We start from the raw sequence: 144,179 nt of genomic DNA, 5'->3' as shown, positions 1-144,179 counted from the left end.
GGCCATAACATTTAATTATTTACATCCAGTCCTTTCAACCCCATCAAAAATACTTGCCAGGCTGGGTAGGGCTCAGTGGTGGCTGGTGCATTTTCTAACTGGAGGGGTGCAATTGTATGTGTCTAACACATGGGAGCGATTGAGCCTAGCAAGGGAGCCTGAACTGAACAATGGTGGTTCAGGGGTATTCTTCCCCCTTGAACATTTCTAAAACAATGTGTTAAAATGGTGCATGGCCACCAACAGTGCACAGGACTATTTTCCAAAGCATTTTCATTATGCCCACAACAAATGCCAGTATATAAAACATGTTCATGCCGGCTGTGCCCATACATGTCCATGCACGCTACTAACATATATGCCAGTATTACAATATAAGGATTCTCACCCAGTAAAAAATGACATGCCACAGAAATAAGTATATCCAGACTGAATATACCAAGATAGGCCAGTGTACCAAGTAATCACACTTATGTTTGCTTTTACCCTTGATGCAATGTACAAAAATGCAATGAAACATAAAGGATGTATGGCTAGACCAGAGCCACCAATGTAAGCCAGTCTAGCCACATAATAATGCACCCTGAGTTACCTGGGGGCAACCAGACGTGGACTCACTGCTCACTGTGCTCAGAGAGGCACAGCTTCACCTCACTGATGAGGCCCAAAAAGGCTGAAACACGTGTATGGGGTTGCTGTTGGTACTCTTGTTCAGAGAGGAATTGCCATAGCATTTCGGTGCTGTACTGCCCATGTGGGCGGGACAAAGACTGATATGCAAATGGATATTTCCCATCTGTGAAAGGTACAGTGAGCAAAAAGCGGGTGCTGCAAACTCTCATCTCAGAATAGGTTATCATGCCATGTTCTGTCTGGAGAGGAGCGCCTGCTACATTTTTTGAAATATTTACAAGGAACTTGGGGTTGGTCACCCTGAGTTACCTGGGGGCAACCAGACTTGGAATCCCTGCTCACTGTGCTCAGAGAGGCACAGCTTCACCTCACTGATGAGGCCCAACAAGGCTGAAACACAACAATCTGTTGGTACTCTTGTTCAGAGAGGAATTGCCATAGAATTTCGGTGCTGGACTGCCCATGTGGGCGGGACAAAGACTGATATGCAAATGGATATTTCCCATCTGTGAAAGGTACAGTGAGCAAAAAGTGTGTGCTGCAAACTCTCATCTCAGAACAGGTTATCATGCCATGTTCTGTCTGGAGAGTAGCGCCTGCTACCTTTTTTTGTAATAACGCTCATTTTGTTTTACCCTTGATGTAAAGTAAAAAGTACCACACGCCATGCCACAGTAAGTAAGTAAATGCACACTGACACCATAGACCAGGCTATCCACATAATAGCCCTTATCATGTTTGCTTTACACTTGCTGCCAAGTAACAAATGTCAAGCAAACACGATAAGTGTTATTACGTGCTAGTATGACCAACGTTGAATGCAGACCAGTGATAACACATGTCATGTTTGCTTTGCCCAAGGATAAAACAAAGTAAGTGTTATTATGTGGCTAGACTGGCCTAAATTCAATTTAGGAAAGTCTAGGCAGGTTATAACACTTACCGTGTTTGCTTTACCTTTTTTGTGCAGTAACTGTACATCAAGGTAAAGCAAACCTAAGTGTTTTTACATGGATAGACTGGTCCAAATCAATGTAGGCAAGGCTAGCCACAGAATAACACTTAATTAACCATTTATTTTTGCTTTACTCTTGATGAAAGGTACTGCGCATCAAGGATAAAGCAAAAACGAATGCCATGCCACAGCTGCCCCCACCCCTAAATTTAGGGGTGGGAGCTAAAACAAGCACACAAACACTTTCACAAATGCATTCCCACATCATTCATAAAACTCCTTGCATGCACACATTCATAAAAAACCAAACACCAACAACATACGCACATACATTAATGTATGCATGTAATACATACATGCATACATACATACACATTATATCACAAAACACCTTACCTCCATGTTCCCTCATCCTGCACCCACGTCAACATGGCGAGGACCGGATGGCCCTCCCCACCTCTCTGCAACGTAAACACACTGACTGACAGGAGAGGATTGCTCTGCTGTCAGTCAGCATTTCTTTGCTTTTAGCGCAATTATGAGAAGCAGCGGGACCAGTCTTCAGAAGACTCGCTGCCTCTCATTACTATGCACTATGTTTGACGTGAAGCCGAAAGGATGCTGCAACAAGCAAACAAAAAAGAGTAGCCGGGGACCCACCCCTGCTCAAAGGTAGACAGCACAGTCTCTGCGGCAAATAAAGTACACCAGGGACTGTACTACCTACCACAATTGGGTGTGGTGTGCCCCCTGCCCAGAGTGGCGCGCAGCCACTGGTGAGGCTAAATACTAGTCCGTTCAGGGAAATAAAGAAGCAGGTACCAGGCAGGGGCAATCATTTATTTAGTTAAGTGTTATGTAGTGTATGTGTATGCATTAAAATGATTTACTTACTTATACTATAGGACACAGCCCTCCAGGGGGCTGGACGAAATGTAGAGAACACGAAATAAAACTGCAAAAAAGAACAGTGGGCAGAGCTCCCCCGCCCAGCAGTGAGATGGTTAGGGGAGTGAACATTCTGAATAAAGTCCTTTATAAAAAGAACATGGTTGGAGGGAGTGAGAAGAGGAGGCAGAAAACAGCAGCTCAGTTAGGGCCCATGATCTCAATTGCCTCCAGGGCCTTGCAGCCTTTTAAAAACCAGGCTGCGTATGCCAGGTACAGCCTGATACCAGCAGTGGAACTGGATTCAGGCCCAGCTCTAGGAATTTTTCCTCTGGGTGGGCCAGGGTTGTGATCAGGGGGGCCACATTCCATTGGGTGTGGATCTACGAGTTCCCTCAACAAAGTGCTGCCGTTGATCCAAATTTCCCAGATTTGTGATCCAGCAAAAAATGTCCTCCCAGATAAACTGTACATAACAGAAGAGAAGCAAGGAAAATAGTGTTGCAACATCAATCTACCTATGTTCGCTTCCCATCTGCTCTCCTCTTTCTGTTATATCTGATCCTCCTTTACCTTTCACCATCCAGTCACCTTCCTTCAGCTACCCTAACCACGTTCCCATTTACCTCCCCTCCCACCCATTCACACCAGCTGTCAGAACTCCCAAAAAGATCCTTGTGGATGCAATGGAAAAGACACCATCCCAGTTTCATTCGACACAAACCAAGATGGCGGATTTTTGGTTCCGTTTTTTTTATTCATGAGCACAAGTCTAGTTCTTTCCAAGATGGCGACCGCCACCTACCTGATCCTATATTGGGATCATTGAACATCAGGTAGGTGCGTCGCTACTCTGCCCCTTAGTGTGCTTCTACGCTTCACTCACTTATTGTGCTATTCTAAGTACCATTCCTTCTGGACTTGTTCTGACCTTTTCTTTTCTCCATTATTTATTTCTTTTCTCTTCTTTGCGGTCTTACACGCGAAGATCTTATTCCCTGCTGTTTGCCTTACCTACTTCCTGGGAGTTCCGGTCATCCGCACTCCTGTCCAACCTACCGCAGAATTACCTAACATCCCTTTGCTGAATTCGTCCCAGCCGTCAAGGAACTCTGCTTCTCTGGAGGATCCCGACACCGACACTTTCTACTTCAAGGAGTTCTCTGAACCAGGACGAGTTATCCTGCGGCATCAGCTAACCAGAACACTTGTACTGCGGGTTTTCATCCCCTGAGGGTTTCCTGTGGATGCCGCCCCCTGGTCACTGAGAGCCTAATCATTGGTCTCTTTCGTGACTTGAGAGAGACATACCATTTTCTTCAAAAAAAGATCAACAGCATCAACCTCGTTCTTTTGAAGTTACGTGAGTACTATGCCAGGATTCTGTCTATTAAGTGTGATACCAGCACCCAGCATGCCATTCGTGGACTGGCTTGGGAGAATTGAGGGTGATGCCGCCTCCTCCTCCTCCTCTTCCTCCGCCTCTGAGAGGGCTGAGCAGTGAGGTCCCCAGTCTTTGTACCATCTCAGATGATGTCCACACAACAATATCTCCCTGAGCAGTGTGGCTACTCCCAGCAGGCCCCAGAAGAGATGCTTGTGGTCCCTCCATCTTTTTCTGAAAGATAGACCTCCAACCCAGAATACTGAAGCAAGGAAAAGGAGATTTTGTTTCCTACAAAATTACATTTTTTTCAAACTTCTTTAACTTTCAAGAACAGACCATACCATGTCCAATCAATACAGTTAGTCGTGTTGATCTTAACAATATTTCGAGCACAACTATATATCCTCCAATAAAATACACATGTATACGATCCTCCCTTCACCCACCCATTCCACAACCCCCCTCCTTTCCAGCTGAACCCCTACAGTAGTCCAACTCTGAATGTCTCCCATCAATGTTTCATGTCCAAAATTACATTTCAAACACAAAATGTTATTTTCTGTTGCATTTTGCAGCACATTTTAATTGAGTTGAGAGTGCAAGGGAGTGCTAGGGCTGTAAGGGCTTCATCAGGAGGCAGACAGAGCTGGTTGAGGGGTTTGTGGCCTCCTGGTATCGCTCCTGGTGGGGCGTGCCCCTGTACATCATTGTTTGGTACATACTGTTTACATACTGGTTATATAATATGCAATTGTCCATGATGATTCTTTGTTTGATGTGTTTACTTTGATTTCCTATTGAATGACACAATTGTGTTCAATAAATGTGGCCTGGCTATTTTCAAAGTTAGATGTGTGTGTCCTAATCCCTGCACTGCCCTTCTATTAAACCATGAGTGAGGCTTTTTGGAATAGCTTATAATGGGAACTGAATCACTTCTAGGGGCACCTCATTTTAACAGATAAGGCATAGTGAAATTAAAAAAATATGCCCAAGATCACACCCTTTTGTCAAGTGTTAAAGCCATAATTTGAGCCTATCTGGAAATGTAGCTACTTGACCACACATATTCTGAACTCAAGTTGGTACAAATATGTGTTGAAGTTTGGCTTTGAATACCTAAAATAATACTACATTGTATACAGATTACTTTAAAAATGCTCAAGTTACATGATACACCAACCTCAAAATGTATTCATCATTGTAGAAACATGTTGATGAAAGGATTAGGGTGGGAGGCATTTTGTTTTGAATCCTAAATTGCACAGATCAGAATTATCATGTTTGCACTTTTTTGCAAAAGGGGCCATTCATTAATTTTAATTGTTTCCACCAAGTGCTGGATGAGTAATGAGCCAGAAATCAGGCAAAAAACGCCTTTGCTCTTTACTTTACCACTATGTGTCTGGAAAAGTGTAAATCACTTCCACAATTAACAATTGTGGGAGCCATCCACAATGGATTCCTTTGGACTCTGCCCGCTTTTATTCCAGGTGTAAAGGTCAGGGAGGTCCCATAGGAATCTATTGGTTTTCTGCCAACATAAAAATACATGCTGATAGAATACCAATCTGATTTGGTAGGGGGACCTTGTTAAGTCCAAACTGCTCTCCAACTTCACCTGTCAAATCATACAAAATCCTGCAGCTCATAAAAAGTGGAGCTACATGCATTTAGCGCCATTTCTTCCACTCTGCTTGACCTGCAAAAAGATCCCCTATAACTGTAACTTCATTTTCCCCATCCTGAATAGAAGCCTACAAGCTCCAGCACAGCAATGAATGAGAACTTACAAAAAATCTTATACAGACACAAAGTGAATAAAAATGCATGACAAGGTTATTGTTTCACAGAGCTTGTTCTGTATCCCCTTACTTACTAATCGCCCAACAATCACACTTAAATAGCTTCTTAAAAACCTATATCATTTGCCAAGCACTGCCATAAGGGTACCACCTGGCCATAAAATGGGAACAGCTGGAAAATGGCGGCAGTAACTGGGCATATGATGGCATTCCTTGGCAGATTTCTCCTAATACCTATAAACAAGCCAAAACTGCTGGGTTTGTGATTGCTTGTTTAAGACAGGACTTCAGTGCAAGTTACAGAGGCATTGACAAATATATTGCTTATAAAATCAACTGGCTGAAAACATAAAGAGAATTGCACTACACCAGGAGCTCATTTACAGAGGCAATTAAGTAATTAAACACTCAAAAGAATGCTTAGATATAACACTGGCAGGCCCTATACAGCAACACGTTTGGTGTTACTTTGTGATGAGCTTGCACAAAGAGTTCTAGAAAGGTTAGGTTTTCATGGTGAGGCATTGACATAGCCATGGTTAGTCATTAGGTGGGTAAATGACCAGACACACCGATAGGGTGTGTGTTTCTCCTCACATTTTATTGCCATCCTATCTGTGTTCCTCAGCATGCGTTCTGGTTGTACCTAATAGGTAAAAAGTCTCTGAATCAATTAGAACCCCTGTCATTGCTCTGGCCAGCCTTCCATACCATTGTTTGCATATCAGCCTTAGCCCTGCCACTAATGTCAGAAACCATTCCCAAACTGCTAGACTACAGGGCCTACAAAGGTGTGTGGTTGCTTGTGTTTCAGTGGAGAGGGAACATGGCCTGGCAATTCAGATTAAACTGCACCTTTTGGTGGCAGCACCAAAAGTCATTTGCTAATGGCGTGTCCCCTTCTCTAATCACACAGACATACTACAGAATTATGGCATGGAATGATGCGAAGAGCAACAGTAGTGGAAATGTTTAATTTAAAGCTTTGCATCTATCACTTTTTGATTTTACTACAATCTCCCTACAGAATTACATGTTTTTTACTACCAACCTTATCTTTTCACTTATACTCAAGTAGTTAATGCAGCAGAATATATATTGTGAATGGAATTTGTAAGGGCCCTCAGTAAGTTGATGCACCATTTGCAGAAATCTGTATTCAAGCAACTTTACCTGTCATTTATTGTTTGATATAGTTAACCATGTTATTAAGCATGATGTGAAAAAACACTATATTCCCACAAAAAATAAACATACTTTAAATTTAAATTACAGACACAACATTGTGATTTTAGGTTTGAGAAAATAGTTGTAGGCAAGCCTGCTTGAATAAGTGTGCTACCTCATTTAGAGGTGTGACTGGCCCTCCATCTCCCTGGTCAGTTGTACTTTTATGGCTGTGGGTCATAAATCATTGTCTAGGTCAAGAAAACAAATCCTGGCTTGGCCTCCTTAAATTCAGCCTCTCAGACTGATGCTCTGAGGTTACTGCTGAATGTTTAGTGTAACATCCACCCCCCACTCGAACAGTTACCAGTGGTGTATTACCCCACTGACATGGCCTCTTTTCTAGGGGGGGCCAGAGGCTGGCTCTTGGGGGCCTGGCCCGCCTGCTGGAAGCCAGGCCTGACTGGATTGCATTGCTGTGAGATGTGTTGGCCAGTCCGAGGGCCAGACCGAGAGGACCCAACATCAAAGTTCCTCAAAGATAGGCAGACCAGCCTCCCCCCACCCCCATACACTGCAGAGGCATAGAGATGAGAAGGGAGAGGCCCATGACTGTTGGGTGCCAGAGTGTGTCAGTAAATGAAGGTGGCATCCCCATGGCAATGGGGATGCCGCCAGACTAAATAACGCACCATGGGCTTGGCAATGCTGATGGTGTCCCCACAGGGAATGGATCACCAAAGAAGATCTGTGTGTTATGGGGGCCTCCAGATGTGAGTGTAGCGGCTCCCTAAGGCATGGGGCCACCACGAGGAGCAACAGGTGTGCCACGGGGCCTGCAGAGGTCATTGAGTCCACCCAACTCGGCATACCGGGCCGCCTGAGAAGACTATCATTGCAGGGTGCAGCAGTGAGTGAGTTGGCGGTCCCAGGTCGCAGACAGGGCAGTCAAGGAAGATTTTTGGCAGTAGAAATGGTATGCACGCTGAATTCTCCAAAATTAACACATTTTCACCATGTAACATTCAATTCTTAACATTTTAGGAAACATAATTGATGCTACCTGCAAAAAGGTCTTCAACCTTAAACCGAAATATAACAAATGTCCATTGGCTATTAGAAAAATCTTTCAAGAACACACCTGCACTCTATCAATAATGATGAGGGTTGTCAGTTAAACACTTTAATTAAATTGTTCAATATATCACATAGTTCAAAACATCGCAAATGCTGATCAATTTCTCAATATTAACTTATTGAATTTCAATGACATTCATCATCAGTTAACAAACAAGTAAATTTAATTTGATTCAAACAAAAAGCTAGTGTATTAGTAATCAAGTACACTTTCAGACTTTCATCAAGCCACATTCCAATAAATCATCTCTATACAAATATAAGATTCAATAATAGTGGATGTTTTAACATTTGCTCTATTTGTTGTGGGACAATCCTTTAATTAGGAGCAAAGAATGCTCAGCGTCCCAAAAAATATAAGAACGCTATTCTAAGGATCCCATAATTAATAATATCTATAATTCAGAAATTTGTATGAGTTGTTTTTTCGAATGATAGATATTATTAATTACAGGATCATTATAATAACTTTCTTGTGAAAAGAATATGTATTTACCGTACCTGACCTCTTCTCTGGGCTGTTCTAATCCAACCCCCTTCCAATGTCAGCTGACTTCACAAGGACTCCAGTGATCAGCCCCCTGATGCGAGAGTAGCTTGGTTATGTAGTATAATGTAAGTGGTCTTCTATAGCGCCCTACTGTCACTATCGGGGGCCTCACTGTGCATGGCTCTGTAAGAGAAAGGGGTCAGGGTTCATTAGTGTGACAGTGGGAAAGGCAGATGCAAAACCTGTGGCGGTGATGGGTGCAGGCCGGAAGTACCCAGTTTCTGAGTGCCAATCTGCTTTCTATGTGTTTGGTGGAGAAACTTGGGAGTATATTATCCACAGGGAAGAGCCCAAGATCTGAGAGACAACAGCGCTTTCAATCTGGTTAGCCGCTGATGTGAGAGAGTGTGACAGGGCTAAAGGAGAGAGTTTAGTAGTGATTTGTTTAGAGTTGATGTGCTAATGGCTAGGCCTGGGATGGCCGTCTGTGCGTGGATTGTGTGTGCAGTGTAAGGTGAAAGGAGATTTTAGAGGGGAGATGGTTAGTCAGGGAAATGAGGGAGTAGGTCTTACAAGGCAAAACAACCTGCAACCCTGCACTCTACCATCGGCCTCTTGCATACAGATCCCATTTCACTGGCTCACTATGCCGCTGTCAATCCCTATGTCTCTCACTCTCTCTCAAAACATTGCTACATTATATTTTGGGGAGAAATATTGTGCCCGAACAAGACCGAGCTGTGCTCCTGCAGAAACTGTCTTGCCGGAGTACCGTTCCATGTAGATGCAAGGGCCAAACCTCCCCCCAAGTTGAAGCTCTTTGCAAGTGGCAACACCCCCAAGTTCAGGAAGCTCTCTGCCTCTGACTGCCATAAGTCTCATGAATGATGTCTGAGTCACAGCATTCTGGAGGACTACGGTGCTCGTTGCATATCGCCGCTCAGCTGCACGCATTGAGACACCTGCCAGACAGTGCTTCTATGTGTGCAGCTGAATCACGATATGCACAGACTGCATCTGAAAGTTAACCTTTGCTCAACAGCCCAAACTCAAACTATGAAACCATCCAAAGCTGTATATGTGTCTCATGCTTTGCACGCCTTTTACTGTCAGGGTAATTATTATGACAGCGGAAATGAGCACCATTCCAAGAGTACAGTGCATGCTCAGAATGAATGAATGACTATTTGAATTACAACTACAGACACAAGCACAGACATGTTTGATCAGTTGGTGGTCATTCTTATGTTCCCAAAATGAAGTTTGTTTTGTGCAAAGCATCCAGCATCCTAAATTCAGGGCATGCACATCATTTGACACTTGGCTCTGCCCATTAGTCCCGCCCACACCACTGACAATCTGTGCCCCCAGCATGGGAAGGTGAGTGGGAGGGTTCCCCCAGTAGATTACATCAATTTCCAGCACTGATTATATCGCATGTGGATCAAAACAAGCATCTATGAGTTGGCAGATGACAGACGAGGTGCAGTTTGTGAACTGCAGCCGATTTCCATAAACTACAGCAAAGGGTTACAGGAGGCTTTGCTTAATTTGTAACTAATAAGTGCCATGGCCCAAAAAATCTTGGCCCCCTAAATCCGGGCCCGGGGCTGGCGAGCACTGCCCGCACTGCGGGTGCCGCAGCCTGGACTGGTGCAGTACTAGACCTAGATCGGCCCACCACAAAATGAACATTTAGTGTAGGAAATAAAGCGCACCCAGGGTCAGGCCTCCACAGGTCAGGCCAGGACAACAGACCTCTTAAGTGCTTCAAACGGAATCAAGGACTGGTGAACAGCAAATGTATAAGAAAAAAATCTATAATGGTGCACACATGGAATGCGGTTTCCATTAGAGCCGGCTGGACTGGTCTTCAAGTCTAGTCAATAAATACAAATGTGCACACGTTTGACTTGTCCTGGCTGCAGAGAACATTGCAAGAAGAAATCTAACGACAAATACCATGTGGTTTGTAAAATGCTGTAAAGTTCTAGTTGCCTCCTTTTAACGCCCAACAAACCACACTGAACCATACAATTTTGCGACTTTTGAAATTTCGCTCTGCAGTTTAGTACCCATGCCGTCTCCATTTTTTTAAAACACCCACTTTCCTTGTGTCAGTAAAACAATTACACCCCACTTATGCTTGGTAACGTGTTACTTTGTTTTCAGGGACGAGGATGCGTCCCACACAGCAACCTGAAACACTCAGTCTCTGACTGCCACCACCATGAACCTCTGATGAAGTCCCTCACAGTAAACCTAAAGGGGGCAAAGGCGCTAAGTCAATGAAATTGGAACCCGCTGGCGTGATACCTTGTATGCTCAATAGGAAATTCAACTGCTGGAGGCAGAACTGGGATATTTGGGTTCACACAAAAGGCATGACCATTGCCCCCTGAACCGTATGCAGCAAACATGTGGGTAGGAAAAAGAAAGCCTCATGGGACAGAGTGGGCCAAATGTAGGTATTGCAAGTGAGAAATTTTAATAACACGGCCCAGCTTCTATGGCAGGGTGTACTTAAGATGTCAGGACGTTACACAATATTTTACTGACCTCCACAGCAGCACCCGCAGACATATGTTTGACTTGCCTTCAACAATGCAGAGGGGAATATGGGGGTAGAGTGACACCCTTAGTTCTTCAATGTGAACATTCATTAAAGTCTGACCTTTACTCTGGCGTCATAAATGCCACACAACATTGTTAGTCCAAATGTCATGCTTATTTTCTAATTACACAACGGACTTTAACATCCAAAGTAGGATTTTACAATGTGAAACGCTTATAGAAAACACATGACATTAAGTCACAGTGGAAATATTGCATTTAAAGAGAAATTCCTTAAAAAAACTTGTAGCAGCTTTAATGTTTTATGGCGTTTGTTCAAGTACATTTTTCTGAACAAACATAGTAAAACTTTAAAACTGCCAAGGCTTCCCTCACAACACTGCGTAACAAAATGCAAGTGCGCATATCTAGGGGTGCACCTAGGCTTATATTTAGTGGTGGGCGGGTGGTGGCTAACCCTTCAAATGTTGTAAGAGGTGCTAACTTCAGAGACAGTGGAGGAGTGTCAAACTTACCTGTGTAGGGGCATCTAACTTCATTACTCATTCTGATGAGACTATTCTAGTGCAGCTTCAATGTTACAATCAGTTAACTCTCTCCTTTAAGTCTGAAAGCACCCACTTCTTGCACATCCTGAAGATCCTAGAAAGTGTGAAAATGGCAGATGGTGTGCAATGAAAGACTCAATATCATATCATAGCAATACAGGACATTTCAGAGTCTGGGGCAGTACTCTGGACGGCCCAAGCAACTTCAGTGACTGCGATCAACAGGGGAGAAAATGTAATGTTGGTTCTACCACAGTTAGTCCGCTATACATACTAGAATCTCTGGTGCACTGACTGGCTGGTGAGACTATGACTGCCTGCCAAATCAAGTGTTATGACTCCAAGACTGGGGACGGGGTGCAGTGCAGCAATAACACAATTCTATTAGTATTGGAGCCAATAGCAGAGGAGGACCAGGGTACACCAATGTGTCCCTACACTTATTAAGAGTGTCCTATTGTAAGGGTGTAAACTTAATAACTTATAAGCACTCCAATTTTTGCAGTTGAAGTCAGGGTGAGATAGATTACATTATTTGCCCGGGATCACACACTAATGCTAAACAGCGAAGCAGGGATTTTAACCTACTCTGCAATTTGGGAACGGCCACCTTCTTCCACGCTTTACATGGAACAAATATATATTTTTCTGTGTTGCGCCTCTCTCTCCTGTTTCGCTTTTACGCATCGTTTTCCCCATCTGCCACCAGTCCTCCCCATACCTGTCTAGTACTAGAGAGTTTTTACTCCGACCTAATTTTACTCAAAATGGCATGCAATCACATTTTAGTGGGATCATAAGTGAGCTGCAATAAAAACAAGCGTGGCCATTCTGCTACCCATACACGTGACTCCTGCCCCTCCTAAGTGCGCAGAAAATATTTAGCCAGTTTGCATGATGCCAAATGTCACTGTGAGGGCGCTACGGGACGCAGCAATCGATTATTACATGTGCCAGTGCTAATCAGTTTTGAAAAAGCACAGCTAAATTATCAAATGAAGGGGTAAAGCGATATATATATATATATATATATATATATATGTATTACTAATTGGTTTATTACAGACCTTATACATCAAACAAGTGTAATACCAATCTGGGGGTAAGAGTGTACCCCAGAGTAATTTGTGCTCACTATTGGAATATTGAGCGGAGCAGAACTTTCATGATCATAACTATCACTGAAACAATTGGCTCTAAAGTGAACAGTGCCACCCTCTCTTTCCATGGACACTGTAAAGCAGCGTGATGGAGGGGATGTGTAGCCATTCATGGCATGAGTACTGTAGCAGTTAGAAAAGAGGGACCATGAGCAGCATTAGCCCCAGAGCCGCTTCTCTGAACAGCACTGGTGAGAAGCAGAAAGGGCTTGTGTGACCGTGCAGGGGTACTCCAGGTGGCAACTATCAGGGACAGGACGGACTCTGCCATACTTAACCCCGCGTAGTAAGGTGCCCTGCCAACTGTGGCCTGGAACCACGCAAACCCGGTCACTGCCCTTCCTCTGTCGGGACAGCCAAGGGAGGGAAAGAGCAGGGGTTTGGGCCTAAGCGCAAGCGAGCATAGCGCTTGGTCGTCCCTGGAGCACACACAAACACACAGCTGTCGGCCATAACACTGCAGACAGAGGCACACAATCACCAACAACAACATGCAGGAGCCAATGGGCCGGCAGCATGGCACACTGCGGGGAAGTGCTAGTTAATGACTGCAGGGAGTCCGCACACGGGGGTGAGGATCCGGCCCTGCCACTAAAAACCTAACCTTCTGTGGGGCTCCCGCCACGCTGATGATGACAATAAATACCCTGTGGGGCCGGCATACCAACCCTACTGGGTATTGTCATCAGCGTGGTGGCGCCCCAAGGAAGGTTAGATTTTTAAAGAAATAACTTACTTTTCGAGACCACCACTTAAAAGCCGCGGACGGCAGACCGTAAGTCTGGTGGGCACCAGGGGATCCAACCCTCACCCCTGCCTTCACTACTTTCCTTTACCGTTGGAGTCGGGCACTGACTGTCCACTCCTGTCAGAGACTGAGGTCGGGGTGGGCCTGCTGAGCCACACGAAAGATGAAACCAGAAAGGGCCCGGCTGAGGACAGCAACTAGGCAGCAGCGCGCACCACCAAATGTGGCTGGGCAGGCTTAGGCAGGCACTGGTTCTCCTCACAACGAGTCGACCTGGCCACGCCCTAACAACAGTGTGACTGAACGTGAGGTGGCTGCCTATCAGTCACCCACCCCACACGTGACCATATTGAATTTCATTGGCTCAGAAAAAGAGCCAAGAAAAACTGTACATTCTGTGTTACTATACAAAATGTATCAAATACTGCATAGTAACACAGGAATGTTAGTTTTCATTGGCTGTTTCGCTGCGCTGTAGTCCCAGGCCAGCCAGCCATGCGCCTGCACGCAGAGCACCAGATGAAGAACCCATTATCCATAATTCAACACAAACAAACAAACAAAACAATTACACGCTGTGAGCCGGCCCGCATCAATTAGTGCCGGTGCCCAAAATAGAGTGCTGGTGTTGCCCACCGGCAAACACTGCCACAAATTAAGCACTGGTTTGGTTCAGAGAAAGGGCTACTTAAAATGTGCGGCAGCAATCACCCATTTTGCCTTGCTTATCATGCTTGTTGGCAGGTTGAGAGACGCTTCAAAGCTCAATCTACTATGCTCAGGTGCTGGGCTCAGTGATGTGCTGAGAATTCTGCCCATCGGGGCAAAACCCGTCTTAGGTTATGTCAGGACTGCCTTTGAAGCACCTGTTCCCAGTGGACCCCCGGGAGGGGTCCTGTGCTTTAGGAGGGAGATGTTGGCCTTTCTCTGCTTCCTGGCCATTGTACCACATGGCTGCGGTGGAGACATCAAGGCCAGACGGCTAATACACATCAGCTACGTCAGGGCTGAACACTGCTCACCAAGCTGATCCAATATGATATACAAATGCTGTGGCTTTAAAAGTGTGTCCTTAGTAGAACCCATATTTTAATCAGGCATGACTTATTTTTACAGTTTAATATGCCACCCGGCTAACAAGAGTACACAAATAATGTTTTGAATCATAGTTGCAGCAAATTAAAGAGACAAACTTTGTCTGTTGGAAGTTTGTGCTCCTCTGTCAGAAATACTCATGACCTCTGAACCTGCAGTACAGAGCAGTTGCTGTAGGTGTCAGGTGAATTTCACCACAAATGCAAATTATTTGCACTATGCTACCGGAATGGAGCTTTGTGAAAGGGTGGTCTGATTGTCAAACCTCCCTTTGAGAAACAGAATGAAACACATTATTTTATTAACAAAAATAAAACATGCTGAGGCCATCCCACCCTCACCAGATGTCATTTTGTCGCAGTGCCTTCCCCTTATCACATTGCTAAAGAGGTCACCCTCCTTCGTCTGCTTGCTGGTCCTACTGCCCCTGTGGTTATCCCCGGGAAGTACCACGTAGTATTGGACTCTCAGGGTACCCAGCATATGATGTGAGTTCATGATATTCAATGGGAATAACTGGGGTGTGTGTTGCAATGCAAGTCATATGATATGACAACATGGCATTCATTGATAATACTTGGCCTAAGAAAACAAGTATCCAGTATTTGATGGAGTGCCTCGCATATTGTATTGTATGTTATTTATATAGCGCTCTTTCCCCACTTGTGTGGCCTCAATAGGATGTGACTTCCTGGCTGTTTGATGACATTGTTTGCCAAATGATATAAGAACCTGGCTTTTATGGTAATAGCTGGTATGTAATGTATTTCCTAGGGTATTTGATGGGAATAGCTGGCATGCACTGTGCCTGCCTGCCATTTGATTGCGATACATGGCATATGAAATGAGTGGGCAGCCTGCACGGTGTAAGCTCGAATCCCAAGAGGGCCAACTCGGCCCTTCAAACCTAAAAGGTCAACAAATGGAGCACCCGCACATTGCGTATTATTACAGTGCTAAGAAGCTTGAGGAATGCGGAAAAAGGCATTATTTAAAACCTGATATATTAGTATAATTGTTGTTCGTAAGGCCCGTGCACAGTATTGCCTTAGCACATTGTCTGGATCAGGGCCATGCTTGAGAGAGAACATCATCCCATTATATGGTGACTATGTGACGCAGCATCCTTCGGGATCTGAACGCTGCATCGACTTTCCGGAAGGTGCGTGCGCACGCACGCACGCACGCACGCACACACACACACACACACACACACACACACTCTCTCTCTCTCACTGTGCAGCCCTTCTGCCACACGCTGAGTTCCACCCCCCACTTACCCCACCTGGTTCCATGGAAGTCGTCGGCTTACCTCCCAGGCCTCGTCCACTACGGGGATGGACTGGGAAATAAACGAGGCCCTGAAAATTATTTTCAAAGTGGCCCCATATTACACATTTTCAGTAAGTCCACCCTTTTCCTAAGTGAAAATGTGGAAATACCACACAAAAGAGGCTCAGGGTGCAAAGGCCTACCAGGAAACCTCCAGCGTTCCCTATAGGCCAGTCCACCCCTGCCCAGGGTCAGAGATCTACCGGGAAATCTCAAGAGTTTCCTCTAGGCCAGTCCACCCCTAACTACAAACATGGGACTGTCTTTCTGTTTGTGGCCTTCTGAGCATGGCCTATAGGGGGCCCGTTCTAGAGACTGCAGTTGCGCAGTATGCATGCTAATTACATTGATCAGTTCATTTTAGCAATAGCTATAGAATTATGTTCTGGGCCAGTCCTTCCACGCGAAGAAGCAGTCACAGTGGCCAGTGTGCACAGGAAGATGGCATGTGTTTTGGGCTGCAGCCTCATCCCGCCGGGCTTTTGGCGGACATCTTAATGCACCTGGGTCACGTGTCGCTGGCTTTACAACGACCCTACTGTAGTCAAGGGACACCGACCGGTCTGACAGGAAATATTTTTTCCTTATGGACTTCAGAGGTCTAGCTCGACTCTACCTACCCACTGTTTCCTGAAAAGCGAGCTCACGAGAACACCAGCTCTGCCTTTGTCAGGTTCTGGCCCTCTTGTTTAAGTTGAAAGTGCTGACATCTTCCCGTTTTCCGGTCTCAGGAAGGGTGGCACCCCCTCAGGCGGCACATGCTCCCTGCACTGAGATCTGTGACATGCTTTGAGCCTCGCAGGATGTCGGCCTGAACGTTAAACAATTCTAGGTTGGCATTACCTGACCTTGGAAATCCGGCTATTTGTTGGCGACAGGGCTCAGTCGGTTGAGCGCCTGCTGCTGAGATGCGTGTTTAGGACCTGCAGGTCACAGGTGTTCGATGTGTTGCTTGAGAATCACGCTTACACTCATCTGATTTAGATAGAATGGGGGTATTTGTGTTGGGAGTGTGTTCCAAAAATGGGCAACTATTTATTCCCCTTATTTTCTGGACCCCATGCAGACCACTGTTTGACTCCTCAAGGCAGGTGATGCAAAGTGCGCAGTACTTACACTTTGTAAGTTATCCCTAAAACAAGGAGAACATAGAAGCCACTGTGTAAATATCCCCACATGTGCATGAATTAACACCTGTATATTGATTACTTACTTAATCATGTGCTTTGTCACTTTTATTGTTTCAGGAGTAGTTATTATTTTTTTTTTAATACAAGCGAGACCATTTAATTTCTTAGGCCAAAATAATATATAATTATAGCTTAGTGAAGCGAGCTTTCACAAAGGGTCACCTGGCTTGTGTTGTCACTTTGGGGCGCTCCAATCTTCTGCATACAGTAAGAGGGGAAAGAACCAACGTGCACTCCTTCTTTGCAGTTCCAGGAGGAGTTTGCCCAAATTAAAGTCCTGTCCAATGAGCGACAACACATTTGGTTGCAAACCGGAAAGCAATCTTCTAATAGTAATAAAAGGACAGATGTATGTTTGTCCGATGCTGCTATGTGCCGTAGAGACTGCCCGAACGCACAGAATGGTCCGCTAGAGGGAGCTGTGGCCTTAGTGCTCCAATTCGATTAGCATCACCTGTTGTCACCACTAGAGAGAGCTGTAGGCTTTGGATATATAGTGGCCCTACTGTGTGAATGAAAACCTGCACTTTGTGGCCGGTGTACTGTACACTAGTCATGGAACGAAGGGATGTTCTGGTACCTGTATAGCTGGACATTGTTGATGATGCAGGGATGTGCATAGTCAAATGAGATGCTGTAGTTTCTCCAGATAGGCCATTTAAAGGGGGTAGCCATAGACTGCAATGTTTTGATCGAGTAGTGTTAATATCAGAAACATCTCACTGATGAGGCCCAACAAGGCTGAAACATGTCCGGGGCTGCTTGTCTTTTTGTGCAGTGGGTTAGCAGTTCAGGCAGGACTTCCCCCATTAGTGCCATGACCAAGACTGATTTGCATATGGTGTCCATCTGAAGTGGCACAGGTGAGCTAAAAAACAATGGTGTGGAAGGTTGCCCACAGTGTAATTTTAATTGAAGTCCTTCCAGCCACCCTATTTTTTAGTTAGAGCTATATACCATTCACACATTGAATGTCAACACTACTATTAAAAAAACGTCCTTTAAGTTAATGTGTTAAAAAACATAAAAAATTCACCATAGTTCTGGCCCCAAAATTATCCGTATTATTCAACTCCTTCCTATCCACGAAAACCGTCACTAAATCCATGGCCGAATCAATTACAATCCTGCTACATAAACCCGGAAAAGACCCCGAACTCCCAGATTCCTACCGGCCCATCTCACTCCTAAACAATGACGGGAAGATCTTTGCCAAGGTACTAGCCAGAACACTGAGCCCAACTCTTCCTAGCCTAATCGACCGGGACCAAACAGGATTTATCCCTGGCAGAGGGACACATGACAACATTCGGCGAGTACTAAACCTAATTGAAGGCGCTCACAAATCCAAAACAAAAATGGCGGTAATCTCATTAGACGCGCACAAAGCCTTTGATCGAGTGGACTGGGGATACATCCACGAGGTCCTTCAACGCTTCGGCTTCGGCCCCAACTTCACAGCATGGGTCATGGCTAATTATCAAATTCCCACCACACAACTCTGTGTTAATGGCACAAGGTCCGAACATATCCACATCACAAGAGGCACCAGACAAGGCTGCCCGCTCTCGCCCCTGATCTTTGCTCTATCCATGGAGCCTTTTGCCGCTAGAATCAGACGAAATGAAACCATAAAAGGAATCCAAGCGGGCAACCACGAGTATAAAATCGCACTCTATGCCGACGACGTGCTGTTAACCATCACAGACCTGGCGGCCTCCCTAGAGACACTATGGAAAGAAATAGAGGAGTTTGGCACCATGTCAGGATTTAAAGTCAACTTAACCAAATCCTCAGCATTACCTGTTAATCTGACCCACCTGGACGAGGCCGCCCTCTCACCGCTCTCACCAATTCCCTGGGCCAAAGACGCCATATGATACCTCGGAGTCCAGATCACCGAAAACCCATGGCGACTATATTCAAAGAACATCCCACAATTACTCAGCTCCCTGCACAATGAGCTCAAAAGGTGGAAACAACAAGAAATCTCATGGTTCGGACGAATTTCAGCTGTAAAAATGAACCTAATCCCCAGATGGATATACCATTGCGCAGCCCTACCACTACAAATCCCACCCCCAGCCATACGGGCACTACAGAAGAATCTAATGGAATTTGTCTGGGGAGGGAAGAGGCCCAGGATCAACAAACGAATCATGACGAAAGGCAAACCTCTAGGAGGAATGGGTGTCCCTGACCTAGCCAGATACTCGCTAGCAGCTCATCTATCACACGCATTCGTTTGGGTGCAGGAAACAGACCCCCCGCTATGGCGTCAAATTGAGGAATCCTGGTGCCCGGTCCCCCTACATGATCTCCCACACCTACCAATACTAAAAGCCCAAGCCAACTCCGGGCCACTATCGGCCACGACCAACACAACCCAATGCTGGAAATCCGCAGCTCGGAAATGGGGACATTGCAGCCCCCTAGGACCCATGTCACCCATCTGTAACAACCCGGAGTTTACCCCCGGAAACCCACCCCGAGATTTTCACGCCTGGATAGCAAGGGGCCTCGCAAAAACTAGCGATTTTATTGAAGAAGGCCTGCCCATCACCTTCGAGAGATGCAAATCAAAATTTGGAGTGGGGGAACGGGAAAGATTCCGATACTCACAAATTAGACACTGCATCTCACACAGAAGAACCCGGGACAAATGCTCGAGAGAACCATCAGCCCTGGAGCTCACATTAACATCCCCGACCAACAAGGGGAAAATATCCACCATATACCGGCTCCTGGAAAGAACGGACCCAGCAAAGAAAGAAAAATATATGACGGATTGGGAAAAGGATATCGGCCGGGAGATAACAGCGGAGAGCTGGGGGCAAATCTGGTTCAGACTGCATAAAAGCTCACAATGCGTCACGAACAAGGAAGGAGGCTATAAGCTATGCTACAGATATTACATCACCCCCACCCAAATCCACAAAGCCAACCCGGACTTTCCCGCCACATGCTGGCGAGGATGCCAAACCCCCGGATCTCTCTATCACCTAGTCTGGAGCTGCCCAAAGGCAAAAACATACTGGATGGAAGTCCTGAAACACATTAAAGAAATCTCTGGCCTCTCCATCCCCTGGGACCCAGGAATTGTTCTTCTGGGCGAATCCGGCGTTGGAGCTTTCCCAATCTCAGGCCACATCTCCCGTCTTTGCAACCACCTGCTACTAGCTGCAAAGATAGCTATGGCTCGATTATGGAAAGACAAAAATGGCCCCTCGATCGCCCTATGGTGGGCCAAATGCTGGGAGATTGCAGTAGCAGAAAAGATCTTGGCAATCCGCTCGGACTCCCTAAACAGAACCCTGAATATATGGGACCCATTCTTGGACTATGCGGCCAAATACCCAACCCTCACCAGGAGACCTCCACTTACTAGATGGCTCCAATGCAGCCCTCTCTACTAATTCCCGACCACTCCCCGAACATACCGGAACTGAGGGAACAGGTTCCCAGAACTCTCCCACTCTAGAGCCACATCCAGAATCTGCCCACCATTTCCTCCATCCTCCAACCCACATCGGACTACAAAGGCACTAATTAAATGTTTAAGAAGTGATATATTACATTGTTGCATGTAACACTTTATCCTGCAAGACCAATAAAATGTTTTTATGAAAAAAAAAAACATGGAAGAAATATTGTTTGGCTTGCCCAGTGTTTTGTGTGCATAGTGCACTTCTGGCGAGATTGTCAGCTGGGGCTGTTGGAGTTTACATTTACACAAGCCCACTTGCCTGGGCCTGATTCACGGCACAAAGAGTACTTTTGCAGTGGAAAGTTCCATGAATTAAACCCTTAGGGCCCGATTCATGGAATATTTGCCCGGTTCAGTGACTTTGCACTGCTGAAAAGTGACTTTGCACTGCCGACCCAAACCATGATTCATCAAACTGTGCAAAGTGTATTTTTGCCAGGCAAAGTCCAGGCAAAGTCATTTTGAACTGCAAAAAGACCTTACCAGACGGCGGACACATACTGGAATGGGTACCATAGAAACCATGAGGGGCACTGCTTTCTCTTAGAAAATAGGAGGCAATCTTCCGCTGAATCTTCATTGAAAGAGAATTCATGGAAGGCAGGCCTGGGAGGCCAACTTATCAACAGAGGCACAGCTCTGGCACCGAGAATATACACAATGGCCCTCATCGAAAACAATTCACAATTTTAGGAGTGTTGGGAAGTATATTCCAAGATGGCACCCATTCTAGTTTACACTTTGACGGGGTGTACATTGAAAACCGCTTCTTTTCTTTCAAGGGGCTATTAAGATGTGTTATAATATTCATGATCATCCTGTATGTGTAAACCAACACATCCCACTTAGTTTGTAGCCTCCAGATCAGTGCTCGAAGTGCACGAAAAGAAGTAGTGGAACTGTGTTCCCTGCTGTCTTGCCCCCACTCTCCACAAACCCTGTTGCCATTCCCCCTTTCACGTGCAATACAAACCCCCAAAACAAACACACCTGCTGTTTAAGGGGAACGTTCAGTGCAGTGCACTGAAGTGCAAGTTTCAGCTTCTTCCTACACTTTTATTTTAAAACAAAACTATTCGGGAACCGTTTCTTTTTAAAATAAAAGTATAGGAACAGCAACACTTTTTTTTAAAGTAGAGGAGCACTTCGACCACTGCTCCAGATCCAAATCGGAAATATTAATTTTGCATGATATTTTAGCTGGATGGTTCATATAGACCCAAGCTTTCCCTATTTCTGTCATGACCCTTTGCCTCGCAACCTCTTACGACAGAAACAATCCTGATGTCTTTTTTTTATTGTACATGGTCTCAAATATTATGATAGAGGGCGGGACTGTGCACTTGTTCAGTCCCACTCAGGTGGGCCTCGCATCTCGGAGAGCAGTTGCTAGAGCCATTGATTTTAAGGGAGTGTCACACACTGGTGTTCATATTTGTTTTTCTCTTAACACTTTTGCTTTTGGTAAATCCTCAAACCTCAGCTTTGTAGATTCTAGTGTGCGGGGAGTAGTGGGACGGGTGGAGGTAGCAATAGGCTGGGAGATTGTGGGAAGTAAATCATGACGTTCTGCTTCATCCTAATGTTGGTTGCAAGGAGAAAAGACAGTGTGGGGAAAAAGACTGCGGCCTAATTCTCAAAGATTTGCACTGGAGCCAACGAGGAGGTGGCCATGAGCATCTCTGGTGTGCACCTGCTGCCTTATACCTGATTCACAAAGGCTACCACTTGCTACTACCGGATTCACATGCACCAATTATCAAAACATGTTTTTTTTTTTTATTGTTACACATCACTTGGTTTAAATTAAACCTTAGATGCAAAATAACTAAATACACTCATGAATTTCTTCCGAACACAAGAGAAAAGAAGAAGGAAAACGAGAAAAAAACAAAAAAAAAGAAATAAAAAAGGAACCCTTTTACCCAAAGGCCCAGGTTTGTAAAGTTCTGTTCCATCAGACAGGTGGATTTTCATTGTCACCCAAAATGGCGAAAATTGTCCTCACAAACTGAAGCAGTGCTAGCGTCAGGGAAAGACTCCCTCCCCATCTAATGGTGGCCCACCAGTCCTCCTGCGTTTTTATATTCGATTCCCCGAGGAATCTTCCCAGGAATGTGTCTCTTGTAGAGGCTAAGGGCGCACACACTAGTACTAAGTGCTTCAAAGTTTCAGTACTATTTCCACAAATCCGGAAGTTTAAAGTTCTCTCTTCCCGGGCCTTTGTTCTTGTTTTGGGGTGCAAGTGAGGAGATGCAGTAGCGCGCCCCCTCAATTGCGCAAATGAGTTTCCATTGAATGTGCACATCATAGCTGCGCTGTTAGACCCACTTTGCGCACTTGTGCAAATTAGGGGGCATTTCTGCCCATTTTAAAGGCCATCCCAATTAAAAGCACACAAAAATAAACTTATTTGCCTGCGCCTGTTTGGAACAGATATAGGAGGATGCACAAGGCATGACAGCGTCAACTATGACCCTTTCATGTAGTGGCATGAAACACTGTTGGCTCACTTACATTTCTATCCCTCTGACATGGATAGAAGTGTTTTTTTTTACATCTCACAATGATGGGTTCTTTAATGGCCATTGACTGTGAAATGTGCTCCCAGAACACATATGGGTGCTGGGAGTCAGTCATAGATCAGTGTTGGGAAACCCCCTGCGTCCCGCACTATTGTATGCAAGGGGGTTGGCCAGAGCACCATTTGTGCTGCTGACTTGCCCTCCTGAAATGTACACGTCACCTCTGAGAATAAGGTGACCTGCAACTTTCTCAAACTAATACACATTTTTTAAAAAGCACATCCCCTGTGCTTTTTATTTTTGACGAATGCCACCTATAAGCTACAACTGTTGCATTAGAGTACAGCTAGAGAGAAATGGCGTGTAGCCATCCCCACGCACTTCCTGCCACTCCCAGTCCAATACACATCCTCATGGGATCTCTTAGAGCTAGCTTTATCAAGCCTTACCATACAACCTTGTGCTCTAAGCGCTTGCCAGTGTGTTTTCAAAGCAGTCCCCCGAAAGTTAAGTACTTAATTGGAGCTGTAAACGTGCTACTGGTGTAATATAGATGTCTTAACCAGGTATGCCTTTAGCCACTCGATTTTTAAGCGCTATGTATGTCTTCACTGAAGACCTGTTAAAAACAAGCATTGGCAAAGCCGACCATTTTTGCCTTGTGCATAAGTATTAGGCATTAGCCAGGCACTGCTATTATAGGCCCAGGTACTCGAAGCATTGTGCAGTAGGTACCATCCATGGCCAGCTGATTCATGCAACTGCGCAAAGTGTATTTTTGCCGGGCAAAGTCTGGGCAAAGTCATTTTCAACTGCAAAAATGACTATGTACTGACTTTGGCCGGACTTTGCACTGCAAAAATACACTTTGCACGGTTCCATGAATCAGGGTTTTTTTTGGCAGTGCAAAGTCACTTTTGAGCAGTGCAAATTCACTTTGAACTGGGAAATTATCGGGCCGGTAATTCTCAGAGATGCAGAAATGCCAATGGAGTTCACAGAATGGCATCCCCGTGATGCTCTGGACGGCTCCAGAATAGCTCCAGCTTTGGGCACTGTGAATAGGTAGGCATGAGACAGCTGGGGCACATCTGAGGTCATCATGGGTCTCTGCTGATTGGCTCACGTGCAAGGGTTTCTGGAACTAGCACTGGTTTAACTTGCTTTTCAGAACAGTCTGATGTGTGCGCAAGGTGACCCAAATATAGTTTTAAAAAGAGGTTGTTGGACTATGATTGGATTCACACATTAGAAACTTTACACTATATGTCCCATCTCTGGCACGAACATAAGAAAAGGGGATCCATCTCCAAAATGCTGTCTCTCTTTCCTACTCGATACCATTGCGGTCTGTTACTTCGACTTCGTTGGAACATCCTCCTAACCAAGGACATTTTACTTATTAGAAAGCAAGTAAATATGGGGGAGTCTTTTTGTAGATTCTGTCACTCTGAGCAGGAAACTTTGAAACATCTCATTCTCAATTGTGTACAATTGGCTGATAGGCAAAATACCTTTTTGGGTCCTTTGAAGGATGCCTACCCATGCTCTTCCACTGACTTGGTTTGGAAACATTGCTTAAATGTACAAAATAATCGAGAGGCCATAGCAATTTCTGGGTTCCCTATGAGTCTTACATTGGATGTCTAAGATGGACAGTCTTGTTGATTTCAAACAAACTGTATGTGCCTATTGAGCTTATAACTTTCAAGTTCTTGTTTTTTGTTTCCTTTTGCTTGGTTGGCGATTGCTGTTTTTCTTATTGGGAAAATTCTCTGTTTTATCAAACGAATGTATATATGTATATATGCTATCCTATGGATTTTTTATTTTTTGTCTTTATCTTTTTTAATTCTTTATATTTTCTTATGTATATTTTTTGTAAAGGGTTGTTTAAACCATATACAAATAAAAAAAATACATATATTTATATTTTGTAGACATTTTAACTTCAATGGCTTTGAAGATATTCAGCTAATTCGATATAAAATGCAGGGCCAGTGCAAGGAATGTTGCCACCCAAGGAGAGCTGTCAGTTTGGCGCCCCCCCAACACGATCATTCCAGGTCATAACCGTTCTCAACCTATCGTCACCAATTTGTTACTGATTGCTGCAAGCCATTGCATTACCTTCACCTAACACATTGCTCATGTCTTCTGCTGTGTATGGATTCCAATGCACTTTCTTCACATTAAACTGCAAGAGCACTAGCATGTTGCTGGAACAATGTATCCAGGCAGGCTGGCTGCCTTGTAAAGGCTCTCGGATGCAGTTGTGTGTCAGCTGCACCCATGCTCGCAGCGGGTGATGGCAAGTTGAAAGATGGCCAGGAACAGCAACCGAGAGCTAATCGCTTGTGCAGGTTTATTATTCAAAGGGACTCTTTCACAGTCCATGGAACGTTCATGTCAGTGTGACACTTAATGTACACAGGGATGCACACAGCAGGCTTTGCTTGTATTGATGACTGATGCTGGATGATAAAGTAAAGTAAACACAGTCTGGCTTTCTTTTGTTTTGCTATCACTCAACTTGCCCTCCACACTGAATCTGTTGGTTGTCTCCGTGACCATCAGTCTGGCTTTTGAGCATCCAGAGGCACAGAAACTGCTCTTCTGAACAATTGTGAAGACCTTTTCTCAAATCTTGACTCTAACTCTCCCTCTGTCCTCATTCTTCTCAACCTCTCTTCTGCTTTCAAAATGATAAACCACAACATCCTGAACACCAGTCTCTGTGATAACCTGGGCATCACAGATTAGACACTAGCGTGGCTCACCTCCTTTCTCTCTGACTGGCCCTCCCATGTGGAACTTGGGTCTTTTCTCTCCTCTAATACTCTCCCTACGTGTGGTGTCCCCCAGTGATCTAACCTATCCCCCTAGTTTTTCAATATCTACATGGCCCCCTTGGCCCACAGGCTCCCTACTTTTACCTCTGTCAGTATTATGCGGATGTCACGCATCTCTCTTTCGGGCTACCTTCGGACTCCTCCTCGCTCATTCCTGTCTGTCTATCTGCAGATCAGTCTTGGTTTGCTGCTACGATCTTTGCCTGAATGCCAGTAAAACAGAGATCGTACTCATTGGGACCCCTGCCCCACTTTCCCACTCTCACACTGGCCGATCTCCCTAGTCCCTGTGCCCTCACCTACCAATGAGGCAAAAAATCTAGGGGTCATCTCTCCTTCTGCTCTCACATCTCAGACACCTCCAAAAAGTCCCACTTCCAACTGCACCTCCTAAGAGGTATTCTGCCCTTTCTCACTTTCCCCCACAGACTCACCACCTCGCAAGCCCTGGTTCTCTCTAGGCTAGACTATTGCAACAGTCTCTTTCTCAATTTTCCTACCTCTACTCTCTGTCCTCTACAACTCATCCAGAACAGAACCTGTAAGAGGATTCAATTCAGCACTACAGCTAAATCAATGCCTAGTCTGGGATACTGAATGGAAACCCTTATTGATATATCTTTATGTCCAGTTCATGAGTTCTGGATGACTACCCCTTTATAACACCCCTCTCTTAGAATCCCCCTGATCCACTGAGCCAAGAAGTAGTTCTGTTTTGCAAGTTTAAAAGGTTTATTTGAGAAATAAAACAAAATATAGATACCACGCTTTTATAATAAATTAATAATCAATATCGCCCTTATAAATATAATGTTAATCAACAATGGGTAATCTGACACTAGCACACTTCTTTATAATCAATGAGGAGTTGGTGTAGGATGGATAAGGCAGCGAAAATACTTTTATGGTTTCAAATGGATGCAATGTTGAATGAAAATGCAGTACAGAAACTAACTAATATGGTTTCACAAGATATCATATGTTCACTTTTCCCCTGGTGGCAATTCACCCCCCCCTATATGCAATGCAAGGAGATGGAAGTAACACACACAGTTCTCAGGAATGCAATCAAATACAATACAAAATTCAATTCCCACCCCAGCAAGCTTAGAGAAAACAGGTATGAGTTTTAAAACACAGGCCCAAGTGCTTTGAATGTGGTGGCAATGAAGTGAGAAATATGCTGAAAATGCTTTTAATTCCCTTTAGGAGGTTCAGGGTGGGTGAGAGATACTTGGGATGAGCTCAGGCTCACTTTAGCAATGATTCAGGGATGGTTATTAAGAGGCAAACACATTTTTAGCAAAGGAAAGCAAAAAGCTGCTATCTTTTTACAGATAAAGAAATCAGGCCAAATCGCAAATCGCGGCAAAATTCGCGAGTGCGTGAATCGCGATTACGGCAGAAGTATAAGGAGTAGCAAGCTTTCAGAGGAAAGTTGAACCAAGTTCCTAGGACAAACGGTTCCAGAGATATGAACGATTTTGTAAAGGTTGTTTTTCGGATTTAAAGTACAACTCAAAATGACAGGTGACAGCTTGCAGCTGCAGAATTGACAGGTGACAGTTGTGCAGCTTTAAAAATGACAGATGACACGATTTCTAGGAGGCAGTTCTACTTAGGTTAAAATAGTTTGGATTAGATTATTTTAACTAAGAGATTGGTTCTGCACAGTTCTGCTTGGTACTCACAATATAAATTTAAAATAGGCCTCGCCACGGATCTGGCCGGATTTTGGACTGGACTCCGATTCTGGTCTCGGCACTTCACAGTGATCTGGATCAGCTCTCTGGTTCTGCTCACAGCGGTCTGGGTCACTCTGGATCTCTGGTCTGGTCTCTGGCAATTGTTCTTTGCAAAAGAATTCAAACTGCTCATCCGGCTGTGGAATCGTTTGCAAATGATTTTGAGGCCTGCTGAAGAGGATTCAGCTGGTGGATTCAGGCCTCTCTGCTACAAATTCTGGAGTTAATTTCTGCTACAGGTTCTGGAGATTGATGAATTTGAAGCCTGGATCTCTGGATGTGAAGTCGTCGGTCAGCATGCTCCGCAGCAAATGGAATTGAATGCCTCTACCTGTCCCAGCAGTCTCTTTTTATGTGTTTTGAAAATGGGTGTGTGCCTGGGCCTAGCTAAGCCTGCCCCTCTCTACTTGTCATTGGCCCAATTCTCCCCTCTCCCATGAATGGGGGAAGGAAATGGATTGTCATCATGATGAGGTCTGTTTATGGGTCAGAGGATCCTCCCCTGCTCAGTTTGCCCACAAATCTATATTTGATTCAAATACATCCTTCCCAGATATACAATTTGTTGAAATTACATGTACACATTATATATTCCTTATGGTCCATGCTTGTCTGCCTCTGATCTTCCTGGGGGCTTGCATTCAAAAATGACAACATTTTGCGCTTTTTAACTGGTTTTGCAATATCTGACATTTACCCAAAATTACACACATGTGCGCAAGGAGTATGGACATTAATTGATGAAGTGTCAGATTTTTAACATGCAGACATTTGGAGTGAGACCCTATTTTCCGCTAGCAACCCCCCAGAATACACCACAGGGTCCTAACGCCTCTCAAAATGTTCACAGAAAAATCACAAAAATAATGATATTACTTATATAATTCTGACAAGTCCGCACTATGAGCTATCTATCTTTTTAAAATTATGCCTTGGTCAAAAAGGGGTGTGGCTTCCCACATCACAGGGTGGAATAACTGGTTCATCCACTTCCCCCAAGCTCAGCTGCTAGCAGAGGCACTGCCCCTCCCAGTTTCCCCTAAGAGGAAGCCACTTTACGACACCCCCAATATAACATTTGCCTGAGTCAAGGGAGTTGCATTGTTCTGTTCCTTCCAGTTCCCAGGTGCTCCACCCCTAATCTAATCAGAGAGGTGACAACTCCTTTTGGCAAGGGGCAGCAGGATGCAGCTAGGCCTGGGAAGAGTGGCTGAACAGGTTTCTCCTGTAGGGGGTAGTTGTCAGGCAGAATACAGTTTCATTGAGCCAGGTTTCAGCTAAATGTCACTTTTTGTTCCCAGTTTTCTACATTCAAATCAAACTGACAATTTCTATCTATACATTAAATAATTACTTCCTTCAAGTCATTTCAGAATATAGTTTTACATTGCATCCACCTCTTAGCAAGTCTTTCCTTGGTCTGGTTTTGTTTTATTTGTTCAGTTTTACACAAAAGTCTGGTGGTTTTAAAACGCCGGCTTTCTGATAGTGGTGAGTACTGGTAATGCAACCATTTTTGAGATTAAGAAATGAATTCCCCACAGTTCTGAGTTGCTTTTGGCAATCAGCATTGCCATTCCCAATGGTTTCAGGCTACTGTGTGTGTAGCCCAATGGTGGTTAGGCAGTGCCCTCCTGTGCTCACAACATAGGCAAAAATGGGTGGCAGCCTATTCTTCATGTTTTCCCTGTGCACTCTCTGGGGAGTTCTGGCCATCATGATGTTTTCCATGCCAGTACTGCACAGTTTTATTGTAGGGCTTGGATGCATGGGTAAAAACATCCCACAAACCGCAAGACTTATCCTTGGCCTCAAGCCCAGGGACCACATTTCTCCAGCGCTGAAATCCCTCCACTGGCTCCCCGTGGCTGCAAGGATGAAGTTCAAGACCCTCTGCATAATCCACAAGGCTTTGTGGGGCCGGGGCCTGCACTATCTACAACTATCTGTCCCTAAATACTCTCTCTCTAGAGTCCTCCACTCGTCCTCCTCCAACTCTCTGTGGGTGAGCCACTTTCACAAACACAGATTTGGGGGTAGATCTCTATCCTCTGCAGGTGCCTCCCTGCAATACCTCTGTCTTGAGCCGGAGCACCTTGAGTTCTGTAAACTCCTCAAGACCTTCCTCTTCTCTTCCTCCTTCGTGCTCCCTCTCCCCTGCTAAACTCGGTTCTTTTTTTCTCCAGCCTCCTTCTCCTCCCTAACTTTGTTCAGTTTTGCTGACTGGTTGCCTGGTTCACGTCCAGAGCCTTACAGGTCCCAGGCTCCCCCACTAGTCATTTGCACTTGCATCCGGACCACTGCACTATGTTCAGCAATACTGCAGTTTCAGATCACGATCCATGAGCGGGGCGCCCTCTCTGCACTTAACCCCGGGCCCTGCTGGACTGGACTCATTTGTTCCCCCCAGCCCCCTCTTCCTCACACCTCCGTCTGTACGCATGCATGACCTAAATGTACCAGGACTAGTTAGTTTGTCTGTCCTGTCGGCTACATGTAATTATTACAAATCCAAAATAACGAATACCATAATAAAGAATCCCCAAATAACACATTTCTTTATCGTTGTTTTTGGGGGGGCTCCGCCCTAAACCCCCCATACATTTCCCCCACCCCCAAAACCACTCCAAACCCCTTTTAATTTTTTTTCCGAATTCAGTATTTTGGAATTCGTCATTTGAGGTTTGTTATAATGGTATTAGTTTTTTTGGTATTTATGATAATCACTGCAAAACGTCCTGCCCGCCCCCCCTCGGTCCCTTTTTTTGTCGCTTCTCCCTAGCTTGGTCGCTACTTTAACACGACATGCACTTGCACTAGGTGAAATGCTGACAGGCCGAGTATGCTAGTTTTTCTGTCAATCACTCGGAAACTTCAAGGCCTAAGAGTGATTACTGTATTTCCTTGTTCCCTTCCCGCCTTGAAGCGCTTTGAAGCATTCAACCTGTCTATAAGTGCTGTATGAATGAACAATACACTAAGTAAAAATGAATAAATTAGTGTCACAATGTTCCCTTAAATAGGTTACCTTGCACTCCAGTACCAGTGGAAGTGTGATGAGCCGGCACTCTTCACAGCCCCAAACTCCCCTTTTTCTTTTTTAAGCAACAACTGTATTTCAAAGTAACCTACTTGAACAGAGCAGTGACCGAGCAATAATGAACTGCACTTACACAAAACATCTTTTGCTGTTGGTGCAGCCTGACTGATGGGACCGAGGGCTGACTCTGAGATGAGCTCGGGCGATATGGGGCTATTGGCTTGAGTAAAGCAAGCTCAAAAACATTGCAGGAGTGGATGCGTTTTGGGCAGGAAGTGGGTGGGAATGGCTGGCCTTAGGTAGTCAATGGACTGCAAGCTCAAATGTGCACAAGTGTCCCACGAAGGCAGATGGGGCAACTCAGCCTGTCCATGTTCCTCGCATTTGATGCAATCACTAAAACAATGTCTGAGAACCAGTAAGACTCTGCGACCTGTAGGGACAGTGGGATTGCCTGCATTCCAGGGTCTCAGGAAACATCCCGTATTTATTCCACGTGGGGCATTCCATGAATTTCTTGCCTCCAGCTCCCCTGGATGCATTGAAAAGCTATATTCCGAATCCCCAAATGTGTAGTGTGGGTGAGTGGCTACATTATTGGAGGTCCTGGCTCTGTCAAGAACAAGTGTTACCCCAAGGAAGGAAATGGCAGCCATGTTATTGATTGACCTTGGAAGGTTGAAAGGTGGAGTCGGTCCTGCTTGCATTGGTGCAATTGACCGGAAGGGTTTGAACTGCACACAGGCGCAGTGTCTACAGCAGGCGTGTTAACAAAGTGAGCTAAGTTAATGCATAAGATATTGAACGCACACACCTCTGCCTACACTCCATGCTATTTTCCACTGTTATGGTCAGTGCATTTAGATTAAGGGTACAAATGGGCATGCAACCTTAAATATGTTTTAAAGGTATTTGCAGGGGATGCACTGACTTTTGCGTAGTGGAGTGTGAAGGAGACACAGGGCACACACGAGCATGCAATCTGCACAGTGTCAGTCTCCTAGTGTTGCACGCGCAGTACAGCAGAGCACACATGTTAACGCAGGTACCAGTTCCTGCTATGTGGATTTCAAGAGGAGGAGGAAGTGAGCGATGGAAGCAGGGTTGATCCTATCAAGGCAAGGCAGTATACAATTAGTGTGGAGTCCTCACCTGTGTGATGTCAGACTGTTCTCAGCAAAGGCTCTAGTACAGACAGGGCCCAGCATAGCAGGGGCCGCTCTCACAGCACAGTAGGGGCCGCTCCCACAGCACAGCAGGGGCCGCTGCGTCCAGGATGGATGGCCTACATGACAGGTACTCACTGGCCAGGCGCACCGCACAGCAAAAGACTGCTGCCGGCCTTCAGTCAGGGTGTGCAGTCCACCACGTCTGATGGACGGTCCGGACGGTGGACTAATTCAAGTTAACAGGCTCAGGGCAGGGGGCTCAGCCAGGCTGCACAGTGCACTGCAGCATTCCCTGATAGACTCACACCATGACCATCACGATGTTCGGTTGAGACTGGAGGTGGCACGTATGGTGCTTTGTTCATGGCCTGCCACGTGGAGTGCGAAATGTGCAGGTGCCAGATGTGCCAGCGCTGCCACGCCCATGCAACTCGTGACCCTAACCTGACCCCAACCATTGCGGCGTGGTGGTGCCGCCTGGTCTGCTGTTGCTTCATCCAGACTCAGCCTGCTGACAGTCAGGGCCACTGCTATCACAGGCAAGGCAGTTAGTATACAATTAGTGTGGAGGTGTTAAAGCAGCATTTTGCAGCTCTAACATTTCCACATATAGGCAAGCGCCTAACGTTGCCGAGTGATAGCACCGGCCCTGATAAAATGTAGTGCTTGTGAAAGAGAAGACCTAAAATAAAATACAAACTTTTAGACCACGATTGCTTGTTCCTCTGCTTTTGGTTTGTTTTGCTTTTTTTGTGTAACGCTCCAGTGCACATCTTTGAGAACCAGGCGATGTGTATTTTGCGGCTGCACTGAATGGGCGGGGTGCGTGCGTGCAAGTGTGCTTGGGTGTTCGAGTCAGGGCACGTCCCTCAAAGTAATCACTATTTCTGGCTCTCATCCAAAACAAGACCCATACAATTACTATCAGAAAACCACAGACCTGTGTCAGAGCTGGCCTTTCTTTGTGCAGCGTTGGAGGAGAGAAGGGTTTACCCACTAACAGTCCCTTCTTGAAGTTCTCAGGAGGCGCACGCTGCACCTCAAGTTAACCCACCTCATTTATAACTCGGGGCAGGGGGGGGCACTCTCATCCACTGAAGTTTTACTCTCATGATGACGAGCATCTCAGACAACCTCGTGCCGTCCTTTTAACTTAGAATTTTACCTGAGAGGGCGTTTAATAAAGTGACTGTTTACATTTTCTCTGTCGGGTCTCAAAAGCTCGGAATATTTCATTTTTTTCATGAGTAACATACTCAAAGAAAAACGGTTGTGTGACGTCACAGCTACATGTAAGTGTGCCAAAGACAGACATCTCCCAAATATACTCAGCAATCACAGACATGTTTCAATCCTTGTTGTTCAGTTTGAGGCCTATCACCAAATGGTGGAGTGGACATCCTTCAAGAGTACTGATGCTCAGGGAAAGTCAGCTGCATCACACTGTCCAGACCCTTTCAGAGCGAAGCGTGTCCGTGATTACTCACCATCTTTGAGATATGCCTCTCTTTGGCTGTCAAAAATTAATACACTGCATCCCCGAGTTCAGCCGACTGCACCCCAAGTCCGGATATCCACATAAAACACCTTGGAATACAGTTCATGTAAAAGGTTCTTATGCCCACTGTGTGTGGTTCTTCGGAAAACCTGGCACAGTTCAGTTTTCCGAGGACAGGCAACGCAGCCCCTTGATTTTCATTGGGATGCGTTGATCAGTGAGAATGTGGATTGCAATAAGGGCGGACAGATGGACCGATAGCCGTGTGACACACTCAGTGTGGCCACCAATGGTGGCAGAAGTGCTTCATACATACACTTACAGTACGTTGCCTTACATTCCAAGACACCGTGTTTCCTCTCCCGGCGCTTTCATTTAATAAAACAAGGCTTTCTGGGATTAGTAGTCTGTGTTCACAATGGACCCAATTGAACTATCACTACCGCAGTGCAATGATTTATACAATTAAACTGAAGGACTGGAGTCTTTGGTGTAGCCTAATTAGTGTGATAGTTTTCCCCACGTTTGTTCTCCAGTAACGTTTAAAAGGCTTGGATACAGACAAAGGGGGACCATAGTTTGAATGCTGCGGGTGAGTGACTTAAGTGGCAGGTGCATGCAGGCCACTGTGCTAACGTATGTATGCGTAGTGCCCGGATGCCTCCCATGTAGCTTTTATGATCTATAAAACAGCGTGAACAATACAACAGAATGGTTGTACTTTGGGTGTGAGACAAGCATGATTTCGATATGTATTATGCATCTTCCTGACTGGGGAGACAGCTGCTCTTGGGTTGTCGACCGGAGGGGCCTGATTCTGAGAGTGTTTTCCTATGGGATTGTGCCATTATAAAAACGCTTCTGTGAATCAGGCCCTAGGTGTCTGATTAGCTGGAATGCCACCCTTTATTTTGCAGGTAAGCCAATGTTCGACCTTAGAGGGTGTTCTGGGCCATGCTGCTTGTTTTCTGATGGCTATTATGTGTTTGATTGGCAACCTCAACCAATGAACCATCTTCAGGCTGATGTGGTCATCACGTTTTAGGCCCAGGAAGTTGCAAAGTTTTGGGGTTCTCTGGAGTTTCACGGCAAACTTGGCCGGGAGCTAGCCATAGACCTCATAGTGTGAGAGGACCACAGCTGGTAATAATGTGGCAGTGTAAGGACTTGACGAGGTCCTGCCAATCTTAGTCAGACATCCAACGTATAACGTTTGTTAAATTAAACAAATCCCGTCACAAGAGTTGATGACACCAGCGTGGGAATCATGTACGTTTAGTAGCCGAACCGATCACACAGCGAGTAGAGCGCTCGCTTTGACATCTATGCAGAGCCTGAAGACGCAGGTTTGAATACTGGCAGGGCCGAACTCAGCCTTTCATCCTTCCGAGGTTGAAAAATGAGCACCAGACAGCGTGGGTAATAATAAGCAGCTATACATGCTAAATTATTCTTATTATCACATAGCTCCCTTATTAAATTAAGCATAAATACTCCAGAATGTGCTGCAATGTTTTATTCTTTTAGCTGCTAAATTTAGATATCAATGTCACCATATCCCCAGACGATGGGGTGGTCTAAATATTTATTTGAGATACAAATTAGGGTTTGTTTGAGGAAGGTAGTAACCCGGTTCTGGATCCGCACCTGGAGAGATAGTGTTGGAAAAGGGCCCATCAAAGGAGGGTCATTCTAGTGAGAGTGAAGCAGGATTATTATACCCCACCACCAGTAGTTCTGTTTCAACCTCTTGGTGAAAGAGAGCATTTTGTTGCATCCATTTTTATATGGACAACCCCTTAAGTGCCAAGGACGAGTATGCTCGTCCTTTTTGCATAGACTTGCATAATAGCCTGGCGCTTACAACTGCAGAGTCTCTGATGGCCAACTAGCTGGTTTGAGATCTTGGGGGACACCCGAGGGTCATCAGAGTACAGGTGGCATCTTATGCAGTCATTTTCAGAAATCTTTGCGAGTGAACTATCAACATGTTAAAAAGGAGTCGCGACAGAAGCAGCCCTTGAGGGACGCCACATGATGCTTGTAGTCTTTGATAAGAAGAGGCCCAGTCTGACCTAATGGGCATGGTTTGTTGGGAATTAATCAAAATGAAGTTCTATCATATCATCTATCCTACATGATGTCATGAATTGAAGAAGGAGGATGTCTTGGTTGACCATGTTGCATGCTGTCGAAAGGTCAAGTAAGTCCAGGGCACCGGCCTGTCTCTGACCCCCATCAGACACCAGTGAGGTGTTCCTCAAATATGTTCACGAAAGCTGATGTTTAATGCAGCTGTAAGCTGGATGGCAAGTCACAGAGGAAGTTATCGCGTTCCAGATGAGCCTCACAAACATAAACTGGCACATAAACACACGCAAAAATGTAGGTGCTCCTACATATGGCACCTAGATCCTTCTTTCACACCACACAAACACTTACGCACACCCTCTATCACACACACACGTAAAAATGTAGGTGCTCCTACATATGGCACCTAGATTCTTCTTTCACGCCACACAAATACTTACACACACCCTCTATCACGCACACACACACATAATCACACACACCCATACATGCTCATACACACATGTTGGTACCCCTGTGCACTGGACCTACACCCTCCCCCCCAACACTGGGAAATTGGGAGATTTACACCTATGCAGAATAGGATATCTTACTTTAGTATAATCATTAATACCTGCATACATGCAAACAGTATATTTACATATTGACTAAATCTCATCTTGTTTGCGTACTGCACCTCGTTCCCCAAACATCACGTATGCATAGGCTTGTTTTGAAGATTCACATCTGTGTTGCTTTTCAATGTTCAAATATCACCCCACCCCTAGCCCCCGCCACCTCAATTTTGAGACACACTAAGAGTCAATTTTCCCATATGTGTTGGCCTGGAATTAGCTTTCATTGTTTCATCAGTAATTTTAGAAAGGTTCACCACAATAGACATAGACAAAGGATTTCAATTCGATTTTTCTGGAATTGAAATCCATTGTTTTAAACTGGACTTTAGTGGCTTTTGTGTTGTAGATAATTTACAGGCAGAACAGAGTCAAGTTCATCCCCCAGGGCAGAGCAACCCTTCCTCGCATTGTGGCAAATGATCCAAGCCCGGGTGCATGGGCACTCAAGCGTGCACACCTGGAACTGGAGACTGTCTGCTGAGGAGCAGATCACCTTACCTGTGCGAGGCGGGCTGGGTGCAAGGCTGCCCGAGCTGCAGGTTAAATCATCGATCCATGGAAATCTTCGAAAGTCTGCGTGTCAGAGGCACAGAGCTGCAGGCGTGGTGCTGTCAGTGCTTTGTTTACAGCCACGGCTGTGTTACGACTGATACCGGAAGACGTGAAGTGGCTGTAGGCACATGGGGCCTCATTATGACCCTGGCGCTCTTCGGCCCCCTTCATTCCGGGAGCGCCGATTACAAGCTTCCCATCGCGGGACCCGGATCGCAGGCCTGGTAAAACCAGGCGTGCTTTTTGGGTCCCGCGAGGGGAAGAGGGAGGCAATAACGGGCCAGATGTAATCTGCCCGTTATGACCTCCCTCCACATTCCCATTGAGCCCTATGGGGGCTCAAATGGGAATGGGGAAGGGTTCCTGCATGGAGGACTTACCGGGTCCTCCTATCTCGGAGTAACCCATTAAGTCCCCATTGCAGGAACCCGGTAATGGAGCCCGGAACGGTGACAGCCATGGAGCTAATAGCTCCATGGCTACTGCCGTTCTCATAATGAGGCCCATGGTCTCTTGGCTGGCCTTCTGCACTGATTTGTGCCCCTGGACGGTGACATTGTGCCCCTCACAGGACCAACTGTTGCTTCTGATACAACGATTGGCTGGCTCCTCCTCTGGTGGCTTTGTGCATTTGGTTGCTGCCCATGGCGGCCATCTTGTTTTCATTTGCCCTTGCAGCTGCCTTACTTTTGGGATGTTGGGAATGCAAAAAATCACCTGAAGCCGTGACAAGAGAAGCCCTGGCAGTTTCCATTCTGTCATTAAAACATATGAAAAGCATTGTATCACGAAGGTTAAGTAAATAAAAACTGTACAAAATGATTGTTTAGTTTCAAACAAAAAAGTTAAAGGCATAATTGGAAACCAGATGAGCATACATTTTATTTTAAAAAAAATAGCACAACATAAAAACAATAATACTAATAACAACAATGCCCTGCCACTGGATTTGCGGGTGACACGGGATCATTTCTGGTTCTGTCGCAACTTGACAACTTTTTAGCGTTTCTTTTTCTTTTTGATGCTCTGTTTTCCCCAGCTAGCGCCATGATGCCTCCAATGAAGGTCGCACTTTACACATAAATAAATTAATTAATAACGTTATTTTTTGCAAGATAGCACTTTTTGTAAGGTAGTGCCCAACACATGTTTGTACCTCAGAACAGTTGCAAACATTCTGCAATGACGACACCTTTGAACCCAAATGCCTGGAAAGTGTCTTAAGTTTCGATTACTTATGACACATATATGCCTTCAAATTCTTTGTTTAGTGTGCCCTCATACTCACTTTTATTTCTGTGAGGTGGGCCCTTGCACTCTGCTTCCCCATACAATTTTGCAAAATAGCTGAATTCACTAAATACTCGCGTGATTTCGGTGGACTCGAACAACAGCAGTTTAAAATAACATATTTTGGGAACGTGGTTGCCAGCCATCCAGTCACACCGTTGCTCATGATGCCACAGAAAGAGGACATGAGTTACCTCTCTGTCGATACACGGTGGGGCCAGTTGAATATCCTAACCTGTTGTCCCGGAAGAATATTAAGGCTAACGAATCATATTGTCGAATTTGTCGAGTGGCTACTCATTGAACGCAGATTACAGCAGTATATCAAACATATGTTTGATCCCCAAAAAAACACACCAATTACTTTGTTTTTCATATTAGGGGATTTATTGTATTTTTCTGCACATTTATGATATGATATGATATGTTCTTCCTTCCTCCATGCACATCTACACTGAAAGCCTGCTAATACTCTTCATTTCTCATTGAACTGAATGGGTGCACTGGAAGAAGAAACACTTTCACCGGTTGGAGATTGTCGGAAGCGGCTGACGTAGCTTTGGTAGTGCGGCAATGCTGCTTGACAATCTTTGACGAGCCTGTGAGGTCCTTTCCTCGAATTCGAACTCGAACTCGAACTGTAATCGTATTGAACTCTGCTCGGCTGGAGTAGCATCCGCTGTGTTGTTGTGTGCGTCTGCGTCCGCTGTGTTGTGCTGCGATAGATCGGCACCTGAACAGCGTCCGGCATCAGAGCCCTAGAGCCTCCCCCCTGAGAATCCACCCTCCCCTTAATTTCCTGAGTAAAATCCGGCTGTAAAACCCTGGCTGTGAAGTCCTCCCGCGGCTGCCCGATTGACTGGAGGAGGGCCCGCAGCAGCGTGCAAGAGGAGGAGGAGGAGGTAAAGCTACAGGAGAGGTGAGGTTGTCATGCTAAAGGTGGGATTGCTGTGTGTTCTGCTTATTGGCCTTAACTCTAAACCGCACATACACACATACCTGGGGGCACCTTCCACAATAGAGTCTAACATGTGGGAAGTGCTTAGAAGTGCCTAGAAGCTTAGAACCTGCACGTGTGGAAGCGGTCTGCTCTACAGGCTGTGTTCTATTGTCTGAGAATCCAGTGAATGAATGATTTGGGTGCTATCCGTATTACTACTAAACAAGCCATCCCCCAAGGAGCATTGGGGAGTGACGGTTTAGTAGGCAAACTCAAGGAAGTGGTGACTGTGGGATTTAGTCCTTTGAGCCACTCCTCTGAGGCTTATAACTATTGCCGTTACTTACCATTGAAGAAGTGTGTTGCCACCTATCTTCTTATCACAAGCTTGGATTTTGCCATTTACTGGATAAGTATCGCCATCACATTAAGGGGATGGTGGTAGTAGGGGTCACAATGTATGATCTGCGTAGCTCAACCCAAGGTCCCCAAACTAAACGGGATGGCCACTCCAAGAATATGGTAGTCTCAAAATTCTCAGAGTGTCCTGATAAGAGTGGTTCAAGTTTTTTCAAACCCTATAAGACAGGAGGAGGCATTTTTGTTACTCCCCTGGCATCTATCCAGCTGATAATCAGTCACCTACAGGATCAGGGCTCCAAAAAGCCTCAGTGGAATCAAGTTTTAAGGGAACGGAGTCAACTCCTTCAAGCCATCCTATTTGGGCACTGTTCCAAGGCACCCTGGATTATACACTAATAGCAACGACGATGAGAAAGGTGATTTTGAACCATCTAACAAAAACAACAGAACATTCTATGAATACTTTGATAAATGTATCATCTACTGAAGAAGTAGTTCAAGCACAGTATGAGGATTCTCAACTGCCATTAATCGACAATCTCAGTGAACTAAGAGATGAAGATCTCTTGGAGTTAGAAGTGGTGGAATCACTGAAAGGCCCTGTAGAGTTAAATGCAGTTGGTGAAGATCAGGGGCATCCATCCACTAAGACTCCTGATGTATGTAAGTCTGTTAATTCCATAAAAAGTCCACAAGCAACTTCTAATATAGATCAAGGCAATAAATCTCAGGAGTTGGCTCAGCCAACAATAATGGCCTTACATTTTGTCCTAACTTCTTTAGTAAAAGTTTTTGAAGATCTTAAGATGGAAGTTCAGCAGCATACGGTCATCTTGTTGGAGGTCACTAAAGAATTGGAGATAAACGATTCAACCATGACTGCCCTGAAATAGGAAATTAATGAGTCAATGGGGGTAACTGTGAAGGAGATCCAAAAATAAGTTAGGGAGCAATATCTAAAAATGGATCAGGTAACAACAGTTTCTGCAGATTTACTTAGGGTGTCAATGATCAATTCAGAGAAACGCGATCCTAGTGATAGATGCTCTGAGAACCAAGAAAAAGGCGCCTGCTCTAAAATGAGTACAGAATCCGTTCTGCAAGATACCCCATTATCAGCATCAGTTATGGAAGAGTTTTGGAGGCGGGCATTAGTGTTGGATAATGAGTTTGAGCAAGCTGACCTTGACCAGCCGATTAATATATCCTCAGCTGACTCTGATTCTGCTGTTTCTAGGAAAAAGAAAGTGAATGGAAAAACTAAACGGAAAAGAAAAAGGCAAGCAAGATCTCTTCTTGAAGTTCCACCGACGCAACTACTCAAGGAAATAGTAAAAAGAACCGTAAGACATCAAGGGCAAGTCAATTCTTGAAAAACTTAAAAGATGGTCTGAAAAAAGACGAAGTCAAGCAGAAGGAAAGTTTCCCCAAAAGGGGTCAAGGAAAAAAGTTGAAGAAGACTAATAAATCAAATGGCCAAGACACTAACGATTCGGTGGTTAAAAATATAACTGTGGAAAAATGAACAGTGGGGATCCAAACGGATAAAATTGAGCCGCCAAAGAAAATTGCACCTATATTCCTTCTGGCAAAACGTAAAATTAAGCCTATTGATTCGTCATTAAAAATTGCTCCGATTTTTCTGAAAAAAGTAAAAAGTGGTCCCTGTGCAAACTCAGTGCGGATCCAGGGCACGAATAGTGGAGGAGGTGCGGAAATCAGAGGGGCAGCTATAAATTTAGAGGATGTAGGGCCATAGAATAATAATCCTGAAATAATCCCTGTTCTGGATCAGGGAACAGCGAATTCAGTAAGGGAGAATGGAAATAATTCTCTGGAAAGCACATATGATATCAGTAAGAAGATCAGAGGATTGCAGAGTCTTTCCTATGTTGATACTAAAGTAAAAGACCTTAGAGTCTTTCTTTTGAGAAAATCTCCCAGCTCCCAAAATGTAATCCCGTTGAACCGATCTACAATCTTACAGGAAATTAAGATGATTCCTGCCCTCAAATATTTTACAACTGCTGACATTGATGTGGTGAGCTTTCCCTTTGGGCCTGATACAAATACTGCAGAGGTTACCTTGAAATCAAGGCTGGGTATTGATTTAATCTTTGGTGAGTCAATTGCATGGGACCAGAGAGGTTTTAGGATCTCGGAAATATGTCCAACTTTAATAAATACGAGTCAAGGATTTTTAGACACCCAAAAGCAGAAGATTGAAACCAATAATAAAGGTAGAATTTTTTCGAATTCATCGAATATGTGGAAAATGGTCCCTGAGATAATCTCCCAGGTGTTCCGTAAAATGGGTGTTCCCCAGCAGAGACTCTAGGGAAGATTCAAATTAATGTACTGTCATAGAACACCAGAGGATATGCATCTTTTTCCCAGGAACCAAGGAAATCGCTAATATTTAAATCATCTGAACTAATATTATTTCAAGAGACTTGGTTAACTGGTTAACAATGGTAGGGGGAGGTGAGGTAAGCAGGAATCAAAAACTGGATGTGGTTATTCAAGAACAAGCCTGGTCTGAGCATTTTGCCAGTCTTTATGACTCACCTAATGCCATAATCGGGGAGAGGAACACACTGATTAAGTGGTCCCTGGACTTTACAGCTATGGATCTGGACATTCTGATAAGGAAATCATCAACTTCCAGAGCGGGGGACCCGAATGGGTTGAGTAATTCAATCCTGAAAAAGGATCCCTCCCTATGGGCTGGGATCCTAAAGAAACGTTTTGATAATGTAATCCATCAGAAGTGCTTCCCGGACTCATGGAAAAACTCCCTAGTGATACCAATTTACAAAAAGGGGGACAATCTGCTAGCTGCTAATTATCGTCCAATTTCCCTTTTAGATGCAGAAAGTAAAATGTTCACAGGGCTCATCTTAGGGGAATTGGAATTATGGGCAAAAGAAATTGGTGTCATCCCAAGACAGCAATCGGGTTTTAGGAAGGGCTTATCTACTTCTCTAAATGGGCTGGTTCTGAGCACCTTGATTTCACCGTCTGTCCAAGGAGGGGGTCTACCCCTCTTTGGTGCTTGCTTAGACCTCTCCCAAGCTTTTGATACGATAGACATGAACTTTTTATGGAAAAGGTTAGATGAGTGGGTTTGCCTCCTAGTCTCTTGTCAATACTGAGAGAATTACATCATAATAATTCCATGCAGGTGAGGCTTGGTAGATCAGGCCTTTTGACAAATCTGATTAGTGTAAAGAGAGGGTTCCGGCAAGGCTGTCTCCTAGCTCCCCTATTGTTCATCTTGTTTATGGCAGATCTGGCTGAGGCGATGAAGGGAATAGGTTTAATATCTCCGATATTAGGAAAAACAAAAATTAATTGGCTGGCATACGCGGCCAATGTCGTAGTCCTTGATTATTCCCAAGTAGGGCTCCAACAACTTCTGTTCGCCTTAGAAAACTATGCCCAAAATAGTAACCTCATCATCAATCCAGTCAAGTCCAAGATAATAAGATTTAAACATCCGAAAAAGATAATTAAGCAATATGTCTGGACCATGGATCAACTTCCAATTGAGGCAGTCTCGGAGTTGACATACCTGGGAGCATTGATCAGCTCCTTTCCAACGAAAGGCAACTTGGTGCTCTTGTTGGAGTTAAAAGTTGTAAAATTGGGAGCCCAAATTAAAAAATCAAATCCCAGTTTTGCAAATTTTCTATTCTCCCCTTGGTGAAATTCTATATAGGGAAAGTAATCTGATTCTCTTGTTTGGTCTTGACTATAACATCTTAGCAATGGACCTTGAGTGAGATTCTTGGGAAGCCAAGTTATGGAAACGTACCTTGGGACTGCCAGACTGTGTTCCAATAGTCTCTCTTCGTTATGAATTGGGTCTGTTGTCTCTTAGATCATGGCTTCAATGGAAGTGGCTGATTCTCTATAGATCAGCATTAGATGCTCCTAAGAACTAACTTTTTGAGGAAATTGCAGGTGAGCTGAATCATGGTAAAAACCTATTCCTGGCTAAGTTCAAGCAAAGATGCCTGGAAATTCTAGAGAGAGCAGACCGTGATTCGACCCTACTGTTTCAAAATCCAGATAGAGTAAACCAAAAGTTGAAACAAAGAGACTGGATTGATACGATCGACAATATGAAGAGGACAAAAAGATCTGCCTCGTTTTCTGTGGTTGATAAGCCCCTCTCTCTGGTTCCTGCCTATCTAAAAAAAAACGCCTGATCTGAGTTTTGGATTATCTCTTCTTAGATTTCCTCTAAATCTACTCCCCACTCAAGAGATTTTGGCCTCTAGAGATCGAGAAGGGAAAATAGACCCATATTGTGATAAGTGTTGTATCAAGGTTTTCCAGTCTTCTAAACATCTACTATCTAATTGTCAGGGCACCTGGAATATGAGGGCCAGAAGATTTGGTAGGTTTGTCCATCAGCTATCCTGGCTTGATTCTGGGGGAGAATATTCTCCTGCCATGAAGCTGCTCCCTCAATGGAACTTGTTAGAGCTTTGAGAGAAATCAATTTAATCAGTGATCCAGTTTTGGTTACTTCTGGATTAAGTTCTTAGTAACTAGTGTCATCTTGGTCAAATTTGGTATTGAGGGTCTTTAATGGATTTGTATAATAAAACTACTTTTCTGTATAGGGGATCCTTTTTTCTTTTTTTACGGAATCTGGATCTTCTGATTAATTAATTTCTCTGGGAGAAAAATGTAGCTTTTCATGAGTTTTTTTTGTTTTTTCTTTATCTTCGTTCCTTTTCTTTTCCTTTTATCTTTTTAAGATGAAGATTTTATTGATATGAATTTTGTAAATTGCTTGAGGTATTTTACTTTTATTATTCTTTTCTATGATTGTAAGTGTGTTAAAGGTCAAATGTTGGCTATTGCACAATAAACTAATAATAAAAATTTTAAAAAAGATATGATAGGTTATTTATAATGCGCTCAATACCCAGAGGTTTCTAAGCGCGGACCTGGGGATTGAACCTCTGTTGTTCTGTGTCAACTTGCTTCCAAAGCTAGCATGTTGCGGCTGAGCTATCCTCCCGAGATTTGTGACAAGCTTCATGCTACGACTGGCCTTGGAGCTCAGAGACAAGATCAGCAACACTGAACTGAACACAACACACTACAGAAAACTAAAAGCAAACTCAGCACAAAAGTGAACGGTTTCTCCAAACTGAAGCTACCAACAGCACATCAATGCTCTATAGTGCCATCCCTCTCTATCCCGCTAACCAGGGCAGTCATGAGGGAGGTGCAGGGGGGGCAAACTGCCCCGGGTCTCGCATTGCGGGGGGCCTCGCAGCCCCCTCTCCTAAGGAGAAGGCAGCACAGTCTCCCATGTCCTTTATTCACACGGGGGACTCTGCTGCCCCTGAAATGATTTTGCTGTTTGTTGCTAAGCTGTTTGGCTCCGCAACAAACAGCAAAATAATGAGAGACAGCAGGGCTCAGAAGTGGGCTCTGCGGCCTCCCATCATTCAACTGAAAACGTGGACATGCTGAATGACAAGAGAGGACTCCTCTCCTGTCAGTCAATGTGTTCATGTTGTCAGGGTGATCCCGCTGACTGATGGGAGAGGAGTTCTCTCTTGTCATTCAGTGTGTTCATGTTGTCAGCGCGATCACACTGACTGATGGGAGAGGAGTTCTCTTTTGTCAGTCAGTGTGTTCACGTTGCCCAGCGTGACCACGCTGACAGATGGAAAAGGAGTTCTCTCTTGTCAGTCAGTGTGTTCACGCAGCTCAGCATGACCACGCTGACTGACAGGAGAGAGTTCTATCTTGTCAGTCAGTGTGTTCACATTGTCAGTGTGATCACGCTAACTGATGGGAGAGGAGTTCTCTCTAGTCAGTGTGTTCACGTTGCTCAGCGTGACCACGCTGACTGACAGGAGAGGCCTCCTCTCCTGTCAGTCAGTGTGTTGATGTTGTCAGTGTGATCATGCTGACTGATGGGAGAGGAGTTCTCTCTTGTCAGTCAGTGTGTTCATGTTGTCAGCGTGATCACGCTGACTGATAGGAGAAGAGTTCTCTCTTGTCAGTCAGTGTGTTCACGTTGCTCAGCATGACCACACTGACTGACAGGAGAGAGTTCTCTCTTGTCAGTCAGTGTGTTCATGTTGTCAGTGTGATCACACTGACTGATGGGAGAGGAGTTCTCTCTTGTAAGTCAGTGTGTTCACGTTGCTCAGCGTGACCACGCTGACTGATGTGAGAAGAGTTCTCTCTTGTCAGTCAGTGTGTTCACGTTGCTCAGCATGACCACGCTGATTGATGGGAGAGGAGTTCTCTCTTGTCAGTCAGTGTGTTCACGTTGCTCAGCATGACCACACTGACTGACAGGAGAGGCCTCCTCTCCTGTCAGTCAGTGTGTTCATGTTGTCACAGAGTGATCACGCTGACTGATGGGAGGGGAGTTCTCTCTTGTCAGTCAGTGTGTTCACGTTGCTCAGCGTGACCACGCTGACTGATGGGAGAGGAGTTCTCTCTTGTCAGTCAGTGTGTTCACGTTGCTCAGCATGACCACGCTGACTGACAGGAGAGGAGTTCTCTCTTGTCAGTCAGTGTGTTCATGTTGTCAGCGTGATCACGCTGACTGATGAGAGGGGTCTTCTCTCTTGTCAGTCAGTGTGTTCACGTTGCTCAGCGTGACCACGCTGATGGATAGGAGAGGACTCCTCTCCTGTCAGCCAGTGTGTTCATGTTGTCAGCGTGATCACGCTGACTGATGGGAGAGGAGTTCTCTCTTGTCAGGTAGCATGTCTACGTGTCGGCTGCGTGGATGCTTTTTAAGGGTGCATGGAGATAAGGTAAGTGTTTTTTATTTTAAATTAAAAGTGTATATGTGTATTTAAATTAAATTAGTATGTATATGTGTATGTATTAATGCATGCGTGCATGTTGGTGTTTGTATCAATGCTGTGTTTGGTTTTATGTATACATATATGGAGTTGTGTAACTGGTGGATGAATTCATGGGTGAAAGTGTTTTTTGTGAGTGTGTGTTCAGCACCACCCCTAAATGTAGCCGCCCTGGGGGCCATTTCATTAAGGGGTGGGTTCATGGCATCAGAGGTGCACCTAGGCTAAAATGTCAGGGGGGAAAGGGGACTAACACTTCAGATGTTGGGAGAGGCGCTAACGTCAGAGGCTGTGAGGATGGGCAAACTTCCTTGTGTGGGGGCACCTAACATCTTTCCACATTTTGAATGAGACTATTCTGGTGAAGCTTCAATGTTACAAGCAGCTACCTCTTGCCTTAATTTCTGAAACTTCACACTTAAGGACTGCTGTGAGAAAGAGATGTCTCATGTCACTACTTCCCTTCTAATCACTCCCCTAGCATGCAAGAGCTAACCCCACATCACAATTTCAATTACCTAAAAATGTATGGATATGAATGCTGGTGCTAACAGTGAAATGACTTCTTATGGCCATGCTAATCCCTATGGCAATTCTCACCCAGTTCCTGCCCTCCCCACCCAAAACACCTCCTCACTGGAACTCTTTGAGCTAGCTTTAAACATGCCTTGCTATCAAACTTTGCCCTCAATGTGCCTGCAAGTGTTTCCTCAAAGGAGTCTTCTGAGAGTTCATGACTTCATTGGAGTTGTAAACACGTAACTGGTGTAATAAAAATGTCTTAATCAGTTCTGCCTTTGGCCACTCAATTTAAAAACACCATGCGTGCCTTTCGCTGAAGTTCTTTTAAAAATAAGCATTGGCAAAGCCAACAGTTTTGGCTTGTGTATAAGTATTAGGCATTTACCAGGCACTGTTATTAGCTGCTTAGGTACTCAAACCATTTTGCACTGGCACTATCAATGGCCAGCTAATACCCATACAGAAGTGCCTTTCCCATGTCTACACAAACGCCCAAACTGTTAGCATTGCCAATGCTCTTTTTTGCTTTACCCTTGATGCACAGGACTATGCATCAAGGTTAAAGCAAACATACTACTTGGCTAAATTGGCCCACATTGAATGTAGGCCAATCTAGCCAGTAATAACACTTATAGCACACAGTCAGCCTGGATATACTTTCTGTGGCATGGCATTTTTACTGGCTGGGAGTCCGTACATGGTAATAATGGCATATATTGATGCAGCCTGCTTCGACATAATTAGAACAACCAGCGTGAATATATTTTTATACTAGCATATCTTGTGTGGGAAGGCAGCATTAAATGTATTGGAACATGTTCCTATGCACAATTTGTGATTTGCAACTATTGGGAATTTCCATGTGCTTCCATACAAAACCAATTGCAAACTGTATGGATTTCTACCCAATTTTGCAAAGAAAGTTCTGTAAAATGCATACTTTTAACCCAATGTTTCAAACATTTTCTTGGGAGTGAGAACCCCCCTCAAGCTACCCTTGTTTGGTGTGGGCACCCTCACTGTGCTCTGCTGATACTGCCTAATTGGCACAAACATTTAAGCCTCTTAAGTTCAGAAATGTACCAGCCTCCACTGTACATCATTTGTCACTGTGTATGATGTGTGTTTTAATGCGCACACGGGGGCAGGGTGCTCCTTAATGATATGATATGGCATTTATAAAGTGCCTGTACACAAGTGTTTCTAGGCGCGACAAGGCAAGGAGGGAGAAACAAAAGAGTAGGACAAAACACAGATCTTACTAGGCCTTGTGTCATTCAGATCGTGCAAGAGCAGAGAACAGGGGAGGGGAGAAGTGCCGAGGGTGGGGTAGGATGCAGAAGTGCAGTAACAAAGGAAAAACAAGAGTGCAGCCAACGAGTGGCAAGTGTGGGTACTCATAAGTGTAGCCAACGGGTGGAGAATAAGAGCAAGAGCGGGGACTGTAGGGTTACAGATACAGACCACAAGTGCAGGGGAGCCAAGAGGCAGTGCGGGATTGCAACAGGACAGGCAGGGACCTGGGCCCGAATTCATAGCTTGACCAGGTGACCAGTGCGTGGATCAGGCAGGTGATCAGCAAGGGAGAGGAAGAGAGAAGGCAGAAGCAAAGAGACAGGCCTTGATGTGCTTTCAGAACCGGAGATGGTTCTCCTCAAGTTTCAGCGAGGCAGGGAGGCTGTTTCCAGAGGGAGGCCCCAGCCGAAGAAAGAGATCTGCCCTCAAATCTTTGCTTGGAAAAGTGACTGACCCTCAGAGAATTGGAGGTGGCGCAGTGGAGAGCTCATGCCATCCTATTTATATTTATTCATATGATAAAAAAGTTAGTCTGGCATGAACCTTCCTTCAATAGAGAAATCTAACTTTGCTGTAGTTGATTTGCAGTTGTAGTAATAAACCATAGTTGGGATCCTGCACACAAACTCAAGGGGAGATTTCTCGAGTTTCCTGTTTGCGGATGTGCAAAACATTGTAAATGGGCCTCACCAAATGTTTTCCCTCGTGCCTCACCACATCTTCTGACAGCCCTGCTGCTAACTAAGCCCTCTGACTCTCCTTCCTTTTCGGATCCGCCAGAGCACCTGGAGACCATGAAAATGGGAGTGAAGGGCAGTGTAAATCACAATAACATGACATAGCACATAGTATTTCAAAATGGACAACAAATAATCAGTTTGAGAAGGTGTAGATAGCTCTGAAAAAGCCAGGCTCTCAACTGAATTTGAGGAGTGCAGGTGCCAGCTTGAGAGATGTGCCAGAGCCCAGAGTATAGTGTGGTACATTGTAGGCCATCCTGGCACAGAGTCCACTGTGGTACATGTAGGCCAGCCTGTGCCCAGAGTCTGCAGTGGTACCCGAAGGCCAGCCTGTGCCCAGGGTCTCTAGTGGTACCCGAAGGCCAGCCTGTGCCCAAAGTCTACTGTGGTACTTGAAGGCCATGCAGTGCCCAGAGTCTACAGTGGTACCTGAAAGCCAGCCTGTGCCCATAGTCTACAGTCGTAGATGAAGGCCAGCCTGTGCCCAGAATCTACAGTGGTACTTGTAGGCCAGCATGTGCCCAGAGTCTATTGTGGTACCTGCAGTCCCGCCTGTGCCCAGAGTCTACTGTAGTACCCGAAGGCCAGCCTGTGCGCAGGGTCTTCAGTGGTACCTGTAGGCCAGCCATTGCCCAAAGTCTACTTTGATACCTGACAGGCAGCCAGTGCCCAGAGTCTACTTTGGTACCTGTTGGCCACCCTGTGCCCAGCGTCTACTTTGGTACCTGTAGGCCAACATGTGTCTAGAGTCTACTGTGTTATCTGTAGGCCAGCCTGTGCCCAGAGTCTACTGTGGAACCTATAGGCCAGCCAGTGCCCAGAGTCTACTGTGGAACCTATAGGCCAGCCAGTGCCCAGAGTCTATTGTCATACCTGCAGTCCCGCCTGTGCCCAGAGTCTACTGTAGTACCTGTAGCCCAGCCTGTGCCCAGAGTGTATACTGTTGGACCCGAAGGCCAGCCTGAGCCCAGAGTCTACTGTGGTACCTGAAGGCCAGCCAGTGCCCAGAGTCTACTGTGGAACCTATAGGCCAGCCTGTGCCCAGAGTCTATTGTCGTACCTGCAGTCCCGCCTGTGCCCAGAGTCTACTGTAGTACCTGTAGGCCCACGTGTGTCTAGAGTCTACTGTGGTACCTGTAGGCCCACATGTGTCTAGAGTCTACTGTTGTACCTGTAGCCCAGCCTGTGCCCAGAGTCTACTGTGGAACCTATGAGCCAGCCAGTGCCCAGAGTCTACTGTGGAACCTATAGGCCAGCCAGTGCCCAGTGTCTATTGTCGTACCTGCAGTCCCGCCTGTGCCCAGAGTCTACTGTGGTACCTGTAGGCCAGCATGTGTCTAGAGTCCACTGTGGTACCTGTAACCCAGCCTGTGACCAGAGTATACTGTTGGACCCGAAGGCCAGCCTGTGCCCAGAGTCTACTGTAGTACCTGTAGGCCCACATGTGTCTAGAGTCTACTGTGGTACCTGTAGCCCAGCCTGTGCCCAGAGTCTACTGTGGTACCTGTAGGCCCACATGTGTCTAGAGTCTACTGTGGTAACTGTAGGCCCACATGTGTCTAGAGTCTACTGTGGTACCTGTAGCACAGCCTGTGCCCAGAGTCTACTGTGGTCCCTGTAGGCCCACATGTGTCTAGAGTCTACTGTGGTACCTGTAGGCCAGCCTGTGCCCAGAGTCTACTGTGGTACCGGAAGGCCAGCCAGTGCCCAGAGTCTACTGTGGTACCTGTAGGCCCACATGTGTCTAGAGTCTACTGTGGTACCTGGAGCCCAGCCTGTGCCCAGAGTCTACTGTGGTACCTGTAGGCCCACATGTGTCTAGAGTCTACTGTGGTACCTGTAGGCCAGCAAGTGCCAAGAGTCTACTGTGGTATATGTAAGCCAGCCCTCCAATATCTGCTTAAGGGCTTCGCCACATTTTTGGACATTAGTGAAATCACCTCATCCCCTGTGCCTTAGTCCCCCCATCTGCTAAAGCTAGGCCGCTTGATTAAACCCGTAAAATGCCATTTATTTTAACTGGCGCCAGCCCTGGCCCACTTCACACTCGCCAAAATGCACGCTAATGTACTTCGGTCTTAGGGCCCCTGTTGGGCAGACATCTTCGTCGTATTCCAGATGACTGTCGAGTAAACAAGGGGGGTCGCTTCAAAGGCACGCCAGGCACAGTCTCCGTTCTTAATGCACCCCTGGGGACCGCATGTGTTCTCTTTCCTGTGCGGTGGGGGAGGGGCGTACTGCGGGGACATTGTAGGCACGCGTCTTTTTGAAGATACTTGATATCAAGAACAGACGTTCACACAGAGGACTCTGACGTCCGCTCCGTCACGGGTCAACAGCAGCCACGATCTTATTAGGACCCGCATGAGCAGGCTTTCTCTCCTCGCCTCCTTGTCTACGGGTGTCAGGCTCTTTCATCTCTTTAAAACGGTTTAGTGCCATTAGGCAGGGGAAGTCTCGACAGATCGCCGACAAAAACACGAAAAGGTGAATTTCACGCAGACACGTTCTCGCACTTTATTACAAAAACAAGCGACACCGGTTTTTAAAATTAAACAAATCAGTGGAAATCATTAAAACAATAACATCTGCACAACAAACAGTGCCAGCTCATCAGCCAGCTGTCCGCGCCATCGATTTATGAAAATCCTTGGGTCGCCCAGATCAATCAATTATACATTGAATCCAGTATGTAGTGCGGCTTTAGGAAAATGAGTGCCCTACCGCCGAGCCCCACTCAAACGGCGATAAAGAATGCCGGACATAATTATAAACCCGAAGTCTCACTCTGCATCTTTGGAGCACGCGATTGATCCCGATGGTGGCGTACCCGGAAGTCACTGATCCGGAGGTCACACTATAAGCAGCAAAATCATATGGTCAATTATTTGGTTTCCCAATAGTTTTTCATTGACAAGTACATCTGTTAATTTGGGCAATCAACTCGCCACATACTCGCTCGAGGCGAGGGGAAGGTGGAGGGAAAAATTCGATCATCGAGTTAGGGATCCTGGGGGTGACAGGAGGAACGTGGTGAAACCAACTTCATTCGGTTCTTTCAAAGGTGCCTCCAAGTCTTTCGAATTCTTCCCAGCACCCGGCAACACCTGCAAGACTGTTGCATTTAGGGCTGCATGAAACGGACACAAATTCGTTCTGTCAAGACATTGGCGAATTCTATGCAAAATCTACCCGCTTTTGGCTATTTCAGGCATTTTTCCAGATTAACATTTTTTTGGGGTGGTTTTGCCTGAAATGTAGCCAACTTTCGGGATACCATTGGTCCAGGGGTGAATATCAGTTTCTAAACCATCAATCAGCCCCTGCCCGCACCCTGTCAGCCCCACAACTCTAATACACCAAAAGGGATCCAAACAGATTGGAATAACAAGCAAATTATATTCTTCCTTGACCAATTTTGGTAACGTGGAAGGAACGGCAGGCTTATCTCCAATGGTTGTGGATCTTTGATTAATTGCAACACAGCGAGAATACAATTACTACCTAATGATAAAAGGGGCTGTCCAGTCAAGGTTGTATCAAAAATATCTACTTTATTTATATATTTATTTAGATGGAAAAGGGATGCACTCTGGATACTGAGAGGAGGGTGTTCATTATGGTTATTAGCCAGTCTAAGTTTACTTGGTTTCAGCACAAAGGAAACAATGGGTCTTAATATGTCTCTAGGGGCCTTCTGGGAAGAACCGGGAGGGGAGGGTGGGAGGACAGACCCACAAAGTATCTTGTGCTGTAGGTGTTCTTGGTGCTCGACACGGATGAGTCCCCTTCAGTGCACTTTGCAGGCTTCTGTGACAAAGTTCGAGGCAGGATTCAGTCGCGGGTATCAGGCGGTAAGACAGTACGGCGAGCGAAGCTGGACGAACGGCTGCAGGCTGGCCTATACGGCGGCTCGGGGTCAGGAATCATCTCAGTGCTGATCAGCGGCTCTGAAGCCATGATCGAGACGTCTCAGATGTCTTTAAGCGATGGTGGCTTGACAACAGTCAGCTTTGCCATCGGTTGCGGATCAAGGAACTCGACTGGCTCAAAAATGTCCTTTAAGGTGGTCGGACATTGGTAGATGCTTGTCAAGGTACTTCTCCCAGCTTCTTCAATAGGCTTGTGTTATCCTTTAAGGCGGGTGGCCCACAGCTTTGGAGTGTGTAGTTGTCTTGTCCTTGGTTGTAGGTTCAGCGACCATCTGGCTCTTCCTACCCAGGAAGCTTGCTCCAGATCCTAGCAGGGCACACTGTGTACTGGCTGGGTACCGTTTCTGGAGTGGCTGGAGGGTCATGAGAGTTCTGTATCTCCTTCTGTTCCCTGGGAGATGATAAGGGGAGGGATTGTGCTTCCCTCTTTGGAAATTCTGGCCTTCATTCACTGGCAGCCAATGTAAGGCAGACTGTACCTTCAGCCAGGGTCCAAGGTTGAGTTCTTCTTACTGACTTCTTATGAAGTCTTCAGGTGATCTGCCAAAAGAGGGTCTCTGCCTTCTTTTAAAGACAAGTGGGCCACAGTGATTGGTGTAGGATAAGCCTACCTTAATTAACCATTCCTGGTGTCCCTACCAACAATCATCTGTATGCATCAAATCATAACCAGAGTGTTGTGCAACAGGAAAGGTAAAGGGTGGAAAACAGGAACAAAGTGTGCCCTAGAACTAAAATGGCAGGATCCTTCTTTCAGCAGAAAGAGCGCTGGGCTCATTCTTTTGTGCTACTAAGTCCCACCCATCTTCCTGTCTGTTGTGATCAAAGAGTCTCTCTGGTTAATTCTCCTTCCTGTGCGGTCCCTGTTAAAGTGACAGGTCCCCCTTGAAGCTGCTGCCAGACCAGACTCTCTGGCTCCTGCAAACCACATTCTCATACTTTATGAAGGAGGCCCCTTTAGCGGGGTGGCCTACTGCAAACAACAGACTCAGACATGACAGTTCACTTGTCATTGATACAGAGGGCGGGAGCTGGCTTCAGGTTCACAGAGTTACATATGAAAGGTTGCTGGGTTTCCTGGCTCTTTTCTTAACTTCTGTAGCCAGGCCCCCTGTGGGCCTGTTTGAAGTACCATTTGTTGGTATGTTAATCTCTCTCTCCAGCTGCAGGACCTAACAAAAGCTCAGGGCGCTTCCATGGAGCCTTTGACAGTAAGTCAGGCTGACCATGGCAGGAGTAAATTGGCCCTCCTCCTTCGTAGAGATGACATTATGTACTCCTGGCTGTCACATTCCAACTAAATATGTCAGGGGCGGACAGTGCCTTTAGGCAATGTCCAGCCCGGAGTACACAGGTCTATGCTTTTGTTGTGGTGTGAGCATAGGAAAATGTGTGTGGATTAGCCCCACACATTTTCCTGAGGTTGGTCTACCATCATCCCATTTAATTACAAATTTCCAAAAGCCCAGGCCAGCGCATGCCCACTATGCAGTTGGTCAAATTCCTCACAGGTGCTTGTCATTGCACTTCTCCCCGCCTCTTCAATGGGCTTGCATTGTCCTTTAAGGAAGACGACCCAGAGCTAGGGAGTGTGTTGTAGGCAGATGCCTTGTCCTTGGTTTCGGGTTGAGAGACATTCTGGCGCTCCCTGTCCAGGGAGCTTGCTGCAGAGCCTAGAAGGGCACGCTGTGTGCTGACTGGGCACTGGTTATGAAGCATCTGGAGAGTCCTCTGAGTTCTTTTTGCTCTCTGTTCCCTGAGAGAAGTTAAGGGGAGGGATCTTGCTTCCCTCTTTAGATATTCCTGGCCTTCCTTCACAGGTGGAAGTTGTAAGACAGACTGTACCTTCAGCCAGGTTGCATGGATGAGTTCTTCTTCGTGTTTCAAGTGAAGTCTTCAGATGATATGCCTGAAAGAGGCACTCCAGTCCTATCTTAAATCCAAGTGGGCTACAGTGATTGGTGTAGTGGCTGAGCCTTCCTTAGTGAACCAATCCTGGGGTCCCTTCCAACTATTTTCTGCATGTGTGAGGTCATAACCAGGGTGCTTTCCAACAGGAAAAGGTATGGAGGTCCTACAGGAACAAGGGGTGTCAAATATGGCTGAATCCTTCTCTCAGCTGAAAGAGCTCTGGGCTCACTCCCCTGTGATACACAGTTCCACCCACCTTCTTGTCTGCTGTGATCTAATATTCTCTCTGGTTAATGGTTCTCCCTGTGTGGCAGATCTCCCTTGAAGATGCTGAGAGACCATTCTCTATGGCTTCTGCAAATCACATTCTTGTATCTTATGAATGGGGTATCCCTAGCGGAGGTGGTCCACTGCAACAATAAACTCAGGTATATCAGTTCACTGTCATTGATACGGAGGGGTGGGAGCTGGCTTCAGGTGGACACAGTTACATATGAAAGGCTTTTTGGGTTTCCTGTCTCCATTGTTATCATGTTTGAAGTACCCTCTATTTATGTTAATTGCTGCCACCACCTGCAGGTTTAACTAAGGGAGTAGTGCGATTCCATGGAGCCCTTATCAGTTAATCAGGCTGTCCATGGCAGGCGGAAGCCCCCGCCCTTCCTCGGGATGACATCACGCTCTCCTGTCCTGTCATATTCCAACTAAATATGACAGGGGTGAACTGTACTTGTAGGCTGTGTGCATGCCAGAGTACACAGGTCTATGCGTTTGTTGTGGGGTGAGCCTAGGAAAATGTGTTTGGATTAACCCCACACATTTTCCTCAGGCAGATCTACCATCATCCATTTACTTAAACATTTTTTAAAAGGCTCATGTGATCCCATGGCCACCATGCGATGGTCGATTTCCTCACAGTGACAGTCCTTCCAAAGGTTCCTGGTATGAAATCATGAAAAAGCAACTGCAAACAGAAACCTCTAAACAATAAGAGATATCAAATTCTTTGAAGGACTTTCTTTATTCACTTTTAATGGTGAACAAAAATGTTCCTTAGAAAATATTTAATAGGCTCACTCTGAAAGGAGTTATACATTAAATTTGGATTCATAAATTATATTGTTGGCCTTCGGGGATGAATGACATCACACAGGCCTGCTGCCAACAATTCAGACAAAATGCCTTGTAATACATGATTATGTGCTTCATTTGCAACGCACCCCTGGTATCCATAACTTCCCTTCATTCAAAATCCCACAGAATTACATATGCCCCTAAACTATGGAGGGAAAGAGGCATCTCAGAAACTCCTCATGGAACTTGTGGGAATAGTGTAGGATATGATACATGGCACCTGTGGATTCGTGGGTTGGGGCCTTGCAAGGTGAAGCCAGGGATAGTTCTAGTCTCGCTACACCTTGCTCCAGGGCTTTAATTGGAAAAAAGAACTGCAGGTATTCTCCAATATATGCTTTAATTGGGCCATGGCTCAACCTGGGAGGGGCTTACAATTGCTCTCATGCTGTAGCTCGACTGAGGCTCATTGACCCATTTCAGTTAATCTCACGCTGCGTGTACTTCTCCAACTCCATTTTCCTAGTTGTCCATGTGTCTCTTTTTCTGTGTCTCGCTCGTTGTGTCTCATTCTCCATTTGTGTCTATTCTACTTGTCTCACTCCCCACACTCGCACTTCAGTTATGTATTTTTTCACACCCTCTTTAGCTCTCTTTGGAGTCTGGTCTTCGGAGTATATTCTGCTGAAACATCACAGTGTTTCCAACCAAATCTCAACATAATGGTCATTACTGTTAAATTTGATTCTGCCAGCCTAATGCAATCATCGTTCAAGGATGCTCATCGATCAAAGACTGATTTTTACCTGTTTTGACACCAGTATCCCTATGCATAAACAATGGCATGCTTTGACAACTCCCAATTTGTGCAGGCAATACAGACTGAGATTAAATTAAGGGTCACACAGTTTGGTAAAGCAGAGCTTGAGATTAACTGAAATGGGTAAATGAGCCTCAGTCGAGCTACAGCATGAGAGCAATTTTAAGCCCCTACCAGGTTCAGCCATGTGGCAGGTTAAAAAAAAGTACAAACCTCATTAACATGGCTTGCTGCCATAACAGACTACTACCTTAACAACAATCTAGTACAGAGAGTAAATGTCAGGGCTGGATTGACCCATCGGCCAATCGGCCCGTGGCCGATGCAAAATCATGGCGAGGAGACCTGGGGCTGGTTCCTGGAGCTCACGCCTGGGCCGGTCTCCGGCCCAGGTGTGGGGTTCACACTTCAGAAACCGGCACCCAGGGCCTCCGCCTCGCCAGACGCAAATTGCAAAGGATCAGTAAGTAACTAATTTACAGATCCTTTACAATTGCAGCCCCACCGCCACCAGCCCGCCGCAGATGCAGAGAAAGGTAACACCGAAGTGTTACCTTTCTTTGATACATGCGGCGGCCCGGCGGCCAACTGCCATGACCCGCGACACCATGGCGCTGCCGCGCCAGCAGCAGTCAGTGTTACAAAAAACACATACTCCGCAGACTGCTCTCCACAGGCATGGCGCCGCCAGTGCCCGCCACAAGTTGCAGCTGTGAGCTGCGTGGTGGGCCAGGAATGGCTTCCCAGCTGTGCCCCTTATCGAGTCCTGATTGAGGCTTGAGTGCTGGTTGAGCCTTCAGCCTAGGGACATGGGCCTGGACCCAGGAGCCCAGGGTCTGGCCTTGGTCCTTTCCATGTGCAGAGAGTCTGACTGGGTTGGGCTGGGGGCCTCAGCTGTTGTTCCTGGGCCTGCTTCTTTCCTGGACGCACGTAGGCTACCAACCAGCCCCAGGAGAAGGCAAGGCAATATTATATATCCCTTGTTCAGAGGCATTAGGTGCCATGATGTGCCAAGAGGTGCCCAGGCCCCGAGGCAAGAGGTCCTAATGTTATGTACTGATGTAGGGTGTGCTGCACTTGCGATGGGGCTGGAATCCCCCAGGGCAGAGGCATGCAGGGACCCCTGGTATGTGGCAGGAGGTGTTCTTGGCTGAGGCAGGGAGTGAGCTGGCTGAAGCAAGGAGTACCTCTGCTGGCACATGAGCTGCTCCTTGACCTACAGAAGGTGGTGCCCCTCTGCTAAGGTCATGGATGCCCCTGGGATTTAGTAGGGGATTGCTTTTTCTGAGGTGTTTGAGCCAGGAAGTCCCCCTGAGGAAACATGTGCCTAGGTGCTGATATAGGGTGTGCACTTGTGATGGGGCTGCAAGAGCCCCAGGGCAGGGTCATGCAGGGGCCCTGGTCTCTGGCAGGAGGTTGTCTTGGCTGAGAAAGAAAGTGCCCTTAGCTGAAGCAAGAAGTACATGCGCTGGCACAGTAGATGCCCCTCCGCCTAGCCCTATATGTTGATACTGTTGGGGGCTACAGTGTGTGGTGTGCTGCTGGCTCCACACAGCACAGTAGTGTTAGAAAATAGATGTGCATTGGCTGTTATTTATTTATTCTTTAACATATCCAAACACTGTCTGTACTTACTATAATTGTACAAACATTGTAAAAAAAAGACCTCCGAGGTCGGTGGCAAATGGCGGGAATGTTGCTAGTTTTAAAGTTTGAATGCAGTGAATTCTAAGTAATACACATTGAAAGATTTCCAGCAACTTTTTTCGCATTGAGGGATATTGCATTATAATTGGCAGAGAAAGGGCTTTTTTGGCATCTGAAAAACAATGCTGTGGTAAGATGTATGCTGCTGGTGAAGTGCACACAGACCGCTCTAGACGTGGGTTCTTGAAACACTGGGACATACACACACGGACAGCTGTCAGCGACAGTACGACACTTGTAGAAATACGAGCTGTTTCGATGTCCTGTGAGTGCGCTGCTTTCCCTATTTTGCCAACCTCTGAAGCCTGAAAAGTACATGCACGCATGCTTGAAATGCGGCCACATTTGCACCAGACCTGCAGTGCACGTTTCATGTCCTGATTTAAAGAACATGTTGCTGTGTCGCAACACAGCCAACACTGGGGCAGCCGCTTGCCCCTCATCCCCTCCCGATGTTCAGGGCACATGTCAACCAAAAATGTTGAAAGGCCCTGACTCCGTACCCATGGATACTCTGTGCTGATTATTTATCTGGACAAGTATGAGCATACACACTTGCATCTTTGCAAAGCGGATTTAACAATTCGCAATAATCTCCAAACCTCAGCCCAGGGCCTAGACATGGACGCAAATGACCATTCTTTAACATCTACTAAGAAATTCAGAAGCATTTAATACCTCTAATACTCCAGACACCATTCAGCTAAAACACACCCAGCAGCGGTCCCCCATCATTTTATACAGCAGCTTCACAAGCACACTTGGCACTCTTATCTGCTCTGTCATCCCACCATGTTACACCCCCACACCTAGCTACGCTCGTAGGTTGAATCACATTTGTATGCAAAAGAGCACAACACTGTGGGTCCATTTCTGGCAACACAAACCTTTAACCAATTCACCTAGAATCTCAACATCACACAGACAGCACGCAGTTCTGAATCTGCACGCACAAACATATCACATTAGTGTTTCCACCTTACCTGCTCCCACTATCGTCCCCCTTTTCAGAACCAAGCACCAAGAAGTCACAATAATGGCAGAAGCTGCTATTCGAGGCTGTAACATTACAAACATACATCTGAGCTCCGGGAATGTTACTTGGTGGGGGCTATCAGGAGCGGGTGTTCGAAGAACAGCAGCTTTTAGAAAGAGAATGCTATCACAGGAAGTCTCAGGGGACTGGCGCTATAACAGGGTCTCTTAGATGTTATGTTATAATATAATAATTGCTCATTTTACTATACCTGACATGATAGCTCAGTGGGTTGAGTGCTCACTGCTGCAATGTGTGTGTGATCTGCAGGTTGCAGGTTCGAATCCCAGCAAGGCCTCTCAGCTGTTCTTTCTTCTGAGGTCGATAAATGACTACAAACGCAGGTTGGGTGATAATGTATGCATATTTGTTCTATAAAAAAGAGCTTAAGTGTAAGTGCTATACAATAACATATTATCGTTTGGCCTTGGACGTCTGCTTGCATTCACAGTCATTTGACAATATTGATCTATACACACAGGTATTAATGATATATGGTGATCTATTATTGTATGAAATGTATATCACATTAGTGAAATCATAACCTTATTTTTCATAGTGTGCTTAGGCACAATGCTATTTGATTCCACTTCCTGTTTTGTCAAGGGGTGAAAGATTGTCTTCATGTCACTCATGCGCCTTGGAGCTGTGGACCCTGTCACAGAACTGTATGCAAAGTTATGTTATTTTATGAGTTGTGTTGTAATGTAACAGACACATGAACCCTCCATAAGTAGCATTTTCTGTAAACTCGTCAACTGACACAATTCAATCACGGATGATGGTTTGAGGGCCGCTTTTTTTGAGGCGCGGGGTGGGCCACATTTTTGAGGCGAGGGGTGGGCCACTTTTTTGAGGCGAGGTGTGGGCCACTTTTTTTTGGGTGTCCGGGCCTATTTCTTGTCCCAGTCCGACCCTGGTAAATGTAACTCACTGGTCAAGACATTGCTTTAAATGGGCCGGTCCTACTCGGCCCTCAATACCTGCACTTCTTCCTTTTTCTTATTTTTTTTATTTTTTTATTTTTAACAATTACATCTCCAGTACATCTGTGGAATAACAATAAAAGTAAGGTCTGGCAAACAGTGAGAATAACCAAAAAACAATATTTTAACATATTACCCCACTTCTAAATTCAACTGTATATAACAGGTCCCTTTTAATTCTTAATCTATGGGCAGACTCTATACAACATAGAAACTCACATACAAACACGACAACAACAAAAAAAGAAAAAAACACATAGTTCCTCATAAATCACTCCTTTGTCTTGTTCAACCAACAAATTAAGCTTCCTCAATACATCCTAATTCTAGTCCACATTAATCAAGTCATTGATACAAGTGTTGAAGGGACTCCACAAAATAAGATATAGGTCCTCACGTTCTATATTGTAAATTAACACCTTATCAAATTTAGATAGCATCTGCATTTCTATCTCCCAATACTCATTAGTACGCTTTTTCCTAGTCTTCCAAACGTTAAGAATTAATTTTTCTGCAACTAATAACCCTTTATCTATCCATTCATTGTAATCCCTTGCAATCGAGCATTTTTGAGCATTTGGGTACTTGCACTTCGCAAAGCCTGAAAAAGAGTACCAGTACTCAACTATGCGATGATGTGAAAAAGAAACCATTTAATTGCACAATGAAAGACTATGTTTCTGCAGCCTTTGCTGTGGAAAGCAGTGCCCTCTCCAGCGTCCTCTCTACAGTGTCCATAATGTCTCCTTCAGGGCCCACTCTGCAGAACAATAGGAGAGACACACATGCAGCTCCTGAGCTCTCAGCAGACTAGTTGCAGAAGAGCATTTCGCTAAGTGGGCTTCACCTGTGACACATGGGGTCCCTTGAGAGGTTTCATGCAGGGCAGGGATTGAAATGGAAAGCCTGGGCCATTACTTTTTAAAGATGCTTCCTTGTTATTAGCAGTGCCTTTTCTAATATGTAAATGTTTAATGGAGTTGTGATGGAACTTTTTCCACTGAAAGCTCGCGCACAGCTCCAGTTACCTATCAAATTCCTTATTAGGCAATGAAAGCAAGCAATAATAAAACTCACCTTCTAAAGCTTAGCTTACAGCTATGATATCTGCTAGGTTGAAAAGAAAGTCTCATTTTATATGGATATTCACATTTTCTTAATAAAACACGTAATAAAAAAAATGGAGGTTTGCGTGAATGTATCCCAGATACTCTGCTATGTAAATTTGAAAAGGTGTTAATTTACAATATAGAACGTGAGGACCTATATCTTATTTTGTGGAGTCCCTTCAACACTTTTATCAATTACTTGATTAATGTGGACTAGAATTAGGATGTATTGAGGAAGCTTAATTTGTTGGTTGAACAAGACAAAGGAGTGATTTATGAGGAACTATGTGTTTTTTTTCTTTTTTTGTTGTTGTCGTGTTTGTATGTATGTTTCTATGTTGTATAGAGTCTGCCCATAGATTAAGAATTAAAAGGAACCTGTTATATGCAGTTGAATTTAGAAGTGGGGTAATATGTTAAAATATTGTTTTTTGGTTATTCTGACTGTTTACCAGACCTTACTTTTATTGTTATTCCACAGATGTACTGGATATGTAATTGTTAAAAATAAAAAAATAAGAAAAAGGAAGAAGTGCAAGTATTGAGGGCCGAGTAGGACCGGCCCATTTAAAGCAATGTCTTGGCCAGTGAGTTAGATTTACTCTCTGTACTAGTTTGTTGTTAAGGTAGTAGTCTGTTATGGCAGCAAGCCAGGTTAACGAGGTTCGTACTTTTTTTTAACCTGCAGAGCTTATTGCAGCATCTCTGCCAAGGGGCCCCTCCAGAGCAAGGTTTTGTTTCACCCCTGTTGTGTTTGGGGTTATTGTACAAGGTGGTGTTGCAGTCAGGAATGCATGCAGTCATAGTAAAATGGGGAGGTGGTGTGAGGGTGGGAATTTGGGCCAGGCGGATGGGTTAGGTTGATGCTCTGTATTAGTTTGTTGTTAGGGTCGTACTCTGGTCCGGTTGCAAGCCAGGTTAGCAGGGTGTGTAAGCTTTTGACCTGCTACATTAAAACGATTTTTTTTTTTTTACGCAAGCAGCCTGCATGTGGTGCTTGCGCCATCTCCCATAATGATGATGACGAGGCCAAAAGTATGTACTCCTGGCCCTATAAAGTTCAAAACATTTTGCTACAGTCCCCTCAGCTGATCAAATGGCATTCAACTACGCGGTGCGGCCAGCCATTCACCCTAGTAGTGTTCAAGCGACCCCATAAAGAGCGTGCTAAGTGAAATTCCACAACCATTAGAATTGGAGGAAGCTGTGCATGTGTTGTGGGGGGGAGGGCACATTTGAGCTGTTTTCTCTCTGCACCATATTGCTCAGAAAGTGCCCCCAGCATGAGGTGTCAGAAGATTGGTAATACCAAGGGTAGGGCCTCCCTCACCTGCTTCCTTGTCTACTCCCTGGCACTTGCTCAGCACTATTTATGTCCACTTCCAGGCCGCTGGATTCTTGTTAAGGATCCCTACAATACAACGGACTGAAGCAAGAAGGCTTAGATAAAAGACCAAGTAAATGATGTCTAGGGGTCTTGGAACCTTAGAGGAAATTGTTCCACATATTTCCACCTTGATTACGGAAGCAGTTAAAGACTCCTGTCGGTCAGACTCCATCCCTTCTGAACTCAAACAATTGATAGTTATTCCACTCTTAAAAAAAACAAAGCTTCCCTTGATCCTTCTGTACTGGCGAATCTCCGTCCCATCTCGCTTGTGCCATTTTTCATGAAATAGTTGTAGCCTCTGGTTTCTCCCATCCTCACTTCTTTTTCGGAGCACTCTTCCTTTCTGAATCATTCCAATAAGGTTTTCGTCCTGCTCCAGGCACGGAAAGTGTGCTGGTCTCATTGCATGATGAGCTGTCCCTGTTGGCCGACAAGGGTGGAGTGGGGGCCCTGATCTTGATAGATCTATCGATACAGTTGACCACCAGGCGTTGCTAGAATGCCTCGCACTTGCCGGCCTCTTGGGCCAGATGCTTGCCTGGTTCACCTCCTTTTTGACAGACCGCAGCCAGACACTAGCACTCGCCTCTTTCCTCTCTGCAGCCTCTTCTTTACTCTGTGGGGTCCCTCAGGACTCCACCTTGTCCCTATCACTTTTCAACATCTACATTCAGCCTCTAGTTCTGCTCATCCGTTCCCACGGCTTCAGGTGCTACTCCTATGCTGATGATAGTCAAATCATCGTCCGGCTTGATTCTACTAAGCCGGGCATAGCGTCTCAGCTTTAGGAGTTGCCTGTCAGCAGTGGGTAGCTGGATGGGCGACAACTGGCTGAAACATAATGGGGACAAGACGGAGATTCTGATGGTGTACCCTCCTTACGTTCCTAATTCTGTCTCTTCTTCTTCTTCTCTAGCCTGGTCCTCAGCCTTCTGGCCTGTGGAACTGGGTCCCTACCTCGCGCCTGTGCTTGAGGTAAAGAATGTGGGTTTAATGTTCTCTTCCTCACTGTCCACCTGTACCCAGGTAAGTGCCATCTGCAAGGCTGGGTTCTGCAAAAAGTTCTACCTTTACTCCCGGCCCAGCTTAGACCGGTGGTGACGGCCTCCCTGGTTCTCAGCTGCCTAGACTATTGTAACTCTCTTTTCCTTGCAGATCCCTGATATCTACTTTATCGATTACAGCTTCTTCAGAACTATGCGGTCTGGATCTGTACAGGCACTTCCTATGGCTCTCATATATCACAAGTTCTCAGTTCACTTCATTGGCTTCCTGTTCTTTAACGAGTGCAGTTCAAATCACTTGTCATAGTTCACTGTGCCTTTTATGGCATGGAAGCAGAATACTTGCAGGAAACATTCCGGCCTTATTTACCATCTCGTGTGCTTCGCTCGAAGGATGCCTGCCTTCTTTCAGTTTCACATTACCACTTTGAGCGGAGTGGTGCTGCTCTTTGAAAGTATAGAAGGTGCCAGAGAGTGGCCAGGAAAGGGGGTCGGGTACCAGCCAGTTGAATGCAAATTGCGGGCCCTAATTTCGCACCTTGTCCCATGAGCATCTATTCTCTGAAACACTCGTCCACTACTTCTCCGCATCGACGACTCCTTGAAATCCAGAAAGAGCTAAGACATTACGGATATGTTCTGCTGTCCATTTCAGCCTTGACGTTCTGCAGTTGTCTTGGTCAGGCAACCCCCAGAAAACCATTCCTACAAACACTATGGGTCTGGCTTTATCGAATGTCATTTCGAACCTCATACGCCTGCTGTTTCAAATATAGTACTCACTAAATTGGCTCAAAAAGCCTACATTCCCCAGAATGCACTCTGTGTCATTGCAGCTGTCTTCAGAGGAATACAAATCCAGGAATGCATTATGTCTGAGTTTGTACTAATGCCTCAAAGGCAGATGATTCAGAATGCACTCCTAGGCACTCGGTGTGGCTAACAACACATTACCTTTTGCCTCTGTATACACTGTGACTCAGTCTGTTCAGGAGCCCAGCGAGAACTACACCCCCCTTCCATTTCCAGGACTCACAATCCTAGGGGCATGTTCCAGCAAACTCTCTAACTTATTGATCACAGATTTCCCCGACATGGCAGGAATAGCCTCTCTTTGGCAGGAATAGCCTACATGTCATTTACTCCCTTGTTTTTTCTCACCTAAACTATTGCTCAGTTCTCCTATTAGGTCTTCCCAAGTGTCTCACCCTACTCCTTTAGGCTCTACTTTTAATCCTGCCATTCGTCTTCTCTTTCAGCTCCCTTTTCGGTCCTCTATCACTCATTCTCTGCGTTCTGCCTCGTTACTTTCTTTTGATCTGCATCTTATTTTCCAATGTCTTTGCTGTGTCTGCAAAGCTCCAATGGTCTTGTTCCTTCCTATCCATTGTTTCTTTCTATTCTCCTTCTCCTTCTGTGCATTTTCGATCTGTTTCTTCTGGTTGTTCCCAAATCTCCTAGTGTTTCTTCTCGATTTCGTTATTTCTCACTTCGTGCACCCAAGCATTGTAATGCCCTTCCTCTTTCTAGTCGTCCATCTTCTTCTTATCATTTATTTATTTATTTATTTATTTATTTATTTATTTATACATTTGTATAAGCACACTTAACCCGGGGCATCTAGGCGAAGGTTACATAAGCGTAAGGGTTGCCGTGGTTCATCGTGTTTTCCGTTGCCAATTAAAAGCACATCTTCTTCTTTCTCTTTCTCCTAATCAGTTTTGATGATTGTCGGTCATTCTATTCCATTTTATTGTACCGTTGTATCTAAGAAGTTGTAAATCGATTTGGTGAAAGCGCTAAATAAATAAAATAAATACAAATACAAATATTCGGCACTTACTTTAGAGGGGAGGACTGTAACCTGCTGTGGATCAACAACTATGTACCCCTTCCAACCCTACCTCTCAGATTCACTGTGCCAATAGAAGATAGGGCACTGGAGCCCTGGAACTGCAGGGAGCGTGGCAAGTGTTGTATTTAAAGGGAGGCAACATGGTGACTGGATGAGAGGCCAAGGTGGCATCTGCTCCACGATGAAGAACAAGTGCATCCTGTTGAAAGCTCTGTTACAGCTGCAGCCATTTTGTATGTGCCAGTGGAGTGGTCTAAATTGGGGAGATATTTGTGAATGACACTCATAGAATGTTCTCCCCTGATGCTCTGTACATTTATGTGCATTTTGACTTTTGTGTTGCTGCATTACATTGGTATTGTTTGTTTTCTAAAAACCAGCCCTGCACCATAGAACAAGGAAATCAGCTTGCCATGAAGCCAGGCCTATCATCTTATCCACTGTTAGTTTGAGATTTTCCAGCTCTGGCTTATAGCCACAGCCCGCCTTAGCCAGAATGCAAATGTCTTTGCGACTGTAAGGCAAAGTCAGCTAAGTCTATGAGAGGCACAGGATCTGAAACTACTGCCAACTGTTGTATATGACTTCGGACAGTTTAACACTGACAATGGGACCTTGTATCACCAGGCACGACCTTCCACACCAATTGCTGAACAGGTATGGTGACCAGACCTCCTGGTTTTGGAACCTCTGCCCCCCTGTCCCCCCACCCCAAGAGTTTTTTATTTGAAAGCCTACCCTTGTTTTGGGGAAAGAGAGTGCGATCACCGGCAGAATCACAGCTGTGACTGTATAATTGATCACATCCTGGGCACCAACAATTATAAACCAAATAAACATTGCAAGCCACTGTCATGATTCCTGCCCCTCATGTCCCCAGCCCTCCAAGATGTCAGGCTGGAGCCAGGCCACGATCACTAACATGGCCCTCAAGGGCCTCTCCATCCCTCCAAAGACCCAGTTGGAGTCAGACGTGACGCTTGTGGCACCAGACTCACTCACTCCCATAGGATAACATTGGGGATTGGACTTGTAGTGCATTGATGGGGACAAGATGGATGCCCCCACATATTTCGGTTCCCAAAACTGCATGTGCGGTCTAGTCTTTTGGGTGTGGTTCAGCCCAGAGGCACCTCGGATTCCCAGAGACTATTTAAGCCACACCCAGGCTGAGAAACATGCTTTTGCATTTTCTGCACCTGCAGCGTGGCACTCACTGTGTTCGGATCGGTCTGCAGTAGGCCTGCATCTTTCTTCTGCGCTCAGCTCCTGCAAGAACAAGAACACCGTTAGGAACAGCCTCACCTTGCAGCGCTTCTGCCCATCAGTCATCGCTCCTTCTGTTCTGCGGGCATCTTCGGCGGTGTCATTCCCATCCCGGCACGCCACTTCCTAAGGAAAAGGGAAAAGAACAGAAAAAAGGCATTAGTAAGCATGGGGGAACTCTGTCTCCGGAACTTCTCATCCATCTGCAAGAGGGAAAAGACACTCCAGGTTAGCGTGGAAATATCTAGAGGCACCGCACACAGTGCTTACCCACCGCATTTTATTCTTCATAACCGGCATCCACGCTGGAAATGTCGTGGCACCTTAAAGACACAGAAAAATAACTCAGTTCAATGCAAATACGAAAGGGGTGCATCGCGCATCATGCTCTCACTCACCTTCAGCGCTACTCATCTCAGCAGCACGCCGCCATCCCCGGACGCCGGCCATCATCTAAGGAAGGAAAGGAACAAAGTTAGAGAACTGTTCAAAAGACTCATTATACTTACTTGTCGGACTCTTGCCAGTGAAGTAACTAGGCAGCAACGAGCCTGCATCAATCAACGCGCCCTTGCGCTGAAGGCAGGACGGAGAGCACACTATCCAAGAAAACAAGGTGAGCTGTGGATCAAAGGGAAGGGCTGGACCCCGGGGAAGAAGGAGTTCAAGCACAAAGAGACAATAGGGAGTTAAACTCTACCAATCCTGTGTTTCAGGCCCAGTCTCCAGTCGAATAGCCTCCAGGGAAGGGATCTAGGTCGTAAGAGGTCAGAACAGGCTGAGTGACATCCCCGTGGATACCAGGTGAGCGTTACAAAACGCAAAGCCTCACATCAAAATCCACCTTGGCGTCATGGAAATGTCAGAAACCGACCAGTTAGCCCACATGTTGGGGCAGCTACGTTCCGAAGTACATGCAGCCAGGCAGGAGACCAACACCCTGAGGAGAGAGCTGATAGTAGCCAAAGAATGCACTGATGATTTAAGCCAACAACTTCTCCAGTCACAAGCAGGGCATGCACCATTGCCGGGAAGCGTGCCCTCGATGCCAGCGCCATCAGCCAATCCCGTTCAGATAACCCTTCCTGGGGCAGTTCCCTTGGCCCCGCCCGAACGATTTACAGGGGATCCCAAGAGGTTTGCAACGTTCATGAACCAGTGCCACCTGCACTTCGTTTGTAGGCCAGGGGCCTTTCCGAATGACCAATCACGGGTCGCTTTTGTGCTATCCTATCTGAGTGGTAGCGCCACGGACTGGTCTGTACCCTTTGTGGCACAAGACGATCCTTTGCTGCATGACTTCAGGGGCTTTCAGCAGAAGATGGAAAAGCTGTTCGCCCGTCGTACTCATGGGCAGGCATGAGACAACGAACTTCTGTCCCTACGCCAAGGGAATCAAGACCTATTAACATACATAGCCACATTCAATAGGCTTGTGGTTGAAGCAGAATTGCAAGTGGAGAAGAGAACCACGTTATTTCGTCAGGGGTTGCGGGGGGAGCTCAAGGATGTTCTCGCACAAGTAGTGAACCCCCCGAAAGACTGCTCAGAATTCATTGACCTTGTTGTTCAACTGGATCAAAGGTTGCAGGACCGAAGAGCAGATCGAACCAGACCGGACTCTCACCCTATGTATATGCGTTCAAAGGACAATACTGCCCGAACAACGGAAGGTTCAGGAGAACCAATGCAAATCGGGGGGTTCGGATCCCCCTTGACTAAAGCGGAAAGGGATAAAAGGAGACAGCAGCAGTTATGTCTGTACTGCGGAAGGTCAGGTCATTTCCTTAAAGAGTGCCCTGTGAAGCCACCGAGGAGGACGGTAGGGGCCACGGACAAGGAAGATACCATCAGGGAATCGGAAAACTCCCCAGCCCGGCAAGTGTAGGGGTCCACTTGTCGAGTGAAGAAAGTGAACTACAGACCTCCCATTTTGCACTATCTGTGGTCTTGATCAATCACCAACAAAAATCTCGGATGCACGCAGTAAGAGCGTACATAGACAGTGGAGCTGTTGGGAATTACATTGACCAGGATCTTGCGGCAAAGATGGGGCTTCCGTTACGCCCTAAATCAACCACTGACACTGTTACCACAGTCAACGGCATCCCAATGCACTGCAGCTTTAACCCTTCTGTGCCAAGATGGACACCAAGAATCTATCGTTTTCAACCTCATTAAGGCACCACAGTTCCGGTTGATTTTGGGAATGCCATGGTTGGTAGATCACAATCCTCAAATTGATTGGCGAGCAAAAGAATTGGCCTTTCCCGAGACTTGCGCCCACACATGTTATCGCCAAGAGAAACAACCAATAGACACCAGAACCTCCACGCTTGCGACTGTGGCAATCGGCACCCTACCAGGTGAATACCAGGACTTTCAAGATGTCTTTCAGAAAGAACAGGCTAATACCCTGCCACCGCATAGACCATACGATTGCCAAATCGACCTGATACCCGGCGCACAAATCCCTTGTGGGTGAATTTACGCACTCACGGAACCAGAAAACCAGCACCTGAAGGCCTATCTTGACCAGTACCTGGCCAACGGGTTCATCCGTCCCTCAAAGTCTCCAGCAGCCAGTCCTTTATACTTCGTACTGAAAAAGGAGGGGGACTTGAGAACGTGCATCGACTATCGCGCACTGAATCAGATTACCGCAAAAAATCGCTACCCCCTGCCACTGATCCCTGAATTGCTTGATCATGTCAAAGATTGCCAAATCTACACAAAACTAGACCTGAGGGGGGCATATCACCTTGTTCGCGTAAAACAGGGGGATGAATGGAAAACCGCTTTTCACACCAAATACGGCTTGTACGAATATCAAGTAATGCCCTTTGGCCTTTGCAACACGCCTGCTGCATTTCAATACTTCATGAACGGTGTCCTACGGGAATTGATTGACGTCTGTGCTCTAGTGTACATCGACGATATCCTAGTATATTCTGCATCAAAGCAGGACCACGTTAAACACATCCGATCCATATTGGGAAAACTCCGTCAACACCAGCTCTACGCCAAGCTCAAAAAGAGCTAATTCCACGTATCCGAGGTGGAATTCCTGGGCTTTATTCTCAGCAGGAATTGAATCCAAATGGATGAACACAAGGTAGATGCTGTCCTGAACTGGCCATCCCCAAATTCATTCAAGTGGGTTCAAAGTATGCTGGGTTTTGCAAACTTCTACCGCCGGTTCATCCCAGGATTTTCGCAAATCGTGCATCCCATCACGTCATTACTAAAGAAAAGCAACAAAAAGTTCCAGTGGACAACAGAAGCCGAGGAGGCTTTCCAGGAACTCAAAGCAAGATTCACATCTGCCCCAATCTTAAGCCACCCTCGCCCTGATCTCCCATACCTGGTGGAAATGGACGTCTCAAGCACGGCTATGGGAGCCATCCTCTCACAAAAGGACCCCGAAACGGGCCAGTTACACCCTGTTGTCTTCTGGTCGCATAAATTCACACCCCCTGAACTCAATTACGCTATCACAGACAAAGAACTCCTGGCCATTAAGTCAGCCTTTAAGGCATGGCGGCACTACCTCTTGGGCGCTAGACACACAATCACAGTAATAATTGACCACCGGAACCTCCAGTACCTAAAAACGGCAAAGGCCCAATCCTCACGACAACTACATTGGGCTCTTTTTTTTGCTGAATATGACTACATGATAACATTTCGACCAGGGGTGAAAAATGGGAAGGCCGATGCCCTTTCCCATATGGGGGTGGAAGAGCAAGGGTATCAGACCCCTGACCCAATAGCAATCATCCTGATTGACATGCTCCTAGGAATCACATCACCCATAACTCTGAAAGAATTACATGAAGAAATCCAAAACCTGATGAGTCCGGAGCAATTACAAGCGTGGAGTGCACAAGGAGAACATTACATGATAAAAGATCAGTTGCTCTACTTCAGGAATCGTTTATTCTTACGAAACCAAGAACTACGAGAACAAATCATGTCCAGTTATCATGATTCCTTGATCGGGGGCCACCCCGGAATTGCTAAAACCCTAGCCAAGGTAAAACGAAATTATTGGTGGCCCACGTGGCGTAAAGACATTATCCAATTCATCCTATCTTGTGGAGTGTGTGCTCAAAACAAGTCATCCAAGCAGAAACCGGCTGGGCTATTACAACCATTGGAAATCCCACGAGCACCCTCGCACACGTTGTCCCTCGATTTTATTACTGACTTACCACCAAGTCAAGGTTTTAACACTATTCTTGTGGTCGTGGACCTATTTTAAAAAATGACACATTTTATATCTCTTAAGGAGGTCCCAAATGCTTTCACTCTGGCAAAGGTATTTCTTGAAGGCATCGTACGGCTCCATGGGTTTCCTTCAGTTTTGGTGTCAGACCGAGTTACTCAATTCGTATCTAACTTCTGGAGAAAATGCTGCTCTATGGCCCAGATCGACATCCGGCTATCCACCAGTCACCATCCCCAAACGGACGGTCAAACTGAGAGGACAAATCAGACGCTCGAGCAGTATCTGCCTTGCATGTTACACCAAGCTGAAGGAAGCTGGTTCAACCTATTATAGATAGCTGAATATGCTTATAATAATTCCCTACACACCAGCACTGGGCAGGCACCCTTTTATACCATGTATGGCAGGCGCCCACGTACTTCTGAGTTGGACGTTCCTACAACCCTGGAATTGCCAGCAGTCAAAACCTTGCACACGACCATTTCTCAAACCTTTAAAAGGGCAGCTGAACACCTACTTCAAGCTAAGAATCGGCAAAAGAAGTTTGCTGATCATGTTAAGCGGCTTCACTTCAACACTACAGCTAAGTCAATGCCTAGTCTGGGATGCTGAGGGAAACCCTTATTGATATATTTTTAGGTCCAGTTCATGTACTCTGGATGACAACCCTTATATAACACCCCTCTCTTAGAATCCCCCTGACCCCACTGAGCCAAGAAGTAGGTTTGTTTTGCAAATTAAAAGGTTTATTTGAAAAATTAAACAATATATATATATCACACTTTTATAATAAATTAATATCTGATAGTACACTGAGACATATGATGTGGATCCACAATGGGTACTGTTACAGTGGTACACTTGATTACTTAGGAGTAGTATAGAGGATGAGGTAGCTGAAAATGCTTTATGGTTTCAAGGAAATGCAAGGTGGAATAAAATGCAGTACAGCAAATAAACTTGATATGATTTCAACCAACAACCATGTAATCACTTTTTCTCTGGCAATTCACCCCCCCCCCCCATGCAATGTAAGAAATGGAAGGAGATGGAAAGAGGAGCACACAGTTCTCAGGAATGCAATCAAATACAATACAAAATTCAGTTCCCCCCAGCAAGCTTAGAGGAAACAGGTAGAAGTTTGAAACACAGGCCCAAAATGCTTTTAAATGTGATGGCAACAGATGGGAAAATGTGCTAACTGATTTTAATTCCCTCTAGAGATTCAGGGTGAGTGAGAGATGCTTGTTGGTATTAGTTCAGGCTCACTTTAGCAATGCTCTATGAGTTATTACCAGGTTTCAAACAGATTTTAACAAAGGAAGGAATGGAGCTGCTATTTTGACAAGTGGAGAAATTGAACCAAAATCGCAAAATCGCGGTAAATTTCGCGAGTGTGTAAATCGCGATTGCGGAAAAAGTATAGGGAGTAGGTTGGTTCTAGGTGCATTGGAAAGCCTAGAATCACAGCTTTAAAATGAAAGTTAAACCACGTTCCTAGGACAAACGGTTCTGGAGATACAGACAATTTAATAAAGGTAGATTTTCGGATTTAAAGTAAAACTCAAAATGACAGGTGACAGCTTGCAGCTGCAGAATTGACAGGTGACAGTTGTGCAGCTTTACAAATGACAGGTGACACGATTTCTAGGAGGCTGTTCTAATTAGGTTAAAATAGTTTGGATTAGATTATTTTAACTTAGAGATTGGGTTCTGCACAGTTCTGGTGGATACTCACTCCTAATTTTGAAATGAATGGGCCTCGTCACGGATCTGGTCAACACGTCCAGCGGCGGTTCTCTCTGCTCGGCGGGTCAATCAGGCACCGGTTCTGCTCACAGCGATCCGGATCTCTGGTTCTGCTCACAGCGGTCTGGGTCTGGTCTGCGGTTCCGGCACAAGTTCTTGGCAAAGAACTCACACAGCTCGCCCAGCTGTTGAATAGTTTGGTTAGGTTTGCTGGATTCTGAAGGCCTGCTTTTTTTGCTTGCAGTGGGCCTTCTTGGTTCAAAGTTCTGTAGTCTCTGTTTAGCTTGGAAGTCTAAGTGTTGGAACTCTGGATGTGAAGTCGTCAGTCAGCACGCTCCGCAGAAAATGGAATTGAATGTCTCTACCTGTCCCAGCAGTCTCTTTTTATGTGTTTTAAAAAGTGGGTGGAGAGGCTAGCATCACTAAGCCTGCCCCTCTCTTGATTTGATAGGTCAATAGATTCTTTGGTCCCTGATTTGGGAAGGGATAGTGTGTCAGAGTGATGTCATTTTTATGACCTGCAGAAATGACACTCCCCTGGTCAATGTGCACACAAATCTATTCCTGATCCAAATAAATATTTCCCAGGTACACAGTTGTTTGACATCACATACACACATCATATATTACTAAAGATAGTCCCTGTCCCGACTCTGGCGTTTCTAGGAGCTCGCATTCAAAAACGGCAACTTATTTTCGATTTTAGTGGGTTTTGCAACATTGGTTTTTCATCAAAAATTATACAAAGGTACATTTCCCTTCAACATATATCCCAGTAACTTTCCATGTCTCTAGCTTAAATACAGTGTCTACAATATTCATAATTAGCGGGGTTTTGCCCCAGAACATGGTACAAATCGGAGTTTGGACTCAAATCGTGAGGGCATTTTCCATACTAAGACTCTCAAAGTTGTACATTCCTGTCATTTGGTTACAATAAGTTATCACTGTTTCTATAAAATATGTATTTGTTGCAATTCAACTCCCCAAAGTGTTTGGGTCCGCCTCCAGAAGTCTGGGTGGGTCAGTGATCACATGTCTCTCCTTGCTGGCAGAGGGCTGTTGACAGGAAACACTCAAAATTAACATACTCCATTCAACTGATGGGGCTATTGTCTCTCTCCTCCAGGCTGAAGGGGAAACCCCCTCCCTTCACCCAGAAGGGCCATGTGATATCCTGCCTCCTGTTGTGAGTCTCTGGAGTGTTAAGAGTTCTCAGCGTTTTGGCCTCTGGGAACAGCAGGTGGCTAAGATTTTCAATTAACCAACAAGCTTTGAAGTCCCTGCCCCTCTTGCAACTCCTAAATACAGTTTCCCTGTCAGAGTTTAGACCACTAGCGCCGCCTTGGGGAATTTGTCAGTACTGCATCAATTTTTGAGTTGTCTTGAATTTGAAAGGAGATTTTTGCTATTATTTTGATAGGCATCCTTACATTAGAGTGGTGATGTGGAACCCCCCACAAGAAGGTTGTATCTTTGGAGTGGTCTTGTGACAACTGCGCTGTTCTCCTGGATTCTGGCGTGAATGTGGGCGGACACAGCTCATCCCCACATCCACCCAGTCTATTGATTTTGTTTGTTCTGGGATAGAATTATGGGCGGCGCCAGCTCATCCACACATCTACCCAGTCTAAGGATTCAACATGGGTCAAAACCCTTGACAATCAACACCGAGCAAAGGCCCTCAACTATCAAGTGCGAGACAAAGTCTGGCTGGCGTCTAAACACGTGTCCATTAAAGGAGCCCAAACTTTCCGTCCAAGATACCTGGATCCATTCACCGTCACCTCCATGATAAATCCTGTGGCGGTCAGACTAGCTTTGCCGTCAAACATGCAAATTCATCCTGTGTTCCACGAGTCTCTCCTTAAACCTGTTCAACCTGGGACCCAGGTAGCAACGACACTGCAGCCAGTAGTAGTCGCCGGGGAGCCAGAATTCGAAGTCAAGGACATCCCAGATTCAAAGTACATCAGATCCAAATTATACTAATTAGTAGACTAGAAGGGGTATGGTCCACAAGAGAGGACATGGGAGCCTTGTGAGTACATCCATGCACCTCGCTTGCTTAGACGATTTCATCAAAACCATCCAACCAAACCAGGACCAGACAGAAGACCCACCTTGAGAGGGGCCTTTGAGGGGAGTGCTGTCATGATTCCTGCCCCTCATGTCCCCAGCCCTCCAAGATGTCAGGCTGGAGCCAGGCCACGATCACCTACATGGCCCTCAAGGGCATCTCTTTCCCTCCAAAGACCCACTTGGAGTCAGACTTGGCGCTTGTGGCACCAGACTCACTCACTCCCATAGGATAACATTGGGGATTGCACTTGTAGTGCATTGATGGGGACAAGTTCGATGTCCCCACATATTATGGTTCCCAGAACTGCATGTGCGGTCTAGCCTTTTGGGTGTGGTTCAGCCCAGAGGCACCTGGGATACCCAGAGACTATTTAAGCCACACCCAGACTGAGAAACATGCTTTGCGTTTTTGCACCTGCATCGTGACACTCACCGTGTTCGGATCGGTCTCCAGTAGGCCTGCATCTTTCTTCTGCGCTCAGCTCCTGCAAGAACAAGAACACCGTTAGGAATAGCCTTACCTTGCGGCGCTTCTGCCCATCAGTCATCGCTCCTTCTGTTCTGCGGGCATCTTCGGCGGTGTCATTCCAATCCCGGCACGCCGCTTCCTATGGAAAAGGGAAAAGAACAGGAAAAAGGCATTAGTAAGCATTCTGCAAATCTTCACTTATTTTTAAATACTGTACGGGCTTCAAACGTTTACCTGAATCCCAGCCGCTCTGGGGAACTCTGTCTCCGGAACTTCTAATCCATCTGCAAGAGGGAAAATACACTCCAGGTTAGCGTGGAAACATCTAGAGACGCCGCATACCGTGCTTACCAACCGTATTTGTTCTTCATAACCGGCATCCACGCCGAAAATGTTGCGGCACCTAAAAGACACAGAAAAATAACTCAGTTCAATGCAAATACGAAAGGGGTGCATTGCGCTCTCACTCACCTTCAGCGCTACTCATCTCAGCACTACTCATGCTCTACTCTTCAATTTCTGATACGCTTGATGCTCTTGCCCCTGTCATGAGGATCTGTTTGAAGTCCAAAGCCAAGTGCAATTCCTGGTATGACTCTGACCTAGCTACACTTAAATGTAGGTGTAGGGCAGCTGAGAGGAAATGGAGTACTTCCTGTTCATCCTCTGACAAACTGGCCTGTCACCTTCTACAAAGGCAATACCGACTCTCTGTCCTCACCAAGAAGAGAGTCCACATTCAAGCTCGTGTCTCTGCGGCATCTAACAACTCGGCTGAACTCTTTAAAATCTGCAAGGAGCTGGCCAACCCTGTTGCAGTCTCTACCACTCTCCTGTTGCCTCCCAGGCTCTTTGCAATGCCCTTGCCTCTCACTTCATTTAAAAAACCCAGGACATCCTGTCCACCCTCTCCACCCACACCCCTCCTCTTCCCTCTCCATCTGTGCTTGCTGACCCTCCTTTAGCCACCTTCCCACCATCCTTCTCGTCCTTTCCTCTTTTCACCCCTGACGAGGTTGCTAGACAAGTCCTATCTATGAAAGCCTCTTCACAACAGGTTCATCCCTGTTCCTCTAAAGCCATCAAGGACCACATTGACACCCTGGCACCGGCCTTGCTGATTTTTGCAACCACACCTTTGCCTCTGGATCCTTCCCCTCCCCTCTGAAGCACTCCTTTGTGCATCCTCTTCTCAAGAAACTCACAGCTGATCCTTCTTGTCCAGCTAACTATCACCCAATATCCATTACTCCCTTTCTTGGCAAACTCCTGGAAAAGTTGGCCATCTCTCAGCTTAACCTTCATTCCAATTCTGTTGGCTGTCTCCATGACCACCAGTCTGGCTTCAGAGCTGCCAGAAGCACGGAAACTGCTCTCCTGAACATCCGTGAAGATCTGCTCTCCAACCTTGACTCTAACATTCCCGCTGTCCTCATCCTCCTCGATCTCTCTTCTGCCTTCGACACGGTCAACCATACCATCCTGCTCAACCGTCTCCGTGAAAACCTGGGTTTCACTGATCAGGCTCTGGCCTGGCTGACCTCTTTCCTCTCAGATCGACCCTCCCAGGTCCAACTTGGGTCCTTCCTTTCATCTATCTTCCTCTCTACCTGTGGTGTTCCCCAGGGGTCTAACCTCTCGCCCTGGCTTTTCAACCAATACCTGGCAACTCTCGCCCACTGGATTGACATTTTCTGCTCAAACTTCCAGTGCTACGCTGACGACACTCAACTCATTTTCAGGCTGCCCTCTGCCACCTCCTCTCCCTCTCTCATCTCTGATTGCCTAACTGCCATTCAAGATTGGTGTGCCGCCATTGATCTTTATCTGAATGCCAGCAAGACGGAGATCCTCCTCATTGGCACACCTTCGCCATCCTTTCCACTCACTCTCTGGCCGGCCTCCCTTGGCCCTCCTCCTAACCCCACCTGCGAGGCTAAGAACCTCGGGGTCATCTTTGACTACCCCTTTCCTTCTCCGCCCACATCTCTGAGGTCTCTAAAAAATCAAATTTCCGACTGCACCTCCTCAGAGGTACTCTGCCTTTCCTCTCCTTCCCCCAAGCTCATGGTATCTCAAGCTCTGGTTCTCTCCAGCTTGGACTATTGTAACAGCCTCTTTCTAAATCTACCTGCCTCTACTCTCCGCCCTCTGCAACTAATCCAGAACAGGACTGCAAGACTTGTCCTTGGCCTCAAGCCCTGGGATCGTATCTCTCCAGCTCTGAAATCTCTCCTCTGGCTCCCAGTGGATACAAGGATTACATTCAAAACCCTCTGCATTGTCCACAAGGCTTTCTGGGGCCTGGGTCCAGAATACCTTCAGCTATTCCTCCGCAAATACCTCACCTCTCGAGCTCTTTGCTCCTCTACCTCCAACACACTCAGGGTCAGTCGTTTTTCTAAGAAACAAGCTGGGGGTTGATCTCTGTCTACAGCTGGGGCCTCCCTCTGGAACAGCCTCCATGCCACTCTAAAACTTGAGGAGAACCATCTCCGTTTGTGGTAGCACCTAAAGACCTTCCTCTTTTCTTCTGCCTTTGCTCCCCCTCTCCCCTGCTGATCTGTTCTCTCTTGGCACCGTGCACCTGGCCACCTTCTATCCTTTGGGCCCAGGTACCTGCTCATCCTGCCACCCTCCCGCACTGCCTCCGGGCCACCCCTTGCACTGGGGTCTGTATCTGTTCCCATACAGCCCCCCCTTTTTCTTCCTGCACTTATCAGACCTACCCTGTCTGCTGCCTTAAACCTAGCACTTGCAAATGTCTGGCTGCATTACCACTGTTTGTTGCCTTTATCATTTATTTATTGTTATTTATCTGTTTCTCCTCTGCTTCGCAATTTCCACCTCTCCCCCCACCCATGCACTTTTCCCCTCCCCCCTCTCCCATGCACTTGCGCATTCTCAATGTCCCTGGGCCTATTAAGATCACTGTTTTGTTCTCCCCTGTACCCCTCCCTTGCCTTATCGCGCTCTGAAACACCTGTGTACGGGCGCAATAGAAATACAATATCAATCAATCAAAAAAGCAGCACGCTGCCATCCCCGGACGTCGGCCATCATCTAAGGAAGGAAAGATACGAAGTTAGAGAACTGTTCAAAAGACTCATTATACTTACCTGTCTGACTCTTGCCAGTGAAGTAACTAGGCAGCAACAAGCCCGCATCAATCAACGCGCCCCTGCGCTGAAGGCAGGACGGAGACCACACTATCCAAGAAAACAAGGTGAGCTGTGGATCAAAGGGAAAGGTTGGACCCCGGGGAAGAAGGGGTTCAAGCACACAGAGACAATACGGAATTAAACTCTACCAATCCTGTGTTTCAGGCCCAGTCTCCAGTCGAATAGCCTCCAGGGAAGGGTTCTTGGTCGTAAGAGGTCAGAACAGGCTGAGTAACGTCCCCGTGGATACCAGGTGAGCGTTACAGCCACCTAGGGGTCGGCTCAAAATGCCAACTTTTCAGTTAACAGGCACACAAGAAGCAAGGAAAACAAATGTTTATTACATGCAGTCTCGGCCGGGAATAATCCAAAAATCATTCAACATTACATTATTAAACAGCCTTTTATATAGGGAGAAGTGATGTCAGAAATTACAACTTTGTTTTCGAGGTATATGTAAATTCATATTCACTGACTGGACAGTGGTTGCTATCCTAAAGGGGATTCTATACAATACCTAGCCCTTTTGGCCTATCCTATCCCTCGTGATCATGCTAATGACTTTGTCTTGACAATGATAAAGTGATTGTTGTACATTTTATATCAAAATTGATATCAAAACATTTTGATATCAAAATGTTCAGAAAAGTTTATATAAAAAATGTGCATTCATATTTTATATTGAAACAAAATATTAATTTTATATACATTTCTATATCGAAAAAATGATTTTTAATCATTCTTTTTATATACATTTCTATATTGGAAAATTATAATGGGAATGTTTCTCTGTGGCCTAGTTTTTTAATTACTGTGGAGGGCTGCTTCTAAGGATACATTTTTACCTTCCGAATGGCACAAACTTCATCTTCTTCATGTCCAACATTAATTTCTGTATGTGCCCTACTATTTCTCAGACTGTTTTTCTAATATATTTATCCGGCTATTATTTCTACTATGAGAAGTGCCCATGTTTCTTCTTCTGCTACTTAAAAGTGTACCCTATCTCTGATATGCTGCTGCATGTTAGTTGCTTCCTTTGGTACTGTACATCGTTTAAACTCTCAATGTTTGATGCGTTTAAGTGTCTGTATATTTCGTCACTGATTATTCTCAGAAACAGGTCTATGCTTTGTCTGCTTCGCATGAGGCCTAGATGGCATGCACAATCACAAGGTGATTGGCCCTCCATGTGGTTCATGTCACATGTTAGAGAGATTTCCTTAACTTGTACTTTCTCGCATGTGTGGGACATAGGACTTGCATCCCAACAGGCAGTATCCCAGCTGTGACTGTATAAATTACCACATCTCGGGCACCAACAATTATAAACCAAATAAACATTACAAGTCACCCAGGGGGTGGACCAACTTTTCACTTAACAGACACATGGATTAACTCATTGTGCCCTAGAGACTGCCTGGGAGGAGACTTCACAGAGGCCTGTAATAGCAATCAGGGCCTGAGTACCTTTATTTTGAACATGCTTCAATCAATCTGCATAGTTTGTATCCAGGGGAATAATTGGAGAACCCCCCTCCTGAATAACTGCAACCAGTAAAGGGGTTTTGACGATCCTTGTCAGCATGATTTTTTTTTTTAAACTTCAATTTTTATTCAGGTTTACAAAGCAGTATTAAACGTTCCCGGAGCCCCCCCACCCCCTACCCCACCACCCCAACTTGTGCCCACCCCCCCCGACCCCGTGTCCAAACTGAGTCTGTTGTCCCGGGAGACTCTTAGTCCCCCTCTCTTCGGGTGTGATGCAGCCAGTGCCCATAACTCCGGTAGGCCTGAAGCCACCCCTCCCCGGGTACCGGGCGTCCCAGTCTTTTGTAGCAAAGCTCCCAGTCTAATTCTTTCTGCTGAGTCCAAGATCCCCACCCAAGATTCAATGGACCTCCCATCCCCAGGATTGTTGCACTCCGTACCAGTTTGCGAGGAATGAGCCAGTGTCATTGTTCACCATGGCAGTCAGCTTGTCCATCACAAACATATTTTTTACCTTTTTCATCCATTCTTCCTTGGAAGGGGGCTCCAGGCTTTTCCATTTTTGTGCGAGGGCAACTCTACCTGCCCGCAACATAGTCTCCCACATCCTTGGGTATCAGTGTACTTCCGTTTCCTCCGGGGGGAGGCCCAGTAGCATCGTCAAAGGATTCAGAGGTAAGAGTTCCTCTATCACTTCAGCCATCCAACCCCTCACTAACCCCAAGTACACCTGAGCCTTTGGACAGTGCCACCATGTATGGCTGCTGGAGCCTGCTTGACCACACCCCCTTGGGCACAACGGGGACACCGCCGGGAACATCTTAGATAATTTCACTGGGTCCCTATGCCACCCTTGCAGTACCTTGAAGTTGTGTTCCATATCGGCAGTGAATAGGTTCCCATGGAAGGCAATTTTGAATATTCTGGACCAGGAGTCCTCTGAAATCTCCTCTCCCGCTAGATCATCCCAGAACTTGTGAAAGTTTCTCCTTCCCTGGAGGTCGTACGTATTGAGGATTTTATACATGGAAGATACAGCCCCCTTCCTAGAGGTCGTCATGTCTATGAACTTCTCAAAGGGAGTTAACTGTCTACTCAGATTGGGGCCCCATGACTGGTCACATAGGCTGCCCTTCAGGCAGAGGTACTCAAAGATGGATAGGGATCCCTGGCCGAGCGTGCCCCCAAGATCCTCATAAGACAAGAATTCGCCCTCCCTAAATATCTGCCCCGCCCACTCCAATCCCTTATCCGACCAGGCTTGGGAGGACCTAAACCCTTTACTACCCAAGTTGAGGGGGTGGCCCCAGAGGGAGGTCATCGGAGACGGCCATGTAGTGAGGTGCGCTGTCTGAGGCCCTTCCTTCCAAATGTCCCAGAGAACCCCCAAGGTCGGGTGTGTTTTCAAATGGCGCGGGATTGTTCTTCGTGGAGCCCACAAAAGGTCACGGACCTTCAGGGGGTGAGTGTCCATAACCTCCAGGTATGACCAGTACGTCCCCATTCCTTCCTTCATGTGTTCCAGGAGGGCCCGCAGCTGGGCAGCACGGAAGTACATGTGGAAGTCCGGCAACCCAAATCCTCCCTCCTCCCTCGGCAACGTCAGCATGGCCTTCCTGGTCCTCAGGGTTTTCCCCTGCCATATAAAGTCCTGAATAGCGTTCCGTAGAACCCTGAAAGTCTGCTCTGGGACGTTGGTTGGAAAGGCTGTAAAAAGATATAAGAGCCGTGGCAAGACGTTCATTTTTACCGCCGTCATCCTGCCATACCAAGAGAGGATCATCCTACCCCACCTCCTCAGATCTGATGTGATCCCTGCTATTATGGGGTCGTAATTTGCAGTGGCCAGTTTAGTTAGGTCCCGTGTGAGGAGAACCCCCAGGTATCGTATTTCAGCCTTCCCCATTGCAATCCCGTGAAGCATGTCCAAAGGGTCTAGCACCGGGTCTCGGGGTCTCATAGGGAGCAGGACCGATTTCGAGGCGTTGACCTTCAGGCCCGAAAAGCATCCAAACTCAGTCACCAGGTCCAGCAGAGGGGGGAGCGAGGAGCTGGGGTCTACCAGGTAGACCAGAATGTCATCTGCAAATAGGGAGAGTTTAAATTCCACCTCCCCCCTGCTAATCCCCTTAATTCCTGGATGTGCTCTGATCGCTATAGCCAAGGCTTCTATCGTGAGGATGTATATCAGTGGGGAGAGAGGGCACCCCTGTCTTGTCCCTCGGGAGAGGTGGAAGGCATCGGTCAATTCCCCATTCACTTGGACCCTTGCCGCGGGGGCTCTGTAAAGGGCTGTTACACAGCTCATAATGTGTGCCCCGAATCCCATCTTCCTCAGGAGGAGATCCATATACCGCCATTCGACCCTGTCGAACGCTTTCTCCGAATCTAAGGAGTAGACACTCGCATTAAGCTCCAACCGTTGCGCGAAGTGGAATAGATCTATGGTTTACGTATGTTATCCGAACCCTGCCTGCCCCTGATGAAGCCCACCTGATCCCCATGAACTAATTTCGGCAATATTCCCTCTATCCGCCACCCCACCACCTTTGCCAGAATCTTAACGTCAATGTTTAGCAATGATATGGGGCGGTAGGAGGCACACTCTGCGGGGTCCCTCTCCTCCTGAGGTAACACCGCAATGATAGCCCCCATCATGGAGTCGGGGAGAGTTTCCCCCTCTAGCACGGATTTGAAAACCTTCACTAAGTAGGGGATTAAGGAGGATCGGAATCTTTTGTAAAAAAAGACGGAAAAACCGTCATCCCCGGGGGAGGTTCCCACTTTCATCCCACCTATCGCCTTATCCACCTCCTCCTCGGTCACTGGCCCCTCCAGACCCTCGGACATTTCCCTAGACAAAGCAGGGAGTTGGATTGAGTTCAAGAAGTCTTCTATCGGTGCAGTTCCCCCGTCATATTCGGACGAATACAGGGTCTCATAATATTGGCGAAAGGCCTCTCCAATATGGGAAGACTCGCATCTCAGAGTTCCCTGAGCGTCCCTCACTTTCCTCACCATTCTGCTCCTCTGAACCTCCCTCAGCTTCCAGGCCAGGATCCTGTCCACTTTGTCCCCTTTTTCGTAATACTTTTGCTTGACCATCTGAAGACTTCTCTCCGTTTTGTGGAGAAGTAAGTCTTTTAGCTGGAGCCTGCATTCCTCCAGAGCGGCCACACGGTCGCGCTCCGGCTCTCAATCCGGGGAGCAGCCCGGCTGAAGTCGGGCAATTTTTTCTCGCAGGGTCTTCTCCTGTGCCTCTCTCACCCTCTTAACCAATGCACCTTTTTGAATAAGAACTCCCCGCAAAATCGCCTTAAAGGCATCCCAGAGCGTATGTGTGCCCACTTCCCCATTGTCGTTTAACTCAAAAAATTCTGTTATGGCGTCTGCAATCTCTTGGGCATGAACCTCGTCCTTTAATAAGGCATTGTTACATTTCCAATGGCCTCTGCGTTCTTTACGCCATCCCCCCGATATTGTGATCCCCACCATATCATGGTCCGACCAGAGTACGGGATCCACCCTGTAGCCTGCAACATACAGGCGAAGGGTTTCGTCCACCAAAATATAGTCTATCCTCGAAAACGAGGCATGGATGGCCGAGTAGTATGAAAAAGAGGCGATTCCCGTCCTGGGGGACGGAATTGCGTCTGCTAGGCCCAGCTCTTCATTCACCCTCCGGAAGATTCGCGCCATGGCCTCGTCTGCGGGTCTGGGGTTCTCGGGGCCCACCCACTTCCTATCCAAGGATGGGTCCAGCACCATGTTGAAATATCCCCCCACCACCAACATACCCTGTACAAATAGCTTAAGCTTCTCCTTTACCTCCTCACAGAATTGGGCCTGGCCATCATTCGGACCATACACCACTGCCAGGGTCAGGGGGGATCCTTGCAAGGTGCACCTCACCAATAGAAAACGGCCCTCGGGGTCCTGCAGGGTGGCCTCGCTGATGAAGCGCACACCCCTGGCGACCAGGATAGCCACCCCTCTTTTCTTCCCCTTGTGGGATGCATGGAAAACCTGCCCTATACCCCCCCTCTCATTTTGGGTTCCTTCCCTCGCGCCCAGTGTGTCTCTTGCAGAAACAGTAGGTCCAACTTTGCCCTCCTGAATTCTCGGCAAACCAGGGACCTCTTGGTGGGGGTGTTCAAGCCCCGCACATTCAGGGTGCCCACTCCCAGGGCCGGATGGCAGTCAGCCATGATCTAGGTCACCAAATCTGTCGGGCACCTGCTTAGCATCACTATTCCCTTTTCGCTCCCTTAATCTCACTGTTTGGACATTATTTGGACCTCCCCCCAACTCTTCCCCAAACCCCTTCCCCAACAAGAAACTCCCAGCTAACGAACCCCCAACTGGTGTTCGAACCCCCAACCCCCTCCCCGGCATCCAGCCATATAGTTCTGCCGTTCCTGGCATATTGGCCGGACCACCAGCCTGCTCCCTACGGCCAGGCGTTGATAGCAAAGCACATTGTCGTGAGCCCCCCCATTTAGGCCCCCCCGGACTGCCCCAACTTGCCCGCTACATGAGGGAGCACTAGAATTGACTCCCCACCCCAGTCACTCTGGCCCGATCTGTGGATGGACCGGGCTTTTTTCCACCGCCCTTGTGGGCATCTATCCCCTTAGGCCCAGATTGTTATTTCCCTTCCCACCCATGTTTGTGCCCCATTTATTGCCCCCCCGTACTTGCTGTTCAAGGGAGTGCAGTGATCGGAGCATCTTTCGAGTCCTCTTTTTTTTTTCAATTCCAGGGCTGATCGAGGGGCCCATGTTGGCACCCCTCTGAGTCGATATTCTCTTCCTCCAATTCGGTGGAGTATTCAGTTTTTTAAACTTCCTCGAGCCGGTTTTCCTTCTCCGGGCGCCCGACTGGCCCGGGGTGTCCCTGCTGAGTGCTTCAGGGCCTACCGGTCCCCTCCGGGGGACGGGCTCCCCCACGTAATCTTGGATGGCACCCTTTATGTCTTCCTCCGTTACCAGTGTAGTGCGTTGGCCTGAATATTCAAAAGACAGGGAGAAGGGGTATCCCCATCTATAAAGCACTCCCTTCTCTTTCATTTGTGCCAGGGGGCGGCACATCCTTCGTTTGGCTAAGGTGTAGGCGGAGAGATCTTGGAAAATGGTGATTTGGGCATTGTTGTAGGTGATCAACCCCACCTTCCTCGCTTCCTCCAGGACTTTGGTTTTTTCGGTATAGTAGTGGAACCGGACAAGGACCGATCTAGGGCTCCCCGTCCTTCCCCCGGCCCTGTGAACCCGGTCGAACGTGAGTTCCGTTGTCATTTCCTCTGCGAACAGGAGGGTGATAATGTCTCTCACCACTCTGGTCAGATCTCTCTCCGTTTCGCCCTCTGTTTCCGGAATCCCAAAAAATCTGAGATAGTTCCGCCTCTCCCAGTTTTCAAAATCGTCCATTTGCCTGGCTCTTTCCTCTTCCCTTTTTTCCAGGGCTGCCAGCCGCGTACCAAATTGAACCTCCTGGGAAGTAGAGGACGACTGGTTGTTTTCCACTTGTAAGAGTCTGTCCTCGATTTTGTCTACTCTCTGGTCCATCTTCTCAAACTTCTGGGCGATGTCGGATCTCATTTCCCTGATTTCCTGGAGTATGGAGGCGAAGACCCTCTCCATCGTCATTGCGGGTTGACCTGATGCCTCAGGGTGGGCCATGGCTTCATTGAGGTTAGGGACCCTAGTGTCGCTCTCCTTTTCTTGAAAGCGGAATGCTTGCAGGGACTTCCGCCACCTCATAAGATCCTACTGAAACCCTTCTGCGGGGTTCGCTGTGGTCTGGGGGACCCTTGGAGGGTGTGTTCGCCGCCACGGGACCAGCCAGTTGTGCGTGACTCGGATGGGGCTTGTGGGTGGTGGTCGTTCCCCTGTGGAGGAGGGGGCAGCCTCCAGGTGGGCACTCGCCCCGCCAACTAAGGGCGGGGGCCTCTCATCTGGGCTTGCAGGTTGATGCCGGCGGTGTCCTTCGGGATGGGGGAGCCGCCGTTTCAGTTCAATGTCTCCTTCCGGCATATTCCGCTGTCAGGCGGGCACTCGCTCTGGGGCACGGCCCAGGGGCCTCCACCTGATGTGCTTCCTCTTCGTCGGCCCTCAGGGTAGGGGCTGCTGGTGAGGCCCACTCCGCTCCCCCCTGATGGGTCCCCGCGGCCCAATCAAACTATGAGGGCTCACCGCACTATGTGTAGGGGTTCGCCGCCTAGGGGAGTGTGGGGGGGCTGGTCCGCTCCTTTTGCGAAGCGATGCGCCGCAGGGGGCCTCCGCTCCTAGGTCCTCCCTGGAGATGCCTGTCCACCGGCGCCGCCTCCGGAGGCCGGCGCCGCCGCCTCTCAGGGCACGGGGCCGGGTCCGGGATCGTGTGCGCCCCCCGACCGAGGGTCGGCGGGGGCGCGGATTCAAGTCCTCGCTTGGGGGATGCGGTCGCGCACACCCCACCGATGGGGCCGGTGGGGCCAAAATCCTCGCCTAGGTCTCCTCGCTTCAGAGGGCCTCTCCTCCTTCACCGCCGCCGGGGCTGACGCCCGCCCCGCTGCGTCTCCGTCACCCTCTGAACTCCGGTTCCGCTGGGACTTGAGGCTCTGTTCTTTCGAGCGGGGGCGTCACGGGGGGGGTCGGCAGCCCAAGTCCGCCAAGTGGGTCCGCCGGGAGGGTCTCGGGGGGGCTCACTCCCCTGGAAAGGCCCTGCCTCGGCGGGAACTCCGCAATCAGGCAGCAATTGCCTGTGCGCCCCCTGGTGGCCTCTCCCTTGTCAGCATGATTAATGCATTTTTGTCAAAAGGCAGTGTGTGCTGAGGGTTCTACACATGAAAGTTGGCCACATGGCTGTTTCAGTATGATACAAGTGAAAGAATCATTTTAGTGGAATAACACCATCATGATCTCAGCATACATGCCAACATTTCCTATTCCATTTGGGAGCTATGTGTCTAGACCTGGTTTTGAGTTTTCCTTCTGGGACTTGTAGGCCACAATTTCCCCATTATAACTATAGGACTACAAACTCCACAATAAAAAGAAAAAAAAACAGCCCTGGATAATCATCACCCAAAATGAATGGGGCACGTTGGTATGGATGCCTCTGTCAGCCCAAGGCGCACATGTGTAAGCATCATGTCACCTATACATTTTTATTATATTTGTTTATTGATTTTTCCATACAACATACAACAATAAAGAAAGACAACACCTGAGTGTCCAGAGGTATGTTGACAGAAGAGAGGATCAGTGGTACATTAAAGAATCCTAATGAGTAGCACCAAACACACGCAGATGAGTTGTCGCAATGATCAGTGGAGGATCTCTTACATGGTGTAGACATTACATTTTGCAGATAGGGGCCCCATGGATCTAATGGCGTGTACGAATAAATGCAACATCCAAATCATAACAATATGCAATATCTTCCAACCAGATTGCTACCACCAGCTTCCACCATGTAATAGCCACACTTCTGTGAGCCAACACCAAGGGAAACCGCACCAGCCTGCGCATATGCCTCGGGAGACCACAAGTTAGTACCAGCAGTGCCAGTACCGGATCCATCCCAGCCTGCTCCTTCATATTAAGGCACACAGTCTCGAAGACCGCCCCCAAAACTCAGCTATCGGGGAACAGGTCCATGTCAGGTGGACAAAGTCTGCACAATTAGCCTTACATCACATACATCCATGTGATGTCTACGGGTAATATTTATGCAACTTGACTAGCGTGTGGCATGTCTGCTGCATAACATTGAAATTGATCAGTTTGTATCTAGCACATTCTTAGTTTGACCCATTATATATATCCCCGTCCTCCTTAGGAATCTCAATTCCCAACTTACTTTTCCACCTCTGCCTGGAGGTGTCACCATCCTGGGGTTCTCAGACATTAGTCTTTCATATATTTGTGAACCAATCGCCCCTCTCCGTGGGCATTAATACCATCATGTAAGAGTGAAAAAGTAGACGGTTGTGCAGGTAAGGGGGACATCGTACCTTAAATGCATTTCTCATATGGAAGTCCATAAATACATCCAGGAGGGTATCCAGATCTTTTTCTTTAAAAGCCACTAATGACTGAAAGGATCCATCCGCATCGTAATCCACTAATGTAGCTATGCCAAGATTAGCTACTAGGTTCATGTATACCCTCTCGTGTGTGATCCCCAGCCCATACACATATCTTGCCAGAATTAATGGAGAGTATAGAGTTTGCACTCCCAGTTTCCCAGCCATCTTGTGCCAAGCTGCACAGGTACATGAGACCACATTCGTCACTTTAGGCTTATGTGTAATTCCATCTATTATCGCTGTTTGGAGTAAGGCCGGAGTGGCCACTGCCCTTTCTATCTGGACATGTGGTCTTGATGGCAATACAGTATACCAGAAAGATTTAAAAAATGGGCCTGCGCCTCCGGGTAATACCTCCCACAATTTGGTAGTGCCAGACCACTGTTTGCATATGTTTGCGACAATGCATTCTGCTTGGCCCTAGGCTGTTACTCAGCCCAAAGAAATTCCAAGATGATCAAAGAAAGGCAAGTGAAAATAATTGCAGAGATATGGACGAATGTTCAAGAAGAGATACAGGAATCTCTGCAACACAACCATCGTGATCACTGTAATACACCCTATTAATGAAATTGGGAGGCCACGCCATCTCTGCGTTTAATCCTTGAGTGTATCTTCCGCTCTACCATCATTTCCCCAATGAGGACATCCGAGTCTGGTGAAATCTCAATTTAAAAATATTTGGTGTTACCCAACTCCCATTTAAACCCAAAGTCATCTGTGAAAACCGTTGTGATGCTAGTCAGGGAGAAAATCACAGATATTCTGTGGTTAATTCTCAGACCGGAAAATTCCCCAAAATCTAGACATTTGTCTTTTCACCTAGTTTAAGTTCTCAAGTGACTCTTTTATGAAAAACACTATATCCGCATATAACAAGATGATCAGTTTATGAGAATATCATTGAATCCCCCTGTGTTGTTCCTGTAGCAAGGCAGCTAAAGGCTCCATAGCCAGAGCAAACAGTAACGGGGAGACAGGGCACCCCTGGCTCATCCCCCTTCCCATCACAAAGGATTCTGACAGCATTATCGTCATGGCAATCTTTGCTGACAAGGAATTGTACAAGAGAGAGACCAGGGCAGTGAACCTAGCACCCAACACCTCTCCACTTTACTAAATTTTATGAACAGATATGGCCATTTGATGTAGTTAAATGCCTTCTCGGCATCCAGAAGCAGTGACACTGCAGGCACCTCATGATCTATTATATCGAGGAGACCAAATCATCTATGAAAACCATATGTGGTTTTACTTCTGGGAACGAATCCCGATTGGTCAGCGAGAATGAAGCCCTGCATAAGGGGTGGAGTCTGTTCCTCAATAATTTAGCATTGATTTTATTATCGGTATTAATGAGCGAAATTGTTCAATATGATGCACACTCATCTGGATGTTTCCCCCCATTATGCAGTAGGGTTATCGTCACCTCCCCAAGCGTCGTGAGGACAATACCTTGCTCTACATATTCCAATTACATCTGTTGTAGGTGGGGAGCTAAAGTATTTGAGTAAGCTTTATGAAATGTTGTTGTCATACCGTCAGGTCCAGGAGCCTTCGATCACAAAGTCTCTTAATAGCACCCAATTTCTCTTCAACATTATGTCCCATTCAATGCCTCTCATTGGTCATGGGTCAACCAGCACAACTCAATCTCCTCTAAGTATTGTCAGATGTGTGTCTTGGAGTGGGTTTCTCTTGGGGCATTCTGGGTGCTATACAATTCCTCAAACATCTTCGTAAAGTCTGATGTCTCATATACATGCAGACCATTCTATTCTTTAATCAGATCTATATGTTTTGATTTCTTTTCACATTGCAAACATCCTCGCTAGCAGTGCTCTGGGCTTTTAACCTTCCCTATACTGCGGTATTTGATGGGCCCTACTCAAGTATGTAACTTCCCTAAAAGCATTCTCACGAAAAATATCTAATTCTTGTCAATTGTCTACCAGTATATGCTTCTTGCCAGGCATTTAGTAGTCTTTTTCCAGGTTGCTAAGCCTGGCTTCATTGGCTTCTAGCTCCCTTCTTATTAGTTTCCGGATCCTGGATTCTTTGGCGATACACACTCCCTGAACATAACATTTGTAAGTCTCCCAAACCACCCCATCCAAGTCATTCATTGATGGTGAAAAAGGAGACCAACCATACAACTCTGTGTGAAAAAATGCATCCTTACGAGCTTCAGCTTTGAAGCCCCAGTTAACCCTCCCGTGTTTCATTCCCAGAATAGAGCACTCCAGTATAACCAGAGAATGATCTGACAGGGTATGCGAGAGAATCTCTCAATCCCCAGAATGGAACCCATTAGTCCTGAGGCTAATATGAAATCTATGCGTGAGGTGTTGTCATGAACCCATGATTGGAAAGTGTAACCCCTCTGTTCAGCATGCTTCAACCTCCATATATTAACTAAGTTATACATGGAAAATAAATCCTCTATCTTTTGGATTGCCTGAGATCACCTCATCAGACCTTTATTTGACTTATCCGTTATGGGGTCTAGAACAGTATTAAAATCTACACCCCAGAGTACTATTGATTTCCCCCTAAGGTTAGGTTTTTGAGCACCCATTCGAAAAATCTAGGGTCCTCCACATTTGGAGCATAGGCGTTGACCAATGTGACCAGAATGCACTCTATGGGCCTCATTACGACCCGTGCGGGATGGGTTAACAGGTTCCGCTAATGGATGCGGACCCGTTAACACCCATTAACACCATTCTGCACGATTACGAGGTCCCCTCCACAAGTTCCCTTAACCCCCTCCACCCACCCTTGCCCACCCATCTGAACAACCTCCAACTAGCCTGAACAACCCCCAACTACCCATAACTATATCTTGAGACGGTTAACGCACAGAGTGCACACACCGTCTCCAACTCCAGCACTTAGTCATGTATTCCTCGGATACACAATATTTTCGAGTGATATTGGCCCAAAGGGGATTTCTCCCACCCCCATTGTACTCACAGTCGAAATATTCAGCAGCACTGTATCTCCATCTAGGATATCAACATCCTACACAGTGCAGATAATCAGGGATTCCCTTGATTCCCCCTGTCACTCATCTCTGCTCTTTTGTGACCTTTACGATTCCATCTCCCTCTCTATCCTCCCCTCTGGCCGCCACACTCTGCAGGACACACACTTGATGTCCTGATCTCCTCTGGCCTCTCCATCTCTATCCCTCTGACCACTCCTCTCTCCTGGAGTGACCACTGCGCACCCCAACGCTGACACCTACCTTCTTGGACATCCGACCTATGAAGTGTGTGTCAGTTTAAACTTTCGCTGCTACCTTCTCTCCTCCCTCTCCTCCTCTGGCTGACTCACACCCGGACAAAACCCTGTCCCTTCTCTACTCTTCCATTTCTGATACTCTTGATGCTCTTGCCCCTGTCATGAGGATCCGCTTGAAGTTCAAAGCCAAGTGTAATTCCTAGTATGACTCCGACCTAGCTACACTTAAACGTAAGTGTAGGGCAGCTGAGAGAAAATGGAGGGCTTCTTGTTCATCCTCTGACAAACTGGCCTGTTGCCTGCTTCAAAGGCAATACCGACTCTGTGTCCGCACCAAGAAGAGAGTCCACATACAAGCATGGGTCTCTGCAGCATTTAACAACTCAGCTGAACTCTTCAAAATCTACAAGGAGCTTGCCAACCCTGCTGCAGTCTCTACCCCTCCTCTTACCTCTCAAGCTCTCTGCAATAACCTTGCCTCTAACTTTATCTCAAAAACCGAGGATATCTTGTCCACCTTCTCCTCCCCTCTCCCTCCGATTCCCCCCAGTCTGTGCTTGCTGACCCCCCTTTAACCACCCCTCCCTCCTTCTCTTCCTTTCCTCTCTTCTCCCCTGATGAGGTCGCTAGAAAAGTCTGATCTATTTTATTTATTTATTTATTTTTGGGGGGTTTGCAAAGCAAACCTTTACAAAAAAAGAAGAAATTTCACAAACTTAATTATCAGTTCAGATCAAATCATACAAAAAGAAAATTGGCAATTCATGATAAAAATTTAGAAAGTACATACATCTAAAACAAAGAAGCAATCAGTATTAAAATGAACACCCACAGTAACACAAGATATTATGCAGATGCCCAACCCCTGTTGTTATCCATTAATGGGCCAGCTGCCCGGATGTAATCCGTCTATGTGGAACAAAGATTTAGACCTGAACACTCATATATACACAAGACTTTCAGGATTTGACATTTATGAAATCCGGTGATAACATTAATTACTGTCAAATGATTATCCATCAGCTAGGTAAATTACACTTCCCAATTGTTACAACACCGCAAACTCTGGATAAAAAATCTACGATTACAATTTTGAGAGATATTGAAGAACCATGCATCATCCTCCACCACAGACTATCAGCGTCCACCCACCCCAGATTACACACAAAATGCCCAAATGATTTGGTGCATGCCGGTAAAAGGGCCTTACAATGAAGAAGCAGGTGTCTCAAGGTTTCTTTCTTCACTGTTTTATTACAAAATGGCATGGATCACTTAGGGCCTCATTACACGGTAGGCAGTAAAAATTGCTAATTACCGGCATGGCGCAATTAGCGTGTCCGCCCTCGCAAGAGGCCGCAAATTGCGTGCCATTACGAGATTGCGGGCACGAGCCTGCCGCCATGCCGGTAATGAGCCTACCGCCATGCCGCAAAAGTCCCCAAAAAGTCCCTTAACGGCATCGTCGAAAGCGCTGTTAGCACTTCCGACCTGCCGCCACATGCAAATAGCGGTCTTCGCAAATAGCGGTGACCGCCATTAGTGGTCACCGCAAATAGCAGTGACCGCTAATAGCGGTTACCGTAATTTTGCGGAACCGGAAATAGCGTCATCGCACCGGAACGGGAAAGAGCACGGCGGCCATCTTTAAAAACACAATCCATTGCCATCCTCCTTATCTAGGACACCTTACCAGGAACCACGTTGGAAAATACACCAAGGACACCGTTAAAATGCCCAAGGCCGTTAAAAAATCGTCTGAGCGGCAACGCAAGGAGAAATTTAGCAAGGAGGAGCTCCTTATGCTCACGCAGACACTAGCAGACAATGCTCAGGTCGTCTTCAATAACGACATGCGTCGGGAGACCATTGTGAAGAAGAAGGCCATCTGGGAAGAGGTAGCCCACAAGGTCAGCGCGGTAGGCACCACAACCCGCACAGTCAAAGACTGCCGAAAGATGTGGGAGGACCTCCGGCTCCGTGTGCGGAACATTCTATCCGTTAACCGCAACCTGGCCAATCAAGCTCACTGAGTGGGAGGAGATGTGTGCATCAACTATCGGGGTGGAATCCATCGAGGGAGTTGGACAAATGGAGCATGGCGTGGCCATTTCGTCCGATGGAGGTGAGTGTATGCATCAAACAATGCACAGTGAAGTGTGATGTTCCCCCCAATCATGTGTCCATATGAATGCCGTGGATCCAGCCACAAACATACATGCATGCATCACCACATACCCGTACAACACAGAGCCATTCATGCATGACCCACCCAACATCCCCATTACCTGCATCCACACTAAAGAGCCCTAAATGCACAGAACGGCATGACGTATTCCTTTAGCTCAAGGCAGGTCGACCCATGACTGATGGTTGTCAACATTTCTCACCCTTACAGGATCACACACTGACACTGAGGAGGCACGCACTTCCACACCTGCTCCCACATCCAGCAAAAAAGCCAGGAGGGATGCCACAGGGGACACCGCCACATCCGCAAGGGCAGCCAGGACGAGTGACCATGACCACAGGGGCAAAGGCAGCCGGAACACCAGTTGCACGCATCCACAGGCCATGCCTGCTCCCGTCGTGGCACCCACGGAAGTGTGTCTCCCAGCAGGTGAGGCCAGCATCGAGGGAATGCACTCTGCTGTCACCAGCTCAACGGGTGAAGCAGCAGCCACTGCCCCACCTTCAGATGAGGAGGAAACACCTGCCATTGATGCTGATAGCCAGAGCCCCAGACCAACAAGCCCCTTACTGGCAAGCCTGAGGTACTCTTCAGGTCCGGGTAGTCATGGAGATTCACGCACCCCTGAAGGGATATGGAGCCCCCAGATATCCTCTCCTGATGCAAGTGCAATGGATCCAGGTGCATCAGCCATCCCACCAGCCCCACCATGCAACATGACCTCTCGACCATCTTTCAGAGGCAGACCGAGATGAGTGGCCTAGTAGGGCAACATGTGGCAGAGACAGCCCGCCTGAGGGAGGACATTGCTACACTTGCACAGCAGACAAGGGCGGGCATGGAGGCATGCACCAACCGAATCTGCAGTGAAATGGCCCAACTGCGGCAGGCCATGAACCGCATAGCAGACGCTATTGAGCGTCGGTGCCCACTCACGGCCCAGGAAGAACAAGGCCCCTCCTCGTCTGAGAGTTCACGCCATACTAGTCCCCTACGCCGGTCTATGCAGAACCTGCGGCGCACGGCTTCACAACCACCAGATGACGATGCAGGCACTGGCAAATAGGGCCACCAGGATTCGGGTGCCACATGTGGCAATGGACACATTCACGTCATGAGACTCACATGGGAGTGTTGAGGGGGGAGGTGGGTAAGGATGTATTTGGGTGTGTTGAGGGGGGAGGGGGGTAAGGGTGTATTTGGGTGTGTTGAGGGGGAGGGGGGTAAGGGTGTATTTGGGTGTGTTGAGGGGGAGGGGGGTAAGGGTGTATTTGTACACTGTTTTGAGTTTGAAACCCAAGCGTGGTCTCCATTATTGTGTATGTGTCATTCATTGTGGACAGGGTCCTTTGTGGGCCTCGAAACATGCACCAGGGCAACAATTCCAATCTACGTCCATGCTATTTCACCTTGGTGCATGATGAGATTCCAGAATCAGATGCTGATGCACATCGTGTGCCTCCTTGGCACTGCCTGTTTCATGTCCTGCTGGGGCATTCCACCCGCACTCATCCCCAGCCACATCATACTCTTCTGGTGGTTGCATGTCAATTTCAAGTGGCATAGGCACATTCCATCATATGCACATTTTGTGATGCTCTACACATGCCATGGTTGTCTTTGCCACTTTGACACGACCGTACAGGAGTGCCACACCCAGGCCGCTTAGGCAGCGGAGCACTGTCATTGGAAGGATGTACAATATTGTTGTCCTCTTCCTGATGGTTCTGTGGGTTCCGTACAGGGGTTAGGAGCCACCTCCTCAGTGGATAGCTGTCATCGCCTGTATGGTGTGAGGAATGGGTACCTGTTACAGCTCACCTCTGGTGCTGGCTGTTGTTGTTGGTGCTGCACTGCTATCATGTACTACAGCCCATCATGTCATGCTGCTGCTATTGGGACCATCTTGGTGTGGGAAGGGGTGTGGTGTGCTCTTTTGTGCTGCCTGTCTCCATTGCATACACCTGTGCTGATTGTGTCTACCTGTGGCAGATGGGTACACTGCTCAGGTCTCTTAACGGGTGCTTTTCGATGCCGTTATTTGCGCCATGCCGGTAAGGGGTTTTTAGGTGTTTTCCATGCCGCTAATGCCATGTCCGCATGGCTTGTGATGCCATGGTATTAGCGCCATGGCGCTAATTCCGGCATGGAGGTCGCGCGCACGCGGACTTGCCGCTCTTAGTGGCACCGTAATTAACGGGTGTGCTAATAGCGGTGGGTCCAGCTCGTGATTCGCTTGGGAAATTACCGGTACCGGTAATTCATTACCGGTACCGGTATTCCCTTACCGCACAGCGTGTAATGAGGCCCTTAGTCTCATAGATTCTTTACCCAATCTAATTTCCCTTATTTCTCCCGCTGTACACACGTTGAAACGGTATCTTATGTAACAATGTCTCCAATTTTTGTCTGGAAATCTTTTTAAATAGGTTTCCAGCTCACATAGGCCTTTTTGGTGAGTGGAGAGTTGTGCAAACATTTTCGTTAGAGTAACCCCTGTTGTTGTCTCAGACCAGTCAAAAAATTGCAAGAATTGTTTTACCCTGATCGGATTCTCTATCAGTGTTTTCCAGTCTCTCTAGAATTTCGCAGCACACAATTTGCAATTTTACAAGTACATTAGACTTAGTTCTTCGTTGCAAAAGATCACCTCCCTGTCACAAGTCTCTCCCCTTCCCACCTGTCTTTCCTGTTTACTTGCGACCTTCTTTTGTGACTTCTTCCGCACGGTCCGGGATTTGTATAAGCGCGCGCGTAGGTCTTCCATTTCCAGCGTGCTTCGTTCAGATTGTCCAGGATGGAACCAGGCAGGAACAATGTCCGCGCGTGGAGGCACGGAACCCGTGGCTCGAGCGTGGACGAAAATCCAGGAAATTTGGGTAAGTTGAGGGATGAAAGGAAAAGGAGGAGGAATCAAGGAACCGGGAATAGAGATCAGGAAAATAGTCCCGAGCGAACTACGGCAGCACACGTCCAGCTACGGCGAGAAGTAGCGTTGAGACGCGCAGAGCCGCGGAGGCGTGTCTGTTTTGTAGAATGTAGAGCGTGTAACGCAAAGACTGGTAAGCAGCGTTCCACATCAAGCGGCCATGTTGGAAGGATTACTGAGTTCAATCCCCTATGTGTCACGGACCACGAAGTCCAGAAGGGACACAGACGGCGGTTCATGACACTCGCAATATTCTACATAGATTATCCCCAGAGTCTACTATTAACCTTCTGAACAGTGAAAGTTTCTGCCACAGTACATGGTATCCCAAAGACAGTAAGCCTAAACCATACCTAATTGCCACTATCAGAACTGTTGCTGGAAGGCAGAACAGTACACTTTTCCAAATTTTCGATTCCAATTTTCCCAGCAAAGATATTGTAGACTCTGGGAAATATTCTAATCCATAAATGATCTTTGGTATGACCTTCAGATTGTAATAGAGAATAAGGGGAATCATTGAGTAGAGACCAAATTTCCTGTCCACTTTTTCCATCTGTACAATCTGCAGGGATGTTTTATGCTCCAAAAATGCAAAATATGCGTTCTTCATGCATTTATCAAAAAAGGGAAATCCTAAAAATTTCATTTCACTTTTAACATTCAGCTTTATATTGTCTATATGCCAGACATAGGTCTTTAGAGTTTTATTCGAGCTGAATTTCATAATTGTTGTTTTGTTGGCGTTAATATTCAAATGGTTTTGTTTAGTATAACAACAAAATTCTGTAATCATAAACTGCAGTCCCTTGCAAGACTGATCAAAAATAAGAAAGTCGTCAGCATAGGCACACCATGCAACCTTCCTTCCATCAATTCTAGGTGGAATGTAAGAGGCCACATCCAACCAGTCCGCAGCATCTGAAACATATAAATTAAAGAATGTTGGTGCAAAAATGCATCCCTGCCTTAGACCATTGCAAATTCTGATTGGACCAGATAGCAGCCCCTCTAGATTCAGATGCACCTGCACATATGAATCAACATGTAGGTGAATTAGAATCGAGAGAATATTACTGGGGAGACCTAAATCTTGTAATTTTTGCCACAGGTTGTCTCTATCGACCAAATCGAATGCCATTGACAAGTCAATGGCTGAGAGATACAAGGGTGGTGCTCCCCTTTTCCATGCATTATGCTGTAATGTAGATAACAAAAGGCCCCCTGCATCTGTCCCCAGCAGTCTCCTGAATGTAGGGCACTCAAGATCTTATTCTTTTCTGCCCAATCCTGCAATTCTCTCAACACAAGACTTGCAAAAATCTCTGCGTCTATGAAAGCCTCATCAATCAAAACAGGTTCATCCCTGTTCCTCTAAAACCAACCCTTCCCCATCCTTTCCCCTCTCTGTCTGGCCAGTCTCGCTTGGCCCTCCTCCTATCCCCACCTGTGAGGCCAAGAACCTCGGGGTCATCTTTGACTCCACACTTTCCATCTCCGCCCACATACAAATAAAATTTCATATCATATATATCATATCATGTACATCACTGCCACCCCCTGCATCACCATCTTGTGACTTTGGCTTCCCTGTGGGCATCATCTTTTTAATTTTCTCCACAAATTAGCTGGCAGCTCCAGGTGAGGTGAAGAATTGAACTTACCTGTCATGTTGAATCCGTAGCTAAGCGGGAAACAAAATAGAATACCTGATGTTATTGTCTCAAAGCATGCGCTTCACTCCAGTGAATGTCTCCCTAGATGCTTGGACCGCCTTTGAGAAATATAGGAAAATCTGAAGTTGGTCCCCGCCGTAAGTCAGTTCACCTTTTTAGTTTGCGACATTCTCAAAATTGCATTCCGAGAATTAAGGATTTGTGCAATAATAGGTTGTTGTTGGGGGCCTGGTATCAGTCTGACTGCATGGATCCTGTGACCGCATTGCACAACTTACATAGAGGAGTGCACCCTCTGGTCAGATACTGTTTTGCAGATTCTTTGGACAAATTCTACCATCCGTCCAGGTACCTGTGCTTCCTTTACCCCAACCAGGAATATATTGCTCCTCAGAGCACACCCTTCTAGATCTTCATTCTTTGGGGCTATGTTGTTCACGGTCTTCTCCATTGCTTTCATCTTGGAAGAGATTGTCGTCGATGAGTCGTCCAGCTCCGAGATCCATTTCTCAGTTTTGTCAAGTCTGGGACAATGTTCATGGAGTTGCTTGTGCTTCTTTGCTTGCTACTTTGCTGTTACTTTGCTTGTAAGAGCATCCAGCCTAGTGTCTAGATTACCTATGCTAGCTTTAAGGTGGCATAGAAGCTCCCTGACAACAGTGTCTGAGACCTCCGATTGTTCCACTGTGTCCCCCAAAGCCCTGATGGTGGGAGAATCATACCTGGATTTTTAGCCCGTTTCACAATCACTCCCCCATCAAAGGAAAGCTTACACTGACTCTTGTCTCCTTTGCCCATGTTATTGATGGTTCTGCTATTGCCTGCATTTACACGAGCCACCTTAACAATGGTGGACTCACTGGATGCTGATATAAACAAATGCCACTGGGCATGTGATCCACTATTTCAATTGCAGTCTGGGGATCACCACCCTCCTATGGGACAAGCCACACAATTTCACTGCTGATGTCCAGCCACGAGCGTGACTGATCGTGTGGAGTTTCTTCTTCCATCGTTCAGGACTTCCTCCACTTGCAGGCCTGCATTGCTTCAGATCAGGGCCACTGTTCAGCTGTTCTGCCGGTCCGTGCAGGACCCTACGATGCCTCAGGGGAGCATCCGGCACCTCACAGTGTCTTCCGCCGGATGGACACTGTTCCCCCCAACTGCGATCGGTCACCAGATCGATTCACGGGGCTCCATGCTCCATCGCATACACCACGCCACCGCTGCCAGGTGTATGGACCGATCGGGCCGAGGGCAGGTACATCCTACCTTTTACAGCACACTGTTGTGGAGCTCTTCGCTTCAGCCTCCCTCCAACACCGTGGGCGAGGGGCATGGGTGGACCAGCTCAGTCGCTGACGATACAAATATCAGGAGTGTCACGTGTGCCTACCCGTTGTCAGTGGAGCAAACCGGGGGTAGATCGAGCATCAAAATCTGCAAGATTGCGTCAGGATTACTGGCTGGTGAGCGGATCTCATTTTGGAGCCGCAATGTTGGATCGGAGTGAGTGGTAAAATGGCAATGTACCTAGATCAGCGAGTAGCATCTGCTACCACATGGCCCATGTCATACGTGACACTTTTCAAGCACACCTGAATTTCTACCAACAACACTTTGCCTTCTGGTACTTAAAGTTTCTAAATTCATATTTGATGCGTGGGCCACAAATCTCAAAGAGCAAACTGCTCTCAGATAAAAAATTTGATTGGCTGAAAATTTAACAAAAAGACATTACTTGGCAGTTCCAGTCAACAAGAGTGATAGACGATGCCCCCAGTGCTCTCATATCATAGGCATGCAGAACATGCGCAGGCAAATTTGGGCAGGCCGAATTGGCAGTCTAGCCTAATTTGGCTTTAATTAGGACTGTAGGATTTGGAGGGGAGGCCAGGTAAGCAGAGTAGCCTAACTTGGCTCTAATTGGGATTGTAGAATTTGGAGGGCAGGCCTTGGTTCTAAGTGTGACTGTAAAATGTGGAGTGTCGTCCGGCTAGGGAGTGTACCCTAATTTTGTTCTAATCGACACAGTAGGATTTGGAGGGCAGGCTTGGTAGGCAGCACAGCCTAACTTGCCTCTTAATCAGGACTGTAGGATTTAGGTGGCAGGCCAGGTAGACTGTGTAGCCTAACTTGCCTCTTAATCAGGACTGAAGGATTTGGAAAGCAGGCCAGTTAGAGGGCACAGCCTAACTTGGCTCTAATTGGGACTGTAAGATTTGGAGAGCTGGCCTGTTAGACAGCGAAAACGAGACCTTGGCCGTGAAGCCAGCGGTGTGGGCTGCACTCCCAAGAGCCACAATCTTGTGGTGTCAATTTTCTGTATTTGTACTCAGTAAACCATGTTATACCAGTTGTGTGTTTTTGTCAAGATTTCATAATTTATTCTTTAAGCTCAAGTTTCAAGACTTCAATTCAATGTTGTATACAGATGTATCAGATATATGGCCTATGCATTTCGGACTGACTTGTCCTTCTTCAGGGCCAGTAGTTGGTATTGTTAGTATACCATTATATAGTCTACACATCACATGTTAACATACCCATGAGATTTCGAGTGAATACAGTACAAATTCATCCATATACAAGTCCACATTGTGGTGTAGGTCCGTATTGTCCCATACAGACCATTCATTACGAAGTATTAGCAATCGCAATTAGTCATCATGTCAATCAGCAAATCAAACCATGTGTAATGTATCATGATATATGCAACAGACACATTAAGATTTGCAGCAATTTTCACATTATGTACATACGTGGTAAGGTGGTAGCAGATTGTGGTATTGAGGTGTACCGTAAAGTGCAAAAAATGAAAAGAGGGAAAACCAGTAAGTGATACGTTTTCGTGTTTTCACATAAAAACTTGGTTAGTAGATGTAATGAAATGACAGACCTGATACTAATCGTGTAGACGGAAAATCTGTGTGTACGATAGTAGAAGAATAAAGGTCAGAGTTGGGCAGAATCCCTTCTAGGTGAAGGACTAACTATGTGCTGAGATACAATTCTTACCCGCTTATATGCATAGGCCATATATCTGATACATCTGCATACAGTGAATTGAAGTCTTGAAACTTGAGCTTAAAGAATAAATTGTGAAATCTTGACAAAAACACACAACTGGTTTAACATGGTTTACTGAGTACAAATACAGAAAATTGATACCACAAGATTGTGGCTCTTGGGAGTGCAGCCCACACCGCTGGCTTCACGGCCAAGGTCTCGTTTTCGCTTCTATTTTGTGCCATTTCACGGAGGCACCTCATTAGTGGTTTTGCACCCCATAAAATATCATCAAGATATTCTAACTTGACAAATAAAGATTGAACAGCTAGGTTGTGTGCACGCTCACCTCTCCTTAGGCCAGTTAGACAGCACAGCCTAACTTGCCTCTAATCATGAATGAAGGATTTGGAAGGCAGGCCAGTTAGACAGCACAGCCTAACTTGGCTCTAATTGAGACTGTAAGATTTGGAGTGCAGGCCGGTTATGCAATGCAGTCTAACTTTGCTCCAAATGTGACCGCAGAAATTGGATCCTCCGTATTTATTTGATTTGTGTATTCACCATCGGCAGATCGGAATCGCTTCAGGGAGTACATGTGAACATGGCAAAAGTAGAGAAAGCGGCTATTAGATTTTTTGCAAGATACCAATTTGAGGGAACCCTGCTGTGGTGTGGAATACATTATCCACTGTCTCCGCATGCATGCTTGATGCCGGATCCTCGCTAAGCCGCGGTCCATACTGACAGAGCGTCCTGCAGCGCCAGGAAGAGTTGAAGACGGCGGGATTGCTTCTCCTGCGTTGAACTTCCGGTCAGCAGGGCAACGAGAGTAGAGTAGGCCGCAGTCCAAAAGCGAAGCATCAGGGGCTCTCCAAGTGTCCTCTGAGGCCTATGGTTGCGCGGGCACACCCTTTCCTCACAAGAGGACCCCAATTACATAACCACACGGACTTCCCAGAACTTGACTGAATGAACTACACAAGGAGGTCACTGGTTTGTTTGTCCAAGTCTTTCCCATTTGTAGGGGCGTGTTTTAAACCAAAATGTCCACAGCAAATGTACTAGAACACAGCGAGTGCTTAACCAGAAGTGACGGGGATTCTCTAAACTTCCCCCGAAGCAGGTGGGACCACTCGCGCCGCACCTGCTGTTTCCAGCCTGCGAAGGCACATTCCGAACATGACACAAATGGCCGATGACAGGAGCCTTATGTGGAAAAAGCTGTTGTATTTCAAGCTTGCAAATGGCACAGTCTGCTGTTTCCCAGGTGCCTCTTCACCCACAACTATGTTAATTGGTTCTCTGCATTCCACACATGGCTCAAGTGCAACCATTGGGCTCAGTAACATGAAGCTGCCGCCTAACAGGAGTATGATCGCCCGGGTGGGCCGGCTCAGCCCTTTGTCCTCCAGCGCTCCATAAAATGAGCTCCATGAGGGGGTAATACTAATGGCACTGATTATTACAGCACACAGAAGCTGATCGCCATGAATCAATATGTAAACAACCGAATTATAATAACTCAATTGCACCCCTCCCGAATCATTGGGGAAGGCCTGCCCCTGTGCTCGGCTTTCATTTCCCACTAATTGCATTCTGGAAGTTGTAGTCTGGGGTCATTTCAATTGAATGAAACATGGTACAGTAAAACTGCAGTTAAAGCAAAGCGGCGGCCTGGAGTAGGGTGTCAACGGTGACATGGGGCCATCTGGTAACGTGTGCGACTGTTTGCTTAAAGGTCTGACATCTGCTCAGTAGGGCACCTTGGCCCGGCAGAGCCCCGTGTCTAGGGCAGATCACCAATAGGAACTCTGGGCTTAGCCTGCGGCCCTCTTTAGGAGCAGTAATGTCAAATGAAACTCAGGGCAGGAGGTTGCACAGGAGTGGTATAGTCAGGTGATTCCTAGAGGAGTGTGGGACTGGCTGGAGGAGGGGCTAGGGGGAGGGTCTATCCTCCAGGATGCCACAGGCACTCAGAAAGTCCACACCAGGATGCAAAAGCTGAGGGGAAAGCAAGTTCAGAGTATTGCACTCAACAGGTTAGTCCACCCTCATGCAAGTATGTCCTGGGTGCCCCTTAGCCGTCCACCAGTAGGAGAGCGCGTGCAGGCGTCGCGAGGCAGGGGTGGGATTACTCTTTTCCATATCCAAATTCTAACCCCAGTGTGATGTTCAGGGAACACGAACAAAGACCTGTAGGAGCGCACTGTGGAGTGTGGGCACCGCAGGCTGGGAGGGGACCTGGGATAAACTGTTCCTGTGTGTTCTTCTCCCCATTTCCTTTTAAATAACAGGTTCTTTGGGACCTCTGGAGTTTGGGGGGCATTGCAAACCCTTGGGTGTACTTGATACATATTCTACTGCAGTGGCTGGGCCTTGATTTGTTCTGGCTTTTCAGTGTCTAAGTGCAGTTGGGAGACTGCATGCTAGTAGCATGTGGTCTATTATGTTATGATATGTTATGCTATATGTTATGTTAGTAGGCTTTTATACTTCTCCAAATCGTACAAATATGATTCCGCTGGCAAGCAAGTAAGCATGTCCAGTAAGGCAGCTTTTGGTGCAAATGGGGGGTGGAGGGGGTGGGTTAATAGGGCACAAGCAGAAGTTTCTGGGCGCACTGGACACCAGGGGGAGTTCGGGGGATGGGGGGTGGCCCCCCATAATCCCACCGGCTCTGCCAGTGAGAGTGTCTATTACCCCCACATCCCTCTTCGTAGTCTTTACTTTCATGAAGGGGTTTCGCCTTGGCATCTGCAGTCCTAGGCACATTTTTCTTTTTTTTTCTCACCTCCCTTCCGGGGTATAAAGGGGTCATCTTTACCCACAATCTTTCAGTTTTCTTTTCAGCCTTTCCGGGTAAATTGGCAGGCATCTACTCCCGAGACATGCCAGGTCACACTCTAATGCTCCTACATGGCCTCCGTTTGAGGATCAGGGAGTCATTCAACATCTGCACAGGTGAGTAGGGGTTGCAGTAGTACAGCAGTAAAGCGGTCCACTATCTGCGGGTTCTGGGGTGCAGTGTCAGGGCTTTAAGTGGGCTGGGGCTAGCCAGAGGCCGAGCCCCGCCAGTCTCAGAATTATAGTTTTGGAGGCGGGGCGCTGCCGGGACTCACTAATGGTGGTGCTGGCACCTGCAAAGCATCCCTTTAATCCAGAGATGCCTGGGGCCAGTGCCAGGATTATAGACCAAAAGGTGAGGCAGCTGGAAGCCAAGGACATTTTTTCTAAAGCCTGAAACTCCTGCTCATTCGCCGGAGCTTCATGCGTTAGGAAAAAATGCCTTGGCTTCCTTCATCCTCACCTTTTCATTATTAATGGTGCGGCTGCCCCTCGTCAAATGCCTGGTGAAGGGCAGCGTCACCATTATGGCTGAAAACATGTGGTTGCTAGCCCGTGCCAGGCATCTCTTTCACTAATAAATGCAGAGATCTTACCTAAGGGTGCTGATCTCTACAAAGGGCTGTCTGACAGGATTGTCTGTAGTCCATTAAGCCAGGGCTCATCACGGGGGGGGGGGGGAGTGTTTGGGGGTGGTGGGGATTCCTGGTTCCATGTGAAAGTCGCCAGGTAGGTGATTTTTTTTTCCTGACCCCTAAAATACTTTCCCCCAATATTCTAGAACGGGTATCATTTTATATCATAAACCTCAATCATAGAATATTTGAGGAAAGTGTTTGATTTTACTGATGGTGCATTTTTGGGAAATGTCGCCCCCTGCCAGCCATTTCCCAGGCGACTTTATCACTGCACACCGTATTCCCCAGTATCCTAAACCAAAACATGTTGTTCAAGGTGTATGAACAACATCAGGCATTGCTCTTTTTGTCTGCACCTCACACAAGAAAGGAAGCTGCTAGGTGCTCCCCGTCAGGTTATACATTATTTAATCGAAAGAAATGACCTTGTGGTAATTTCCTTCGCCGAAATTACACTGTGACTTTTTCTTTGTTTTCTTTTACTGTGGGGGTTCCTCCATATACCGCCCCAGCTACCCATCCTCCACTCACCCCTTTCCCCATACCCTCTCAAGGTATATATACCCTTTTGTATTGCCGAAAGGTCATTTGGCAAACTAAATTACCATGATATAATTTACTTTGACGAAACAACTGTGCATGCCTCATTAATCGCATGTCTGATCAGCGGATGTTTGCTTTTTTAAAATTGCAACCTGGTTGCCATTTCGTCTCCTCCCTGCTTGTACTCCATCCAGCCCGACAAGAGTGTGGCCTTGTATCCAGATTCCCAAATGCCTTCTTAAGGTTATCAGGTGACTCCATGTCACTGGAGGCACTCTGCCCCAATAAGGGATGTCATTTCACCAAAATCCCAGGGGTAGCGGAAGTGACGCACCTTGACCTCCATGACATTGCAGGAAGTGGTGTAATTTGACCCCACCTGCAAGTAACATTACACAATTTGTATTTATTTTTGAGCGGGGTAAAAGAGAGACCCCTAGCGACCTACAAATGATGTCCCTGCAGGAAGACACAGTATTTATACAAACATCTCACTGTTCTCAGAAGCACGCTAGTCCTTGAAAGAAAATGGGTAGATTTCAATGTTTGCAAAAAATCCCCCAGATTAACAGAATTCCTCAGCACATTTGCACCTAGAAGAAATCCCATGCTTTATTTTAACATTAGAATGCCCTCAGCGTGATTATGCCTGAAGAGAATGGCTTTGCAAACTCATGGACATTCCTGTACTTGTTCCAAGCATTTCATTGCAGGAGCCTAAGGATCTTACATCTTTGGGCCTCATTCCGAGCATGGAGGTAGTCTTGGCGCTATGTGCGCCATGACTACCTCCCATACCGGTACCGTGTTCGGTTTGGTGAGATGGGGACGTACCGGTCCAGTCCGACCTTGGCCGGACCGGTAAGTCCCCATTCACCAAACCATTCCCCATTCCCATTTGGGCCCCCATAGGGCTCAATGGGAAGGGGGAAGTAGCTAATAACGGTACCGCAATTTGTGGTACCGATATTGGCTCTGATTTCCCTTTGCGGGTCCCGTCCTTAATGCCTGGTAAAACCAGGCGTTAAGAAAGGGACCCGCTAAGGGAATTCGTAGTAGGGCGCAAAGGGATTACCGGCACCTATGTCCTTAACGGTGCCCGGTATCCCTTTGCGTCCACCTCGGAATGAGGCCCAAATTATATGTGTTGGACTACAACTTCCGACAGACTTAGCCAGCATAGTCAATGATGAGTGATCATGGGAGTCATAGTCCAACACATCTGGAGAGCCACAGGTTGCAGTCCCCCGCTGCTGTTTTATGGGGCGTTTGGTATGATCTTTGCTCAATGTCACACTAAATTCTGGAGAGATTTGCATGTTGTTCATGTTCTCTTTTCTACTTTAAGGAGATATTTGCACATAGTGCTAATTGCTTACCACGTATTGTGCACTGCTCCATTACATTAGGTACTTCACACAAGTGCTGACGTTATAATTAAGAAATGGTTAATAATCATGAATTTGAGTTTTAACATGCAAATAATTCTTATTGAATTTTTAGTTGTTAGTGGTGTATATTTGTTATGCGTGTGTGGGCTGCAATGACTATTTGTTTTGATCTTTTTTTTAGTGTGTGAAAGCATTTAGTAACCATAACGTTGCACAATGCGAAAACGAGCTAATTTAGTTGCAGTCTTTCTCATGACATGGGGCTAATCTCTTCTCAGCCGAGTGGCCGCTAATTCCATGGACAAGGACTCACATCTGAAACACTGTCAGTTGGGGTGCCACCCATTGTTCTAAGGAAATTCATGCATAGTAGATGACTCTGCTAGCCGTGAAACACTGACAGCACCTTGTGCTGGCGCCTTTCTGCGGGCAGTAAAAAAAGCTGCAGAAGCTGGTAATGTTGATCAAGGCCTGGTGATTCAGGTCAAGGGGGCACTTGGAGGAGAAGCAGGAGTTTAATCAGGGAGGGAAGGGGAGGCGAATCACTGTGGTTGAGGAGTCACTGGAAATAATGTATATAGTGGCCCCACATTACACATTTTCAGCAAGCCCAACCCTTTTCCTATGAGAAAGGTAAATAAAATAGGTTACCACACAAAAGGGGGCCAGGGTGTGAGACTTATCCTTGGTCTCAAGCCCAGGGACCGTATCTCTCAGCCCTGAAATCTCTCCATTGGAACCTGGTGGCTGCAAGGATCAAGTTCAAGGCCCTCTGCATTGTTTACAAGACTTTCTGGGGCCAGGGCCTACACTACATCCAACGCTCTATTGCAAAATACCTTCCGTCTCGAGCCTTTCATTCAGCTTCCACCAACTCTCTATGGGTTAGACGCTTCTCCAGGCAGAGAGTGGGGGGTAGATCTCCCACCTCTGCAGGTGCCTCCCTCTGGAATGGCCTCCCTGTCCCTCTCAAACTTGAGCCAGACCACCTGAAGTTCCGGAACCAGCTCAAAACTTTCCTCTTCTTCTCTACTTTCTCTCTCTCCCTTCCCTGCTGACCTAACCAACCTAGCTGTCTGCTGTACTGACTTGTTGCTTGGCTACCCTCAGAGTCTCACTCGGTACCAGGCTCTTTCTTGATCTGTCACCCTTGCGCTGCCTCTGGGCCTACCACGCACTTAGGGACTGTAACTGTAACCCTACGGTCCCTTGTTCTCGTTGCACTGCCCTGGCTACACTTACTCAGAGCATTGCTGCTCTGTTTCCCCTCCCCTCTCCCTTGCACTTCCCCTCCTCCCTTTCCCCTTGCACTTCTCATTCTCGCAGTTCCACAATCTGAATGACACAAGGCGTAGTAAGATCGTTTGTATTGTCCTCCCTTTGTCTTCCCTCCCTTGTCTTGTCGCGCCTAGAAACACAAATGACTTATCATAGCATATCATATCATATGCCTACCGGGAAGTCTCCAGAGTTCCTTATAGGCCATTCCACCCTTGCACACAGACCCACTGGCATGATTACGGAAGAGGTAATAACGGCATCAGGCTGATGGCAGATTATCAGCAAAGCCTATTTTCACCTCCACCAAAAGGTAGCTGTAAAAATGTTAAAACAGCATAACAAAAAAAAAATGTGTACTGTACAGAAGGCACTCACAGGTCCATCGTTTCAATCCAGTAAACAGCGTCTTTTTTGGAGCCTAACAAATACTTAGAGGTGCCCTTCAGGCTTTGCTGTGCCCCAGTGGTAATTGACCAGTTTGTGAAGGACGTGCATTTAGACATCATAAATGTATTTTAGTGACCTGCGGGTGACATTCATGTATATACCAAGAGAGAAGCTCCTTTCACCTTTTACATGTTGGCACTGTTCTCAGGCAGTTACATTTCCTGAAATGATATGCTAAGGTGAATTGAACTTTGTACACACGGTAATGTTTTGACTTATGTTCTCATTCACCAGTGGTCCTACTGGGCACAGAAAAAGATCAGCAGAGTAATGCAATAACCCATACTGTAAAACAAATCTAAACCCATATGGCCTTTTCCAATATCTTCAGACAATTTGTATGTGACGTTTTGTCTTTCACAGCTCCACTCACATCCTTCACACAGAAAGTGGTTCCTTATCTCTGCTCTCCCTAAGTACAATCATCATTTCACAAATTAAAACCAACCTTTTCCATTGCTCCAGTGATACAATATCCTGTTTCTGCATGTATTTATTTATTTGTTTGTTTATTTATTTATTTATTTATGTATTTATTGTGCAGTTGTAAGGTGCTTATACATCAAGTAAATTGTGTTTCAAGCGCCCACAGGGCAGCAAGGAGGGAACATGGGAAAGAAGAGCAAATATAACAATGAAAGTTAGAGGTGGACCTATTAGGCCTTGTGAGCATTCAGGACGTGCAAGTGCAGAGCGAGAGAAGGGGTGAGGAAGTGGGAGTAAGTGCTAGGTGTACCAAAGAGGGAAGTGCTAGGGAGTAAACAGCTGTTAAGTGAATTGGTGAGAGTGGTCAGCTGCCAATACATTAGTAAGTGCAGGCCTATGGTGGCATAGGTCAGTGGGTGCCAAGGCAAGTGCTGAGAGCGGACAGAGGCTGAAGGTGATTGGGGCTGGGAGACCAGAATTTAGGAGGACACATGAGGGCCCTGGTCACCAATCTCAGCAACTGTGGGGCTTAGCAGAGGGGGGAGGAAGGGAAGGAGGAGGTATTGTGGAGCTTCTGGAATGTAAATAGCATGGTCCCTGGCTCCGAACAGCCTTACGGATGATGCAGAGGGATTTGAATATGATCCTTGCAGCAACCGGGAGCCAGTGGAGAGATTTTAAAGCTGGAGAGATGCAGTCTCTAGGCTTGAGGTCAAGAATAAGTATCACATCCCTATTCTGGATTATCTGGAGGGGCCGTAGAGAAGAGGGTATATTAAGGAAAAGGCTATTGCAGTAGTCTAGCCTAGAAAGATCCTGAGCTCTAGAGACATTGAGCTTCTGGGGGAAAGCGAGGAAGGGAAGAATTCCTTTGAGGAGGTGGAGTTGAAAGTGGGCCTTCTTGGTAAGCTCCTGAATGTGAGGAGGAAGGAAAGAGAGGAGTCAAAGATGACTCCAAGGTTTCATGGAGTGGACAACTCTGGTGAACTCATCAGGTGTGCTAGGAGAGAAGGAGGAGAGATAGGCAGAGGGGGATGGGAGGCCATAGGGGTCAGGGTGGTGGGGGAAGGGGTGGGGGAGAGGGACGAAAGGGTGCTCAGGATGTCCTGAGTTTTTGCAGTGAAGTGTGTGGCCATTGTGTTGCTGAGGGCCTTGGAGGGAAGAGGTGAGGAAGAGACTACTGAAGGGTTTGCTAGTCCCATGCAGATTTTGAAGTGTTCAGCCTTGTTGTTGGATGCACCAGAGACTCAAGCTCTGCACTTGAGTTTCGAGGCTGCAAGTTCACAGTAGTACCAGGTGTTATGCTTGGAACCATGTTTCAGGTGGATCCTCATGACTGGGAAAGAATGTCAAGGTATTAGTGATGGCATGACGGAGGTTGCTGATAGCAGAGTCAGAGGTAGAGTCTGTAGTGGGGAGAGAGGGGAGTGAAGATAGATGCAAAGGCAGTAGCTGACACTCGTTTCATCAGACGGATGTTTGTGAATGACGTTGGCAGGCCTGGTGCGGTCAGAGGGCTGAGAGGACCCAGGTGAGAAGAGAGGAGAGGATGGTCTGACCAGGAGAGTCGGGTGATCAGTGGGGGGGAAAGTGAAAGATCAGTGTGGATGAAGACATCAATAGTGTGTCCAGCCGAGTGTGTAGGACAAGAAGGGAAAATGCAGATGGAGAGGGAGATGCAGAGGTCACGGAAGAGAGTGGATACCGTGATTGAGGAGTCAAGGTGGATGTTGAAGTCACCCACGAGAAGAAGGTTAGAGGGGAAGTCAGCCCATTCAGAGAGGAACAGGGTGGTAGAGCCAGGTGGCCTGTAGATAGTGACAATGGTTAGAGAGGAGGTGGGAAAGATGACCAGCTTACAAACCAGGCCCTCGAAATAAGAGTAAGGCTGGGTGGGTATGAGGGAAGAAGGTACCCACTCAGGGAAGAACAGAGCAACCCCACCACCAGCATGGTTAGGGTGTGGCTTGGAGATGATCTTATAGCCATCAGGGAGAAGGGAGTCAAAAGCAGTGACTGAGCTGGCATTGAACCACGTCTCTGTAAGAACAAGGATGTTAATTTTAATGTTAAAGGATATTAGTGCCGCACACTATTACCACTGGAATGGTCCCCTGGCGCTCTGGCGGGGATCTTGAGGTCTGGGGCAGCAGTCAGAGGGCTGAACACATCCCACGGTGGGTGCTTAAGTTGTGATGTCATAGGCCATGGTCTGGACGGGAATCAGCGGAAGGGATTGTCCCATTTTCCCTCTTCAGTCCCCCCTCTGGATGACTTGTTGACCACAAAATGATCCACTCTTTTATCTCCTCTTACTCACCATACCTTTGTTATTCCTGCCAGATGTCCGTATCGGTCCACGTGATCTTCAAATGACCAATACATATACACACATCCACTACCGGGCTTGCAATAAACCCATTCTCCAACATAGCTCTTCGGGTTTCGTGGATTCTCAACTTTTATCGATGGCGGGTACAAATCAGCTTCCACTATCTGTTGTCGCAGTCTCTTGCATTCCTTGATGATTACATCTGCGTGTTTGTTGTCTTCAGCGGGCATTAGCACGTGCATGCCTATCATTTCCTCTGCAGTACGTTTAAACCTTGCCATCCATAGCTTTATCCCCATCAGTGAAGCCATTCTCAGGATCATGCATCCGACAGCCATGGCCATCCGACAGCCATGATGGCATCCACGACCAGATATACGAAAACCAGCTACCATCCTTCTTTTCTCCCTTTGCTTCTTCTTCCATCTTGGCATGTATCTTGACCAGCTGGGATATTGCTGCAGATAGGGTGCCGTTTTCATCGCCGTTTGCAGCAATGAATGTGTAGCACAAACTTCCAATTTGTGCACAAACACCTCCTTCCATTGCTGTTTGAAGGTCTAGCACATACCTATTCTGTAGGGCCACCATCCTTATTGCCCTCAGTTCCTCTTTGATTGCGTTGAATCCGTTAACGGTGGAGTTAATCGTCATCATTAGCTCCCATCTTGTTATCTGTAGCCATTTTGCATTCGCATACGCCTGCACTCCTGGATGTATCACAGAGGAAAAGAACATTGCCGCTCTGCTAAATAGTCTGTGTGCTGGTGGAATCTCACTCAGTGCTGTTTCTGACCTTCCCCACAGGTAATTTCCAGTCAGTGGTTCTCCTTGTCTTTTTACTCTGGATACTTTATTCTCTGTAGTAATGTCACTCCTTGAGGCACTTCCTGCTTTTTCCAGGGACCTTCTCTTCCTTTTGTTTCCTTTGTCCATCTTATGGAAATTCTACAGATTGATATGTTTTTGCGGTACTACGAGGGATGGTACGTTGACGTGTACCATGGTACATACTCCATTCCATGACTGTGGTAGGCTGTTATAAGCTTTTGTTCCACAGGCCCATCAGTACGGCTGTTCCTGCTCCCCCCTCAGGAATCTTTATTGTTCTTTTACATCCTTTGTTTACTCCAACATCAACCTCACCATCGTGCTGGTAACAAAGTGTAGGTGCTGTAACGGGTATTATTGTTAGGGGTTCCTCCTCTTTGTCCAACCATGTTAGCAGCGCTGCACTCTTTGGCCATTCCTTGTAGCACTTGTCGTTTTCCTCTTGTACTGTCATCACTGATGATTTTGCTGATGTCACCACCTTGCTTCCTTCTACAGCATCCACCCATCCGTTCTTCGTATATACTTTGCCATACACTAGTATTAGTGGTCCCTCCCAGCACCCTGGTTCACCTCCAACCTCTCTTGCATTCCATTTGCATGGCAGGTAGTTTAAGGTGACCTCTTTTGTGTCTCCTTTGTCGGGTCCGTCAGTTATGTATTGAAGTCCTTCGGTCAGCTGCCAAGAATTGTCATAAATTGGTAGTGTCTTGATGAAGTTGTCTTCATAGGGATATGTTGACCTTTACTTCCATCTTAGTGTTGCCTCTTTACCTTGAAATCGCCCTCGTGTTTGAAATAATGCTAAATATAAAAGGCATTCTGCTGTTGCGGCTGTACTTCAGTAGCCACAAATGTTCTTGAGGCGCTCATGGTGTATGGGATCAGTGAGCACACATATCAGTTGTCCTTTATCGTGTCCTTACCAATTTTGAACATGTGCTTATACCACATGTTGTTGGAGACGTGTGCGGATTCTGTAAGATATGTGTCCACCCCATGTACATCTATAGAAACACTACGTTTACCTCTTTTTACGTTGGGTCCTGTGTTACTTGTACCACCTGACACAGTACTCCTTGCAGCCGTGGTAGGGGAAATGTGAGTATTGGGACTTGCACTCACATGAAAATCATAGTAGGCCTGCCAGACCGGCAGTTATCAGACCAGTGGTGAAAAATATCCCCAAAATCTTTATTACAGTTGCTATTACCACTGGCATTTTTATTTTACCTGTGCTGCTGTCCTGCAGCTACTTTACTTTAGATGATATATGTGTCCACCTGAAAATCTCTAAAAAGTTGGGTTATTTCTGTTAGTGTCTGTTATTCAAGCCCTGCGTATTAAGTGGTCGTTCAATGCCTAAGCGAAAAGCTCCTCCCACGCCTTTCTCACCATCCTATCTCTCAAGGCAGGTAATGCTGCATGGAGGTGTTGAAATGATTGTACTATTAGCATGAGAAACGCGGTATAATAGATGTGTATTCTCCTGGGCCTTAAGTACTTTGGCCTTTTTATAATGTAAACAAATTGGTGTGACAGTGCTTCTGGGATATCGTCTGTGGGTAGCATTTGCCCCTGGGCAGTGGCGTATGTTCGTTATGAGATATTTGCATACAATGATAACAATGCGCGATACCTGCATGTGCAAGAGAAAAAAAAGAAGAGAGCATGCACGTGTTTACACATTGTGGTGTATATTACAGATCTCTTTGACAATGTTTTTCTTTTGCTGTTGGTTGGTGCTTTTCAGTTAAACTTATTTTCCCAGTTCTATTGGCAGTTTCCTAATTAAAATAATTTTATTGTTCTGATGTGGGGGCATACTTGGTCTGGGACCTCGTAACCATGGGGTGGGCTATGGGTGGTTGGTCGTTTGTGTCTTTTGGGGTATCTGGCACTTGTGCTGTGTTGTTGTTGTTAGTCATCGTTGCTGAAGCGTTGGCCATGTCACTGTATAGATGCTCTGAACTGTGGTAAACTAGGGTGCTTTTTCTCCCCTCGCAGGATTCTCAAACTTAGGTGGCCCGGTACCTAATACGCTTTACTGTTTGCTCTGAACTGTGGTAAACTAGGGTGCTTTTTCTCCCCTCGCAGGATTCTCAAACTTAGGTGGCCCGGTACCTAATACGCTTTACTGTTTGCTCTGAACTGTGGTAAACTAGGGTGCTTTTCTCCCCTCGCAGGATTCTCAAACTTAGGTGGCCCGGTTACCTAATACGCTTTACTGTTTGTTTGCTCTAATTGTGGTAACTTGTGCTTGCCGCTCACTTCCTGTCTGCGTGCTCTCGTTTCGTCTGCCCCCCCCCCCTCTCCCCTCCCTTCTACTCCATGGTGCTCTCTGTCTCGCCTATCTTCTCTAACTGCTTCTCCATTGACTATCCTGCTCTCCTCACTAAATCTGGTAGGAAAAAGTTTAAAAAGGACATCCTGGTCTCCAACCCAGGCCTCCCTATCGCTGACACCTACACTAATGCCTGCTCTAAGGAAACTCTCACTGACATCCTCTTTTTTGTGCCTTCGCCTGACCTATGGACCCTTCATATGGTCTCTGTGCTCTCTCCTTTCTCCTCCTCTCCCATTAATGGTGGCACCCGTTGGGATGTCCTCTTGGCCCCCTTCCGCTCCTCTAAGGCCATCATTAATGTCTACGCTAATGGGACCGTCTTGGTCCAAGGCCCTCAGGCCAACCTTCACCTCTTCGATAGACGCTTCCCACACCTCATCAACTTCCTCTCCTCTCCTGCTGTCCCCCCTCCTCTATCCTTGGCTACCTTGCCTCTACCCTCCCTCCCTGCCCCCTCTCGTGCTCCTTCTTCACCTCCTTCTTCAATACCTCCGCAGGGCGTACCTCTGATCTGTACCCCTCCCCGGAAGTTCTTCAAGGATGGTAGCCTTCTCCACATTGCCACTCTTAACACTCGCTCTGCCATCAAGCACTCCTCCGATATCTGTCACCTTCTTGAGGAACTGGACCTCGACGTCCTTTGTCTCACTGAGACATGGTTCACAGCCAGCTCTGCCACCAGCTTTGACACACTCCTACCTGACGGTTACAAGATCCTCTCCATGCCCAGGCCTAACCGTGCAGGGGGTGGTGTTGCCCTTATCTTCCCTGAGTGGATTCCTGCCACTGTCACTCCTACGCAGACCTACTCCTCTTTTGAATGTCTTGTCTGCCGACTCTCTCTCTCTCCTAGCCATTCCCTTACCGTGGCTACTATCTATCGGCCACCTGGTCAAATTTCCTCCTTCCTCTCTGAGTGGGCTGACCTCTCCTCCTCACTCCTGTCTTCAACCACTCAACTCCTCTTTCTTGGCGACTTCAACATCCACCTTGATGCCTCCAGTCCCCCCTCTGGTCTCTTTCGTGACCTCTGCGACTCTCTCTCACTCTCTATTCTCCCATCTGGGCCTACTCACTCTGCTGGGCACACTCTTGATGCTCTGATCTCTTCTGACCTTCCCCTCTCCGTCCCTCTCTCCACTCCTCTCTCCTAGAGGGATCACTTTCTCCTATCCTCCCACCTCACCCTCCCTACCCCACAGGCAAAGCCACCCTCTTCACTGCCACCCACCTTCTCGGTCATCCGACCCATGAAGCGTGTGTCAGTTGAGGCTTTCGCTGCTACCTTGTCGCCCCCCCCCGCCCCTTCGGCTGACTCCCACCCTGACACAGCCCTCTCCATGCTCCACTCTGCTATATCTGTTACTCTTGATATCCTTGCCCCCGTCATGAGAATCCGCCTGAAGCCCAAAGCCAAATGTAACTCCTGGTATGACTCGGATCTCGTCACCCTAAAACGCAAGTGCAGGGTTGCCGAGAGGAAATGGCGTGCATCATGTTCATCCTCTGACAAACTGGCCTGCCGCCTGCTCCAAAGGCAGTACCGGCTCTCCGTTCTCACCAAGAAGAGAGCCCTTATCCAAGCTCGCATCTCTGCGGCATCAAACAACTCTGCCGAACTCTTTAAAATCTGCAAGGAGCTGGCCAACCCTGTTGCAGTCTCTACCTCTCCTGTCCCCTCCCAGGCCCTCTGCACTGCACTGGCCTCTCACTTCATCTCAAAAACTCAGGACATCCTGTCCTCGCTCTCCTCCTTTCACCTCCCTCCCTCCCTTCCCGGCTCTTCCTCTGGCCCTTCTGCAGTCACCCCTCCTCCCTCTTTCTCTGCCTTTCCACCTTTCTCTGCTGACGAGGTTTCCAGACAAGTCCGATCAATGAAAGTCTCGTCTAAACAGGTTCACCCCTGTTCCTCCAAAACTATCAAGGACCACATCGACTCCCTGGCTCCTGCCCTGGCTGACTTTTGCAACCACTCCTTCGCCTCTGGAGTCTTCCCTTCCCCCCTCAAGCACTCCCTTGTGCACCCTCTTCTCAAGAAACCCTCTTCCGACCCCTCCTGCCCGGCTAACTATCGCCCTATATCCATCACTCCCTTCCTGGGCAAGCTCCTGGAGAAACTGGCCATCTCCCAGCTTAACCTCCATGCTGAATCTTTTGGTAGTCTTCATGACCATCAATCTGGCTTCAGAGCTGCCAGAAGCACGGAAACTGCTCTCCTGAACATCCGTGAAGACCTGCTCTTGAACCTCGACTCCAACACTCCGTGTGTTCTCATTCTGCTCGATCTCTCCTCTGCCTTTGACACTGTCAACCATGCCATCCTGCTCAACCGTCTCCGGGAAAACCTGGGTATCACTGGTCAGGCTCTGGCGTGGCTGACCTCTTTCCTTTCAAATCGACCCTCCCAGGTCCAACTGGGGTCCTTCCTCTCCGACATCTTTTTCTCCACCTGTGGTGTCCCCCAGGGATCTAATCTCTCTCCCTGGCTGTTCAACCAGTATCTGGCACTCCTTGCCCACCGCATCGCCGCTCTCTGCCCTAATTTCCAGTGCTATGCGGACGATACCCAGCTCATTTTCAGGCTACCCTCAGCCTCCCCCTCTCCTTCCCTCATCTCTGACTGTCTGTCTGCTATCCAAGAATGGTGTGCCGCCAATGACCTCTGCCTTAATGCCAGTAAGACTGAGATTCTACTCATCGGTACTCCCACTCCCTCCTTCCCTGCAGCTCTCTGGCCTGCCTCCCTTGGCCCCCTCCCTGCTCCTACCTGCAAGGCAAAAAACCTTGGGGTCATCTTCGACTCCCCACTCTCCTTCTCTCCTCATATTTCTGACGTCGCCAAGAGGTCACACTACCAGCTGCACCTCCTCAGAGGTATTCTTCCCTTCCTCTCCTTCCCCCAGAAGCTCACTGTCTCCCGAGCCCTGGTTCTCTCGAAGCTGGATTACTGTAACAGCCTCTATCTTAATCTGCCTGCCTCCACTCTCCGCCCTCTGCAACTCATCCAGAACAGAACTGCGAGACTTGTCCTTGGCCTCAAGCCCAGGGATCGTATCTCTCCAGGACTGAAATCTCTACACTGGCTCCCAGTGGCTGCGAGGATAAAGTTCAAAACCCTCTGCATTGTCCACAAGGCCTTCTGGGGCCTGGGTCCTAAATACCTTCAACTCTCTCTTCCCAAATATCTTCCTTCCCGAGCCCTTCGCTCATCCGCCTCCAACTACCTCAGGGTCAGCCGCTTCTCGAAGCAACGAGCTGGGGGTAGATCTCTCTCCGCGGCAGGGGCCTCCCTCTGGAACAGCCTTCCTGCCTCCCTGAAACTCGAGGAGAACCATCTCCGGTTCCGGAAGCACCTCAAAACCTTCCTCTTTGCTTCTGCTTTCTCTCTCCCTCTCCCCTGCTGAACAGCTAATTTTCTTCACTGAAACTGCACTGATCCTGCAACTGGACCTCTCTAAACGGCCTCGGCCCTGGGCCCAGCCACTCTCCACTTGCACTGATGCCCTGGAACCCCTCTGCACTGCGGGACTGTCTCTGTATCCCTACAGCCCCCCCCTTCCCCAGCACTTGTTCTGCACTTACCTTGCACTTGCCACCAGCTGGCCCTATTTATTTATTACTTTACGCCACTTACCTTGTACTGCACTTCCCCCCCTCCCCTTCCCCTTGCACTTTTCCCCCTCCCCCACCCCTGCACCTGCGCGATCTGAATGACACCTGGCCTAGTAGGATCGTTTTCTGTCTCCCCTTGTTCCTCCCCTCCCTGCCTCGTCGCGCCTTGAAACACCTGTGTATAGGCGCGTTACAAATACCATATCATATCATATCATGGGGGCAGGTCTGTGCTTTGTAGAGCTTGATGTCGTGAATGTGTGTCCAAATGTCCTTATCGGACAATTTGACGGCCCTAGGGCCATTTAATGGAGTGTTTGGGGGCGTTCCACTTTCACCGATAGTTTTTAAGTAGTACCACGTCTCCTTCTTTCACTGTCCACTGTCCAGTCAGCTCCTGTTCCTCGTTGGTTGCTGTTTTTATGTTGGTTGTTCTCTGACCCGCCCTGCGTCCGTTGAATCTGTTGAGAGATAAAAGCAGGACTAGCAACCAGGGAAGACATACTCATGCATTTCTTCAACAAAAATAGCACTTGCTGTATTACAGTCACTCATAGCCCTTGATGGTGGTTTGAGGGGAAGGTGCATTTGGCGTTCGGTCACCACCTCATGTGGTGTGAGGTGGTGGTCCGAACCTGGTTTATTCCTCAATTCAAACAATGCTAGAGGAAGGCAATAGAGTCAGCTCTTTTTGATTGTTTGTTGTGTTTTTGCTATCACTTCTTTCAGGAGGACATTGAGGCGTTCATAGATGCCATTGGCTTGTGGGTGGTATGCTTGATCCCCAGAAGTGCAGTTACGTGCTGAAATAATTCATTGGCAAAGTGGGGACCGTTGTCTGACCTCAATACTTCCCAAACTCCCCACCTCGGAAAGACCTCCCTTACTAAAAATGTGGCTGTTCTAAATGCATCTGCATGAGAACACGGGCCGGCCTCAATCCTCCTTAAAAATGGGCATACTACTACATTCATATATCTATATCCTTGACATACGTTGATCATGTCGACGTAGTCAATGTGTAGGTGCAAAAAGGGTCCTTCAGGCCGGGGTATTATACCTTTGATCACTTGCATCGTGTGACCGGCCATGAATTGTTTGTTTGTTTGTTTGTTTATTATTTGTAATGCGCCAGAATACCCTAGGGTAACAAGGTGCAGCAGATACAGGAATTTGCGAAGCTTAGTTGCAGACAATAAAATATATACATGGCATATACCCAATAATAATAAAAGAAAAGCAAGGAGTATATACATATATACAGTTACCAATTGTGTGTACGGTATATCCAAGTGGCACGAGGGAGAAGCAGATCATGGCTCAGTATGGTTATACAACGGCTGCCTTCAGCCAAGACATCATCTTGGAATTTTTGACATATGAGGCAATTGCTAATGAAATTTGCAATGTGTGAGTTTAGCTCGGGGCAGAACCATGATTCTTTTATTCGTGCTGCAATTACTTCTTTTCCTGTATGAGTGGGGTGGTGTAGTTGGGCCAGGGCTATTTTCAGTAGGGCTAGCGGCATCACAACTTTTCCTGTATTATTCTGTCGCCATAGTGCATCTGTGGGGGACATGGTGCATCCTCTTTTAACCCACAGTTCCTTTTCTGCCATTGGGGCTGCCGCCTGAAGTTCCATAATCTGTATCTCTGGGATGTGTGTGTACCCATCTTTCATAATCATCTGTCTTACCCTCCCCTTATCTCTTTGTTTTTCTTGGAGGTTCCATGTCTCGCCAAAGTATGCAGCATATTTTGCATGTACGTCTGCTGTTTCATTAGCTCTTGATATTGGATGTTCTCCATTTGTGTGTGCCTGACACTTCACCAGGGCTACCTCTGCTGGATATGTTATTACTTCTATTAGTTCACCCAGGAGGAGAGCATGTTGCACTGGAGTACCATCTGCTCTCCTGAATCCTCTTCTTTGCCACTTTATTAATCCTGATTGTACAGTTGAGGTGACATATGCACTATCAGAGTATATTGTTACTCTTTTCCTGTTGCTTTCTTCTAAAGCTATGATCAGTGCCACCAACTCTGCTGCTTGTACTGAGTATTATTGGGGTAATCTAACACATTTGACTGGAACGTATGTCCAATCCTCCCTCAATCGTACTACAGCAGCTCCAGTTCTCCTCACACCATCACTTTGGTCAATTGTTGATGACCCATCAATTATCACACCTCACCCTCCTCTAGAGCATTTTCTTCTACTTTTCTAGTGGATGAGAAAAAATCAATTGCATGTGTACAGTCATGTACATATACTCCTTCGGCCACTTCCTCTGCTATGAACTGCGCTGGGTCGACATTGCTACACCTTACTATTTTCAATTCAGGTCAAGAGAGAATAATTGCATACCCTGTTGCTCTCTTAGTAGTCAGTGTGGATTTTGGTTTGTTTAATATCGCGAAGAGGGCGTGTTCCACGAATAGTGTGGTGGAGCATCCCATAGTAATGGATGATGATTTTTCTACTGCAAAAGCTGCTGCAGCCAAGTGTTGTTTGCACGGAAAGTGTCCCATCATTACTGGATCCAAATGGCTGCTGTAAAATGCTACTGGTTTGTGTCCCATGTTTGTCTTTTGTGTTAGCACTGCCTTCATTACTGCACCATCGCAATGTGAGAATATGTAGAACTTATCATCATCATAGTTAGGGGTATAGGGGTACCCAGAACTGGTGCCGTTGAAATGGCGTCCTTTAGTTCATTAAATGCATCAGCCATCTCTCTTGTCCATCCCAACTTTCTCACCCCCCTCTGTACCTCTTTGAGAGCCTCTAACAGGGGTCCTATGTATGTGCTGTAGTCGAAAACCCATGCTCTGCAATAGTTGCATAGACCAAGAAGTTGTTGTAGTTCCCTTATCATTTTTGGCTGTGGTGTGTTCTTTATTGCTTGTGCCCTTTGTGGTGCAATGTTCGTTCCCTTTTGTGAAATGATCTGCCTGATGTATAGTACTTGCTCCTGAAAGTACTGCAGTTTCTTCTTGTAAACCTTGTATCCTTTCTCAGCCAGCACTGTGAGCATTTTTACAGAGTCCCTCCTGCAATTTTCCTCAGTGGTGCTGCAGATGATGATATCATCCACATGTTGCAGCACCGTGATCTCCAGGTCAATGTTCCCTAGGTCCATTTGTATCACTCTGTTAAAGATGGATGGTGACCCTAAGGGTAGCCTAGTATGTTTCCATTTTGTGTTGCGGTATGTGAAACTTGTTAAGTCTTGTGAGTCAGGGTGCAGTGGTATTGAGAAGAACACATTTTTGAGGTCGATCCCGGTGAACCGTGATGCCTCTGCTGGTATTCCGCACAGTATCGTGGCAGGGTTAGCTGCTATCGGGTACTCTGCCTCCACAATGTGGTTAAGAGGTCTTAAATCTTGTATGAAATGCTAAGACCGTCCCTTCGCCTTGCGCACTGGGTATACTGCGGTGTTGCATGGTGATTCTGATGGTACCAATATTCCTCTTTCCACTAGGGCACTTATTATTTCGTAAATCCCTTCATCAGCTTCTTTGGACAGTGGGTACTGCTTCACCCTGGGCAGCATTGCTCCCTTTTGTAGCTTTATTTTTACCCCTCCAATGATTTTTATGCATCCCACATCATAGGTACTACTAGTCCATAGTGAGGCGGGCACAGCTGCGAAGTCTTGTGTGGGGACGAGCGCCTCCAGTGCCATTGCCATTTTCTTTGCTACTTCCTTGTATGTCACTCTCAACCAAACGTAGACGTTCATCTGGAACAACAGCTCCCCATCTCCTACTTCATCTGAGAACAATTCCTCGTCTGATACCTGCATCAGCCTGCATCCTTTAGCCAACGCTATTACTGCCCTCCACGCTTTCCCTTCCATGTCCTGGGCGTGAACAGCAATGTAGTCTTTGGTTGCCACAATACTCTCGATATCCACTGATATTACTGCCCCTTCCTCCTCACTAGTGGGCGTTTCTGGTCTGAAGAGGTATGCTGCCGGTCTCTTCCACACCTTACCCTCAATTCCCGGTAGCCATGCTATTGCCATGTCTATTCTATATTGGAAGATGTCCCCGTCCACTGGTTCTGCCCTTGCCACTGTCTTGCCAAAGTAAGCCGGAAGTATGTGTTGTGCGGTGAGCATGTGTATGCCTGGTGTTGAGCATACTATTCCCTTGTCAGTGAAGGATATAGTCATGTTCAATCTGCTCATGATGTCTCTCCCTAGTATATTTACTGGTGATTGTTTTGAGTACAGTAGTGGCAGAGGTAGGTCGTGATCTCCGACAGATAAGGAGATGTTATCAGTAAAAGGAACCAGCCCTGGAGCCCCAGAGAATCCTTGAGTGTGCATGGCATCACCTGACAGTTGAAGTCCCCTTCCCTAATACAGGATCTAGTGGCCACTGTGTCAACTAGGAAAGAAAATGTTTTGTCACCTATCACCACCTTTATGTGTGGTTCCTCCGCTGGGTTAGGTGTTACTGACAGAATGGGACACAAAAAGGACATCTGTGGTCACCTTCCCCATTTGCGTATGTGGTGTTGGTGTGTCCATAGGTGGTTGTGTGGTGTCTTGTATTTGTGTGAGCTGTTGTACCGTTTGGATTTGTTGTTGTTGTGCCGTCGTCATTTGTTGTTGTGCTTGGTGTTGGGCTGGTTGGTGCTGTATTTGTTGTGCAGTGGGCATCACATATGTTTGCTGCTGTGGTTGTTGTGGCACTTGTTGTGCCAGTCCCTCATGCTGTTGCATGTGTGTTTCACCCATTTGTTGTGGCTGTGGTGGTTGGTAGTAGTTTTGTCCCCCATTGTAACCCTGTTGCCCTTGCTCCCCCCATCCTGATTGTGTTGGCCTTGCCCTGCATGTGCGTGCTATGTGACCGACTAGTCCACAAGTCCAGCACGTTGGCGGCTCTCATGCTTGCCAAGGGTATCCTCCATTGTTGTCTAAATACCCCTGCTGTCCGTATTGGTTAAACCCTCAGAGCCCTCCCCCTGGCATGTGTCCCATTGGACCTTATCCCCTCCCTCTTGTTAACCCACCCCTCCCTCTTTAGTTGGTGGTGTAGCCGTTGCCCATTGGCCTAGATACACCCCCATCAGTGGTGTATATATGTGTTGTGCTGTGTAAAGGGGTGGTGTTGGCAATTGATGTGTTGTAATTGGTACTTGCTGTGACAGTGTTGCTGGTGGCTGTGACTACTGTGCAGTGGCGGGTGTCGGTGGGGCGGGGCTTGTTATCAGTGTACCTTCCATGGCATATTTTGACAGTTTCTTCTGGACCAGTTTTGCCTCATCTGCCTCCCTATCTTCCTCTTTCTGTTTCATCTTTTCTTGCCATAACCTACAATGATGTACTATTGTCAGCTGTATTTCTGGCCATGCTTTTGCTTCCATTCCTACCAATTTTTTCAGCTGCCTCTGTACTGGTTCTGGAAGCCCCTGTATCAGTATGTGGTACAATATTGCTAAAGTTTTGTCCTATGGCTCCTGCGTTTCCAGGCGCCACTTCTCCTGAATTTCCTGGATGTAATTAATAGGGTCCTCGTTCTCACGCTTTTTGCGTGACGTTATTTCCCTTATGTCTGAGGTGTCTGGATATTGTACCCTCAGCGCTTGCCATAGTGCGTGTCTGCAATTTGCAAATGGTGACCCGTCATGTGAAGTGTCACTGATTGTCACCCCTGGGAATCCCGCCCTCTTTCAAATGTCATCTGCTGCGTCACCCAATATGGAAATTAATAACCCTTAGTCATCTCCAACTGCTAACTTGTGTCCTGCAGTTAGCTTCTCCATTTCATATATCCATTTTCCCACCCCTCTGCTCAAAGATGGTCGTCTGCATTTAATATTCTCTTTGTCTGCATGCTTCCATGGGACATATTGTGGCCTTGCCCCCCCTCTCTGTAATAATGGCATTTGTGTGTATTCTCTTATCTTCTCTGGCATGCGTTGATGTGGTGATGTGTGTGTGTACTCACTTTCCTCTTCAAAGTCAGAAAATTCCTCGATAAATTCAGTAAGGTATTGTGCAAGCCGAGTATCCCCTATGCCTGTGCATGTGATATATAGTTTACTTAGCCCTTCTCCACTCTCGTCACTCTGACCTCCGCAGGATCCTTCCTCCTCCTCACTACAAAAGCCGTCTGAGAATGTCAATTTTGTGCATGGGTGTGCTCCTCCCACTGTTACAGTTTACAAATCTATATCTGTGTACTCACTTGTCTCCTCTGTGTCTCCCCATACTTGCGGTATCGCTACCTCTTTACTACTACATGCATTGATCTTTCTCCTGGGTGCTTGGCTTGTTCCTCTGAGCCCTTGATTGCTTCGTTGGTCTCCTTCATTCTCTAACTCCGTTCTCGCCCTGTGAAGTTTGTTCATTATCGCGTCACTTACCTGTCCTAGCACCCTCGCGTCTCGCCATATGGCGTCACTTACCTGTCCTAGCACCCTTGTGTCTCTGTCCTTGTCCTTGTGGGTGTATCCTACCTCCTCCTTATCTACCTTTTTATCACCTCCTCTTCTTCTCCTGTTACCGTCCACCGAAGTTTCAATAACACCTGTGCTGCTATCCACTTGTCTCGTCCTATACTCGCCAAATCTATTTGGGTCTGTTTTATGCTACCAGAGCTCCCCTGTGCCTGTTTGGTGTCTTCTTGTGCATATGGAGGTGGGTTGTATGCAGGGTTTGAGTATCCCTCAGTGGCTGTTAACTGGGGTCGTGCTGCTTCTCTCAATTCTCTCAAGGGGTACAAACCCTTGGTCTCTTTTTTTACCTCCTTTTTTGGGTATGAACCCTCTGCCTCCTCCTCGCTCTCCTCGGTGCTCGGTGCTGCATCGCTGGGAGGAGGAGGAGGAGCCGTGGGCGCACTGCACCCTTCCCCTTCGCACACCTCCTCTTTCTTTACTTCCTGCATGGTCATCATCCCCGGGCTATACCACTGAAACATCCTGCAGTGGTCAAAAACCTCTAAGTGGCTTGCCAATTTCTTCCCCTTGTATGTGTTGTGTAGATACGCTAACAGTGAATGTTGCGCTTCCATTCTAAAACTAACGTTGGGTGGCGACGGCATCCTTATCTTCTCGTCCATCCCCTTGGTCCATTCAATACTGTATTTTACTATTTTGTCTCTGTGTGGTGGTAGTGTTGCGCAGATGTGCTGGAGTGGTGTTGTTAATGTGTGGAACCCATTGTCGGCTCCTAACCCATAATACGAGGACATTTTCAATATGCAGATGTATATACCACCGTTACCTGGCCCCGTAGTTTGGGGACTACTGACTTTCCACTGCAAACAAAAGGATTGTTATTACAGTACTTTCGTGCTGCCCACCACCGCTCTCCTGTTCTTCACAATGCTAACGCCCCCTTCACACCCCTCCTTTCGGAGCTAGGGCCCCTTTTGACCCGTGGTGCGCAAGGCCCCCTGCGTCCTCGCACCCGGCGCAGTGTGCTTATCAGCCGCGCTGCCTTCTCAGCACGGCTGCTGCTCGGTGCGCCTGCTGTATTCTTCTAACCCCTCCTCCTTTCTTTCTGTCCCCACTGCATGCGCAGTGTATGCCCGTCTCTTCCCCCTCCTACTGATCGCCCTGCTGCTCAGCACGACCCCCTTTGGTTGAGGACGTGCCGGCATTCTCCGTGCGTGGCCGCCTGTCCCCCTTCTCCCCTCCTTACCCGCGTGCTGTTGCTACAATTACGCTGAAGAAGACTGCAATGTTCTACGCAAGCCATATGGGTGACGTCACCATCTTGTACAATGGGTTATCGGTACTTACAGTTGCAACATGAAATGCGCGCCAAATTTTAACAATGTTATTTCCCACAATCCCCACAGCTGTCTTCCCACCGCACTTGGAGTGGAGTATTCATTAATCACTTTCGTTATTATAATTGTGCTGCACCTGCTGCGTCGCCTCGCGTGTGATAAGCCCCCTCCCTAGGGGGGCTTAACCAGCCAACTATCTTCGGCACTGAGAAACAATCTAGCTACCGCTTGCAGGAATACGTCATCTATTCACTGAGATAAAACACTCAATTAATAGGGATCCTCATCTATTCATTGACCTGCAACATCAACTCATAGGAATGCCACACCCCCTGTACAGGTGTCCGTGATCTAGACCAATCAGCGCGATCTGCCATTCAACATGTAAGAACTCACGCCCCACCAGGCATGCTCCATAACACCAGAAGGGATGGCTTTCACTCTGTTCCCCCCCCCTACACCTTATACATCGATCGCCACTGAATGACCAAAATCTTTTCTTAACACACTGTAAAACTGCCCACCACCCTGTTCACAATTCCTCCCGCCACCCGCACAACATTACACTGCTGGTTGCATGTGCCAAACTCACATCGGGCTCTCGCCTGCCGGTGCCGTTCGGCTGCGAGCACCCCTCAAAATCAGCCCGCCGCCTTCCCTCGTCTGGACACTCACCAACCGCGGGCGGGAAATTTCTGAAATCTCTGGATTGCGCTGTCCAGTCGTCTCGCAGTTCCGCGATTGTCTTGCAGTCCTCCAAAGGGTGCAACGGCAGAGGGGGCCGCGTTGCCGGGCCACCTTAACGCTAACGGTCTCGCTGTGGTCTATTTCACCATCTCAGCAGTGCCTCCAACTTGTCGGGGTAATTTCCCAGGGGTCAGCAGGGCCCTCCACGGACCTCCGGGGTTGGGGAGGCCCGAACTCCTCCCACATCCCAAAGGAGTATAAGGCACCCACAAGAGCAGAGTTACTGCTGTTTATTGCACAAAACAGGCAGGGTCAGGTTCTCGGAGCATAGGTACCCAAGGAACATCTCAGCGGTGATGGGCTCGCAGGCCCTTTTTCTAATCGGATGACGCTGCTATGAGCGTCACATGGGAAAACTAGACCCTAAACCTAACGCTATCTCGGGTTGGCTCCCTGAGTGGTAGGATCAGTATAGACCTGTATAGAAGGAAATGTTATTGGTAGAGAAGGGGTCAGGTGGTACGCTTGGGTCATCCCTAAGAATTGCTACATGTAAATAGTTACATGGGGAACGTTAGTGATTGGTTGAGTTATAGTGTTGTCAGTGGTTAGCCCCTCGTATTCTGATTGGTTCATTCGCGAGCCCCCAAGCCTGGGACCATCGTTGTTCCCAGCTCGCGATGTACCTGGTGTTGGCTACATGACTATGTGTCAGTGGCGGACAATGCGGGAATGGCGGATAGGTCTTGCTACTGGCTGTTGAGTGTCCCTTTCCCATCGCTGTTGGTGTCCAACTTGTCGCTTCGTTGTTGCAGTCTGGGTCCCAGACGTGGGACCCCAGAGCTTCTCTGGTTCTTGGAGCTGGGCATCGTATCAGGTCGGCCTAGTCACGTGTTGGGAGACTGTGGCTGAAGCATAAGTAAGGGAATTTGATTTGTATTTCGGCTCTGAGGAGTGTTTAGCAGTGGCAGGTGTAACCTTGGCGCTGGGAGCCCGGCATGTAGATTGCAACTTCATGGCCTTGGCTGTGAGGCTCCCGTCAGGGTTTGTTCTGGATGATCAGCACCTTGCAGCTCTGTCTGAGCTGCTCCGGGCCTGCGGACTCTGGTTTGAAGCCTACCTTGGCCTAGTCTAGGGGTGGCAGCATACTGTTCATAACACAGGGGTCACGAGGTGCGACTTGGGTCCTTATATATTAGTCCATCTATAGGGTGACATCTTCAGGGTTTTTAGTAGCGAAAGCATCTGCAAGCATATACACAAGCTCTTCTGGTGTCTTGCGTTTCTGCGGTGCAGTAGTTAGCCTATGTGAAAAATAACAATGATGCATGTGTGTGAGTGTGAGCGGTCCTATATGTCATAGCACTAAATATGATCTTCATGTAGGGTTGGTGTGTGTTTGATCCAGGTGTTTGGTGGCACGTGTGTTCTTGTCCATTGGCTATGTCGTCATGTCATCTCTAATGATGGCGATACTGGTGGGTGACGTCTAATCGAGTAGGTCCATATAGTCGGTCTCAGCTCCACCTGAGGTCCCACCACGTGCCTTGAATAACGTGCAGCTGGCCTGGTTGTGCGGTGCGTGGCGACGGTGGATCTTGACGTCTGGGGCAGCAGTCAGATGGCTGAACTCATCCCACGGTGGGTGCTTAGGTCGTGATGTCATAGGCCATGGTCTGGACGGGAATTGGGGGAAGGGATCGTCCCATTTTCCCTCTTCATGAGTTAGTGGGAACAGGTTGGAAAAGTGCAAGAGAGCAGTGATGTGCTGTTGGCAGCCTAAGCTCAGAAATCCGTTGTCTGGGATTGGGGTGTTTTACGGTCGGTAGCGTTGTGTGCTGTTGTGTGGGTCTATGTGTGGTTTGTTTTGTTGTTGGAGTGTAGTAAAGTTTGTGCGGATTGTTGTGTTGTAGGCTTGTGGTTTGTTTAGGGTGTGAAAGGTGTATGCAGAGGGGGGAATTTGTTAGTGGGTTGGTTGATTGGTTAATTGGCCTTGCTGTCTGGAAGCGAGGCTCTAAACTTCTGTATTCTCTTCAGGTGGGGTTGCGTGAGCATCTCTGCGTCTCCGCCCAGATCTGGTGTTATTCAACACTCGCAGTCCCTTTCCTGCCTGGCATCCACCCACATTCATGACCTTGACCAAGTTGGGAACTGGCCGCCTACGTGGCACCTGTTTGTATGTGAGGCAGGCAGGTATTTTTGCGTCCCTTCAGATATGGCCCAGAGAGCGTTCCCAATCAAGTTGGTGCATGGCATCGTCAGCCAGGTTATGGAGGTCAAGGTCTTCAAAGAGGATGCAGATGTCGGCAGAGAGTTTGATGGCAAAATTAGCATTAAGAGTGGCTAGATGCAAGAGGTCACCACCTTTGAGGTTTTCTGAGGAGGGGCACAGGGGTGTGGTACACCAGTCGGAGGAGGGGGGAAAGGGAGAGTGGAAAAAGGAGTAGCAGGTGTGGGAAGGAAGTTGATGAAGGATGGCAGGCACCGGTCAAAGAGGAGGAGGTTGGGTTGAGGACCCTGAACCAAGATAGTGCCAGTGTGATAGACATTAATGATACACCTGGATGATGCGAAGCCCACCCAGAGTACTTCCCGTCTAGTGTCACCATTAATGGGAGAAGATGTGAGATGAGAGAGAGTAGAGATGAGATGAGGAGTCCAAAGATGTGGAGAGGGATCTTTTTGTGTTAGATGTTTATGCACACTATGTGATTTTAGGAGCAGTGATAGCACATCAGTGCAAAGGTACTTCCACACTTCCCAAATGTTTAATGCCAACAGAGCTGATACATACTATAAGGGGAAAAGAGCCTTTTGCAATGAAATCGTTGCAGCCAGATATTTAAAAATAAAATAATTTTTCTTTATATGTTTATTTGGCCTGGGGTAGCAAGGGAGACAGCAGGAGTCACAGCTGTGACCCCTAGCGACCTCCAAATGAGCCCCCTGGCCCCAGTCCTGGAATTATAAATCTACGGCAGTTGTTTACTGAGAGTTATAGTCTTGAATCACTTCAATTGGACAAAACAGGTCAAATTAAAACTAAAGTGAAAGCAAAGCCTAGTATTGGAATAGGGTGTCCCCGGTAAAATCGGAGTCATCTGGTAAACTTCTTCTCGCTCTTCTCCACCACACCTCAATGGCAGATAAAAAGGACAGCATTAGCATAGAAACTCCCACAATAATTTCAACAGGCACACACACAACCTTTGTACCGCCTTCCATTGTAGACGGGCCAGGCTCTGACCAGCAGGGCTCACGTTCTAAAAATAAAGCAAGCGAGGGGTCTCAGACATACGGAATGCAAAGTGAGAGGGGTCTGGAGTGAGATGTGATGTCACAGCAGTAAGTGAACATATCCTGAAGTGAAAGCTGCACATTTCAGTCAATTTGTCTTTACCAATTGAAGAGATTGCACAAGACAAATACACATTGAGCTAAGAAAATAGATCTTCCTATAAGATTTCTGGCTAAGTATAAAAGGCACACACCTTTTATACTTAAGAATCTTTGACAAAACATGCCCTCTATAGCAGAATGTCAATCTGAGCCATTCCACAGACCCGTGATGAGATTTGTATGGTCTTATGGTTAAGTGTCCTGCCTCACTGGGTTCAAAACCTAGCTGCGGCACATCACATGAGTACAGTAAATTATTGCTATTGTTTTTTTTTAAATCTTGAAAACACATAGGGGATGGCGTCCATCCTCAGAACGAAAGTGGGCAGACACCATCCACCCACCTACTACCTTGACCAGTGGTGGAAATAGAAAACATTTAAAGGGGAATCCAAAAAGGGCTGGGGTGGGGATGGAGTTTGGAGGAGTGGCAGAGTTCCAAAGAGGTAGAATTCAGAGGGGGCGGAGCTGGCAGTTGAACTCTGCTCAAAGGAAATGTTCAAAATAATAGTTAAAAAATTGTGCAATTTCTTTCATGCTGCTTCTTTCTAATAACTACCCTGGCACGGTATAAAAGGTGCTCACCTTTTAAACCCAGCAATCGATAGTGCCATATTTCCTGGAATACACTGCTGGGAAAAGTGGCACGAGGGAGATGGGGGCTCAGAAAAGGAGTGAAAGCGGTCTGGGATCCTAATAGATTGGTATGTGGGTGCTGGTGTCCTAGAAAAATGTGCTAGGTGGCTGGGTTCCTACAAAAGAGCTACAATGAGGCTGGGGTCCTAGAAAAGAGATACAAGGGGTCTGGGGCCATCAAAAGAGGTACGAGGGGTCTGGGGGCCAAATGATGAAGTATTAGGGGGCTGGAGACCTAGAAAAGAGGTGCAAGGTGGCTGGGGGGCCAATAAATAGGGTTCAAGGGGGCTGGGGCCTAGATAGGTGTGAGGGGGCTGGGGCTGAGTAAAAAAAGCTGCAATGGGACTGGGGGCTGAGAAATGTGGTGCAGGGGGGCTGGGGCCAGGAAAAGGATTAGAGGGGGCAGAGAAAATGAATGAGGGGGTGCTAGGGTCCTAGAAAAGAGGTGCAAGGGGGCTGGTGTCCAAGAAAAGAGGCACACGGGGTCAGCCATCCTGGACTCCTAGACAAGAGGTCCTAGAAAAGAGGTTCAAGGGTGCTGGGGGCTGAGAAATTGAGTGTTAGGGGGCTGGGGCTGAGAAATGGGGTGTAAGGGGGCTGGTGGCCTAGAAAAGAGGTGCAAGGGGGCTGAGACATGGGGTGCAAGGGGGATAGATGTGGCAATTCTTGGGTGTAAAGATGAAACTGCACATTTCATATTGGCCCTCTTCTTCTGGGGGTGTGGAAATTTGCAACAGGTCAATTGTTGATAACCTAAAGAGGCTTGTAGCTGAGGCAGGAGACAGTTGGGCTTTGCGACTCCCTCTGGTGCTAATGGCTATTAGGTCAACACCATCTAGATCAACAAATCTCAGCCCATATGAGATTTTAATAGGTAGAAAAAGGATTTTGCCACAACATTTTCTTTATAGGACCAAATTGTGGATGAACTGAGAAAGCACTTGCAACATGATTTTGCATTTGCACAGCGGAATTTGGAAAAAGCTGCTGACAGTGCAAAATCATACTATAGCAGGAAAACATCTGCGAGGGAATATGAAGAAGGTGACCAAGTCTATAAATTTGACTTTGGAAAAGGTAAATATAAAAACTCAAAAATGTCTCGTGTGATGGCGTGGGCCATTTAAAATGGTGGATAAGGTTTCACCTGTGGAACAATTTTGACTGTTGACTGTGGAACAATTTGTTCATGTTAACCAAATCAAGCCATTTCACCCGAAGTATGAAATAAGAAGGTTGGAGCAGATTGGAGAAGCTAGTAGGGAGAGAAAAGTGTAATTATGTTCTGAAAATGAAGCACTTTTACCTCAAAGAGATTCAATGTAACAGGTAAAGTAGGTATAAATGCGACTATCAAGTTGAAGTCTAAAATGGGGGTAAAGGAGAGATACATCAGGTAAGTAACTGTGAGTACTGGGAAATATGGGCACAAGGTGTGTGTACAAATATATATATATATATATATATATATATATATATATATATATATATATATATATATATATATATATATATATATATATATATATATATACAAAAATAATTGAAATGAGTCAAGAATTCCAGTTGGCATTTCTTATTTCTTTATATTGGTAAGTGTCCCAGGTTGAGGTGCGATTGAAATAACAGACGTTTTGAAAGGATGTTGAATTCTCATAATCAATGGCCAATTTGTTTCTATGGTTAATTGATTGAAAGTACTATGTTGAATTTTGTTGTGCTGTTGTGCTGAAACTGTATCTTTGGTTCCAGCATGGTATGGTTTCTGTTCTTAATCCATATGTGTATCTCCAGTTAGCTAAAAAAAAAGGAAGTGTTGATGTTACGTATTTCCATGCTTGATCCAGGCTTACTTCCAGGTTTTTCTTAAAGAATTGATGAAATTATTGTATATGTTGTATATTTTATGTGCATAATCCATATAACGACCCATGAGCTATTGACAGGATACCAAATGAGAAATCCTCTCACCCTCCAACAAGGGCAAATACAGACGCCCACATCATAGCATGGACATTATGTGATTAAGTGCATGATTATTTAAAAACGACGACTCAAAATATTTATTTTATTTCTGAACAGATCAAGCGTCAACAGGAGGGGTGAAACATAAATAAAGAAGACAATTTGCTTATCAATTTGGAAAATGCATTAAATACATTGCCAGTATATATGGGGACCAGGTGATAGTATGCAAATGTGTGCATACCTGGAGTACCCCTCGATTTGAAGGCCCACATGAAGTGGAGGACATAACCCCTACTGCAGTTAAACTAAAGGGGAGAAGGGCGTGGATCCACCTGCATGACATCAAACCTTATAAAGGTGAAACAATAATAATAGTGAAGCAAGTGCCCACAGTGAAGCAAGTGAAGATCAACAAAGGATAAGCACACGAACAATGGTCAAAAACATGGACAAAGAAAGCAAAACATTTTTAGATTAGGATTGATTTATGGATTAATTATTCTGCAGTAATCTTGGAAAACCTTCCCTAGACTAAGATGGAGAAGACAATGAAATAATCAAAGAAGGAAAATAACATGTGAGCTTTTATGTTGCCGATTGGTCGTACATTCTCGCTTGCTGTTTTTTCCTACTTACTTCGGTCTTACCCAGCTTTAATACGAAGAAGTACAAACATTTGTGACATTTTTCGGAGAACCAAAGATTGGCTTCATTGTTTTCAGAATTGTTTTAGCAATCATTTTACAGTTCATGTTGCAAATGTATGACTCACCGTTAAAACTATAGGAATTGATTTATTAAAAATAAAGCGGTAATAATGGAAATGTTTCAAGAAGTGAGAACTGTAGCTCCACGAAAAAGATGTACCAAACAGAAAATAATGATTGGAGCTTTTTGTGGAATTTTGATTTTGACAGTTCTCCTTATAAGATTTGCATTCACACGTTATAAGCAGTGAGAAACCAGAAAATAAGCATCCCTCACTAGTCCCATTATTCCTATTTTCCCTATTAATAAACCAATAACCCGATTTTGTTCTGATATTAAACAACCCTTTTCCTGAATAAAGAGAGATGCTGAGGAAGATAATGAAAGTATCAGATAAATCGGCTCATTTGGCAAATAACTTATGGTTTCAGCACATGAAAGAGGTGGGAGAAAGAGCATCAGAAGAAATATGCTATGTCTGCTCCTTAATACCGTATGCCAAGAATACGACAAGAACATTTATTGCAATAGAAATGTCCCCACCCTATGCAAAATGTCTCAGTCATCTAGCAGCCTGGATTACGAGAGGACAATTCGAAGGGAAGGGGGCAACTTTAAGAAGGCGATTAAGAAAGACTTTTCCATACAAAGATACATGCGTAAAGACAAAAAAGATGCAGAGTGGATTAGGGTGGACAAGCAAAAAATGTATGAATCCATCCCAATTTTGAGAAAAGATACAAGTTGTTGATATGAAGAGAATGAATTGCTCAGACAAGACTGAAAAATCAGGAGAGCCAGGATGCTGGGAAAGGAGACAGCTGTCAGTGTATGGGCGCATACCAACCAGCAAAGGATTGGAAGATGGCCTAATATCTTGCGCTGCACACTTATTGAAGAAAGAAACAATCCACAAGGTGCAAAAGGTGAATGATTAATGCCTAAAATCATAGGCTAAGCATGCAAGACTACTAACCTGGGTTGAGAACAAAGCAGGACAAGTGCATATATTGCAAGTGAAGAATGTGACAACCTGCTTCAAGAACGATGGCAAGGTCTATGTTGGAAAGAACAAAGGTTGTGGAGAAAAAATGGAAGTACCAGGAATGAATGGAGGAACTGCAGTTCTGATGGATCGATATTGGGCTTGCAGATCCTCAGCCTACACGCAGTTTCCTAAAGATTGGGGAGGAGTATGCTCCATAGTAAATGTACATGTCCCAGCATTGGTGATTCCCAAAGTGACCTCCACATTGAAGAGTTCCTGAAAATGAAAGAATATAACAGAAGGAAGAGATCACTTCATCTTCAGCGACTAAAGAGAGAGAATTACTTCTTATCAAAATCATTAGAGGCTTACAACGACATTCCTGATGAGTACAAACTATTCAGCAAGAACGCCATGATAAAGACATCTATATTCATACCAGAGCTTCAAGCTGCAGTGAATTCCAAGTGGCTCCAGATCACAAGATGGGAGCTTCTGCAGATGATCAATGCAAGAATAAAATAATTCCATGCAATAAAGGAAGAGTTGAGTGCCATCAGGCTGATGACTCTCCAGAACAGATATGTTCTGGATTTGATAACAGCAATGGAATGAGGCATGTGCACCAAGATTGGACCTTCTTGCTTAACAGTTATACCTTCTCATGAGAGAGAAAATGGGACCCTGACAGACGCAATACAGATACTGATGACCTTGTACACACAGATGGAAAATGAAGCTGATGAAACAGCAGGACACAATTGTTTTTCATCATTGATTGGATGGATTCCATCTTGGTTTGGCAACTGCTTTTAAACTACTAAGCACAATGTTACTATTAGTAATGTTGGGATTCTGGCTTATCAGGATCATCTTGGGACAATGCAAAAAAACAGCCAAGAAGGCTACTGGGATGAAAGCAATGATTGACCCAACAAGATATATGAATCTATGCTATCTATGCAACTGGAGTACTAAGACAAATATGTGCTCCATTATGCAGTACGTATGAATACGAAGAAGAGTGTAGTGACACACTGGTCAATAACTGTAAATACTGGCTGAAGAACAAGGTAGAAAGAATATGTAGAAGCTTGCTTATGAGAGGTATATATTCAACATGTAGGATGACCAGTAGAAGAAGTTGGATGACGGCTTATGTTAATCAACCCAGCTACCTCGAAATACAAGTCCAGGATCTTAACATGGAAAGATGATTAAGAAACTGTTTTCCCTTGCAAAATAAAGGATTACATTGGCTTGGAAACAAGGATGCCATTTCCTGAGAAATGGAAGAAAAGCACAAAGGGAGTCTATGAGCAGACCATGCGCAGTGATTGGTTTCCCAATGATTAGAAGGAACAAGAACATTTATTGATGGCAAATATCGGACAATTAAAAATGCATGAAGGGATAATAGGGTGAGCAAGCATCTAAAGGGCAAGAGGAGCAACCCCACCCAGCATAATTGAATCAAATGTTTTTAAACACACCTTTTATATGGACAATTTCATGGTCTTGTAACATGTGACAAATAGCTCGCAAACAAGGGCTATTCATTAAGCTTGAAGCTAAAATAATGATGTGCCTATATTCCCTTGAATGTCCTGAGACAGTGCAGACTGGCAAGATCAACCTTCAAACAGAAGACACTGGCATGAGGCCTACCAATGAGAGAGGGTAGACTAATTGAGGAAACAAGGGGAAAGTTGCCATATCTCCAAGCACCTGGGTTACATTTCTATGTATGTGCTGTTAGCAAGCTGAATGTCCAAGGTTGGAGTTGGGTTGCCAACCAATTAGAATAGCCTGCCATGCACTTTTACATACAATGCTGCAAAGTATTATTCCACTGCCACATTCTCTGCTATGACGAGGACCTTACACCTCATGTATAGAAGTCACTCAGGCTGTATTTTACAGATAAAAGACAGCCAATGAGGGATTAACAAGTATATAGTCTATAAGTAGACATGATCCGCTAATCCAATCCCACCCCTTGATAGGTTTTTGCAGTTTTCCACATAGGATGACATCTTAGATAACACATCTAGCATTATATAAACAAAATATAACCGGAAAGACAGTGCGATCCTGTATGAATAGACTTGATGAGTATTTATTCACCCTGCTTTACTTCTTGAGACTAAAGCAGTATTTACCATCTCCTTTGAGTCTCTCCGGTTATTTGGTCTAAGGTATATTATTGGTAATCCCATCTAGCAGACAGATGCTTCGAGGTGCTAGAGCACAACAAGCTGTGCAATGTGCTTGGAAAATGCAAAAAAAAATAAAGGTGCAGGATTAAAGCTGTTTTGCAAGGACGATATGAGCTGAGCATTGTGAAAAGTAGCTCCATTGTTCATTTCTGCTGTAGGAAGCCATCATGGAGAATTGTAACTTTTTGTGCATCCATTTTCTGCTGACTTGAATCGTTGTCAAAGGTACAGGCTGAACACATGCTTTCTGGAACTTTCTAGTGGGTTGGAAAAGGGGGTTGGTGTTTTATTGGCACATGGCATTGCAGTCAATGGGCAGGCAATTCTTTCATTTTTTGTAGGCAAACATAAATTTTATGGGCAGATCACAGAAGAGAGGCTTTAAAAGGGATGTGAAGAGAAGGCAAAGCAGGCTGTCTCTCGGATTGCACTGCATTTACTGATGGTGAGCAGGCTGGCTGTCTCTCAGAAGAGTGTGTGCTGAGCTGTCCTGCCGAGAAGGGGAGAAAAGCAGATAAGAAAGGTTTCCGTGGTGCGAGCACTTTCCAGGCAGCCTGCTGTTGGAGAGGTTCTTAAGAGCTGAGCTGAGGGGGAGTCCTGGCATTGCTGTGTGAGTGCACGCTGAACCAAGCATTATTTAGGTAAGAACCCAGTATAATTGAGGTGCGTGATCTGTCTGTTTTTGCGAGTGCATGTTACAGGAAGTTGCAGGCTGGAGAATTTTGTTCTACATTCACAAACGTAGACAGCTATTTCTCATGTGTTTTATTCAACATCTAAGTTGCAAGCTTCAAATATAATTGAAGACGTTTAGCTGCCAAGACAAGTGGCAAGCTTCAAGGTCAGAAATAGCAGTACTCTTGCCAGCTATCGCAAAAAGGCTTAATGAAGTTCATTGTAAAAAAAAAAGCTCTTCATCGCGGGGAAAACAGATTGGGAAATGCATTTTCATTTTTGAATTGTAGGGAATGCCTTGATAAAAACTCATCACATTGCTTATTGTTTGTATTACTCATGACTCCTAATTGCCTATAAAACATATATATCGAATTGGATCAGTCTGGTCTGTTTACTGTGTGTCCTGGTTATTCTTGGTAGCATATAGATAGATATAAAGCAAAGGAGGTATTTTTATTACCACATGTGGCAAAAACCAAGGTACACCAAAACACTATGATCTGGGGCAAAACATAAAGAGCAAGTTTCCAATATTAAAGTCTTCAGGTGATCTGGTATGTCTGTGCAAAGTTTCTACCACCAGTAAAAAAAATACCACCAAAGAGGAAAATTGCCCCAGTGCACTCCAGGTCCAGTTTTGGGTTATCACTCATGATCCCAATATAAAAATTGCTTCTGGTATCCCTGAGGCGTTGGGCCTGATAAAATACCCCAGCAGAAGGTGTTCATTTGGATCTTCCTTCCAACGTAATATTGGACAGTCATACCAACTCCTGCAAATCAGAAATGTAGACAGAGGGTGACGCCTCCTTAAATTGCCCATTCCACCACTTAGAATCTATTTCACTGTCATTTTCCTACAGTATTTTCACCTGGGGATTTTCTTTAATTGTGCTCAATACTTGTCTTATTAAGATCTACCTGACATGTGGGGGCAGGTTTTTGCTAGATGTAATATCATTGTTTATTGCAGTTAAAGCCATCTACGTCTGAGCCAACAGCTGGCATAATGTCGCTAGTGCTCCTTGATCGTTCTAGGCCGCATCCACCATTTCTACTCATTGCCATAAGGAATGCTTTCAAAAGAGTTTTGCCCTCACCACCTCGATCTCAACACAGGTTGCAAGTGGAATCAGGTCCAGGGCAGCTGTTGGGAACCTTCTTAGCAATTTCAAAGCGAACTTTGGGAGGCATCGCTCTACAATATTAGCATTGCGTAATCTGGTGTCTGATGACATCGATTGGATTAGACTTCCCCATGTACCTAATTTTCGGATGATTTGCAAATACCAAACTATAATGATTGCGTCTCTAATTTGGAACCACCAAAAATATTTTGAGATGCTGGGGTATAACTTGACTATGTGTCACTCTATGGAAGATGCCACAAGATTTATAGAATACCAGGCCCCAGTGCTCCCAAAAGAATCCAGTGCAGACACAAGAGATATTCAGTTTGCAAGTATGAATGAAAAAATAAGAGTTCAATCAGAATCGGTGGCACAAATTGTAACAAGTCTTGCATGGCTCAAACCATTTATGAAATCGTTAATCTGTGAGTTACCAGTCAAGGAAAACTTATAAAACAATGTATTGGTGGTAGATTCTTGGAATTGTTGTGGGTTTTATAATCTTAGGGCATGGTTTGAGAAACTGCCACATGAGAAGCTGCCTGCAATAATTTTAGAACAAGAAACCATGTCTTCACAGAATATTTACTTGGAAGGGTATTGTGCATGTTGCCCACATGCGGTGAGAGGCGCAGTTGGGCGCCCATCTGGCGGGCTTGCTATTTTTGTAAAAAACATATATTGTGCTAAAGTACGGCAACTCTTCGCTTCCCCCGAAATGCTTGCAATTGAAGTGGCGCCATGTACTCTTATGAGCTCGCATATTCTACTCATTTCCCTATACTGGAATCCGTCTACAATTCTCATTGATGGTATAATCGATAAATTAAACCACGTGTTGACAGAGGCTGTTGTTGTAACCCCTAATGTGCAAATTATCATAGGTGGTGATTTTAATTCTAATCTCATGACAAGCAATTCTGGGCGTGAAACATTGATTTATGCATATGCCATGTCCTCATATGAAAGAGGTCAATTATGGGCAAACTATTTTGAACAGTAGGACATGCAGATAGTACCATTTGTCGATAAAGATCCAATGTTCACATGGTCAAGTGGTGTCAAATCCTCGACGATCGATTATATTGTGTTGTCAGGGGGCTTAGCTAATATGTCATTTCTGTGTAACATCTCAAATTCCTACCTGAGTGATCATTGCATATTGGAGTGCCGCATCGAGCTGACTATTCCGGTGTATAAATCTCTAACTGCTTTGTCTTTATTGGAAATGGACCGGCATGCCTTATCTATTAGGTGGAACCCAGGTTTATGCAGGCAACTGAACTATTTGGTTAACAGAGATTTGCTTAAAATAAATTCTCATCTGATTAATTATTTTTTCTTTTTAGGGGGCCCATTTCAACATTTTGCTTGGGGCCCCCCCTTGCTTAGAGTGGACAACACACCGCAGCACCATGGGGTTCATACATTACAGTGGAGACAAAGAGATACAGCCAGGGGGTTAACAGCTGCTGATTATCATGAGACGACCAGCCTGCAGGGAGCTAAATCTCTAAAGATCCACTGAAAAGCTAGTAATCTTTGTTTGTCAGCAAGGGGTTAATGTAGAGAAACAAGAGAAAAGGGTAGAGGCCCGAGGCGGGCGATGCCCTGAAGGGCTCCTGCAAATGCAGCTTGTAATGTGCATGCTGCAAAACACACGTTTAAAGTCCCAACTGAAAGTCGTATATTGCTGTGTCATACGACTGCTGACTGCCAACATGGGGGCAGCTGCTTGGGAGCACCCCTGAAGTTCGAGCCCCTTTCAACTGAAAAAGTTGAAAGGCCCTGACACCATCCCTGTGCACACATCGCCGCAACAAACCCATACTGCAAGGTGACAGGGAGACCAACTGGCTTCCCACCCTCAGCCATGCCCGATGACTGTCCTCCACAGCCCAAGAATTTAGCGATCCCACGAGAAGATCGTCACTGCGTCAAGGTCATGTAGATGCCAGAGGTGTGCTGTACAAATCCCACGACTACATCAGAGGAAGGCGGGCCACCAAGGTCTCCAGAGTGCCCTCTGAGAATCGGAGTTGGCAGACACACCTTCTCCTCACGGGTTCCCTGATTACATAAGCACTCAAGCCCGCCTAGAACCTGGCCGAGCTCCCAAAACAGAGGCACTTGGCTTGGGCGCCCACGTTTCTGTTCAGTTCTCAGAATGCTCACAAAGCCCTGCCTCTGGATGATTATTGTTTTCATAGCACATGCACTAGAACACCAGGAGTGCTTAACTGGAAGTGGCCGAGGCTGTGCTCACATCCTAGATGCATATTGGGCTCCCGCCGATGTCACTGCTTCATTATTCGTTATATCTTAGCAGTCCGTCCGATAGCACAGAGAGCAGAGCGCTCACTTTAACATCTGTGCAGAGCCTGCTGGTGCAGGTTCGAATCCAGTCAGAGGCAGAATAAAAAATGTGCACCACACACCCTGGGTAATAATAAACAGCGCTCAGATACCTGAGGAGTCCTAGCGCTGTACAAATGCTCAAATATTAATATTATTATATCAAAGTATTTTGGCCGAAAAAAAATTCAAATCTGTCTGTGTCCCATCTATTTACTGCGTGTGCAAATTGCACACACCACATACAAGGAAGTCCATTTCTAAGAACTTTTGGTACATGTAGAGGGGTGTGAGTGAGAGGAAGTATACCGCCCCGTTAGCATCGTCCCCAGGCACTAAAAACAGCTTGTTGCAAAAAGAAGCAAAACAGTCATTCATGTGTTTTACCCTCTTTTCCTATGACGTCAGAGACTAATTCTTGTCCGGGTTCGGCCCTGCTTGGTACTACGCCCCTTCCTCTGTAAGTATGAATAAAAGTCGGGGTCAAGTCCTAAAACTTTAAGTGGGGGACCCATCAACAAACGCAATGGGATGTGACGGCGCCAGAAATTGGCATATCAAGGTGAAATATTCAAATTTCATTAAATTGGCTTTGCATAACCATCCACTTTGAAAAGGACGAATGGCGATAAAATCAACACACACACAAAACCAAGAGAGGATATTTTCTTCTAATAGTGTCTTTGAAAATGTTAAAAAGTGTGCATGTTTTAAACTTCAAGAACCAATACAAATGTTTTCCCTAGGACTTGCAGTACCGAAATGGGACATTTCACCTTTAGTTGTTTGTGATTTTTCATCATGTTATATAGTGCAGTGGTGAAGTGGCCAAACCTGAGAACTGTGGTTTTTGATCCCATTGGTTGGCTTTAATTTATAAATTCAAAGAGGACATTCATTGTTTCTCATTTTGGCTGAGGGGACTGAGTCCACCCGCGTCTACCCTCGACTTAAGCCCTGAGCAGTCAACATGATGCAGCAGTTCGGTCCGTGGCCATTGAATGCAGTAGATGAGCGGAAAAGAGCAGACACATCAAATCCCCATAAGTGCTGAGCTAATATGCATTCCTATGCAGAAAAGACGACCATACTCATCCTTAGCACGTATAATAAACAACCCTAGCTGCCCTTTCTTATTATATGAGTCCAGCTCGAGCCAGGCAGGCTCCTCTAGGCCCTGAGATGGGTTGGAGCTGCTGCCCAGACCTCTGCAGATATGGGTATGTTGCAGACTGGCTCTTACCTTTTGTCTGTGTGTGGACACATATACTGCTTTTAAAGCAGCCGGTAGAAGGCATACCTGGTTAAGACATTGTTATTACACTGGTGGCACAGATAAAGCTGCAATCAAGCCATTAACCCTCAGAGGACTGTTTTGAAAAAAAACACTGGAATGATGTTTACAGCACAAAGTTTGCTGTTACTGCAAGCTCGATGAGAGCGCAGTAGGGTGTGCTTTGGTGGTGAGGGGCAGCTTGTAGAATGACCACAGGGTTTAGCATGACCGTAGACAGTGAATGAGTGGTAAATAACCAGAAAACAACCAGAACCTGCATGTCCCTCCTCACATCCCATCTCCCTCTTAATTTAACAGTACTCCAATGCAGTACTTTTAGCTTATATGTGGTGCAGAAGCTCCTCCTAATAGCCAAAACTAAAAAAACAACTACTCTTATTTGGGAAATCAAGGAGGCTGAACTTTATGATTTGCACTTGAGAAGCACCCCCTTTTCTGAGTTTGTATATTTTCATGATTGTGGATGTGCACCACCAGGGCCACAACTCGCTCGCTTTCTTCCTTTCGTTTTCCAGTGTTGTGTAAGCACAGCTACTAAAGTCACAGTAAAGGGTTTAAGGAACTAAGAGCAGGTTCATACGTGGAACAACACAGGCACTTTTTAAGCTCTAATGATAAGGAAACCGCCTTTGTGAAAGGTTTCGTGTCTCCCCTGGGGGGGGGGGGTGAGGGGGCGGGCTTCAGATTAGGAGTGCTAGTGCTGCGGCTGTTTTTCTGCTCCTCGCATGTGCTTTTATCTTCACATGCTGGAAAAATCAGACCATGTCCTGTCAGTGGTAAAGGGGGGAAGCTGTGGGCGAGCTCGCTGTTTCCAATCGGTGGCACGTGAAAACATACATGCCGTTTCCAATAAGGCCGACATAAACAATAAATCGAGCAAAGTGGAGAGTGTTCAAGGGATGAAAACAAAAATAAAACATTGGAAAAGTGTGGCAGGAAGGAAGGCAACGTATGGGGGCATAGATCGGTAACTCCCATCATTGCGAAATAAAAAGAAACAGGATTGCGAGAAACACCACCTTATTGGGACTCTATTATCACCACAGACCTTTTTATAGGAGATGTTCCAGTCGTGGGTGGTTCTGATAAGCTACATGAATTCATTAACCCTTAATCCTAACCGATTTAATACCAGAGACCAAGACCAGTCTATAAGCCCGGGATCAGGATTCGAACCCGTGTTGCTCTTCCAAGATAAACGCGGCGTTGCCACTGGGCTATCCTCTCGGCCAAAGGCACATCTGAAGCGCGCAGGAAGCGCTTGTGCTACAAAAAGACAATCTGAGGACACTGTTCAGGACGGTAGTAGAGGGGCATAATGAGGGCATTACGGCCCTTCTGAATTTAAATCTGACCTCAGCATAAGGAGGTGGTGGGAGAGGCAGCACAATGGTCCCCTGCCTTGGGCAGCATAACTCATTACAAGAGCCCTGAGTTCAGGGAACACACAACGCCCGAAGAAATGAGAACATTTTGGAGCCACAGGACAGTGAATTTTGCAATTAAATAGCAGCAATGATATACCACTCACTACCTCTGCCTGCCTTGCTGCTTCACAGCAGTGGCTCAGTAAGAGTGGGGTCAGAATACTTGATTATTGGGCTTCCGGGCACATATTGGGCGAATGAGGCATACGTGTTTTTTTTTTTCTCAAATAAAGGCTGAGTTATTGATTCATTTGCCAGAAGGGGCATTTTCACCCTGAAGGTACACATATAATAGGCCTGGGATGCAGTGCCATCATTGTCTCCTTTTTGAAATGATGACTTGTGCACTTGTTTTTTGTAGTTGTCTCTGATCCTGCTAGCTGCCAGGAATAGGATGTGGTTATAGCGATTCAAAGGGGACCACACTATGTTCTCCCTTAGCTTAAAATACTAACCGATGGTGCTGTGTGGACAATGTTCAGCTTTAGGGGGGGTGGGAGGGGTGTTCAATGTGTTCTTCTGCTGAGCACTGAAAGAGATGGCACGCTCATGCTCCCTGAGGAAGGCTGGGGCAGAAAGATTGTACTGTTATTACATGGTTGGTTCTACAGTAGATTTCGTCATTTGAGACCACCGGCTCGCCACTGCACGTTAGCGCCACGTGCGGCTTCCATCTGGACACAAATGCCTCTATGCCCCCGACACAAACCACCTAGAAAGAGGCCTGCATAGGGCACCCTGGCATTTCCTACTGCAAGCATCAGCACAGGAACCAAGTTGTCTTGCTTCATCCCTACTCACCTTGCCCACCCCTCTCCTTCAGATCCACGAGAGCACCCAGAGACATTGCATATGGGAGGGGGTGCCTGGTATAAATCCCAATAACATCACATGACCTTAATTTATTAAATGTTCGTCTGGGATTTTCGAGAGCCCAAACCTAGCTGGGAAGCAACAGGGCTATGTTCATTATTTAAAACTCATTGGGCCTCATTACGAGTCCGGCGGTAACCGCGGCAGTAAAACCGCCTGGTTACCGCCGGACTCGTATTACCATTCCGCCTCCGTGATTCCCGGAATTACCGGGGCATTACAACCCTGGTTTTCCGGGAATAACGTAGGCGGAATGGTGTTAATCCCCATTCCCAT

Source organism: Ambystoma mexicanum, chromosome 13 (genome assembly GCF_040938575.1).
Source record: "Ambystoma mexicanum isolate Mex_15411 chromosome 13, UKY_AmexF1_1, whole genome shotgun sequence".
Taxonomy (NCBI): Eukaryota; Metazoa; Chordata; class Amphibia; order Caudata; family Ambystomatidae; genus Ambystoma; species Ambystoma mexicanum.
This window is presented reverse-complemented; position numbering follows the sequence as displayed.